This window comes from Rhipicephalus microplus, chromosome 8 (genome assembly GCF_043290135.1).
Source record: "Rhipicephalus microplus isolate Deutch F79 chromosome 8, USDA_Rmic, whole genome shotgun sequence".
NCBI lineage: Eukaryota > Metazoa > Arthropoda > Arachnida > Ixodida > Ixodidae > Rhipicephalus > Rhipicephalus microplus.
The window spans coordinates 33547845-33684997 of NC_134707.1; the positions used below are offsets into that span (position 1 = coordinate 33547845).

General features: G+C 45.1%; 2 protein-coding genes across 4 annotated transcripts; both read right to left on the bottom strand.

Moving 5' to 3' along the window:
• Positions 1-9709: 9709 nt before the first annotated feature.
• LOC119164354 (spastin) lies at positions 9710-101963 on the bottom strand. Of its 3 annotated transcripts, none has more exons than XM_037416527.2 (16): positions 101769-101963; positions 100512-100646; positions 90275-90647; positions 41013-41099; positions 38147-38230; positions 36410-36643; positions 34637-34863; positions 33769-34005; positions 32672-32818; positions 28931-29006; positions 27826-27917; positions 26370-26449; positions 24417-24539; positions 22888-22958; positions 18459-18499; positions 9710-13574 (listed from the first exon to the last, which is right to left on the bottom strand). In XM_037416527.2, exons 2-16 carry the CDS (start codon positions 100644-100646, stop codon positions 13452-13454), a joined length of 2130 nt encoding a protein of 709 aa, XP_037272424.2. In that variant the 5' UTR covers positions 101769-101963; the 3' UTR covers positions 9710-13451. The 3 variants fall into 3 exon arrangements, with proteins under 3 accessions (XP_037272424.2, XP_075727612.1, XP_037272426.2); XM_075871497.1 differs by having other exon boundaries at positions 36407-36643; positions 100527-100646; positions 101769-101962; XM_037416529.2 differs by having other exon boundaries at positions 36407-36643; positions 101769-101962.
• A 22316-nt stretch (positions 101964-124279) lies between these two features.
• LOC119164355 (uncharacterized) lies at positions 124280-130123 on the bottom strand. Its single transcript, XM_037416530.2, has 5 exons — positions 129856-130123; positions 127549-127701; positions 126607-126724; positions 125779-125855; positions 124280-124641 (listed from the first exon to the last, which is right to left on the bottom strand). The coding sequence occupies exons 1-5, from the start codon at positions 129951-129953 to the stop codon at positions 124422-124424; spliced, it is 666 nt and encodes a 221-aa protein (XP_037272427.2). The 5' UTR covers positions 129954-130123; the 3' UTR covers positions 124280-124421.
• Positions 130124-137153: the final 7030 nt, after the last annotated feature.

The window sequence follows — 137153 nt, forward strand, 5'->3', positions numbered from 1 at the left end:
AAAACGTAAAACATCACAATATAGAAGCCCTCCTAGGGACATAAAGTAGTCTTTTTGTCTCAAAGAGGCCCTAAAACGATTTATCAGCGTGATTGATTGATTGATTGATTGATTGATTGATTGATTGATTGATTGATTGATTGATTGATTGATTGATTGATTGATTTGTGGGGTTTAACGTCCCAAAACCACCATACGATTATGAGAGACGCCGTAGTGGAGGGCTCCGGAAATTTTGACCATCTGGGGTTCTTTAACGTGCACCCAAATCTGAGTACACGGGCCTACAACATTTCCGCCTCCATCGGAAATGCGATTTATCAGCGTGTGACGCAACCTTGAAATATCCAAAACTTCCAAAGCCAATAGTCTTGCCATTTTTTCTCAAAATGATGCGGAAAATAAATGATTTAAAACGCTACAAAACGTCAAAAAGTTGAATTATAGAAGCTCTCTGATGGCTATAAAGTCGTTATTTTGTCTCAAAAGGGCTCTAAAAATCATTTATCGGCAATCGACGCAACCTAAAAAAATCAAAAATTTGAATGCTTATAAATGTTGAATGATAAGTCGGCATGATAATAATAATAAGTCGGCATGATAAGACGGTGTAAATGTTGTTGTGTAACTTATGTGGCACTTTTTTGATTAATAAATGGTGAATTTATATGTTAGAGCCTTGGCACACGATCTTTGAAAAAAAATGACAGCCTAATTTCAGATTTTCGAGGTTGCATAGAACGCTGATGATTCATATTTAGGGCCATTTACAGACAAAATGACGAGCCTGTGGCCTTCAGAAGGCGTCTCTTTTTTCAATTTTCTGGAGTTCACTAGCGTTTTAAGAAACTAAACTTTGGCATTTTTTTTTAGAAAAATAGCACTTTGGAAATTTTCGATTTTTCAAGGTTGCGTCGAACGCTGATAAATCATTTTTAGGGCCCTTTTGAGACAAAATACCGACTTTATAGCCATCAGAGAGCTTCTATATTTCAACTTTTTGACGTTTTGTAGCGTTTTAAATCATTTATTTTCCGCATCATTTTGAGAAAAAATGGCAAGACTATAGCCTTTGGAAATATCTTTGATTTTTCAAGGTCGCGTCGAATGCTGATAAATCATTTTTAAAGCCCTTTTGAGACAAAATGCACGACATCAGAGCCCTCAGAGAGCTTCTACAATTCAACTTTTTGACGTTTTGTAGCGTTTTAAATCATTTATTTTCCGCATCATTTTGAGAAAAAATGGCAAGACTATAGCCTTTGGAAATTTTTTTTTATTTTCAAGGTTGAATCGAATGCTGATATATCATTTTTAGAGCCCTTTTGAGGCAAAATGACGACTTTGTAGTCTTCAGAGAGCTTCTATATTTCAACTTTTTGACGTTTTCTTGCGTTCTAAATCATTTATTTTCCGCATCATTTTGAGAAAAAAAGGCAAGACTATAGCCTTTGGAAATTTTTTATTTTTCAAGGTTGCGTCGAATGCCGATAAACGATTTTTAGAGCCCTTTTGACACAAAATAACGACTTTATAGCCATCAGAGAGCGTCAATTTTATGATTTTTCGACGTTTTGTCGGGTTTTATTGCATTTACATTCGACATTATTTTGAGAAAAAAGGGCAACACTTTAGCCTTTACAAATTTTCAAATTTCCAAGGTTGCGTCAAAGTTGATATTTCACTTTTAAGGCCATCTTGAGAGAAAATGAAGACTTTAGAAGCTCCGGAAAACTTGTATTTTTCGATGTTTCAACATCTGTCACGTCTTCAATTGTTATGCATTCAACATCTGTCTTTACGGCCGCCAGAAAACATTTTGTGCCCCAAGGCAGGGACACAAAAACTGTGGCAGTATAATGCACAAACCTATTTTTAAACCGTCTCTTCAAACCGTGGCAGTAGCCGAGTGGTAAAGTGCTTGTTTCGTAATCGCAAGGGCAGGGGTTCAAATCGTGATGCCGGCCTCTTTGTGGAAAAATATTCCTTAAAGAATTTAGAATTTTATTTTCTGACGTTTTGTCGCATTGGCGGAATTGACTCAGATTATTTGTCACTGAAGTTCCCACCACAGAGGTAGCATAATGGTATGAGCGTCTGCTTCCAATGTGGGAGGTGCCGGGTTCAATGCCGTACCGGTCACCGGCCGGAAAGCCACCGGATTCAAAGGCAAGAGGGATGTGTTACCCGGACCTGGCTCAATCCACAGTGGTACACCCCTCGCCCTGGGGATTTCTCGGGGTTAACGCGAGCGCTTCGCAGTTGTGCTACGGCACGGTGAGGCTTGTCATGCTCGGGGGGGTTGCTTGAGCTACATGGCGGCTATTGGGTACCCTGGACCTTCGGCAAGTCCAGAGCCGCCGTAGCTCGTGGCCCCTACTTTTGCAAAAAAAAAAAATGCTTTTTTCACGAAAAATGGAAGCATCATTTTATTTGGTAGCAGATTTTTTTTTTCAGGCGTGTAAGCCACAACTGCAGAGTACCAATCCGCATTTCACTTTTAGTGTGCGGCATTGCGCACATTTCAGGGTTGATACTTATGTATCTGGATGATATCCTGGTGTTCCGGCACTTTCCGCTCTGTATTTCGAACCATCAACCTTTTGGTTATGAGCTGAACACCATATGCACTGGGCTACTGCCTCGACACAGGATACACAAATTAGAACTTGCTCTGCACAATGTTTTGCAGGTCAAATATAAAAACAAACAACAAGCTTAGGCGTATTAGCGCCATTCACCGCATCGCCTTGTTTTTTTTTCACCCTACTGGCACCAAGATTTGAACCAGTGACCTTTCGGTTTAGAGCTTACCACCTTACCGACTCGGCTATTCTGCCACGGCATGATAAGACGGTGTAAAAGTTGTTGTGTACATTATGCAGGTCATTCTTCAATATTAAATGGCGAACTTCTGTGTCCGAGCCTTGGCGCACGATCTTTGATAAAAAATAGAAAGCCTAAATTGAACTTTTCGAGGTTGCATCGAATGCTGATAATTCACTTTTATGGCATTTTTCTGACAAAATGAAGAGCTTATAGCCTTCGGAGAGCTTCAATCATTCGCTTTTTCGAAGTCTTAGCGCGTTTTAAATCATTTATAGTGGCCTTGATTTTGAGAAAAAATGCCAAGACTATAGCCTTTGGAAATTTTCAAGTTTTTAGAGTTGCATCAAATGCTGATAAATCGTTTTTAGGTCCTTTTTCAGACAAATTGACGACTTTATAGCCTCCGGAGAGCTTCTATCTTTTGCCTTTTCGTCGTTTTAACGCGTTTTAAATCACTTATTGTTGCCATGATTTTGAGAAAAAATGTCAAGACCCTTTGAGAATTTTCAATTTTTCAAGGTTGCATTGAATGCTTATAAATCGTTTTTAGGACCTTTTTCAGACAAAATGGCGACCTTATAGCCTTCAGGGAGCTTCTATCTTTCGCTTTTTCGACGTTTTAACGCGTTTTAAATCATCTAGAGTTGCCATGATATTGAGAAAAATTGGAAAGACTATATATACCCTTTGGAAACTTTTGATTTTTCAAAGTTGCATCAAATGCTGATAAATCGTTTTTAGGACCTTTTTCAGACAAAATGACGACTTTATATCCTTCGGAGAGCTTCTATCTTTCGCTTTTTCGACGTTTAACGCGTTTTAAATCATATAAAGTTGCCATGGTTTTGAGAAAATGTGGCAAGACTATAGCCTTTGGAAATTTTCGATTTTTCAAAGTTGCATCATATGCTGATAAATCGTTTTTATGGCCCTTTTGAGACAAATTGAAAACTTTTTAGCCTTCGGAGCGCTTCTATATTTTGATTTTCTGACGTTTTGACGCGTTTCAAATCATTTGTATTTGGCATGATTTTGAGAAAGAATGGCAACACTACAGCCTATAGACCAACGTTCACACCATCGTATCAAGCCGTGGCAGCAGCACAGCGGTAAAGTGTTCGACTCACAATCGGAATAGCAGTGGTTCAAATCCCGCTTGCGTACACATGTCTAAGCAGTGTTCTTAAATCTTTGAAAAATTTTATTTTCTGAAGTTTATTCGCACATTGTTGAAAGTGACAGATTATTTGTCACTGAAGTTCCCACCACAGAGGTAGCATAATGGTATGAGCGTCTGCTTCCAATGTGGGAGGTGCCGGGTTCAATGCCGTACCGGTTACCGGCCGGAAAGCCACCGGATTCAAAGGCAAGAGGGATGTGTTACCCGGACCTGGCTCAATCCACAGTGGAACACCCCTCGCCCTGGGGATTTCTCGGGGTTAACGCGAGCGCTTCGCAGTTGTGCTACGGCACGGTGAGGCTTGTCATGCTCGGGGGGGTTGCTTGAGCTACATGGCGGCTATTGGGTACCCTGGACCTTCGGCAAGTCCAGAGCCGCCGTAGCTCGTGGCCCCTACTTTTGCAAAAAAAAAATGCTTTTTTCGCGAAAAATAAAGGCATCATTTTATTTGAAAGCAGATTTTTTTTTTCAGGCGTGTAAGCCCAACTGCAAATTACCAATCCGTATTTCACTTTTAGTGTGCGGCATTGCGCGCATTTCAGGGTTGATACTTATGTATCTGGATGATATCCTGGTGTCCCGGCACTTTCTGCTCTGTATTTCGAACCATCAACCTTTTGGTTATGAGCTGAACACGATATGCACTGGGCTACTGCCTCGACACAGGATACACAAATTAGAACTTGCTCTGCACAATGTCTTGCAGGTCAAATATAAAAACAAACAACGCACTTAGGCGTATTAGTGCCATTCACCGCATCAACTTGTTTTTTTTTTCACCCTACTGGCACTGGGATTTGAACCAGTGACCTTTCGGTTTAGAGCTTACCACCTTACCGACTCGGCTATTCTGCCACGGCATGATAAGATGGTGTAAAAGTTTGTACACCTTATGCAGCCCATTTTTAAATATTAAATGGTGAAATTTTATGTCCGTTCTACCACGACTGTCTTTTCGAACAGGAAAGCAGCGGTGAATTATCGTTAATAAGTGTCCCTACAAGAAAATCGCAAACAATTATCGATTGTAAAGGGTCCGGTATCCTCCCACCAACGCCTCCTCTAGAAAGATGCCTGCCGCATGAGACGAAAAACAGCTGCCACACCCTTTCTCTCCTTCATTTTAAAATGTTCTCGGTCGCTAGCATCACCTGTGGCGAACGCTGCAACAATGCAACACTTTGCATAGCCTCCGAAACAGCGGTGCAATGTTGCAGGTCTCGAACAACTCTCGACTGACGCGCCCCTATGAGCCTCGGATGAAAGACGCTTAGCTGGTACGGCCGCCACCGTGATGATAGATGAATGGATGGATATGGCTGTACCCTTTAGATCGGGCGGTGGCTAGTGCCACCAAGCCGTAATACTTAATGAACCAAAAACTAGATTTATTTTTTTTTCTTTAAAAAGTGAGTTTGAGGATTCGTACGTCGCAGTGAAGGGTTTAATTTTCACTCGTGCCTTGACTTTAGCCGCCAATCAGATAACCTCCTTCTAGTTAAGCCTACCCGCTTAAAGTCTATTTTGCCCTCACTGTCCCTAAACCCCAGTGCTTTGAAAAAACTCTGCGCCATCATCCTGAACTATAGGATGAAGCCCTTTACAGAACATGATCAAGTGTTCGGCAGTTTCTTCTTCCTCTCCATACGCACTGCATACTGTGTCTACCCCTTCGTGTTTGGCCCGATATGTCTTGGTTTGCAATACTCCCGTTCTGGCCTCAAACAGTAGAGAACTTCCTCGAGTAATATGATAGATCCTTTCCCTGGCAATTTCCTGTTTAAAAGTTCGATATATCTCTAGTGCGGACTTCTTAATCATGCCAATTCTCTACATATCGGTCTCGGCTTCCTTCACCTTCTTAACGGATAATTCTTTTTGATTTGACCCCCAGTTGTTTTCCAAATATTTACCAGACAATTTTCTGATTCGCTTCCGCCATTTTGTATCGACATTCTTCATGTACAAGTAGCTGAATACCTTCCTAGCCCAACGCTCCTCCCCCATTTCTCTCAATCGCTTCTCAAATTTTATCTTGCTGCTCGCTTCCCAGCCCTCAAATGATATCCATCCCATATCACCTTGTACTCCCTGATTTGGTGTATTCCCGCGGACGCGTGAGCTCCTAAGGCAAGCCTACCTATTCCACGTTGCTCAATTTCTAATCTTGCTTGAACTTCTGATCTCATGCACAAGACCGCATTGCCGAACGTCAGACCAGGAACCATGACCCCTTTCCATATTACTCTCACAACATCATACCTATTGTAATTCCACAGTGCCCTGTTTTTCATTGCCGCTGCATTCCTGTTACCTTTAGTCGACACGTATATTTTGTGTTCCCTTAGGTACTCGGCCCCATTTCTTATCCATACGCCCAGATATTTGTATTTATCTGTTATCTCTAGCGTGGCCTCCTGTATTCTAAGCTCACTACCTTCATTGTCATTAAAAATCATGGCTGCTGATTTTTCCTCACTGAATCTGAAATCTAACCTATATCCCTCATTACCGAAGATGTCCAGGAATCTCTGCAAATCTTTCTTGTTGTCGGCCATTAGCACTCTATCATCTGCGTACATCGATGCTGGTAGTGCCTGTTCAATGAGTTTTCCTTGTTTGACGAAAGCGAGGTTGAAGCCCAGTCCACTTCCCTCTAATTTGGTCTCTAATCCTTGTAGGTACATGATGAATAACAAGGGTGACAGAGGACGCCCCTGCCTAAGCCCCTGTTTCACCTCTGTGGGCTTAAATACCTGTTTTTCCCACTTTTTAACTACCTTGTTACTTTTATAGATCTTCTTTGAAAAATTAGTGACTACATCTTCCACGCCTAGTGTGTCCAGTATTCCCCACAATTCCTCTTGAACCACGCTATCGTACGTTCCCTTGATATGCAAAAATGCTAGCCACAGGGGCCTGTGTTCCTTTTCTGCTATTTCGATGCACGGCGTCAGTGAGAACAGATTGTCTTCCAACCTCCTGTGTTTCCGAAACCCATTCTGCAGTTCCCCCAGCACCCCCTCATGATAGTGTCGGTCGCGAGTTCCACCGCGCGGAGCTTGTTTAAAACTTAAGGCAGGCCAACTCCGCTGGGAGCGCGAGCCATTCCCCAGGCATCTTTCTAGAGGAGGCGTTGCTCCCAGGCACCACACACTTAGCAAGAGGCAAGCGTTGGCCTGAAGCCTCCTTCATACAAACACGCACCCGAACCCATTGTGGTATGTAGCCACTATTACCCAGATCAGTACATTGACAGGAGCAATTTATGCGAAGAAAAGGTGAACCTACGTTGCATCCTGTGGGCCTGTCCAAAGGCGGTGCAACAGGGTTGCACAATCAATACTGATGAGTAGTGGGAGACCACGCTGTTCAGCAGACCCAGGTGAACAGCTCTTGGCAATAGACGCCAGACTCTGCCCGGACGGCGCTGCTAAAAACGGGGCCACAAGCGCCCTCATTGCCACGTCGCTATAACTGGGTAGTGCAAAGAAAGACGTCCGCAAGCGAATGTCCCCCTTTTCCTCTCGTGTTTAGACGTGGTTTCCTCAAAATTAAAAAGCTGGAAAGCTTCTTTTCGTCAATCTACCATTGTTTCAGAAAAGTAGGAACCATATCGAAGCTAAGCGCAATACCGCGCAAAAAAAAAATGGTTCAGTTTTTTCAGCAAGTCAACTCACAAGTGCACGCGCGCATCGCAAATGACATCGAGTTCGAGGCGAGCACTTGGACGTGCGTTCTGTTACGCCTAAATGCGTTAAACTTGGGCACACGCGTAAGGACAAAGCGATGAAGTACATGCACAAGCTCGCTTTATTCGGCACGAACGGTTTCGGATGCATCCATCTCTCACTTCCTGTGCATTGAACTGTTTTATTGCGCATCCTCGAATGTTGTGTAGACGATTGTCTTCCGTTTGTACATAGTGCAAATGGGGATATATTGGCGATGCGTTGGGGACTGATGGGGATTCACTGAGAAACACCTAGAACGTTCGTTGGGGATTGGTGGGGATTCGTTGTACACCGAGAAAGTGGATACGTACGTATCCACAAGGAAAGGCCAAACTGAAACATCCCAGATAGCTCAGGCAACTGCGGAGCCCACGGGCAAGAAAAACGTTACGTTGGAAACGGCCAAAATTCACCGATTCAGTTGTATGAGCGATGCTGTGCGGCGACACGTTTATCGGGTGCTCCACCAGTCTGCATTTAACTGTTGCACGACACCACCACAGTCAGAGGCTCCGCAGAGTTTCATAGTCAAGGTTACCACGGTTATCCGTCTAGGCTACATTGAAACAATAACGAGATACCCACATTATCATACTTCCTCGAGCGATCAGCTGTGGAGAAGCAAAGTGGTTCGCTTACCCAAAGTGCTCGCAACAGCCCGTATTCGCTCTTGCGGCTTTGCTCCGCAACAGCTACGGAAATCGGTAAAACTAAAGCCCTTTACGTTCATGGCAATTCACATGGTGTCGACGGAGAGCTTTCTTAGTAGCGCGCGGAGCTGTTGCATCTGCTCGGTTTTCGCCGTTGTTTTTAAAGCTTTCAAATAAGAACTGCACGTGCCTTCTGTCGTAGACAATCGCACCATTTCTCGCCGCGAATAAGCTAGAGAACGTTAGAGCTCTTCGATCGTGGCATGCACCAGGAAGCCGTGGCGACTTGATGGGCCTCCGCTGCAATATTGTCTGTGAAACGGACGCACTTTTTGGTACGAGCCTAGCCAAATACGGCGTCACTCAAGGCAATTATGCCTTCGGTTCACGGCACCTCTGAATCAACCTAGCACTTTATTCACATTTAATTAACTCCCTCATGTTTATTATATTAAATGGTCATTCGATTCACCGGAATTTTCACTTGCCTCCCTTAACGTATAGTTTGTAGTTTGTATGAGCCACTCCTCCGCGCCCTCTACCACCCCGGAAACTGTTCCTGCACGAGTCATTTTGTTCAAGGAGGCGATTACCCAGTTCTAAGAGTGCAATCTTTCTCAACGCATGCTTAGAATATGTTTGCGCCATGTCGTCCGCGCTTAAACATGGCGCCGCCTCCTTCACTGCACAGTCGCTTCACTGCACAGCCGTTGAACATTTGGCTAGGCGTTGATATAGTGTACTGGAATATGGGGTAGTGTGTTCAGGGAGGAGCCGTGGCTGACGCAGTTTGTATCGATAGCCGCGAGATGGCGCCACCTTAGCATGGGCTGTCACTGCGAGGCGGCGCTGCCCATGCTACGGCAGCGCCGCCTTGGGAACCAATTTTTTTGTCCACGTGCGTCGCTTCACGCGATGCATGGCGAGAGAGGGTGCCTGAACACACTACCCCATATTCTAGTACCCTATAGCTTTGACCAAGTGCACTTCGTCAACGCCCAGCCATATTCAACTGGTGCCTGCGTTTACTTGTGAACGTAGTTGCTCAAAAAGCAATACGCATATCTCAGGTGCAAGATCAATACGCAAGCATTACGTGGCGTGTGCTTTTACAAGAAAATAGACACGTAATTCTGAAAACCCCAGTGTACCTTCAGCTGCACTGCTAATGCGACACAATGCACAAAGAAGGCCGGCAAAAAGACCATCTCTTTCGATTACATTTGCAGCAAAACACGCGGCTTCGCGGTCATTTTCCCTACCTCCTACAGCAGGTCCCGAGCCAGCAGCTCATTTACCACACACAAAACACAGGGTACTGTAAAAACCAGATTTATTTTTAAAACATCTTTCCCGCGACCTAGCTACAAACTATCAACAGGCAAAAAGAAATCTAACGGAGGTTTTTACAAAGCAGGTTCGTGAAATGCTGCACAAACAATTCTGGTCCAGCAGAACAAACAACATGCTCAAGGAAACGGCAAAAATATGTACACAATAGACATGTGAAATGCGAGCGTTGCAATGAATGTGTCGTAATGTCGTGTGCATAGCTTTTCCAAACACAAACGCCCTCCCGCGGCTCTCGCTCGAAACCCAGCCTTGGTAGCACGGACGTCGCACTCGCTTCACGTCACGCGACGAGGAGCGGAGGTGACGCCGCGCCTGGAACAACAACGTCTGCTTCGAGTGCACGTTTCGTTTGCAGCTAAGCAAATTCGAACGGCACGAGCGTTGAAGGCGAACCGCCTGTAAAAGGAGGTTGACTGTGTTCTGTGAGGGTTATGTACAGCGTGAAACATGCCAAGCGATGAGGGTTTTAAGCTATGTACAGTAGTGCTGTTTGATATCACAAGTAAGGAATAAAATTTCCTCGACTCATACCCCGTATTCAGAAACGCCCATCGACTTGAACTTGGATTGCCACAGCCTTCAATGTAGCACAAATGCATCGAACGTGCCACTGCGTTCGAAAGTGCACTGCATTGATGGCGGTGGCAAATAAAGTTGAAGTCGGAGCGATTCTGAATACGGAAAATAGCATCTCAATTATTTTCTTTTTGTCACTCCATCGAAGATGCCTCCATTCACTAAGCTATAAACAAGTGGAAGTGGGAAATTTGGTTCACAGTGTGTTCTGTGGTGAACAGCTGCAGAATCTCCAGCACAGATACTTAACCTTAATGGCATGAGACTAAACTTTGCTAATATAATTAGCGTTTCAAGAGGTAACACTGCATTCTTTTGCGCATTTACAACCTGGCTGGCACAATGTCACAAAATCAGTTGTCGCCAACACCTGGCTAAGAGAAGAAGACCCAATTATTACCTTTTATGTTAATTTATTATTTAAGTGAATTCATTGTATATTTATTTGGATATTTCATTCAATTTAATAATGTCCAGCAATTAAAAATTATAGTATCATAAATTATCCTAAATTATCCTAAATGGGGTGACACAGTGCGTCAAGAGAGACAGACATTGCCAGACCTTCTCTCAACCATGGAAGCCATGGTCTGTGCGAAAAAAAATCCATGCAAAATACTTCCTAAGTGTTTCTGCGAAAAGAACTAGTAGCAACAGTGCAACAAGAAAATAAAAACAAATCACTTAAAGAACCGTAACCAGAAATCACAGCTTCTCACTGCACTGAAGTCGTCAATCAGTGACCACACTTAGCACTGCCTGGCCTGATCAAACGAAGCTCGTTTGACATTACAATAACAAAAGCTAAGTGGCTAAATCAATTTGCAAGAAAGAAAACACATTCAAGAAGCTTGGTGAATGCACACACTTATACTTCCTTGGCACTTGAAGGAAAATTTATATCGCAATCAAGCACACGCTACCCATTCTTTAGCGAGAACACATCCATCGCATTTAGCACCGTTCGAACACCTGTTCACTAGAGAGCCAGCACAGAAAGTTTAGACACCGCAAGACAAGAAAAAGCTGAATATTCTCATTGCTTCCCCCAGACGGCCCTGAATTTGGTCTTCTAGGTTGTTTTAAAATGAATTAGCATGTACCATGCAGTTCCATCACATACTCGCATAAATTGCTAAAAAACTCTAGCTTTGAAAGACGTAGTGGCCTCTAAACTTTTAATGCTGACTGTACATTCATTCATTAATGGCAGGGATTCAAAAGCCAAACTCATACTTCCAAAAAAAAAACCTAAAAATTTCAACACAAAAACACTGAAAACTGCAAGGCTGAAAAAACACAGCAATCAGACTTCCCAGAACTTTCAAAATCTATAGTGCTGCAAACTCACGAGGAAGTTATAGAAGTGTTGTAACATAAATTGCCAATAACTATGATTACATTTCTATCTTATTATTTCTTTTTATTTTATTAAATCAATGTCAGTTTTCGAAATTGCTTACTGTATTTTACTCCGTGATATTGGCGGCGAGTCGGAAATGATATTCACACATCCACATTTCAAGGTTCTTTAGGGCGCACAGAACACAAGCACGACAGACAGACAAGCGCTCGTCTGTCTCTAGTTCCCGTGTTCTGTGCGCGCTAAGAAGAGTTAAAATATGGACACGTACCAACTCGTCCAGCTATCACTTATATTCACACATCTTCTAAAACCCAGATCTCTCTAAAGTAAGTTGTAGAAAGTGGGCGTATTGAGAGCCGAAACATTCTTATATTATCGGCAAATGCTGGGGAACAAGCAGAGACCTTAGACATTTTCAAAGCAATCAAAGTGCGTAGCTATATGGCTGAGAAAACACAGAAGCAGGCTTTTAAGAAGAAGTTACTAGTCTCCCACACATTTAACAATTTCGCTGATCCCAATGATTGCATCCACTACAATGCACGCACTGCAAGGACGTGGCAGCAAGTCTGCTGAACACCAATGCATGTCCCGCCTTTTGTCACAAGATTTCGGCAAAGTGGACTGACAACAGGGCTTGTTGCAGAGATGGTTGGCTAAGACTTGAGCAAAAAACAGATAAGGCGCAAGGACGACTGAGACAAAGCGCAAAAAAATCCGACAGACACGGGCGCCAACTTACAACTGTTTGTTTACAGAAACCGTGCCAATCTATAGGCTGTCAAACAAGCTAATCTCTTAGCAAGAGATTCTTGTGAAGATTTCTTAGTTATGTCTTGCTGCTATAAGATTGCCTTGTTTGACCGTATACTTGAATTCCTGCAGTTTCTGTAAATAACAGTTGGAAGTTTGCACATGTGCCTGTCAAGTAGTATAGTAGTATCTTTGCTTTGTCCCCGTCGTATTTGTGCCTTACACGTTTTTTCCTTAGATTGACAAAGCTATCAAGATTTACATTAGCACATATTTTCCAGTTGAAGTACACAAAACAAGCTTTACTAACTAGACCCCTACCTCTATTATGCAAATTAAAAACATTAAAACCAGAACATACGCTCACACCTCGTGCATGTATTTCAGCTCATTTCTCTTGAGACAGAGGAACAGTTCTCTCAAACGCCACACAAACGCTGCGTGACAACGCAAGACACTGTCAGTCCACTGGAAGATTGTCCATGTGATGGCCGTTTGCACTATATACATTGACAATGTACCCTTTCCGCGGGATCTCGACCCAACGAATGACAAGTGAACACATTGCATTCAAGTCAGCCTGAAGGACACCAAAGCCAATTTAGCAAAAAGAACAACCTGATTAAATTTAGGTCAGGCAACATTTGCATGCCTAAAGCAATTTTGCAGCCGCGAGTGGATCAATCTGTTAGCGCATCGAAAACATGCTTGAATCTCTACATGTGCACGATGTTCGGTGTGCAAGTGCCAATTCTTGCACAACAAAGGCAACATCAGTGAACTTCTTGCCTCCCTCGAAACTTTCTCTCGAGTTTTTGTCCGCAGAGGTCTGTGCTGAAAAAATGATGCAACGATGCGAAAAAAAAAAAACCAAAGGTGAAGTGCATGACCAGTCCATTGACACTCTGCTGCTATATACAAGCGGCGCGTCAGTGTGACAAACAAAAAAGAAACAAAAAACAGGACGGCAGAAATGATGGTACACTCTACAACATGCTCCGAGGGTGATGTCAGACGGTGATGTCACCGAACTCCTGGTTCCAGCGCTCGTAGAACTCGAGGCTCTGTGACGACACGCTGCAGCGGACTTTCTTGAGTGAGGTCATGAAGTCCTCGAGTGTTATGTTACGCATCTACCAATGAGAAGAGCAAAACAATGCACACAACAGGTTACACAGAAGACAGTATGGATTAAGATCTGCAAGCTACTACCACGGCCGCTGAATCAAAGCGCACAAGGTGCAGCCTGCTGCGTGGAGTCGCTGAGCGTTAAGGACGGAAGGAGAGTGTTGTTGACAGTTCCGGCCGCACCTTTCGAGGGGGGCGCTAGTAGTAGGGGAGACGTGGGTGAGGCACGTTGCTGAGAGCACGCCTTTATTGCACAGCGGTGAGAGTTTACGGGCAACGATAGCCGGTAGTCCCGTTAATTGTGATGTGTTGTGCCTCTTACAAACTGAAGTGTAGGTCAGCTGGGTAGTTTAAGTGGCAGCATGCTGAAGAACTGTTCCGTTCCCTTGGACACGTCAAACGCCAAGAAAAATGCCCATTTGGCCTACCATGAATTTCAGTCAGATGCTGAGCGCCGACAAGCTTGGCTCAGAATTATCTCCAGGCACGGACGGTACTAGAGGAAAAGAAACAAGGTGGGAACCCAGATACCATTCTTTGGTTTGTTCTCTGCACTTCACTGAAAATGACTTCAAGAAAGGCGATGAACCGAGATTGCTTTTACCAGCTGCTGTCCCGACGCTGTTACCGAATTACCCTTCATATACGCAAAAAGGTAAGCGCTCCTAGAATAAAGAAGCCGCCTTAAAGAGAAGTAGCAGATGGCAGTACGTCAGTTCACACGAGCAATAGTGTAAGTGGCCCACATAAAAGCTCACATGGAGATGTCGAGCCGAACTCTTCAGCGAAGACGAACATGCTGCAGCTGCGGGATTTTCAAAGGCAACATCCGACTTTGCACTGCCTACTGAAAGCGAGCACCAAACAAGCTCATGTACAGCTAAAATGACCCAACCCTTGATCTCAAGGAGATGATGGAAGACTCGATAGAAAAAAAAAACTAATCACCTGCAGCTAATATCCTGCAACATTCAAGTCCGGAGAAGTGACAACGTGTGTAAACTTCACTCTGCCCTATTCCCTTATTTTACAACGTGCCCAGCACTACGGCGTGGTTCGGGCAGCCTTCAAACCACAAACCACACCAGTGATGTTTTTCTGAAACTGCTGCTTTGACCGCAGCTAGCCAAGTGGACAGGCAAGGCAAACGCAACTGTGCAGCGTCTCGTAAAGCTGCCACACAAGCCCCTCTAGAGGAAAGTGCTATGCCTTCGAAGCCAGACGGCGCACCACTAACTTCATTTTTTTTTTAATGTACTTTACAATGTGAAAATACTCAGCCATGAAAGAAAACACGTGCATGCTTAGACCAGTGAGTGATTTTTTTTTTAATTAAGTTATAATTCAATTTACGCACAAAGCGTTGCATTTCCCTACTTTCTGCATGCACGTTGCAGTATTGAAATCGCACAAAGAAGTTTTGCAATTGCAGTTTGTGAGAACATTGTGCAATGCATTCGGGACCCAACTTAAAACACATGAATCAGCCCTGTGATGCAAACACGAGACAAACTTTGTCATTAACGCTTTCTAGTTTTCAAGCATGAGGTCAAAGCTGGCTGCTTCCACGACGAGCATGTTTAGTCACGATCAGTCCGTTGCCCACAGAAAAAAGGAATAACCTCTGCATCGAAGGAAAAGTCCTGTTGTAGCGTAAAAGAATGCACTGAGCAGGCCAGAAATTTGACGTGTGCACTTAAAGCAATTTGACGCAAACGCAGCGAGCACGCGACGCCGCTTCCCAGGTACAAACCGTCCTTGAGCAGTGGCACGGTGATGGAAGTAAAGTGAACTAGGCCTTTCCCAGCGTTTTCGGCACACGCAGAGAGGCCGCACCTGTGCGCTTTGATCTAGCGGCTGTGCTACTACAGTCAAAGTTCATCACAGGTTCGTTCTAACATGAATATAGCTTTGTTGTATGCAAAAATTCAGAATAGAAAATTTCTGGCTCATCATAGAAATGCCACTCACAATTTAATTATTTTGACTGATAATTCATTTTAGTACCACATATTCATTCATTTATAGAGAATCAATAGACCCTTTTTGACAATTGTAAGGTTAACTTTCCTGCTATACAGTTTTCCCGAATAATGGCGGCTGGTCACTTTCTGCATACAGATCATCCCAGCCTAGTTTACTCGCGCTATTACATAGGAAACGTAGGTTCATCTCTCTGAACATTAATGCACATAACAGACTCCATTCCAAGCAGGGCTAATATGCCGTGCACGAAAGCGCACTCGCACATTGTGAAAAGGGTCTATTGTATGTATGCTATAAAAGGCATCGTTTGAAAATTGAATTATCCAGAGCAAGCACCAAAAGCGATGAAAAGGCTGGAAACAGTAAAGCAAAACTCTGGGTGGCACCCAGTGGTACTGCTCAGAGTCAAAAGACACAACATAAACATATACATCGTGTAAGTGAGCAATTCTAATGTTATTCAAGCCAGTCCAGTGCAGTGCAGCGGAGCATACCAAACTACGAACTCCAGGAATACCGGTTAACCCCATGAAGACATCTATCTCTCTCACAGTAGGCTCGCCAGCAAAAAGAAAGCAAGTTGTTACCCTAAAGCACTTACTACTTCGAATTGCCGCCCAATGTTTCCGAACCTCGCACCTCCGTGAGATAACAAAAAATTATGACGAGACTGCAGCATTCAGTGCAATACCAAATCGGTGAGGTTGGCAAATAGATGTGCTGCATTACTTTTCGCGCATGCACCACCTCTTTGCAACACCAGTTCTACCGATACATGCGAATGCGTCTCGCAGCAACGCCATGACGTCATCGCTATCATAATTGAACAAATCCGACCATGAACACACTTTGCAAACACACTTGCATTAGTTGCCTCTAGAGTTTACAAGCTCTAGAAAGGCACTTTCGCTGTCGCAGTGCTGCATGTTCTGCACAGGTATGAATTTTTTTTTTTTTTTAATCCCTTGGTGTGGGACACAGAAATGTTTTCGTACCACATGTGGTCGCCGACAGTTTTGCAGTTATGCACTCTAACCTCACTATAACGTAGTTTCATCTTACATGAAAATATGTTTGTTATACCCGAAATTTCATTATTACTATATATTACTTACACTTTCTATTGCAAAACTATTTATTTATGGTGCTTCGTTATAACCAATATTTCGCTACATCCGGGTTCGTTGTATCACGGTTTGAGTCTATTCACTTTAGTACGCTGTTATCACTGGCACAGGTGTCTACCATTGCTTATCTGCTGGTTATCAAAACCCGTCTAGAAAACGAGAGGGTGTTTCTATCTAAAGTGCAAAACTGAAATAAGTTAGCTTTAAGTCACCCATTCTCTGTCAAAACTTGTTGCAGCATTTCTTGCAAGCATGCAACGCTCATGCTGAAGTCGGATTCGTGTCAAATCGCCAAACACGAATTTGGAAGCTACCGCATGTTTGATGCCCGCTATTTGTAGCTTAACAGTCTCTACGTATACCAGTCCGCTGTAGCTGATGCAGCGAACTCATATACCGTTTTTACGTGATTTAAGTGACAATAGTGCCAGAAATAGTGACAGAAATCTACGATCATTTGAAAACACTTAACACACAAGCTAGAGCTATGAAATATCAAGAGTTTCCAAGACATTAGCATATGCTGCTTGTTTTAGAGTCACAGATGATGGTTACAGCAAACTTTAGAAAGCAAGGAGTTTGACAGCAAAAGTTGCCCAGTTTGTCTCAAGGGCTATGCAAGCATAAGCTTTTTCTGGTACACAGACTTTTCCTATTTATAACCCATATACTATAAACCTTCAAAAACCAGAAGGCTGTCATTAATTTGATTGCAATAGTACATATTCTATGAAACACCACTTTCACTCCACTTGTCAGTGTTTGTTAATCTTGCCCACAAATGCACTAAAACCTCAATATAACAAACCCGAATATGAACAAATATTCATTATGAAGTAAATGAAAAATAGTGCACCAACAGACACAGTGTTGGGAAGGTACCTTTATAATGAAATTTTGATTATAGCAAAGATATTCGTGTAACACGCAACTTCGTTATAATTGGGTCTGAATGTATAATACAAGATAAGCTCATTAAAAATGATTGGTCACAGTGCGAGACTGTTTTGTCCTTTCGTCTTGTGAATATGTGCTTTTTGAGCCGATTTGATGATGATTTGAGATGATTTAATTTGGATGAAAAGAGGGGCGGCAAAGGAGTTACGGTTTTCACTTTGTCATTTTTCAGAGCTATTAGCAAGCAACTTGCAAGAAAACCAACTATATATTTGAATTTAGCATAAAAAGTTCCATAAACAGCTCAAGTTCTATTGCTCTAGGGTGAATATTAAAAAAAAACTGTCTTCGAGTAGCTACTCCCCTTAAACAATACCCCACATCCTGTTGCATAGCCCTAAGAATTGTGAAATAAGTGAAAACACTTTCATCAAGCTTCTGTAAAGACCCTGGCGGTCCCCGATAGCCATAGTACTTGGGTCAACAGCAGCAAAAAGCCATTACAAAATTTTCTCAGCGTCACAAGCAGGTGATACCGTACAAGTACTGCATGGCAGCAAAGCTCCAGTTGCGAGCAAGATTCCACGCATTCACAGCACGCAAGGCGTAAGTTTTGGCAGGTTAGCGAGTCCCACAGTGAATTTCACCTGCCTTTCGTGTGAAGCAAATCTCGCACCTCGGCATTTGCTTCTTGCTTAATTCAGAGCCCGACTCGCGAGCCTGCCAAACAGAACAGAGCGAAAACATTCAGCACAATATATGAACTGCGTAAATTATCAACTAGAAATTTCAGTGGCTCGTGTAGTCGACCGCCAAAAGCAAAGTTCCATACAGCATGCAACATTCAGAACTGAGATGAATGCCCAATTATTCACTTGCCTTTTTGGGGTCGACGCACCGGACTTGCTCAGGATTGAGCTCTGCAAGAAGAGAACAATCCCAAATTAAACATTTCTTTCAAGGTCTCACACAATCAAATCTGAAACCACAATATGTAACATGTTTACTCGCATAATAGGTGCACTTTTTTTCCAGAGAATCCGGTGCCAAGTTTAGGATGCATCTATCTATGAGACAGGATAAAATTTCCAAAAATTTTATTTCAGACAGCAGCATAGACCGCCGATAGTGTAAGCTGCTACAGTCGCAAATATCTGCACTACAACTGAAACAACCTTCTTCATAGACTACACTAGAGCAAAACACGTTGAGCATGCAATCTTGCATGTCTGAGAATTGGAGGCATGCAATGCAGTGTGCCTGCTAGAATTCAAGTTCCCAAAAATTAACAGCGAAGAACTCGCACTGCTAACGAAATGAATGTGGAAAAAAAAAATATTGTGAAAAGGAAGCACCATCGCTGAAATTTACGGATGTACTTTTCAGGCCACCACCAAAATTTTGTTTGATTTCATGGGCTCAAACACCATATAAAAAACACAGCAATCGAATAGCAAACCATCTTCGAGTGTTGCAAGCACAACCCATGCCCCCTTTTCTTCAAGTAGAGCCACAACAATAAGTTATGTTTGTTCTATACAAAACCACACCTTTGGTCGTCCACGAACCCCACTGAAAAACAACTAACGCTGCTCAGGCCTAGCCTAGAGTTCGGGATATTGTCGCGCTAAGTTTGTACAAACCATCATGAATACTAGGCGTTGAAAAGGTCATACTCAAGCAGTGATCCAAGAGTACCAGACTTTATACAATGTTCAGGTTCGCGGCTGGGAAATCAACAGGGACGAAAATCTGCCGAGCGCAGTGGCAGCCAAGTCGAAAAGATTTAAACTTGTGAACAAGGTATCAGACGTGACAGCTGTGACGTTTTTACCCAACAGGACACTAAACGTGCACTTGACGAGAACGTGGTCGTAAATTCTAAGCGAGGCGCGTGCAGCCAGAGCCATCCATGTGCCAGGACAGTTTACTCAGAGGTCGCGGTCTTCTTGATTCAACCCTTCCTCCTAACTGACCTTCCTCACCCAGTGAGCCCACGCAGCATTGCTGTGGTTTTTTTTTTTTCTTCTTTTTTTTCTTGCTCATGCAAGACGAGCGTTACGGTGCAAACGCCACTTACCGAGACAACTGAGGAGGTGGCCATAGTGCTCGCGGTGGCGACCATTGAAGCCGAAGTAGTAATGGATGGATGGATGGATGGATGGATGGATGGATGGATCCATAGTGACTCGCAAGTAGCGATACGCAAATATGCTAATGGCCGTGTCTCTCGAAAGGAGCTGCGAATCCTAATGACTAATGAAACTTCAGATCAAAAATGACACTTTCGTCATATGGACCCCCCCACACACACACACACAAACCCCGCTGGCCGGCAACGAGGCGGCGCACGCGGCGGCTCAAGCACTCTCGAACCGAGCCGTTGCGAACGCCGACGCCGCCTCGGCCGAAGTTCTACGCGAGGAAGAGTGGGAATGGGAAGATCGCAGGACTAGTTACCACGAAATAACACAGCATTACAAGCTAGGAAGGCGAAAGTACCCTCCGCCACACAGCAGGTTAAATAAAAAACGGGCGATTGCGTGGCGACAACTGCAAACAAATACTTATCCCAATCCAGTTCTCTTTAGTCTCTGTTACCCTGATCTGTATTTACCAGAAAAATGCAAGGTTTGGGACGACAGGGCTACACTTGCCCACATACTATGGCAATGCTCGAGTTTAGATGACAGCAAAGACAAACACCACGATCAGGCACTTTCGGACGGCAAGAAACGCTGGGAGGGTGTTCTGCTCAGCTCCTTATTAGAACAACAACTGTGGGCCATCCAGCGAGCCGAGAAAACCACACAAGCCCAAGGGCTTGTGGCTGACCCTTAGGCTGGTGCTGATGACCGCCATAAGTCAACTTTGCTGGACTTCATAAATAATGTTATTCTTCTGTACCGTGCAAATACGGTACAGAACTACTGATCATGGGCCAGTGTGGGGTGCGCCTTTTACACTCGAACCTCATTATAACAAAATTGCATCATACATAAAAATAGGCTTATTATTTACAAAAATGCATTGTATCTATTGCATTTATTTATTGTATCTATTGCGAGGCCAAGCAACAGAAGCACCGCTGCCACTGAGCTCCACAGCCATGTTCCAGCCAGCACAAGCCTGGCAGCCGCGATATAACCCGCCACTGCCGCCATTCCCCACTTCTCACCTAGAGTGATGACTTGAGGACTTGGCAGTGGCCTTGGAGCGCAATAATATTTCGCTCTAAGGATTCATGTACAAGCCACTAGAATATCGTCTTCCGCGTGACCTCAAGTGCCGCCTCACGTACTTCTCCTGGAGCCCTCGCCCTCACGATGATCTGAGAGATGGTGTGCGCCAGCATGATGGCATTTAACATCTTTTTTCCGAAAAAGCAACACCACAAATATGCTAATGCTATCCTGCATGCTATCAGCACTTGCCTCATCACCTTCCAGGAAGACTCCACACCACAGCCAGTCCGGACCATTCTATCGACAACAACTGGTCATACAGGTGACACAGACCACCCTTTCGCGCCAACCGACCTATCATAGAGAGACTCAGAGCCCCAGAGTCCATGGCTGCCGTTTCCGGTGTGCCAGCGTGCCACTGACCTGCACACCATCCGAATCACTGCCGAAACCTGCTCAGCTGCACTGTCTGCCCTGCAGAGTCCTCGCCTGTCCCAACACCTGTGGAAGCCCTTGACACCACGCACACCATGGAGCCAGAGCCTGCTGTCGCGATGCACACCATCAGTTTTCTCAACCCACCAGTTCCTACTGCTGAAATGCTTCAAGACACCTCCACCTACAGCTCAAGAAACAGCCAGGGCTTCTCAGAGCTGCCCAAGAGGGTCTACTCTCGTTTTTCTGATGAGCCACGCCACATGACCTGTCGCCAATGCACAAATGAGGTACCATCTACTACCATGAGCAGCCATTTCCTGTTACCTCTGTCGTCTGGTCGTCACTTCATTGAAGGCTGTACCGTTTAATATGCACAGTGCACGACCTCTGGTCTGTCCGGAACAACCATTGCGCAATCGACAAATGCACCATTGTCGACAGTCAAGAAGCTGCAATGTGCGACCCTTAGAGGGGCGTCGATCATGCCATTTACACTACTTTCACCTCCATCATTTCCAACGCGCCCATCTCCTTTGCTTGCTGCTGCTAGCGTCGCGCAACCATCGGGGTCCTTGCCGGCTGCGTGGTTCCCAGTGCCGCCCATAGAACTTGTCAGACTCTTCCGCAGTCCGTACGCCATCCCCCCTGACGATATTCGAACTTCCCTTTGGTCAGTCTAGGAACTGCCACACATTTGTATAGTGCTTATAAGTTGTTCTCACATCTTTTACATTCCTTTCCATCGTGTAACACTGCATCGAACATGCGGAGCCTTTGTGGCACAGCGCTAGCAGCCAGCCAGCTAGATAGAAAGATGACGAGCACCAGTAGCTCGTGGCACAAGACGCCTAGAACGGTCATGTGCTCCTGGCTGGCCGGACACCACGGTACGTCTTCAACTGCTCATTGAAACAGCGATGACGACTCGTCTACGCCGGATGCAGTCACGTCGCTACAAGGGTATGTGAAGCACACTGTACACCTACTGACCAACTGGGTGCTTTAATATGTGCTCTGTAAATGGTACGAAAAATTCCAGCATATTGCTCTCTTCAGAACTGATGTCTGTAGCTTAGAAGAACATTACGTAAATTCTCCTAACTTCAGATTACATACAATAGAGGAATAAACTACGTAAAGTATGTAATCACAAAAGATTATGGCCTTCAGCAATTGATAACATAAAAAGGTGTGTTCCTCCTTACACAAATAAGAGCATTGTGCCTTATAGATTGCCTTGAGCACACACATGTGACATAACTATGCAATGAAAACATACGCTATGTTCTAAATAAGCGTTACTTCAGCCTAGATTATAAATGTGTACCTTGTATTTTTGTTTTGTTTTGTTTTTTAATGTCAGTTTCTATCCTATTTTCATCACTTTGCTGTGTATTCGTATTTTATTAATACAACAAGCAGAAGTTCTTGTCATATTGTGGCTGTTATTGCATGGGAAGGTGGGACCAGTCAAGCTGCCCACACGCAGCTTGTACCTGTGTAGCACCTATGCCTTGCACCTATGTAGCAATAAACTTCAAAACTAAACACCCCAGCTTTCAGTCTAAACTCGAATTCTGAAATAAAGTTCCCCTCCTAATCAAGTTGAGAGCTTTTCATGACAGAGTAAGCATACGGACTCCTCCATGCAGAAACAGGACAAAAAAATGGAAGAAAAACCGCACCTCTTATGGGACCCAGAGCGGCGTCTTTGGCTAGCGCCGTCAGGTCACTTCCTGAGTAGCCGCTGGTCACCCTGCAGGATGCAAAAGTAACAGGCATGCCCACATTATGGAAGAATGCAGTCAGTGCGCAAGACTCAAAATTATTAAGAGGCTGGAGGCATTGTTATCATCATCAGCCTGACTGCCCTGACTGCAGGGAGAAGGCCTCTCCCGTGAAAGCACATAAGATACATACATATGTATCTAATGCATGTATCTATACATATATGTATGATAGGATATAAATATAATATCAATATGACATGTATTAATACATATATACATACATACATACATACATACATACATACATACATACATACATACATACATACATACATACACTTTGTTGGGACAACGAAAAAACAGAAAAGGTGCCTATACTCTAAAAACAAGAGATAGAGTTATTTTATTCTTTTTGGGGAGTTACTAGTGGACACATATAGGACTCTCTCTAAAGGTGCATGCTGACTCTCTTTGGAGAGCATTATGCTTTCTCCGAAGAGTCGCGTGAAGCATGACTCTCCAGGAGAGAGTTAATGCAAGGACTCGCCAGAAAGAGTAGTAAATACTCGTTTTTTTTTCACAGAGCGTGGGCGAACAAGATGACCATCTATTCTGATGAACAAATGATGTGGGCAAGGGCACAGGGGGCACTGAAAGATTGAACGCTGATTGATGCGTGCCGGAGCTCACAAACTATATGCTAGTATTAATAGTGATCGCTGGTGTTTTATGTCCCAAAGCCAGCGATATGATTAAGAGAGACAACATAGTGGAGAGCTCCAGAAGTTTCAACCAACTGGGGTTTTTTAGTGTACCCCTGAATCTGAGCACACTGCCTTCTAGTATTTTACTTCCATTGAAATTCGGCCACCGTGCCGCAGCTCTGAAAATGCTGTTTGGGGTTCCTTTGAGAGCTCTTGGCCTATCTAATGCATGAAACATATGAACATACTGTACAGATATTCATAAATCCTTGACTACTGCAAACAACATTAAGTTTCTCATTTACAAGTATGAAACACTTGTGGAGCCTTGCAAATTCTGAACACTAAACTGACTATAGGTGCAATGTTACAAAGGAGACCACGTTCACAAAAATATGTCAACACGCCCAACTGGCAGCCCTTTTAAACTAAATTAGTACTGCCAGGGAGGGTTGGAGAGGTTTATACCACTGCCAAATGTTTCAATTTCACATGCAAATACATCCATACCATGATATAACGAGCTTGGATATAACAAAATACCGGTTATAATGAAGTAAATGAAAACGTAGCCTTGCAAAAGCTGCAATGTTTGGAAGAAACCTTTATAACAAATTTTCGGATATAACAAAGTTACTTTAGCACAAGACGCAACTTTTGTTATAATGAAGTATGAGTGCACATGCATGCACCCATAGATGTATAAAAATGTGGCTGAACCCCCGAGAAACTTTTTTGGTTATGCCCTTAACTAACTGAACCCGACTGTACAACACTTACCTTGCCAGGTACTTCAGCTTGTCAAGCGACAGCGGGCTATTCTGCTTCCTGAGCAGCTTTTCCAGCAGCACAAGCCGCGTTTTCTCATCTGGCAGGGTCACGTACACCCGCTTCGTGAAACGCCTGCAGAGACACGTGTAACGCAATAGTCCATAGCTAGTTTATCTCGCAAGGTGCCGATTCGGGTACTGTTCAGTTTTGTACAGCAGCACCCAGTTCATTACAATGCCAATCAATGATGATTACATTACATTGCTAATGCACTCAGAACTCAATGTAACGAAGTCAGATATAATGAAATACCAGTTATAATGATGCAAATGAAGAAATTGTTTATAATGAAGTTTGAGTATAATCACACAATTACCATAGTTACATTAATGCATGGTAGCCTTAGTCATTGGCAACGCATCAAACAGTTTAAAGATCATTCTAATCCACCCCAGGATTCCTGTGCGGGCCTAAAGATGCAAAAGTTTGCTTCCATTGGAACAGTTTCCGATATTTTGTTTAGTTACCCATTTACACGTTTTTTTATCTCTACCATCACCACAAAGCTTAAAGTATTGTAAACGGCTTCAAACATGCATGCCGTTAAATCATGCTAACGTTTGAGCTGTACCCGTCTTTACGCTCAGAAAACATTCAAACATGTTTAGGCAAATAACCAGAAGCCATTAGGGTCCTGCCTCTAATATCTCGAAAAATAACCCCCGTATAATTACGAAGTAATTTCAAAGTGGGAGATGATATTAGAACAGTGTGGCATTCTTGAGCGTTCGGTTTAAATTCAAGTCAGTGATTTTAGGTTTCGATGTGTGCGGAAATTCTTTTTTGTTCAACTTTCTGCTCAAATTGAAGGTCCAATACAGAACCACCCCTGCCACGCCGATCTCTCACAGGCTCAAAGCAGAGACTTTGTGAGGTGATCAGTTTGCGACTGAAGCGGATTACGGAAGTTAGCTTTGATGCATTGCCAAGCTGTCATGGGATCAGGCATATCGAAATTCAACTGCCCAGTGTGGGGATGCCTTTATAGATAAGCAGTGGAAATGCACAGAGGTCTCATTATGGTTGTTATGCACTGCCTAGCACACAATGCACCAGTATAATTTATTTGCTAACAGCGCCATCATGCAAACACCATGTGCTGCAGTTGGCTGTCCTTCTACTGCCAGACTGCTGGAGTGCCACAGAAACATTCTGCTTTCGAGAATGAAAGCAACTGTCCATTGCCGCGCGCGCATGTGACCGAGTGCGAACCAAGCATGATGTTGGCATGACTAGCACTCGCAATTAAATGCTTGCGTACTAGGGATGTGCGCAGAATAAATTTTAGGTCGGAAACAAGTAGTGATTCAATTGAATAATTATGAATGGAAAAATTCGAATTGTATATATTATATATTACATAGATAAATAAATATATGCTTTCGTCAGGACCCAAAAACTCCACACAATATATTTAAAAACTGAAACAAGGCCCATGTGCCAAAGGGCATTGGGAAGAGCTTTGAATAGGGCACAATTTGAATTTAAGTAGAATGCAAGTTGGCTTAATATGTTCATTTTACCTTCAAATTAGACTTCAGGAAATAACATGAGGTCTAATATGCGTTTTCTTTCATTTCAAATGCTTAGAGATTCAAAATACCTGCTATTCACGTCGATGAAATTCAAGTACTTCTATATTAATTCGTATATTCGAAGCACTCGAATATTGGCACATGCCTAGACAAGACTGCTCGAGTAATGCAAAAAGCAATAACTTGTTTTTACGAGGGCCAGATTTTTGAGCCAGTTTCTCAGTCCCAAGGATGAGAGGGGTCGGCCACAAAAATTTGATGCTGACCATACCTCCTTCTCGGTATCACCGAACATGTGACAAGACAAGACAGATATCGCGAAAATATGCTGTACTTAAACAACGCGTGCCGATACGTAGGTGCTCACCTGAGAGCAGCGTCGTCGAGCTCTTGAGGCCTGTTCGTGGCACCCATGACAAGAATCCGCTCCTCATTCCCTGTGTGCAGCTGCAAGGAAGGGCAGTACACTCAGCTAGATGCAACTATCTTGTACATCCTCACGAGTAATACAAAACGTCTTGCAAGAGTAGTCGCGTGTTTAAATTTTAGCCAACCTTGAACATAGTCCATGCTCATAGCAGGCCCGTGGCCCAGGGGCTACGCCTCCTCCCTCTAGAATTTTTAATGGAGGGCGTGTTTTATCTAGTTACTGAGGAAAAAATAAAAATAGACATTTCTTAAGGCATCTAAGAAGTGCCCTCTCCCCCTCCCCACCCCCCGCAAAAAATTAATGACTACAGGCGTGGCTCACAGCTTGATAACTTGGCACTTGTGAAATGGTACGCACCTAAAAGAGCAGTGAACAGGGCTGGGAGGACATTTCAAGCTCACGCTGCACTTCTTATTGTCAGTGCGATGCAACGATGCACAAGACATCAAGGAAAAACTTGCGAGGAGCACACAGTGTGGCAGCATTGTAGTGCTACGCATCCATCAACACAAGAATCATGACCTCGCAAAGGCAAGCAACACAGCAAAACACGTGCATTTTCCTGTGAGTGGACAACCTTTCCCGTTAGCGTCTGAATCTCCTTACACCAGCTTATTCGAAATAACACGCATGTTTCCTTTTTGCTACTTTGACGGAAGGACCTACGAAAAACTGCTGCCCCACTTTAGCCATTAACAGACAGGATGCATGAAAAAATTCTTTTGTCGGACACACACTATGCTGACCTAAACAAAAGCTTCCCCCTCACGCTAAAACAAAGCTATTTCCCTTGTAACAAGCATTTGAGTGTAATTACCTGGTCAAGTACAATACATCTGGCCATGGCGGCTGGCACTATAGGGTCATAGCGGAAAGCAGCGTTTCTAGCATTTCCTACCGTTCTCTACCAATACCACAGAAATACCTTAAACATACATGAGTGTTAATTATCTATCGGTTATATGATTACCTATACGCATCCCGTCTGTTAATGGCTGGAGTGTAGCAGCAGTTTTTCGTAGGTCCTTCGGGCAAAGTAGCCAAAAAAGAAACGTGTGTTATTTCAAATAAGCTGGCATAAGGAGACAACAAGGTCCAGACACTTAATGGCACAATTCCATCTCTACCTCCTCTCTAAAGGTCATGTGTCTACTTGCTCACTATATATTACACAACCATTTAGATCAGCTAAAAGTTTTGTTCAAACGTTGAACAGTAATTATTTTCAATTTCTTCAGTCACGTAAATGGAACTCTAAAGAAAGACAATATGCAACCTTGCACAAAAAACACATGAACGAACGACTTTAGCACTGCCCAATCATCTACTAAGCAAACTAGAAAGCTTCACGATTCATGCAACTGAAAAAAATAAATCCAACTCCACTGCTCACCCCATCAAACTCGACGAGGAACTCTGTCTTCAGCCTCCGTGTAGCTTCATGCTCATTGTCCTTCCTCTCGCTGAGCAGGGAGTCAACCTCATCTGCGCACACCAAACAAAGCATGCCCAAGCTGTAGCGACACAGCAAGATGATCCAGTAGGTGTGGGCTATATTACAACTTAGTTCGATCACCTTTATCTTTCATGCAGTTGCGCAGAACGAATAGCACGAAGGCCAAAAGAGAGAGCAAAATAGTCAAGGAGGACAAGTGTTTGTTTACAAACACCTACACTCGAGTTCGTTAACAACACTGTTTACACTCAAACCTCACCCAACAAAGTTTCCTCTTACAGCAAATTAAATGCATTATATTCAAAAATTTATAAATAAGGTATATATATTCCCAACACTGTTTATTGCAAGGCCATTTTTCACTTATTTCGTTATAACCGATACTCTGTATACCTGAATTTGTTATGTCGAGGTTCGAGCACAGACAAATTGCCACCGTGTCAGCATGTTTTCCTTATTGCAGAAGTCTCAAAGAGCTCCCGTGTATTGCGGTTCTTACTTCAACACAAAAACTTATCTCTTCCTAGAAGCGCAGAATCGTTAGTGCAGTTTAACTTTACGGAATGAGCGTTGACCAACTAGCCAAACTTGGTGCTCCTCCGCTAGGGTTCTTTCACAGACACTCAAGTCTAAGCACACATGCGCCTATTTCTCTGCCTTCATCGAAATGCAATCGAAGCTTCTGGAGTTCGAACCACTAGACCACTAGACTGCCATAGCAGGTTTGTGAAAGATGGCTAACCTCCCACACAGTGCATAAATAAGATCAAGGCATACACTAGTAAACAGCAAGCATGGTACTGAAATTGAAAGGTCTAAGAATAACTACTAAACGATTACAAATAACACTTAAACCTCAATATAACAAACCCAAACAAAATATGACAAAATATGAGTTATAACAAAAGTCAATAAATATAGTTCTGTAATATATAGTGTTAAGAATGTACCTTAGTAACAAATTTTTTTATATAAAGTTTGAGCGTATTCACGGCAGAAAAACTTGAGCAGTGTTGAGTAGGCACTGGCCGCCTCCACTCACCGATGAAGATGATGCTAGGCTGCAGTTCTCGTGCAACAGCAAACAGAGCTCGAACCAGCTTCTCTCCCTCACCAACCTTTGTTCAGAAAAAAAAAACAATGAGTAATCATTAGCAACAACATGTCCGCAGCTTATTCATATGAGCACTGGGACAAAATGAACAGTCCTGAACACAAACGATCGTCGCAGCCATCCCATATCTGCCTTCTGCCATGGTGGAAGGCTTCATAAATTTTGACCAACTGGTCTTCTTTAACATGACGTGGAAGTATATGAGCGCACAAGGTAAAAAAATGAAAGCCTCTGACAGGAGTAGAAGGACTTCCTTCTACTTTGTGCACTCGTATACTTCCGCATTATGTTGCACCACCTAGCCCAGCATTACACCATTTTCTTTAATGTGCACTGACATTGCACAGGGCACTGGCCTCTACCCTTTCACCTCCATCGTAAGGCAACAGTCGCAGCTGGAATTGAATGTATTTCAACCGAGAAACATGGCAGCTGGGATAGACAAGCATTTCTCTAAAATGACTCGCCATCCGTAAGCAGGGAGTGATCCTAGACTGATGCTTGAGAATATTTGTTCAGAATAAGGCTTTCAGAAACAAATTAGTGAGTCTCAATAGTAAATTTCTTAAAACTTTGCACTTATGAGAAGTGCGAATATGCAAATGAATTAGTAAATTGGTAATTTTATGTTATGCAATATGCTAAGGGTACAGAATTTGGCTCTACGCAAGAATTTTACAAGAACATGAAAAATTAAAAAAAATTCCATTTCTAGCACAACTAGCAATTCCCCTATCCATGCAGTTGAAAAATATGCCCGATACATGCCATTATGACATCACACACATTTACTACCTTAAATGTACAACACAGTTTTGCAGCCCAGCATGGCCAGTGAATGCTTGTGCAGTGCATTGCCTCTTGCTGGCGAAGGAGCACTTGCACAATCTATGCACAAAATTCACTCTCACCGTGTGGTGAGCAGCGAGTCGGTGGCGAGGGAGAGCGAATTCTCCCCAGGCAAGAAAAAGCGGCCTCTCTTTTGTGCTCAAGCAAATCTACCATCACTACAGCCAGACAACGATACACACTAGGGTTGCCACTGGTGGCTACTTTTCGCCAAATTGACAAATTTGAGAGGCCTGTGGCGACCTGAAATTATGAAAGGCGAAATGGCAAATGTTTGGCGATTTTCGGCTTAGGTGTCCACCGAGTTATGCATTGAATACTCAGTGTCTTCAAACTAAATGGGCAACAAATCCGTTTCTAACTTTCGTAGTTCCAGACCCACCGATACAAGGCACACTTAACGCACAATTTAGCATGTGTCTTGTTTCTCACGTATATCTCCTGATTCACCTAAGGAGGTACTGTCGCACTGGAGCCTCCGCCAGCAATTCCCCTGCAAAATTTAGGTCAGTGGACTGCTTCGCGTGCTGTGAGGCAGTGCTGTTATACAAAGTTTTTAGGTGCTTTTAGAGCTTCAAGCTTCTCGAAAGTTTCGCTTCTGAAGTGGCTAGGGGACAATAGGCCGCATGTTCCGAACATAGATTCAACTGTCGTGAATAGCTTGTCGACTTCTTCCGCACTGTAGTACCCCTTAATTTCGTATATTGAGCTTAAATTAGCTTTTTAGAAACTCTTCGTGTGGGCTAACAAGTCTGGCTTTTTTGAGCAGCCTTCATAAATCGCAGTGAGGTGAATGTACAGTTGAACCCCACTACAACGAAACTGATGGGGCACGGAAAAAATTTTGTCGATGCAAAAATTTCGTTGCAGTGAAAAAAAATATAGCTGATCTGAACTAGCAATACAAAGGAAACGTTTATTCTCAAGTTCAAAAGTCTGCTGCTTCCTATTCTGTCCCAGCAACATCACGACGCGATTCTCACCCATTTATAGCGAGGCCATGGAGAAAAGCATGCTGAAACAATGCCCAATACCGTCTTCGTGAACGAACCAAGCAGTTGCATTAAAACGTTAACGCCAGCACCTGTCTGCCATCAAAAGTATCCGACAACGCCGAGATGGAGGCAGGGTATCGTGGAGTGGCGACTTTTGCATTATTCTATGCCATTCTTATTATCCATCACTTGCGGATAGCTGATCTTGTTTATAATACGGACGAACGGCCGCTCTGATTAGTTACCACACTGGCCAAGCGCGAAATCTTTGTGTGGGCTATGATAAGTATCGAAATCGGAAAAGGCATCGTTCCGCGGTTGCAACCAGAAGCTGCAAGAAGAAAACCATGAACTGAGCGACTGAGCTTCAGCTTCAGATCGTCTGCGGCTCAAAAGCAAGCCAGCAGGGCAGGCTCGTTGCCATTGCTATCGAGCAATGGCGGCGCCCATGCTTGCTGAACAGCGGCGGTATAGCGGCGGTTTCTGGTGGTGCCAACGGCCGTTTTAGACTTTGTTGACGCATTTTGAGGCTCTGAAAATGCATCGAAATGTTGAAGACTGCTGACGGGGAATTGTGAATTTTTCGTTGTAGCGGATATTTCGTTGAAGCGGCGTTTCTTGTAGCCGAGTTCAACTGTATATCGTAAGCATGATCCATAAAGTGTTGTGCGAGCATTGCAAAGGTTATGCAATACTTCCAATTCAATTATCAGAAACATAATATCATGTAGCGAAATTCTCTAAGTCTGCAGGTAGGCTGCACATGCTTATCTTTTGTAGCGATTGCTTCATCTGGTATTCGCTACAATGGAAGCCATCACAAGCTTTTGTTATGAGGCGCAAGCATGCAGGGATGCTGCTCGTGCATGCACACTCTTTTTCAGGGCTCTTGCGGTGGAGCAGGCTTTGAAAAACGTCAATATAATTCAGGTTTTATGGTTTGTACTGTGCTCCTCGAGGCTATACATACTTGGGAATCGTAAAGACGATAGTCTTTCTTGGGGTACTTCACTGCAAAAATTTTTGTCTTTCTGTCTGTCTGTACATTTGTGTGTCCGCCCTAACGATATACCAAACGGCTGCGAACGATACCCCAAATGGCCAACCCCATCTGCAGATCCCACCAACATTGCTCAAGTTTAAGCGTTCATACTTGTGTGATTGTCAATTAAAAAGCAATTATTGCACATATCTGAGGCACCATAATAACATGTCAATATTCTCTATGTGTGTCTTTATACTAGGGAATGCATACATAAGGAATTCTAAGGGCCGTAGCGTTTATTGCACTGCGCTGACAATGCAACGCTATGCTCAAGAAGGCAAGTGTTTCCAACAGTTTACCAAGACGACACAGGTGGTGGCACCTGCTTATCGCTTTGCACTCTACACCTTATCGCCTCCGAGACAGGTGGGCACACCTTGCTTCGTTTTTGACGATAACTGGCAGGTAGTGCTCGTGTCTAACGTGCCTCGATGCGCTCGTTAGCCTTCACTGCACTGATCAAGGCACTCTAATGCAGCGCCACCAGAATACAATTCACAGATTTCCTGTGATTCGACAACATTTGCAGTGAAACATGCAGATACGGGGCCAACTTTTTAGTACTAGTGATGCCACACGTAGAGTGGCGACTTTTTTGGCAATATTTGAAGAAAAATGGCGACTTGTGGAGACATTTTGCTCGTCCTTTGGCAAACTTCACTTGAAAGTCAGTGGCAACCCTGATACGCGCCGACACACTGAAAGCTTAAGTTGTTCGCTGCTTTGACAATTCCTCCTTTTCTGCTTTGAGCATGAGACACTCTACGAAAAGGTGCTCACGTATTTCGAAGTTAGCGAGGCCGCGCTGATGTTCAAGAATGTAGAGTGGGATTCGTGGGCGACTGCCTTCGCCAGCATAGTCTTCCCGTTGCCTGGTGGCCCAAACAGCAATAGGCCCTTGGGCGGTGCTCTCAGACCTGTGAACAGCTGTAGTGAAGAAAATAATATCAGACTGAACACATGCCCTCTCACCTGAGACTCACTCAACGAACTGCAACAGCAGCACAATCAGTCAAGCAATTTGACTGACTGACGAATGCACGCCAACCAAACAATTCCAATAAACAACTGACTAACCAACTTCAATTAGTTGGGGACTATACTGTCCATGCATCATGCACCCCTATCAATTTTGATGTTTTGGCATGAAGCGAAAAAGCAAAATGGCATTTTAAAAAAGCATTTTAATAACGGTAAGGGCAAATCTATAAGAGCTAGGACAATGTTTTGAAATTTGCTACGCTTAACTCTAAGTCTATTAAACACCTTTTGAAGATCTTCAACATTTTTATTGGAATGTAGGCAATATATACTAGCCTGTATTGTTGCCATAATGTTACTGCAACGTCAGAACCCTTACAGCCCGACATTTGCAATAGTGTGGCTATACTCCATTAATGAATGGTGCTATAAATAGTGTTACAACATGTCCACGTGTGCATGCGCAGGTGCGCATGTGAATACGTAACTTCACAGCATGGCGGACTCTCAAGACACCAAAACCACTATTTTTTTTCCATTCATCGTATATGATAAAATATGTACATTCCAAATACACTCATACTTTGTTATAACAAATTTGCATCTTGCACGAAAATAAGTTTGTTATATTCAAAATTCGTTATAAAGATTTGTTAACAACACTATATTCTATTGCAAGAGTACTTTTTATTTACTCCGTCGTAACCAATATTTCGTTATATCCTACTTCGTTATATTAAGCTTTGAGCACAGTTCAAAATTTTGGAATTTGTCTTCAGACTGCAGAAATGCATTCAAACACTGATATTAACACATTCACACAGCCCTATCTGAATTCGATTTACCGAGAAAGGTGAACGTGCTTCCCAGGTTGCAGAAAAAAGCCATCAACTCACTTCTGGCCTGTCTGTGGGCAGGATCACCATTTCACTGAGTGCTTGCTTGGCCACTTCTTGGCCAGCAATGTCGCTGAAAAGCACCTCAGGCCCACCGTCCACTATCTCGTCGAGGATCATGTGGGCGAGCCGCGAGTCCACGCCTTTTAGCGTCGACACCCGCCTTCCTTCGCTACCGCCCCGGAAGGATCCTCCTCTAGAGCCAGGCCGCGCTGCTGCAGCAGGTGGCTGCCGACCCTAGGGCAAAAGTTTCATGGGAATGTCTCACTTCGACTCAAGATAAGGTATCTCAGTGAAGTGATATTATAGCATTACGGCATACCACAGTGCACAACAGGTTACACAATTGGCACGCACACGAAGGGACGACACAAAGGACGATATTGTAACGTTTTAAGCGATAATATCGCACAGACATAGGAGAGGCAAAGATTATGAGAAGAGGAGAACGAAGAGCTTTGCAAGGCCACAGTGTGCTACCACGAACAAATATCGCTTATCTGTTGTGAATAAACTACTTCATCACAACTCGCTGCAACAGTTGTGGCACTGGTGCGAGATATATAAAAGGCTTTTTTATTTAATGGCTAGGATAGCAGATATTATTCGTAATGTTCTACTCCCGTTGCAATCTTGTTCTCTATCCCAATCCTTGTGGAAGTGATTTCATGAATGCAGTTCACTAACTAAGGTGATCTAGAAACCCTAGGTGTATGTTGTGACGCAGCTTTGGTTGCAAAGCTTCAAAAGGTTAGTTTATTATTTATTTCTTGGTTTTAATGTCTCAGACCAGCAGACCGTTGCGGCGACTACCTTCAGAAAGTCAAGTAATCGTTGAACACCAATAACTTCTCAAATGCTCTCGCACCTTGGGTTGCTGCGCGTTTGGTTGTTGCTGGTTGAGCCGCCGCCTTGCTGCCGTTGGCGTTGGTCCAGCTTCGTTGGCGGCTGGCCGGGAAACTCGTGACGGGGATTTGGCCGTTGTCCGAGCACCTCCGGCCGTCGTGTTCCGAGGCAGTGTCTGGGCCCGTGGGGCGACTGCCTGCGTCGTCACTCCTGGCCGTGATGTTGTTGCGGCCTGGTTCCTCAGCGTAACTGCAGTGCACCAGAGAAGAAACGTGGAAGAGACCGATGAAAATGTACTTCATTTACCGATAAAATTCACAGAACCCACTAGACTCCTTTAAATTTTGTGACGCGACTGTGTTTGGTGCACGAATCTCAAGGTGGCGTCTCCACCCGAATTTTCTTTTCATGCATTCTCTCGCTTACCAAGTGTCGTCTCGTGCTAATAGCAATGTTTTCGGGACTGTGAAACTACTTCACTAAAACGCAAAAAGTTGTCTTTCTCTCTAATGTTCCTTTAAAGCACCAACCCAACTCGGGAGCATATGGCTCACGCATGGTCATTATATCAAAATACCTCTGAGGCCTACAATTCACTGCCAAAAAAACAAGGGCCTATACTGTCCTACTTTTGTCCTGCGCTAACCCTATGACAGTTACTTGCAATTTGAGGCCGTAAAATATTGGCTAGCTTTTGCAATAAAAAAATCATTCTCCCATAAAACAAGTTCACAAGCAAACAATGACCAGCAACGACACTTCAGTACCAAAACTGCAGGTCAAGGCGACATATATATGCAATTGAGCACACACCCCCAATTCGCAATGAGATCAACACCGAGGAGGTGTTGATGAAGAAGGGTGTTCCCTCGAAGCCAAAAGAGACGAAGTCTAGGCCACCCTCTAGCCAACACTACCTGGTCCCATAAAGCAAGACAAACAAATCAATACAGTTAAACCGGTATATAATGAAACTGACGAACTCCCGGAAACATTCGTTATAAAGAGGATTTAGTTATAAGCAGGTTCGTTTAGAAAATTCGAAAAATAAGCACGCAAATCAAATAAAAGGGGAACCGAAGGCAGATCATATTTTCATTACTTCATTAGCGGTAAACAAGCTGCATTAATATTGCAATAGCAATTATATGAACACTCTCAGAGGGATTTCGACGCTGCTGCCGTGTTCCCTAACGAGTCCGAAACAATAACATGTCCTTGTGCATCATAACATTTACGCTCGGGTAAACGCGAGCGAGGGCTGCTGAAGCAGAGATCTAAAGAGCAGGCCCATCTTTTATTGCTTGGAGGGCGGAAGCAATAACATCCCTCAGAGTGTTAGGAACTGCCGTCAAATGCTCAAACAAAGAAACCACCCGACTGCGACTGCAGACGGGGGGGGGGGGGGGGGGTGTTGCTAGAGTAGTAACGGTGAAATGTTGCACATTGAAACACACATTTCTCCTCTATCAGGTGATACATAACATGATTATTGGGGATTTACATAGAAAAATCACTACTACATGAGAGATGCTACAGTGGAAGCCTCTGAAAGTTTAGACCAGCTGGGGTTGTTTAACAAGCACGAAAACCTTTGGTATACTATACAAGGCTATGCGATGCTTTTTTTCCCTCTCTTTCCACTTTCATTTCCTTCTCTGCCACTGCAACTCGAAGTTTTCTGTACAATCCATGCAGACAAACGAAAAACCTTGCAGCTTTGTTGTAAAAACACACCACAGCTTAACTAATGAATAGAAGAGGGCTGAATGCCACGCAATAAAACACTGACCACCTGAACGCGGCGACAGGGGCGGCGACAGGCAGCGCCGATGCCTGTCATTCACTTGGCTGCCAGGACCGCCATTCTCGGCCATCTTTAGCCACGAGGGGCCGTCCAGTTTCCCGGCTGCGTCGTGGCCAGGTGCCGCCTTCTGCCATGCTCGGCGCTTTTGGTTGGCCTGAGGCCGGGCCACGCCCGCATGCCAGGGCAAGTCATCGCCGAGGTGCTCAATCTTGACCATGCTCTCTGCGCAGCACATGCAAATGCCAGACACATGCAGCAGCAACACAGGGAGGAGGGGCATGCAAGCGGTGTGCCAATGCACTAATGTAATTGTGATACAATCATCGTGTATCTAAATCTAAATACACAGGCCTCAAGCATTTTTGCCTCGACTGAAAATTCACAATAACCACTAGAAGCTATTGATGGGCTCATGAAACATTGCACAGCCGGATGCACATATCGACTGCGGCGGTGGAAAAACTGCGCCTCTACACCTTCCGACAGCTACACGCACAAGCGTGTGTACGATTCCCTTTCAGGGGGGGGGGGAGGGGCAAAAAGGCGGTTTGTCGCAGTGCCTCCTCGCGTGAAGTATGTATAAGACATACTTCACGCCCCCTCCCCTCTTAGGACACAAAGAGAAGAGGAGCAGGTGCCCCCCCCCCTTGCCACCTCTGTACGCACGCCTATGGCTGTGTGCCTAGACTTGCAGTCATTTACTGAGCACATGTATACTTCAATTTGTCTAAAGCTCTTCCATCTGCTTCGTTGCACATACACCATCTCAGCTGCACCCTCTTCCATCCAAACTCGACTGCCATGGCTGGGAATCAAACACATATCCATTATGGCAGTGATATACTTCAGTGGTTAAGCTATTGCAGCAGTTACTAAAAGAATCAACCTAAATGTCCGGCTCTCATACAATGTGACACACATGGAAAGCCAAGCCTGAAGAGATAAGAATTCCCTTTTTTCATTCCCTGTGGTTCCTGCTATGTCGTTTTATTTGTTAGTAGCGTGCTAAAAATTTCGCTCTCCCTGAAATCAATAAATTTTGTCCCCGCAACCCCTACTTTTCAGTATGCCATGCCTTTTGAGCAACTTACGAACTACGAACTATGACACAAGTGAAGCAGGATGTTCCCAAATGGGCTGCACATTAGGTAAAAAAGGAACAGCTCCAGCTATTCGCTTTCCACACCAATTCTGTGCAGTGTGTCGTGAAGCAGCTACATTTACTGCAGGACTCACAACAATGACACCACAATTCAAGCAAACTAACTACAGGCACATGAGTAAGACATCACTGCAAAAATCCTGGCAGATTTCAGGCTAAAAGCCATGCAGTGAAGAGGCGCAAGGGTGCACAGTGCTCACACAAGTTCGCATTCGTCGCCGCACATGTGAACCGAAATGAGAACATATCTGAAATGCTTGCAGAGGGCAAATATAACAAGTTCAGAGGAGAGAAAACAGCCCATATCTTCTGATATGTGTTTTATTTGCGACGTACAATCATGTAGATACTCAACAATTAAACCCCACAACCACTTTATCACAGACAGAGCACACCTGTTCTCTTCAATCATCACTGAGTTATCGCAGTCTTCGAAACAATAAAAATGCCACAAAAGGACCAACATCTTTCAAACTGGATCAAGTAGCACAGCAGGAAACCTGTTTGGCCATGCTGTAGCAGCTTCCCGACTAAGACAAAAAAAAAAAAAAGATTCTGCCAACCTAAGAAGTCGAGCCTGTCCTTGGCCATGTCGAGGTTCACCTTCATCTTGTCTGTAAGCCTGTGCGCTCGCTCCCAAGAAGGACCTGCATTTAGCAAAAAAGATGACAGAAATTTGTTTATCCGTATTTCTTTACCCATGGAAACGAAGTTTTTTTTTTGCCTAAAAAATAGTGGATGCTTTATAGGGCTTTTTGCTAACGCACGTGCGTCTTCTAAACACACGAGTACATGACATTGACTGAACAGACAACATTGTCTTGAAATGATAGCGAAGAAAAATTTTTTTTTTCTTATATTAATAAATTGCCGTTTCACAGATTGAAAATAAGCAAGCTCGCCACGAGAATAAAGTGGCGACAGCACGCCAAACACCATGACCTTGGATTTCCAGGGCACCTGCAAGGCGCTATGTAGTTCCCAATCCATTAAAAATAAGTATATTGTCCAATGATGGGGCCACAGACTTAACATACTATGTTTAAAAAAAATTCTTCAATTCATTGCCCCAAAAACTAAATATACTCCTTGAAACTTATGGTGTCCAGCAAAGATTTCAAACAGACATTTAAAAATGGAACCTCATATACATGCTCCCCCGCATAGTTCATCTGTGTGGCAGTGAAACAGACTATCGGAAACCTAGAGCGCAACACCATTGGTGCGAGGCGACACACAATATGGCCACGGTGGCGCAGTTTATAAACACCGCTTCGAAGGTGATATCAACGAAGTCTGCAAAATAGCCCGACAAATATATTTAGGTCTCCGATCTTGCCTATTTCCTAAATCTCCTTTTTCCAGACTAAAAAGCTAGTTTTCCTGCGATGCACCTTGCTCAACAACATGGCAGCTTGGTCAGTTAAAAAAAAACTATGGACCATCTATTGTGATGGAATGCGAAGCAGCAGAGGTGCGCACAGCATTGACCCGGTTGAAACGGGCGTCGACGTGGGTGCTGAAACAACAATGTGAAGCGAAATTCGGTGTAGCGTTTACTCGAGTAAACGTTTGTTTGAAACGCGAAGACACAGGAGACGGGACGCGCTAAAGACGCTTGCGCTCGGCTTCATTTGGCTCCCGTGTTGTCGGTATTACCCTCGCGCCATCTGTATTCTCGAACGCGATCGGTGTTCCTGACTCGCGCGAGTCGCACCTCGTCAGTGTCGCTGGTCCTCCACTGCCGGCGCTTGCATGCGGCCTCCCTGGTTCACGCCTCGTTGGTGGTGATGCCTCCATTCACGAACGTGATCGGCTGCGCTAACCCTAGCAACGCCGGCGACAGCCAGGAAAGGTACGCGCACACTAGCAGGATGCATGCCGCGACGGCGTCCCGTCTGTCGGCGCCATCACGCGGCAAGCAGCAGCGCGCTGTCCACGTTGTCGGCGCCGCAGTTATCAGATTCTCGAAGCGCGCACAGCGCGTGCACTTGCCGGCTCGCAGCTTCTCGCCGACAGATTGAGGGAGGTGGCACGGGTGAGCCGATGCCCACGTGAGGAGTGGGCTCGAGCATTGCAAGTGGTGGAGAGGGTGAAGCAAGAGAGAGAGAGCTGACACGCGGCGAGCGCTCGGCAGGCGAGAGAGAGAGACGTCACCGCGTACTACTCGAAGGGCGCAACCTACTTGGCACTGCTCCAACACTTGCGGCGAGACGAGGGGTGCGCACGGAGGGACAGCGTTACACAGGCCAGTCAAAGAGCTTCTTCGCATCTGCAACTGCAGTGTATACAGGGTTCTACATTCTTGGAGTGAACACCGCTCTTTGCGGCAGTGCTCTGCAGAGAGTCACTGCATGGCGCGGCCACGCACCAAAACGAAGCTGCGCAGTCACACAAGAGGGCGCGACGCTCATCAGCAAAGCAAAGCAAAGCAAAGCAGCAAAGCAAAGCAAAGCAAAGACAACCCAGCAAAGCAAAGACAACCCGCCCCAGTTCTCTGTAATCGGTTTTCATGTTCTGGGCAGTTTTTTGGTCTTTTTACAATTTTTCTCGGCTAATGCAAGTACTACGCATTTTACGAGTTAAAGGTTCGTCGTAACAGCGTACAGCGAAGTGAACTACACTTGAAGAGTTATCAAGTCACTAGAGTGAAAACTGCGGAGGCGGGGCTTCCACAAAGTCGTGTTGCGGCAGCTTGCGTCTGATTTCGGGTTTTCTTGATCACATCGGTAAGACGTTTTTAAAAAGATACACGTGAGACTTGTGAGTGGGAGTAAAGATTTCAATTGTTTAATGTATCTCTCACTGCCCCATTACAAGTATACTGTTCTTGGCGAACCCAACAGCTCCTTTAAGGCCGCACACTGACCCTCTACGCCACAGAGGCTGTGTTTCATCTTCAAGATGTGGAAATACATGTACGAAACTCAGTGGGCCCTGCAGTGTGACATCGGCACGGCCACACCCACTGCGTGGCAAAGGTACCCGACATGCTTCGCCAATCAACACGATCATGTGATTCCTGCAACCACCTTAACATCGGAAGCTTTCTATCCTCACCAGCCTAGTCAACCTTCTGCTTCCCCAGTACTTGCCTTCTGGGTATCCAGTCTTATTAACGGTTATCATGCCTACGCGATTCATGCCACGCCCGCGCATGTCTCTACTTTTTCGCTTCGACTAAAATGTCCTTGACACCCGTTTGCTCCTTGATCTACTCTACCTTCTTATCCTTCAAGGCTAACGCCCACCATTTTCCTTTCCACTGCACGGTGCGTCGTCCTCAATTCAAGTTAAACCCTCTTCGCATCACTCCAGGTTTTGGGGTGTTACAGGCGTAACTGCCACACCCAAACCAATGCAAGTTTACACACTCAGTCGTCTTATGAACGATGAACAGCTAGCAGAACAGAAAACTGGGAAGCCGACCTTTTCCTTGAGAGAAGTCGATGGCGATTCCTTTCTGTAGTTCCTCGATACCCTTGCGGTAGAGGTCGATGGCCAACTCCTTGAGATCTGCAGGCAGAAAGTCGAAAACTTTGGCCAACGCAAACTGACGAAAATTACGTGCTTCAATTGCGTGTTCTCCGGGAACTGCCTGCAGCGTGGAACATATTCGTACACACACTTACATATGGCTCCTTATGTTCAACAAGTACGGCGAGGCAGCCATTGCATATCCTTCACACGGCATGGCACTTGGCATAGACAAGGTAGCATCAACGGCTTCTATAAGCCACAACACAACTTACCTGTTAGCGCAGACACGTGTCCACCGACACTCTCAGACGTGGTTCAAACCGAAATAAACAGCGTGAAATCAAAAACAAGAAAAAAAAACAATAAACAAAACAAAGTTAAGGATTGAATATATAAGAGAGCAAATCAAATTTTAACGTCGAAATACGACGTCGCAATCAGTACTTCAAAAATGATGATGATATATGGTGTTTTTTGGCGCAAGGGCCATTTGATGGCCAAAGAGCGCCAGTTCATGGGACGAAGAATGTGGACAATGATTATGATTAGCGGCTGTATAAAGGCCATAAAATTCCTCGCAACAAGGCGGGTAAAAACATACAAGTAATAAAATCATAACCATGGCGTGAAAGGTGTGTGTGGTGTGAATAGGTGACAAAAGTTGGTGATAATGAAAAACGATGGTGGACATGTCTGGCATTAGCACAAGTGCCTCACTCGTTCATACCCTTGCGTCCAAGGGCCGTGAGGCAAGTGCTTTTTTGGGTAGCCACCGCAGCAAAAACCTCTCTGGAGAGGTTGTGCTACGGAATGCCCGGGTATACGATATGAAAACTATGAAGTGCTTTTAAAAACGCTAACAAGGATTTATGACTAAAAAGCGGTTCCCTACCGACGAACATTGCAGGGTGTAACGGTATACGTTGTCGGTAGGGTAATGGAAAATGTTGTTTTCTTAGAGTTTCTAACTGTTTACATTGAATTAAAACGTGAAGAACTGTTAATGCCTCACCACATTTATCACACAATGTTGGATCACCACCCGACAAAAGATGTGTATGTGTCATGTATGCGTGTCCTATCCTGAGTCTTGTTAGTGTTACCTCTGTTAGACGTGATTTTGATACTGGTGGCCAAGGGCCAAGGTGCGGCTTGATAATGTGTAGTTTGTTTCGTGTGTGTGTATCCCACTTGCTCTGCCAGTAGTCCCTGAGGTTTCGTTTGAGAGACGGCTTAAGATCAAGGGCCGGGATTGATATGGATGTAATGGCGGTGCTCTCATGGACGGATGCAGCGAGCTGATCCGCCCTCACGTTGCCTTGGATCTCACGGTGCCCTGGCACCCAGCACACTACAACATGCTGTTTGAGTGTGTAGAGTGTGCATAAAATGGAGTAAAGTGAAACGAGGACAGGGTTTTTTTGTTTTTTAAGACTGTGCAGAGCCGTTACCACACTGAGGGAGTCTGTATATATTACTGCTTTTTGTATTTGTGATTGTTTGATGTGTTTAGCTGCCACAAGTATCGCGTAAGCTTCCGCTGTGAAAATACTTGTGCCTGGATGTAGAGGGCCAGCATCCGAAAAAGGAAGGGCCAACAGCAGCGTAGGACACAGAGGAGTTAGCCTTAGAGGCATCTGTAAAAAACTCAGGACGTGTGTATTTGTGTTGAAGTTCCAAGAAGTATGTTCGAATATGGGCAATAGGCACATGTTTCGTAACTTCTAGGAAAGACACATCGCAATCTATAGTCTGCCACTGCCACGGTGGCGGGTATGCTACAGGAGCCATTAAAGTGTGTTCGAGTGACACTCCAGTGTCCTCAGCTAGACCCCTCAGGCGAACTGAGAAGGGCTGCCTCATTGAAGGCCTGTTTTGAAAAAGAATGGAGCTCGACAAGTCATTAATAGTAGAATATGAGGGGTGCCTCTTGTCTGCTTTCACCTTAAGGAAATATACAAAGGACATGTAGGTTCTTTGCAGATTAAGCGACCACTCATTTGACTCAACGTAAAGGCTTTCTACGGGGCTGGTGCGAAAAGCACCCGTAGAAAGGCGGATGCCCGAATGGTGCACGGGATCCAGCATCTTCAAAGCACTTTGAAGTCGCAGACTGATAAACAATGACCCCATAATCTAAGTGGGTGCGAATTAGGCTTCTATACAGGTTCATGAGGCATTTTCTCTCACTACCCCACGTAGTACGTGACAACACTTTTATAACAATCATGGCTTTTAAACATTTTGTTTTTAAATACTTTATGTGGGGTACGAAGGTCAACTTGTTGTCCAAGATTAAGCCTAAGAATTTATGCTCGGCTTTGACGGACAGACGTTGCCCGTTCAGTCGAATGTCAGGTTCCGAGTGCATGCCTCTCTTTCGAGAGAACAAGACACACGTGCTTTTTTGTGGGTTAAGTCGAAATCCGTTTTCATCTGCCCATTTGGAGACCTTATTTAAACCCAGCTGAACCTGCCGCTAACACATGGCCAAGTTGCATGACTTGAAGCCAAGCTGAACGTCGTCGACATATGTACAATAGAACATATTGCGGGGAATGGACAAGTGCAAAGAATTCATTTTAATAATAAAAAGTGTGCAACTAAGCACACCACCTTGTGGCACGCCTGTTTCCTGGACAAATGTTTGAGAGAGCACACTGCCCAAATGGACACGGAATGTCCGGTTTACACGGAATGTCCGGTTTGACAGGTAACTTTCAATTATATGAAACATTCTTCCGCGCACACCAAGGTGGGACAGGTCTCTTAGAATTCCGAAACGCCATGTTGTATCATAAGCCTTTTCGATATCGAGGAACGCAGAGAGAAAATATTGTTTATGGACGAAGGCGTCTCTGATCTGTGCCTCGATACAAACAAGGTGGTCTGTGGTGGATCTACTTTCTCGAAACCCGCACTGAAATGGGTCAAGCAAATTATTTGTTTCAAGAAAATGTACAAGTCGACAGTTTATCATTTTTTCGAAGACTTTGCACAAGCAGCTTGTAAGTGCTATAGGCCTATAACTCGAGGGTAAAGAAGGGTCCTTGCCCTCTTTCAAAATGGGAATAACAATAGCCTCTTTCCAGGAGGTAGGAATAGTTCCAGAAGACCAAATAGCATTGTACAAACAAAGTAAGGTCTTTCGGGTTTCGTTTGGTAGGTTTTTTAACATTTCATACATCACACGGTCAGAACCTGGGGCAGAAGTACTGCAGGAGTTTAGAGATGTTCGGAGCTCAGCTAGACTGAAAGCTTGGTTATATGCCTCGTATCTAGTGGATTTCTGTTCGAGTTTCTGCTTTTCTATTCTTGTTCTGTATTTTTGGAAAGTGTCAGTATAGTAGGACGAGCTGCATACTTCTTCGAAGTGTGCACCGAGGAAGTTTGCCTGATCTTCCAAGGTATCACCTTGAGTGTTTACGAGTGGAAGTGTGTGTACTTGTTTCCCTGCTATCTTACCGACCATGTTCCAGACTTTGGCCTCTTGTGTGTATGAATTGATCCCTGACAAAAACTTCTGCCAGCTTTCTCTTCTGGCCTGCCGACGCGTTCTCCTAGCTTGAGACTTTATTTTCTTGAAGGTGTCAAGATTTTCGGCTGTCGGTGAGTTCCGAAGCAGCCTCCAAGCTTTGTTTTGCTGTTTGCGCGCGTTTCGGCATTCAGAGTTCCACCATGGCACACGCCGTTTTCCAGGGTGTCCATTTGTTTGTGGGATGCATTTTGTTGCAGCATCAATCAAAAACGCTGTGAAGAAGTTGACAGCAACATCAATGTTCAAAGTACATATGCCATTCCAACCTAGACGAGCGATGGTATAAAACTGTTCCCAGTCGGCTCTGTTTATGAGCCACTTGGGAACACGTGGTGGACACTCAGTTACTGTATTTGTGCTCAAAACTACGGGGAAGTGGTCACTTCCGTACAGATTACTGACGACTTTCCACTGGAGTAGAGGCACAAGAGATGGAGATACTATGCTTAGGTCTATGGAGGAGAAGGTGTTATTGGCGAGATTATAATATGTTGATTCTTTTCGATTTAGGAGACACGCGCTCGACGAGAGAAGGAACTGTTCGATCAGTCGACCTCGCGCGTCATACCGAGAGTCACCCCATAGCCTGCTATGCGCATTAAAGTCTCCAAGGAGAACATAAGGTTCCGGAAGTTCATCAATTAAAGAGTGTAAATCACGTTTTTGCAGCTGATAGCTAGGAGGAATGTAAATAGTACAGATTGTGATCAGTTTGTCAAAAAGAACCACTCGAACAGCCACTGCCTCAAGGGATGTTTGGAGTTGTGTGTGCATGCAATTCCTTGATTCACTATGATGGCAACACCTCCGGATGATGTCATGGCATCATCACGGTCCTTTAGAAAAATAACGTATTTACGAAGAAAATTTGTGTGTTTTGAATTAAGGTGTGTTTCTTGTACACACAGCACTTTTGGTGAGTGTTCGTGTCAGAGTTCTTGGATGTCGTCAAGGTTTCTGAGAAGGCCCCTGACGCTCCATTGTATAATTTGAGCGTTCATGGTGAATGTAGAATAATGCTGTGTGTACGAAAAGCGAGTGGCTGTTTAGACGAGGAGTTTGAGTTCACTTAACAGGGCCGTCGCCAGGCCCTGTTATTTGCTTTTTTGTTTTCTTGGCGCACTCCAAGGAGCCACGCCACTCTTTCGGCACCAATGGTGCCGACGTATCCATTGCCTCCTCGGAGGCACTGGATGCCCGCATGTGGGGGCTGTTAGTTCGGATTTTGGGCCTCGCCTGGTGAGGGGAGGCCTTGAGACCCGAAGACTCTGGAGTCTCCGGTCTCTGTTTGGGAGTAGGCGGTGTAGCCTGGGCTACAGCCGCCTTGGGGGCAGGTGCCACAACCGCCGGCTCGGTATGCGCGGGCCGAAGGGGTGGCGAGGGCTGGTGCGGCGGTGCCCCCTGACGCGCCGCATCAGCGTATGTAGGTCCGTAGAATGGAGCGACTCTTCGCCCTGCTTCCTTAAACGTAATGTTCTCCTTCACCTTCAATGTAATTATTTCTTTTTCTTTTTTCCAGCATGTGCTGGAACGTGAATATGCGGCATGGTCTCCTTCGCAGTTTATACAGTGCGGCGGTTGTTTGCAGTTCTCAGACACGTGGCCCAGGACTCCACATTGTGCACAAGTCTGGCGACCACGACAGGCTTTAGAGCCATGGCCATACTTTTGGCATTGGAAGCAACGACGAGGGTTTGGTATATACGGCCTGACAGATGTCTTGGTATACCCTGTTTGAATGGAATCTGGTAGTTTACTGGATGCAAATGTGAGTATCAAGTGTTTCGTTGGTATTTCCTTATTATCTCTTCTGATGATAATTCTCTGTACATTATTGACATTTTGGCTCTTCCACCCTTCCAAAAGTTCAGTTTCGGTGAGTTCAAGTAAGTCTGCATCAGATACCACTCCGCAAGTGATGTTCATGGATCTGTGTGGTGTTATGGTGATCGGTATGTCACCAAACGTTGAGAGGCTGTCTAGCTTTACAAATTGTGCTTTGTCCCGAATTTCGAGAAGAAGGTCTCTGCTAGCCATTTTGGTTACTTTGTATCCAGCCCCGAGAGTTTCAGTAAGACACCTGGCAACTACGAAAGGAGTTACGGTCCTGGCTTGCTTTCCGGTTTTTTCTCAGTGAATGACGTGGAAGTGGGGAAAAGTTTCTATTGGCTGGTTGAAGAAATTTATGTCGTCGGTGCGTACCCGCTTTAGGCCGGTACGATCAGACAGTAGAGGGAATGTTCCATGCATGCCGGTCTTATTTTGGTTCAGCAGCATTGGCGGCCACCCACCACGAAGCCCAACAAGGGGACGCTGCAAGTTTGCAGGTACTGAAAGCTTGCAGACGTCAGCCGTACAACACTGCCATAACCCAATGCGCCTAGACCAAAGTATGCTATTTGCACAGGGTTAACCCTTGCCGCCAGGAAAATTGGAAGTAAACAGAAGAGAGAAGTAGACAGGAAAGCTAAAAAAAGTAAGAAAGACGAAGATGTAGGGAGAGAGAGATAGGAAAAGGCGACTGCCGATTTCCCCTGGGTGGGTCAGCCCAGGGGTGCCGTCTACGTGAAGCCGGGGCCAAAGGGGTGTGTTGCCCCTGCCGGGGGGCCTTAAAGGTCCAAGCACCCAGCGTGGGCTCAACCCCCAGGATCCCCTTTTCCCCGGACACGCAAAGCCACGCACGGCTAGGCGTGGGAGGGAGTCAAAACTCCCCCGTTAGCTCGGGTCCGTGGTGTCGCTACACACCAAACGCCTGCTTGCAGAGGCGCCCCTGCGGGGGACTTCAAAAATCAAGCAACATAGCTACAACATAATAGCGGTTTGAGATAGCAACTATGTTCTTTTTCTTAGCTTTTTTTTACAGAGCTCAAAGAAAAAAAAGTCAAAATCGAAGGAGAAAGCACAGAGTGCCCTACAACTAAAGGAAGCTCTAGCGCTTGTGTATGTGGGAGCTGCAACACACGGCCCTTCAGCCAGCACGGCAATGACGGGTAGTACGCAGATTTGCCTAATCGTCGTTATTTCGGCTGCGCATGAGTCCGCGTGGCCTGAATCCACTTCGTCGCGATAAGACCATCGAAAAATATTCAGCAGTTGCACTTCACCACCTCAACGTTTTGTGGGCTCACCAATTCTAATCGGCTCGCGAAGTTCCCAAAGGTTCATTCTTTTATTCGAAACAAAACCAATAATAAAGCTACAAGTGCGGTCGAAACCCGCAAGAACAAATAGGCAAATTTGTGTACTACCCACCATTTCCACGGTGGCTGAACGATCGCATCGCCAGAGTCGTTTCTAGTTAATCTAAGAACACTTTATGGGAGAAGGCAGGGAAGTTATCCAGAAAAGCTTCCCGGTTTGCTACACCCTACACTAAGGAGATAAGGAAATGCGATAAGAAAGATAAGAACGCTACTATACACTGGATGGAGTATTAAGGGAAGTAGAAAGAGAAGACATACACAAAATATTAAAAAGTCAGTTTCACGAAAAGGGCGAAACAATGAATGCGATAGTACCATATTCGAATTTTTCACGAGGCAAGGCTAGCATCCGATCTCGCGTAACTCAACAAAACGTTGATGTAAAGGCGTGTTTACACTAGAGCGACACTGACACGACGCGACGAAGACACGAGACAGACGCAGACAATCGGCGGACGAGTCACCCTACGACGACGACGCCTCAGAAGACGGCATGTCGTCGTAGTGTAAAACATAATGACAGACCGAAAACACCAGCAAAACACATCTGCGGCTGAGCAAAAATTTGCCCACGTGTTTGCGTCAAACGACCACGAAGGGGGAAATCTTTAGGGAGATATCAATGTCCCTTCCGAGGCTTCCACAGCACTTGAATAAGCATCTTGCGCATCCCGCGTAATTTTTCCTTCCTTCCTTTTTGTGTATCGCCACCACCGTCCCTGGACGCCGTGGATTATGGCAGGGGCTGCGCTGCATAGCCGGACAGGGACAATGGCAGAGCAGGGAGCATGGCTGAAAATGAGGTGCAGGTGTGCAAGTTTGGTCGGTGTGACTGCGTGTGCCTTCAGTGTGACTACAGAATTGGCCAACGGCTGTGAACACAAGGGACGGAAAGTCTTCAGAGACCATTGACGAACTGTTCTTGTCATGTAGTGTAAATATGACGAAAAAGACACTCAAAAGACAGTCAGCAGACCAAAATCGGTGCCGCGTCTCTCTAGCGTAAATGCGCCTTAAGAGAACACGGCCGCTCCAGGCCAGGGGTGGATCCAGCCACACAATTTAGGGGGGGGGGGGGGGTCACTTGAATTAACACCTGAGAGGTGGGCGTGGTTATTACTTTTTCTAACCACACAAAAACCCTGTAATGGCGTAAATACTGTTAATATGTGCTTACAGTGGTCCCACTCATTTCTCCTAAGTGGTGAAAGCATGTGCATGGCAAGCAATGAAGAGAGGGGGATGGGTGCTGACAGGCTTCGGGGGGGGGGGCCTATCACCCCTACCGCCCCCCTCTAGATCCGCCACTGCTCCAGGCACACTTTCGGCACACTTTTGGCACCAATTTTTTTCGTGTTGAAAGCGCAGCCCGCAGAAGCTCCCGCCTGCTATGGGGGCACAAGGCGCGCGCTGATCGCTGCCGCGATAGCACGGAGCACGCACCCCCCCCCCCCCTCCTTCACTCGCGAGATAAGCGCGCGCGCAGACGACCTTGGCCGGAAAGGCAATGTCCGCTCCGCAGAAAGACGAGGCTAGCGCATCCTTCCCCGTATGTATATAGCGTACATATACATGAATGACAGCGGCGGCAATGGCAAAAACCAGCCGAGACTGTCCATATAATTGCTATCGCAATAAAACTGTGCTGGGTGAATGGATTGCCCTGTATAAACATACACTCAGCCGCCTCCCTTTTGGGTCAAGGTTTCCCCAGCCAAGAAAGGAAGCGACAGCCTTGAATTATGGCAGAGCGCCAGCCGCAAACACGTATAAGCGCATGGCGTGCGCAATGAAATCCCGCCAATGCGAAGAAAATCACGACGAACGCGCTCACTAAGACATTAGCCGTTAATTTCCAGAGCAGCGTGCAGAGGAAGGATCCAGCACCGGCATACATTTTTTTTTTCCCCTGGAGTGTTAATGAAACCGCGGACCAATTAGTTCCTCTGTTCGCAGGGACGAGGCGTGCTGAAAGTGAAATGTGAATTTGGGACGAAAACTCTTGTGGATGGCATATGAGGCCATCCACAAAAGTTTATATGACGAAATTGGACATTACGATATGACAAAATTTGTGACAACGCCATTATTCAGCGTTAACTCACTATACACTCACATAAAGACAAGAAGCAAAACTCAAGCACGACCCATCTTAAAGGTCAGAACAACGCATAAAACCGGTCTTCAGCTCAGTCGTCGGATAGGGATATGCAAAAACACAATGTTTCCTCATTAAATCGGGAACGCGGCGCTAGCTCGCGATAATTTATCGATAATTAGGCAAGTTTAACCTGCACGACGGGGGAGGGCTGAACAAAAAATAAGCTTTCACGGCTGTCATTTAAATAGAGGAGTCTCTCATATAACATACACGAGTTCGCGAGTTCGGTTTCTGCACACAGCAAGTTATCTTCGCGTCCATGTTTCTTTCTTCACACTTAGATTATTTTTACTACTAATAACATCCCCTATACTTTGCTTGGCAGTGTTGTCCGTTAGTTCTCATTATTATTGCGTTTAACACAGAAGAAGGAGCCCTTAAACAGTCAAGTCCGTATAGTTCACAAGCATGCTCATTAGGAAAATTATAAAATGTACGGGATGAAGACAGTAAAGTGCGGGCCATGCCAGTTGCGAGAGTCCGCATATTTGAGCTTCCCAACATACGACATTGGCTCTTTAGAGGCAATAACAGCCGGCGTGGCAACCGGCCCCTTCAATTATCCACACCAACCATAGTTCTGCATTTGATAGTTTAGCATTTCGGGGGAGGCTAGGACCCTTTTTTTGTTCCACCAGCGTAGACGAGTAAGTCTTTTGACATACACACACAGGAAAAGGGGGCTATATGGTGGTCCAGAGCGGGCGCCCGGTCCTTGTCTACTAAGAAGAAAAAAAAAAAAAAAACCGGCCGCACTCCGAGAAAGATGAACGTCCCCAAAGAAGTGGGCGTGGCCAGCATGGACGTTGCACGCCGTTCGCGGCATTCACCCCACGCGCACAGTGTATGTAGTCTGCTATCGAGACAAAGGAGAAGAGCCGCTCCGAAGAGGAAGTAAACGAACAAAAGACACGCGACTTGAGAAGAGAAACGGTGCGGCAGCAGCATCCGCCCCGGCCGGATTGGAAAGAGAAGGGAACACCCAAACTCGATGTACAAGGAAGAGACGCGGACGAGTGTCCGTGTGGCAATTTCTTTTTTTTTTTTTTGGGGGGGGGGGCGAAGCTCCTTAAGGCGGGGGTCGGTCGTCACCTGTACGTATGTATGCATGTACGTAGTAACCACCTCACAGCACATCCACGGAGTAAATGATGACGAGTGGGGGCGAAGCTTCGGAAGGTTTTTATCGGCAAACCGTGAATCATCCGCTGGCCGCGTCCGTCCGCCGTCTATATGTGTCCGTTTGACGCACCGAAGCGCGGACGGACTGACGGACGCTTCACCCCGCTCATCATCATTCGGCTTCGTGGATATGCTGCGATTTTTTTTTCCTTCCCCACATTTAAAAAGAAGCGCAAGAGTGTCGCCACCTGTAGGCAAACGCATATCAACTAGAGGCTATACTCTGGCGCTGCGATCATTCAGCAATCATGGGAATGATGAATAGTGGCCAGATTTGCTTAGTATTGGAATTTGTGGGTTCCGACCGCGCTTGTGGCATTGCCGTGTGTTGGTTCCATTTCAAATGAAACGAGCGAACCATTTTCATTCCCGAAACCCGACGTGACCCGATTTGAATCGGCGAGCCCAAAAGGTTTTAAGGTGGTGAATCGCAACTTCTGAACATTTCCCCGATTTTCGTTTCGTGCCAAAGCAGCTCCACGCCGCAGACGAGACAAATTCGCGCACTATACCCGCCATTCCCGTGCTCGCTCAAGCGCCGTGCGTTGCAGCTACCATATAGACACCAGCGCCAGAGTTCCTTCTGTACTTTTGATCCACGAGAAAGAACCGCATACGCCGTTTCTTGCCCATGGTGTGGAAAACAGCCAACGCTTGGTCACATTACATGGGAACGTGAGCCACGGTCACCCAAAATTGAGACGCCTCAGATTCCAGCCCGAAAATTCAGAACGGGATCAGTGGGAGCCCTTGCTTACCGGCAAGGAAAAGGAGGCCCTACTGGCGCTCCTGGAACAGGCGCGGAGGGCAGCTGAGACCAGCGGAACTCTGTACTATAGGGGACCCACACACCAGCTTTTAACCCTTTTGTTTTTTGTAGTTGTTTAATATACGTTGTTTAACACCTAAGGTTGATCTATGATAGACTTTGGTCCATATCATTTAGCGTTAACGAAAAGTCCCGAAGCTTCGTCTTATACATAAACTGTTATGAAAGCTTTATGCTGAAAGTTTGTAGAAGAAAATGTGTATATGTACGCGCGTCTCACGCTAGGATGAATTCGTCGTTGTGGCCTCTGAAAGTGGCTCATGCTGCATGCGCGCTACCGGAACTGTTCGCGGCGGCCACGATTCGAAAACAGACAGCACGCGATCCAGAACTGCCAATCGCATAAATAACGCGGTGTTCTTTTTAAGCACAAATCACCTATTACACAGCTCAGCCACACCCTTAGGCAAGAATTCTTTTCAGTGGGTGGGTGGGGGGGTTGAATTGTTTGTGTAGTGTGTTGTCGTCTTGAGTCCGCGTTCATTTGGCGCTATTATTTTCGTCTTAAGTATGTAAAGACAAGCCCAAATCTTAACTGTCCTAAATAACACCTACTTTTATTTGTTCTCGTCAAACCCCCCCTCTCCTTCTACATCCAAATTTCGGTGGAGGGGGGAGGAATGTACCCCAAGGCTCCCCCCTGGCTAAGGGCCTGACTCGACAAAAAAAATCACATTACGGTAGTAACATTTCTTGGTGCGAACGCACTTACTGCAAAACGTCTCGCTACTTTCACAACTTTTGCACCTGATGTATGAAACGCAATATATGTTGACTCTGCCCACCACGCTAGAAATTTCGTTTCTCAGGTCCGAGTCGTTCATAAATATATTAGTCATTCGTCACCAGATGCAGCCCATCATCAAAGAGGCATCATCAAACAGGAATCTTCATGTCATCATCAGGTGGCAAAAATGGTGCGCTGCTTTGTCATTTCCTTTCTACTATGGACCGACTATTCACTCATACGAATGCAATATTTTCCGTCTTTAGCGTTCCTTTAGGAGTAAGCCGACACACTGAAACGTTAAATAGAGATCCCAAGTTGTTCACGGCCCACACCGCAGCCTGGGAGAAACGAAGGTATACGTCCGGAACATCTACGCTCGACCTGAAACAAGGACATCGCCAGTCCGTTTCCAACCTACGCCCGTTCTACTTTTAGAGATCCTCCCCGAAAAAGAAAAAAATAGCGCGTAGTAGTGCGCAAAACAGGCTGAAGACGAAAGTCAACTATCGATCCGAGCGGTACAGAACTGTACCACTCGGAAAAACAAACACACGCCACTGTCGGCTTGGCTTGAATACACATGGAAAGACGGCTTGTTCGCAACCCTGACCCAGGAAATGAGACCACGCGCTCATCGTCCCACACGTACAGCGACTACGACCTCTAAGAGACGGGAAAAAATGTGTGTGCGCGCGTACGAGGGGGGCGGGTGGAGTAGCTGCTTTATATCGTTCGAAACCGGCTTAACTGAGGCAACTGAAAAAGGGAAATAAATTACGCTGGCCAACGCTCCGCAACGTGAATACACGGGAGAGACAGTGTGAAGCATCCGGCTTCCAGTTAAAATACCTTGCGTTGGTAGGCTGCAAACAAATGTTTGATAGAGCGTAAGGAGAGAGAGAGAGAGAGAAAACAGAAGGCGTTCACATTTCGGTGGTTCATATTACCACGCGCGTTTTCTACTTAGCTGTATTTGGTTTACACCCACAATGACTGTCAGCAATGCTCGGCGCAGATTGCGCTTCACTGTTCGAGAAGTTTCACGGTCGTGCAAATCATTCCTTTAAACTCGTGCGCAGGACACAAACATTCAAGCTCGTTGCAGAGATTGCGCGAACCACCATAGAAGACTGGAAAGATAAGACTGGAAAGATAAGACTGGAAAGATAAGACTGGAAAGATAAGACTGGAAAGATAAGACTGGAAAGATAAGACTGGAAAGATAAGACTGGAAAGATAAGACTAGAAAGATAAGACTAGAAAGATAAAGACTAGAAAGATAAAGACTAGAAAGATAAAGACTAGAAAGATAAAGACTAGAAAGATAAAGACTAGAAAGATAAAGACTAGAAAGATAAAGACTAGAAAGATAAAGACTAGAAAGATAAAGACTAGAAAGATAAAGACTAGAAAGATAAGACTGGATCCCAACGGTGATCATTTGATCGACGGCCGACGCCCCGTTCTCACCGCTAGCAGTGCCAGTGCGTATCGCTGTAATCTGATTCCCGTTTAAAATCTGACTTTCCGTTCACGTACAATCTGCTGCCTTCGTCAACGTCACGACCACGCGAAAATACAGACCGGCGATAGCGATAACTCCACGCTTGCGCATATTCGCGACACCTTGGGGAAAGATGACGATTTAATCCGTGTTTTATTTGGTCTTGCAACCACCCCCGAGCTATTCCGACAAACTAAAAGCAGGTTCTTCGATCGGCGATCGTACCTAACTTCACGCCGTTCTGGTCGCTCACGAAACCACGGAATAGCACGAGAAAAACCTCGCACTATAGCACGCTCGCACAACCTAAAGCTCAACAAGCTCCCCCCCCCCCCCCCCCTAGCGGGGTTTGGCAGCAATTACGTACTTAGGTATACACTGACCAACCTACGTACCGAGCATATGCGGAAGGAACAAGGTGTAAACATTGGGCTTCCTACAAGCCTTCTTCATTTCGCGTCCTATGAGCACACAGCGCTACTGTTAACGGAACCATACGGTCTGCATTACGTGCCGCTTAATCGTGCCCCGCATGAAGTGCCAGATATAGCCAGGAAAACAGAACTTTTGTTCGTCTATTCCTGGCTGTGGCTATCGCTTTTTCATCCAAGACCCAATTGAGAGTGTTCCTTAGAGTCCGTAAAGCGTCAAGTGGTCCATCAGCTCAGACCGGCTCTGGCGTCACGACGGCGGCATAAATCATAAGCGTGACGTTCGAAACCTCCAGCTTACTGTAAGTTCGTTCGAACTTTTCTTTTTTGTGCACAGGTGATTAACTATGTCTTCTTTATATCTGTTAAATTTCCGCAATTGTTTGGCTTGGGGTTGGTTAGACAATGTATATATGGACGAAAAAAAATGGGTCGTCAAAATTCCACCACAAAATCATTTTCTTTAGTAACTTCAAAGAAACAAGCCCATAGGAAAAATAAGGGACCAGCTATATCGGTACGTCTACATTTTAGTCTTTACTGTATTCCGGATCAGCCCACGCTTATTGAGCATTTCTCTTTGCAACCTCCCGAAACCACCCTTTCCCTTCCTGCAACTGGGCGACGCACTTGACTACCCAGATCGACATCACTACGCTTTCATCCGCCTAACCAAATCCGCGCTATCCACACTACTGAAACACGGACACCTCGTTAACGAGCTCTGTTCTAAAAATTACTTTCCTACACGGCAGCTTGGTGTATGGGGACTATATAGGGGCAAGCTTTTGTTTGCCTTTCCAGCAATCGCTTCAACGCATCTAAGTTGTACCCTATTTCTCTCTCTCTTTTTTTTACAATTTACCAGCGCGCTCAGCGCACGACACCCCGAGCCGCTTACGGTGATACTTCGAACGACAAAAAAATAGAAATACATTCGAGAAAGACACTCACGCGCAATCTGCGTATAAACAGCGGAGCTCGAAATTTAGCGCCACCAAGCGACGAACACAGATTCAGGTTTTTCTATCTTTATCTTTTGTCTTCCTTTTCTAGATCATTTTGTTTCTTATTTCTTGATACTTATTCCTTTCTTCATTTCTTTTCGTATTGCCCTCTCCTCCATCCTCTCCACCTTTATCCCTCACATCCGCCCTCCTCACCCTTTTATTTTTACACCTTGATGCGCTACACTGTGCCTGATTACGCTATGATTTACTCTCTCCCTTCCTCCTTTTCTCCTCGACCTAGCATCAGCCATCAGCCTGACTTCACACAACCTTGCTAAACTATATTACACTACAAAGCTATCCCATGCGCTACCCTCCCCCTTCTTCCTTTCCTTCCTCCCCTCCTTGATATCCCTCTTCCTCCTCATTTCCCTTCCACACCTCTTTACTATTCTATGTAATGCATCGCAATGCTAGTACACTGTAGCTATGCTATAGGAGCTGCTTGGCACACACCCACCTTTTTATTGTGTGTGTACATTAGCGCAGTTTTGTGCGAACGACTAAGGACGAAACTAAAGCTAAAACAGCTCCCTTGCTCAAAAACCGCCATCTGCATTCAGCGAGGCCAGCAAGATAACGATGCGGCTCGCCCGAAACCATACAGTTTCCCGAAATTACCTAGAAGGTACCCCGGCGCTGCGATCGTTCAGCGACGATGGAATTGACGAATAGTACACAAACTCGCCCAGTCTTCGTGTCTGCGCGCTTCAAGCGTGTTTGCGGCTTTGTCTATTGCTGTGTTGTGGTTTCGTTATAACGGACCGCTTCGAAACTCGCGACCAACTTGAATTCGTCAGCCTAAAAGGTTAATGCGGTGAAGCAAAACTGCTGGCTAGTTTGGCTTCGTGTGGCAAAACTGCCACACGAAGATTATACCAATTTGTGAACTACCCATCTTTTTTCAACGCGGGCTGAAGCGCCGCGCGTTGCAGCTCCCACAGACACTACGCTCGCGACTACAAGCGCGACGACTGCGATCTCGGAGGCAGGCGGGAAGGAGACAAATAGAGTTACACCGATGCGGACGAAGAAGAAACGACGTCGCCTTCAGATGCACGTGGATCCAACACTAAAGAAGAAAACAGACAGCAAAGGCTATACAAATATAGGCGCAGTGTCTATATGGATGATGCGGGTATGGACCCTCCCCTTTCGTCGTCGCCCCCTACCGGCGAGCTCTCGAAAAAGTGGGTCGGCCGAGGGGCGTGGGCTTCTCGACAGCGAAGCGGTCGACCCTGATTTCTTGTTCTCGGAGGAGAGCAGCTCGTGGCCTCTCGGAGGAGCTTCCCTCTCAAAGGCAAGCACTATATGCGTTCGAGTGAGTGCGCGTACGTACACAGTACGATCTTACGGACTTGACGTGCGTGTGTGCTCGCCTACACGCTCGTCCGTCCGTTTCCTCCGTTCACTATGCGGAGATTTATGGGCTTTCATTCGCAAAGCGGAGGGCGCGTCCTCGATTGAGCGTATATATATATATATATATATATATATATATATATATATATATATATATATATATATATATATATATACCATCACGCATCGGCAAGGATGACAATACCATTATTTTTTATTTATTCTTCCAAAATTGGTACGAAGAACCGCAGAAAGAGACAGCGGTCCAGTCAATACTCCTCCGGAGAAGAAAAATAAAAAAAGATCGAGTATAAGGCAACTGAAAGCAAACAAAAAAATCCAGCTGGTCAATCAGTACATTGGCGATGGGAGATGATGTATGGAAGCGGGTTTGCAGCGACTACTGAAAAAGCCAGAAAAAATAACAAACCGCGGATTTTACGCTTTTTAAGGCGGCCACCCACAGAACGTTGGCAGTTTTTTTTTTAACTTTCTTACTTCAAAGGCGCTTTTTTTTTTTTTCACCCGAAAAAGTCAACGGAGTACGCGCCAGTACGCACCGCGGTGGTCAAGGCTCCGTTCCGATTGCATCGGAATCGACCCCAAAAAAGTCACTGACCGCTGCGCACCGTTTTATTTCCTATCGTTCGACTTATTTTGTTTTGCTGTATGTTCCCTGCTCGTTCAAGAAGCTCGCACGTCCCGTTTTCCCAGCGAAGCGGCCTGCGTGTTTCGCGCGCCCGCCACCAACTGGGCGAATTGAAAGCAAATCGACCCATTGTTAACGCGCCGAGAAGTTTTTTTTTCTTTTTCTCGTGATTCGACATGTTTAGACACGTCCTTCAAACGCCTCCAGCTGAAAATAGGAATCAAACACAGGTCAAACAAACGCCTCTGCAACGAATACACTTTACGCTCTATAGGCGGTACGCGGCTACGGCGTAGAGGCGTTCGGCTGCACCCAATAGAAGGGAATAGCCCCATACCGTTCGATATTTTTTTTTATTCGTGGATTTTTCGATGTGATGGATGGATGGAGGAATGGGACGGGAAAGGATGGGTTCGATCGAAGTGCATGAGATTGGCATGACACAGGACGGGACAAGTGGATGAATCAGATGGGACTTAACCCTTTCGGTCAGGCGACAGCTCAGCAATACTTAGTAAAGTACATATATAGAGGCAGGCTTACGTTCACTCCAACCCATATTTAAGCCCCCAATCGGATAACAGCCCCTTACCACGTGACACGGTTTCCGACGCCCACTGGCGAGGTGAGGCTCAAACACGAGGGCTTTCCGAAAATTGCAGGTACCATTTCGCACACGATCGTTTTATCGTCCCACTCAGCGCTGTCCCTTCGAGATAAGTTTTCCAGACTGAAGTCGCCTGCAGCTGCTTGTGTGAATAAGGAAAAATGTGCTACTCCGAGGGAAATTTGGGGCTCCGTAAATGGCTGAAACTTCATAAATAAGTCATACTCTTTTCCGAAATAACATTAAATCTCCGACAAGTAAAACTGCGTGGCGGCTTCGCCGCGACCCATTTTGGCTGTTTGTTCTGCTATAACCTTACAACAATGAACAAGTAGAATGTTTTGTGGTGTTTCACGTCTTGAAGCCGCAACACGATCACTAGGAACGCCGTAGTATGGGCGGAAATCCCGAAATTAGGACCACGCGTGGCTATTTAACGAGCGCCCAAACGTGGGCCACTATAGCATTTCCGCCGCTAACAAAATGCAACCGCCGCCGCAGGGATCGAACGGGTGCCTTTGAGATCGGAAGACGGTCATCTGCGGTGTTATCCTGGGGACGCCTACAGCCAAAACCTGGAGGCGGGTATCCGATAGGCGAAATCCCATCTCACGTGTCTCAAGTGCGATGTACACTTTACTTTTCCTTTGAAATAATAGTGCCACCGATATGCCACATCATCCTCATTCACACTCGCCTTCTCGATAGGTAATACGAATACGACCATCCTCATTCACACTCGCCTTCTCGATAGGTAATACGAATACGATCATCCTCATTCACACTCGCCTTCTTGATAGGTAGTACGAATACGATCATCCTCATTCACACTCGCCTTCTTGATAAATAATACGAATACGATCATCCTCATTCACACTCGCCTTCTTGATAGGCAATACGAATACGAGACATCGGATACGCAATGTCCCATAAGCTTCGAAGCCCGCATTTCACTGCACGCGCGAGCCAAGTCGTTGCCGACGGATACCCGTGGGCAACACTACGTTTCAGGGCTGCTATACCACCCTGGCGCGAAGTGCGATAGCTGCAAGTCCCCCAGAAACTGCTGGGCAAGGATGTGACAAGTCCGGGCAGCCTCACTCGGGAGGACCTCCGAGTTCACCGGCCACTGCCCGGGCCTCTCACGGCGACATCTTCAAAAACCGGGTGACTATGTTGCTCCCGTCGCTGTAGCGACGCTGGCTTCCCCACGTCTTCGCAGCTCGGAGCCCCACAGCAGTGACAGCGCATCCTCCGAGATTTTCCCTTGCAACTCGCATCGCGTGCCACCAGCCATTCACCTACCGGTCTCGTACGTGAACGTAGCGCGACAGTGCACCATCTGTGGTCTCGCGCAGGGCCGCCGCATTTCAGCGCCTGGCCCTTTCCTCGTGCCCTCTTACTCATGACTAAACGGACGTAATAAAATAGCATTGCTTGGCGATGCTATGAGTGTAGCAAATGAAATGTAAATCATGAAGCTCGACTGCGGTTTTCGAGCGTAACAAAATGCGAAATAATTTACCTGTTCATGTAAAAAAAAAACCTAATCAATGAGAACTAGGACCTTGCACTGTTGCCTTGTAAGGTAAATCTTTACTTTGGTGTATATATTGATTATGTCATTGTGTCGTGCATATAGTTGTCTATTTTACCTTGTTTTCAGCCTTTTCACCTTAAAATCAATGCAACGAATAACCTGATGTCTCGCTGCGGCTCGCAATTGTAGGATCAATTTTTTTATGCACGTCTTCCTTTGTATCTATGCCTTTATTTAGAATAAAAAAAACCTTCCTCCAAAACACGTGAAGAAACCACGATCTTAAATTAAGAGCACCGGTGCACAGAGGTCAAGTAGTATTGAGCCGCTGCATTTCGCCAAGTAAGTAAAGCCGGGTACCGAAACCAGTGTTCATGAACTTCTTGAAATAATTCGAACAAACACCGTATACTTACGCAGATGATGATGATGATGAGTAGTTTTTAGTGGCGCAAGGGCCAATTGATGGCCAAAGAGCGCCATTTCAATCGACTACAGATATGAACAATGATATGATGCGTGGCTGTAAAGGGGGCCTTAAAATTCCTCGCTCCAACGCGGGTTAAAGCATGAAAGTAATAAAATCATGACAGTGGCGTGACATATGTGTAGTGATAGCGGATGGCAAAGTGTCATGATAATACAACCATGATGAAGATGTAGTCACCACAGCCACGACCACTCTATATATGGGTCGTGCTACGGATGACCTCGAAATATCGGGTGAAAGCTTTGCACATCTTTTGAAAACGTAAAAAGTGTTTGCAGTTTAAAAAGCGGATCCCTACCGATAAGCACTTACGCAGGGTGCCTGCAGAGAATGAGAGAAAGAAACACAGCATTTATAGTTTATTGAAAACGGCTTTCCCGAGATTCGGAAAAAAAAATCAATTAGATCCACAGACCACACGTGAATTGTTTTTTTTTTTTTTTTTGACAGCGAAAGCAAATAGCGCACGGCCCTGGTCCGCAACGCAGGAAAATTACGAACCGTTTCGGGGAAATACACAGCACTCCGAAATTATCTTCGATATGAAGCGCGGCTGCTTTATTAACAGCTGCGCGCGTGCGAGTCTTCAAAATGCAACTGTCACTTTGTACAGCGAGCGCGTCATAGGGCGGATCGAGGCCTTGCGCAGACAGTAAGCTCATTCTTGCGCATTTCTGCGCCTGCAGCAGCACTAGCAGCAGGCTTATAATCCTTCGCTGCCCGAAGAACAAAATGGGCTCTGGATTACCCGGAAGGCTGCGACGTTTGAAAGTCGGAAATGTTCCCGGATACATAATAAACAGTGTGTGTGCATGCGTGTGGTGTGTGTGTGTGATATGCGCATAGAAAAATGGCGAACGTGCGAAAATGTTTATTACTCGGACGTTTCCGCCGGACGATATAAACATTTGTGTGCGAGGAGCTTTTTTTTTTCGAAATGGGTTAAATCCAAAACAGAAACTAGCTCAAATAAGGCTCTATTGAAATACACATATTCTCAACTTTGCTTACAAGCAGTAATAATAAAAAACAAATAACAATGAGCCACTTAGAATTCCCGTTTTAAAGAAAAAGAAAGTACGTATGTCCCAAATAGAGCCTTATACATGAGCAGTAGTATCGGCATTGTAACATTAAAAAAATTATACATATCCGCCCAGGAGAGTCCTGCTTGCCTTGTCTGTTGCTCGAATGTCATGCCAGGTCTTCGCACCACCCCCCCCCCTTCCGCCCAGGTGTATGATCGCATGTTCACTATTTTGCCTTGATCATGATGGCGAAAGTTTTCCCTCGAACGCATATTCATAGGAGTCTCAAGCCAGGACCGAGCACTCACTGATGAGGATCCAACGTAGACCTTTGGCTTAATTACTTCTATCAGTGCTTTCAGAGATCGGCGAAGTCCTGATTTCGTTATGATCTCCAACAAATTATGTTACCGCTAGCTAGTCTCTTCCCTATCTTCGTTATATCTCTAAAAATATCTCTGCTTGAAGCGCCGTCAGTTTCGGCTGCCCCTTTTGCGATTCCCCGCGCAGCCACGCAGTATGTGCGATGGTCGCTTTAAACAGGTACTGACACAAAGTTTGCCTTCGAGTTTTTTTTTTAGTTCGTTTATTTTTCGGCTTTCTCTCTTTTCTGTAATGTGTTGCTGTGAACCGGTTAGTACACACAGCCTATCGTTTGCTGCAGCACATGACAATTGATTACAGGCTCGTCATTATCGACTGGTTTCAGTATCGGTTTTAGAGAGCTTCAGAGAAACGTCAACCCGCCGAGTTTCAACTATCGCCACCTAGCGTACACAGCTTTCAAACACGTCAGCACACAAAAACGCACGTCCAGACGGTCCGCATCAATTGAATTACTCTCGAATAGGCGACGGGCCTGCAGTGTCGCCAAACACAACTTTCAACCCGCGTTCGCCGCGGCCACGCACTCGCGAGCAGCCACCGAGAAGTATAGATGGCTGGAGCAAACGTGGTAAAAGGAATGGCGGATATGACGTCATCATAACTTGTTTTACTGACTGCGGCGTGGTGACGAGAGGGAAGTAAGGGGGTCCGCAAGGGCATAAATCTCCCTAAATTCAACTAGAGGGGACTTTGGTACTGCGATCATTTAGCAACCATAGGAATAATGATTGGTATATTACACGAATTTGCCTAATCTTCGTTTTTGCGGACCTCGAACGCGCTAGTGGCTTCGTTTGTTGCTCCGTTTTGGTTTCGCCTCGAATGAAAAAAACGGACAGTTCTAAACTTCAAGAGTCGATTTAAAATGGTGGGTATGAAAGGTTGAAGTAGTGAATTGCAAGTGCTGAACATTTGCTGATTGCCGTTTCGTGACAAAGCAACTTGAAGCCAGGCGAAGCCAACCAGAGCCGAAAGTACGAAAATTAGCCCAATCCGTAAACAACCAATCATTCCTATGCTCGCTGAAGCTCCACGCGTTGCACCTCCCATAAACACTAGCGCCATAGTTCCCACTAGTGTATTTATATGAAACTCCAAGACCACGCAAGGGGTCGCCTTCAGATGGTGTCAGTAACTTCAATATTCAAACTTTAAAATTGCTGTAAAATACCTTCCAAGCTATATTCGCTATTGATATTTTGCAGATGATACACGAATGTTCACGGAAATAGACCTCGCATGCAGGCTCTATCTGATTGACTGATTTGTAGGGTTTAACGTCCCAAAACCACCATATGATTATGAGAGACGCCGTAGTGGAGGGCTCCGGAAATTTCGACCACCTGGGTTCTTTAACGTGCACCCAAATCTGAGCACACGGGCCTACAACATTTCCGCCTCCATCGGAAATGCAGCCGCCGCAGCCGGGATTTGATCCCGCGAGCTGCGGGTCAGCAGCCGAGTACCTTAGCCGCTAGACCACCGTGGCGGGGCATGTAGGCTATCTGGGCCGTTAAATTTCGCGTCAGTATATCCCTTTAAGTTTCTTGCAACTCATTTCTTTCTTCGAGAATGGGCGATTATGTCGCCAAACAGTCAAAACCCACGCGAACTTTCTCACTGTAGACGCAGCATGCGATGCTCACCATCTTTACGCGTCTTGCGGCGACGTCGACAGACATTGTTTTCGAAGAGCCAGAGCAATCCGTGCGTGTACCACGGGATCTTGTCGACTGCGCCAAAATTGCAGACACCGAGGAATCACGAATACTATACGGTCGCCTTTGCTGTTTAATTCAGTTCTTTCTCTCATTCTAAGAATTCTACTCTTGCGTCTTTTCCATTTTTTATATATATATATATATATATATATATATATATATATATATATATATATATATATATATATATATATATATATATATATTAACAAACAGACAATAATGTCAAAGAAAGTATAGGGGTGTTATCGCCATTTCAGTGCAAATGTGAAGAAAGGAGGGCGAAAATGCAACTTGCCACCGGCAGGATCCAAACTCTATCACTGCTCTATCACTGATCTACGGTGGTGGTCATCTCCCCGCCCACTTTATAGGGTATATGTGTGCGTTTAAACGTCGGAGCGTCAGTCAGCGCCACCTGTTGCCATTACGACGAGTGTGGAATACCAATTTTTGCGTTGGCGTCACGTAGTGCGAGATTTTTATTACCGAATGGCAGGGATGCAATGCCACAGTGTAAAACAAACGTTTCGACTGGGGACTGGTCAATAAAAATGAAATGTATTGCAGGAGTGTGTTGTTAAACCTGACCCGAATGTACACAATTCATCTTAAAATAAAGGCTGGTTGCAGCTAGAAACTTCTGAATAAACGTTACGTTTTCCATTGCGACTTTTCACAATTGTATAAATATATGAACCACCCGATTTCAGTATTGTCATACTATCTATAATGTACTAGGCCCAACAGAACGCGGAGGTACAGAAACTACTTTCGAAATGCATTAACCACCGCTCAGCAGCGTTCGCGTGAAATTGCGACAAGTTGCGAGGCGAGGGCCAGACGGCGGCGAACGAGTAATCAAGACCGCCAGACAGCGAAGCGAAAGGCGATACGCGCGCCATTCACGGCCGCTTATGCTGCGCCAATTCCGGTAGCTTGACAACGCGCGATTTGTTCATGTTGCGCAATGTCTCCACATTGGAAGAAGCGCGCATAGTGTTAACACACGGCGCGCAGGGTATATATATCAGAATAAAAAGGGTGCGCTAGCGACGACGAGGGAAAAAAAAAGGAGGGGGGGGGGGCGTAATATATAAACGCGGAGACGACGCTAATGATGCCTTAAGGGCGGAGAAGGAAGCGAAAGACAGCCATTACGGTATACGGCGTATGCCTCCATTTTCGACGCAGGTGCAGTGTAAAATAACCACGCACGCGGGCGGGCGCTGCTTGCAAGGCAGAGATCTCCCGAGAGAGAGGCTGCAAGCGGGGCGCATTTCGCTCCAACGAATTACTTCATAATGCAATGGCCGGGACATCTGGGTGTGGAGCGCGATAACTTTTAATCTAAGAGTACTGGTTCGCATAGAGTTGCTTAAAGTTAACTAGAGGGGACTCTGTCACTGCTATTGTTCAGCGACCGTGGGAATGGTGGGTAGATAGTACCCGGATTTGTATAGTCTTCGTACTTGCGGATCTCGTATTCCGCTTGCGGCTTCGTTTATTGCCGTGTTTTTAGTTTCGTTCCGAAGGAAAAAAAAAAACGAATCCGTTTGAATTTCGTGAGCCGACACGAAATGGTAAGCCTAAAAGATTAAGGTGCTTTGAAGCGCAACTGCTGAACATTTGGCGATTTTCGTTTCGTGACAAAACAGCTCCACGCCACGCGAAGCCGAACGAAGCCAGAAGTGCGAAGATTAGACAAATCCGTGTACTACACATCATTCCCATGCTGGCTGAAGCGCCACGCGTTGCAGCTACTATAGACACTAGCGCCAGGGTTCCCTTTTGTGTGTTTATAGCAAAATCTTTACTCGTTTCGCACAGACCGGCCGGCTCACTAAGGAGGTTCAAAAACAAATCGTCACCGAGACTACTATAACGCACCGCAAGCTCTGACGTTTTGATCACGTGTTGGGTCGACCCGATGGGATTTACTTGAGTGACGTAATGCCCTCTCCTTTCTTTTTCCTTCCACCATGGTTGCGGCAGCCCGCCGCTGCTACTGCCGAGAGGTGGCGCTACGTGTACACGTCCCCTAGAGTACCGCTTATGTCTTCAAATCCTAATCCGGTATGAGAAGCTCGAGTGACTTCTGGCTGCTCAGTGATCTCAGTAAAATTTCCAAAATATGTTGTCTTCGGTATGATAAGCGCCGAACGGTATACGGTTTCCAAGACATTTGCATTTGTCAGAAAGTAAGTCAAACATAAATAGCCAATTACTAAATCACGCCTTCGAACATGGTAACCCTATGTGTGTCGCCTGTCACCTGCATAATATTGTGTGCATGATAAACGTAAGAACAATACGTAATAATCACAAAATAAAAACACGAATCAGTCCTGCGCGCTAGCTTCCCTCTATAAACACAGTAAAACCACTTGTCTGGTATTTACAGACACGTTAGTAGCGCGCCCTGTTCCTGTATACAGCACTAGCGCGGGTCTAGTGTCTACAGACAGAGTAGTCCAGGGTCGAGACAGATCTAGCGCATAATATAGTACTACTACCAGCGTATACTGCATACACAAGATTAGAGCGAGTCTTGCGTCCATGTGTCCGTGTTCCTCGCTGCTCAAACTACGGACGCGTATCAAGACTATAGTGCTATAGTGTTGAGGTGTCCATGAACACAGTACTCGCGCGCTAGTCTTGTGTCCGTTTCTTTGCGTTTCACACTGCGTTCTCTTCCCTCTACAGACACGTACCTACTGGTTAGATATCAGATGCTATCCAGTTAATAGGTGAAGTTCGCCCCTGTGTAGACAGTGACGCAGTGCAGTACCACGGCCGCTGGCTGAAAGAGCGCAAGCTTTTTAATCCAGTGGCCGTGGCAGTACCACTGATGGCGCGTTGCCCTCAGTGATCCAGAGCACAAGCACGAGCACTTCGGGAGATGGAAAACGGCAAACTGTTTTATACTTTTTTTACCGGGCTCTAAAAGTCCCGTCACTGTTTCAAGAGAAGCGTTATAGACACTCGGGTTTTTGACAATAATGACCCCCGATGTTGCATTTGAAGAACTGTTTACTGCTCGTATATGCAACCACAAAAAGCCTGTGACCAACGTCAGGGAGTTAGAAGCGCGACATCACCTCATTTTTCGTGTGGTTTTTTTTTTCGTCCTTTGTGTAGCATGTTGTCTTGTGGACTCGCCTAAATGTTTTGGTACACTATCTCGACCAACGAGGAAGGCTGCGACAAAAATTTCCGAACCTCCCCCCCCCCCCCCTCCCCCACATAGACTCATGGCGAACCATGAGCACACCTATATATGACTCAGTGCAAAGAGTGCAGATGCATATAGCGCGGCAATTACGGTATCCATCACCGAAACCCCCGCCACGCGCCTGTTAGACTCATAAAAAAGCGAAAGCTTTCGGTCATACATACGCGTACTCGAAGCAGCAGCCGAAACCACCTTGAAAGCGACGCAGCCCCCAAAAAGACAAGACCAAAACAAAGCACGCACGCATCGCCTTGACCAAGCGTCGAAAGGAAAAAGCGAAGGCCTCGACCTCCAAGTACAATCACGTGATACAGTCATGTACCACGAGCAAGGTCCCCGTAAGAATGCGCCGGCGAAGAGGCGGAGAAGTAGGTGCGAATTGTCTAGTGAAAGTTGCTATAGAGAAACCCTTCCACAAGAGGTCCGAGACTGTAGGAAACAAAGAAAACGCGCGCGTACACGTTGCCTACGGGCCAGGCAGATCCCTCCCACATGCGCGCACGCCCGCCCACACGCGCTCATTTCACCTTCGACCACCGCGCGGCGTATAAGAGAGACGCGGCAAGCGCATTGCTGTTCGGAAGAAGCGACGGTCTCTCCGGTTCGCAGCAATCATCTCTGCCCACACGTGTAATACCTAGAAGCGCATAAGCTTCTCCTGGTTAAGTAGCAAGGCAATGACTGTTTGTTTGTATGAGAGTCAGGTTGTCTGAGCCAGTAAGAAGAATCAATTACGACGTGTACCGCTTACACCCGCCCAATAGCCTCGCCCCAGACTGGACCCTGTGTAGCAACTCAAGTTTCAAGAATCTCCGAGGTTTTTACGCGCGAAAACCACCACGTGATTGCGAATCCCAGGGTAGTGAAGCGATTATGAGCAGTCAGAAATCTACACACGTTGGTCTTGCTGCATTTCACTCCAGCAAAATTCGGCCGCGCGCTGCCGGGAATCGAACCCGCGACCTAAAAGGCCAACTGACCTTGCCGCGCGACGAAACGGAGCCAGCGCGTGCATCGCAAAGCCGTATACAACATGCATGTCGACGTCTGAAGCTTCTGCTCGAAGCCGTGTCCGTCCCTCGGCGACCGTCTGCTCCCCCATTGCGCATGCGCTATCTCTCGTCCTCTCCTCGCGTGAGCGCACGGAGGTGGCAGAGCGCTGCGACCGCTTCTCCTCTCCCGTTAATTTCTCCGCCACAGCTGTGCGCTCGCATGATAACACTGCGCGCGCTCACGCAGTTGCACTCTGCTAGCAGCGCTGGGTGTTTGCGACACACACACTGTAATACACACAAATGGAAGGGGAGTAACATACACGGTACGCAACATATACACAACTCGACACACAAATGACACGTACACGGAAACATACAAATGGAAAAAAGTGAACACCAGCACTGCTTCGCATCCTTCACATAACTCCCTTTAGTGAGAGATGGTGTAATTGGTCTCGCACCTTCGCTCAAAACACACTGCTTTAGGCGCATCGACTAGCTAGGGTGAAAAGATGATGCGCGGGCAAAATTCGGCGAACTTACTCATCTGTCGACTCACGCAAGACTCCGATCGAACCACGAGTCCGGTTGAGGGTGCATCTTCGATGGAGGGGAAAATGTTTGAGGCCCGTGCACTTGAATTTACGGGCACATTAAAGAACCCCGGGTGATCGAAATTTGCGGAGCCCAGCACTACGGTGTCAGTCGATTATATCGCGGTTTTGAGACGTTGAACCACAAATAATAATAGTCCAGTAGAGGAAATATTTAAGAGAGTAAGAATCCGAGTTGGCCCTCAACAAACAAATATGTTTCCTGAGCGAGTCTGAGTGACTCCATACTACCGTAACCTTTCAGCCGACTTATGAATTCGCGGCTACAACAGAAGTTTACACGGTACTTCTCTCTTCCGCGAATCCCGGATGGCCGCTCTCCGCCACTAAACGCAGCCAACGCGTCGCGATCATGAAGACTTGTCGCGCGCCGTCCGTTTCGCGCCTGTATACCATTCTTGCGAAATGCGCAAGCAACGAACAGAGTGCTAAGCGTGGACGGCACTCTCGTAGAGTAACAGTCGAACGTAGGCGGCTCTCTCGAGAGCGATCTTGAGCGGAGCGTAGAAGGAGAAAAAGATAAACAAGAACCCGAGTAAGTGCACTCGACCTTGGCGCAGGGTGGAAAGGGGCGACACCGCGCGGCAAGAAGGCAAGAAAAAGCTAGGACAGAGCAATCTCGAGACAAGTCCGGCCAAAGGGCGTGCCGACTTCGCACGACTTCGCTATGACAACAAACCTTCATTCAAAAACATTTGCACTAATCGCGTCTCTGTTGAAGCGGCGTGTACACCAAAGGCCACAGCGACTTAACTATTCCAATTTCCATCAAGACTCACAGGAGAAGGAAGAAGTATATCGCACGTTTAGGACTATAATACGCGAAGTAGCATTTCGTATGGTTAGAAGTGTAATACGCAACGTTACAGTTGAAAAGCAACGGCCAGGAACGTGTCGCGTAATCGTAGCTGTACATTATGAGCTATGTTATCAGCTATATTATGGCTGTATAAACAACAACAACACGAAGTTCGTAACATTGGTGTAGTCACTCGCCGCACCGTTTGAGGGCTAGGAGCTGTGCCGCGAATTCGGCAACGAATTCTGCAGAGAACAGTTCCCGCGCTGTTCACAAATGGCCTCGAAACACGTGTACATACACAGCTTCTCGCAAGCAAACCAAAGACCTCCTCGGCTTATTAAGAATTTCGCGTATATTCTATTCAAAGGCCAAAACGAGGGCCTCTGCCTGGCAGGACGCCGCGTGAGCTCCAGCATAGTGACGCTCCTCGGCCACCGACCCGAAAAGCCCTTTGATACAGACAAAAAGTTTCGAGTCCCGTGAATACTGTGCGATGTCAGTGCGCTTCTAAGAGCCCTCTAAGGTGGTTGAAATAGTACAGAGCCCTCAACTCCGACTTTTCTCCCCTGCGGGACGTTAAACCATACAAACCGAGCAACTAACCTGTCCTTATGCACCCCCCCCCCCCACACACACACACTATGCACTAAAAAATCGGAAACTACGCCTTCTACACAGAAAAAAAAATATAAACCACCCCCTATACGCACATATGTAAGCAGCAGAAACTATCCATTCCCCAAATATACAAATAACTCAAAACTACTCCCCTACACACACACACACACACACACACACACACACACACACACACACGCGCGCGCGCGAAGCAGATGCTAACACCGCACACACGCAAACAAATCAGCCGAAATTACCGCCCTCCCCCCTTCATAAACACATACAATTGACAAACTACTCCCATTGACACCTAAAAAAAAGCAGAAACTTCAAAGCGCATTCACTTCGCTTCTGTTTCATCGCAAGCGTAAACGCGCTCCAAACCTACCGCACGACCGCGGCGTAACGAAGCGTCAAACCATTACAAACCAGACCGCTTAGAGGAGGGGCGTCACCGAACTCCCTGCGCCATCGGCCTCGACCCCGCGTCTTGTGCACTGTTCGACGACGTTCGCAAGGTCGTGAACCCGTTCGCCAAGTTACGCCGCAAGAACACAGACTAACAAGGTCAGCGCAAAGTCCCGGGCCGCGCTTCAAAGCGGTTCAAAGTTCGTTCCCCGAAGACGCGCCCAGTGCCTGCGAGGTCACCCCACAGCGTCGCTTGTGCCGCCTAAAAAGGACGGTGAGACGAATACATATATCAAAAGAGGAGGAGAAATACGAATACACAAGTGTGTGGAACAGAAAGAGCGTCTTATTGCCGCGACGTCTACCGAGTGCAACAAGTGTCACGTCAAATTTCGACATACTCCCATTACATACCTAACACGCGACGCTTTGGAAATTCAAGCGCGATTTTGTGTAGTAGCAGCGGCCACACCAAGAAACGGCTCGGTGTTCTCAAAGAGACACTAAAAAGGAACAACGACACAGTTTACGTTTACAGACTGCTCTCTGCGAACTCTAATTACATACGTTTCACTATCATAGGTTCATTATTAGAAGAGGAAATCAAGGTTGAACTTTCATTTTTAAATTTCGCGCCAAAATCGCGCGTGATTTACGAAATTACACGATGTAACTTTTTTCCCTATTTTCGTGGCATTGGCTCGATAAAATCTTTTGCCGGTCAATAAACTATAATCTATAAACGATCTTTATAATCAATAAACGATATAAACGATGATCTATAAACAATATAAACTATTTGTGAACGATAAACTATAATAGATAAACTTTTATCGATAAACGATAAAATCGTTTGCCAGTCGGTCTTATCTTGAGCATGCGCCATCAATGCGGCCGACCTGAACCACCGCTAACGCTACTACGCGTCATCAAAACACGAAACGTCCCCCCCGCCCCCTAATGACGTCAAAAGTAGGCAATATTGGGGATATCTTCACGTCCCTGAATTTACGAATCGCGACGTCACATGATGGCGTCATCACACCACAGTCGCTCACAATAGCGACTGCCGTGTGAAGGCGTTTTCAATCTCACTTCTGTGCGTTCGCGCGCGCGTTTATGTCTGCGTATCATACAAAATCGAACATCAAGCGTACTTTCGTAGCGAAAAGTATATGCGAAATGCCGGGAAAAGCTACTAATTTGGCAGTTTACAAAGTAGGGTACTCAGAACTTGGCGCATACGCAATCACTTGCGTAGGCTGCCGCTGCGCATTCCTTTGATGACCACTTGAGCACGCACGCACGCTATAGCGCTTTCGAAAAACTAGCCCACGTGTCGTATTCTAAAATTGCTTCGTTATTCTACAATGTGCGCCGAGACAACCGCGCTTTCGCCCGCAGGTGCACATGTGGGATTCGAAGCACCTATTGTAACATGACTTATTGTTTCCTTTCTTTAAAACGTCATGTGCATCGCTAATGTATGCTCAGGCACTTCGTCGTGCGTAACTCGGGTGAAGAGCTGCGCAAGTCAGCAATCGTCGTACTGTCGTCATGACCCAACTGCAGTGTTCTCTGCATACTGTACAATTCGTGATTTGTCATTTCGTAGTGACTGCTATCCAAAACATTTAAAAATAACAAAGTTGAAGCCCACGGATTCCAATAGCTGACCTTATCAGAACGAGGAGTTCGCCTATTTCCCTGCAGTGTTCACGTTGGAATTAATTTGAATACTGCGATAATCGTTTAAACATTCCCAATCGCAATACGGTTGGTGATAATCGGAGAGTCTCGACCGACAAGCTTCACATTGCTAAGAACAGGAGAACAGCTGAACGTCTCGTTTCGCTCAAAAATTTCCAGGTGTTCCCCACAGAGCCTCCCGCCCACATAAGCAGCACTGATGTACAGGTCCCGCCAAAACTTCCCAGGCCACGCTGCTGTGGGATGCAATAGGGGCCTGGGAACTTCTGGCGGACCCTGCACGTCTTTTGTGACGGAGGTCGTATGTAGAGGACCGACCGCATCTAACGGTGAACACCTGGTAAGATTACACTGGGTGTGTCTGTTCGAGCCTTACTTTATTTTCGCGCAGTCGTACTGAAGTCATGGACAGCCAACCAGCCCAAATAGCTGCTCTAACTAACCTCAGTACTATTCAAAAGCTTAGAGGCTGGTTCGCAAAAAGTTACTCGCAAAAATATCACTGCGCTTTCCGAGACCACAATAAGACGTCATGGATTACGGACGCTTCCGTCGTGACGTAGAATGGAGGTAGTTTGACCAGCCTGAATATTTATGTGGTGTTCCCCACCTGTGTCAACGTGGTCGACCACGTAAGTAAACACGCAATGCTGAAGACTAAAGGAACGGCAGGAAGGGTTACGTACGCTCCTGAAATAGTAGCGAAGTCTTGCCTGTCCTCCATTTGACCGATACGAGCGAAACTTTCATTCTTCGGCGCTGCCTACGATCAAGAATCGAGCTGTTTATAGTAAACCTTCTAAGCCGACCAGTATTCCCAGCTGAACTTGACAGAACCAGCTCGAAGTGATGGTTCTGATAAGGTAAGCTAAAGTAAGAGATTTAAATTCTTTGAGAATTTACCTGGCTTATAATTCATGTTTTTTTTATTTCTTGTTTTCTTTTTGCAAGCCCTATTAGTGTGATGCCTTTTGTGACCCGGAGTTACCTATTGTTACACCTACCCCTCACGTAATGCGCCATAAGGTAATAAATTGCCCCCAAGTGTAATAATAAGATGCCCCTAAGGGTAATAAATTACGCTGATGATGAGGATTAACAAGATCAGCCTTTCATTACCAGTAATCCATGCTAAGCAAGTTTCTCCAAAGTAATTGAAAGCAATTTGATACCGCAGTTCTACAAAGGTGTTACGTCTTTACTTCCATTCTTCTCTTCGGGTCTACATGTTGCCCGCACGCTTTACAGCCTTTCATTCGGCCACCCGCAGTTAAATGTTTTTTTATTAATTGCTCAACATCAGTCTCACTTTATCCTGTTAATCATGTTTTTAATTCCAATTCAGATTAACATTATGATGACGATAATTATTTTATTATAACCAGCACGTGACATCTCTATCGTGCGGCCTTCTGCCAATCTCGACCAGCGACGTAAAAGTGACCCCACATCTGATTGCCGATTGTTCGCCGGTCAACCACTCACACCCGTAGCTGCATCCAATCCAAGCCAAGCCAGACTGCAAAGCAAGTATGCGTGACCCCGACTCGAGGAAGATTCATCCAATACACCTACGCGTGTACACACACGGACATTCAAGCCTTTTTTTTCCTGCCCCCTCTCCCCCTCCCCCCGAAGGTGGGTTGAAGGTATAAACGCGGTCAGTAGAGCTCTCGGGCCCCGTGTACTGGTAATAGAGAACACACGAGACCCGCGGCGATGCCCTCCATGCGAACGGTGCAACGCCGCAGACAAGATTCGACAGGCAGCAACAACGTCGAACAGGCCATACCCCCCTCCCCCTTTCCTACCCTTCGACGAAAGGCGGCGGGAAGTTAGTCGTCGATGATGCACGCGCTGCGGTGTGGCCGCGTCCATTTAGGCAACAATGAGAAATCGAGCACCGAGCGACTCGGCCATGCTTCGGACGCAAGAGTCAAAGAAAGGGTGAAAGAAAGGAACAAAGAGTAATACGAAGATTCGTGGAGAGGCGCCGTGCAGAATGGCCCCGAGAACGCAATGCGGGCAAATGGTATCGGAGAAAGAACAAGGATATGTCGTCTTGTTTCCTTTGTAGCTTATACATGTACAAAAGCGGGCTAAACGAATAGCAAATGTATGACCATGTATGTATGTATGTATGTATGTATGTATGTATGTATGTATTTATGTATGTACGTACGTACGTACGTACTCTTTTAAAGGAACGCCAAAAGGAAAAACGCTTCTCTTTAATTAGTAAATTATCGTTTTGTAACTTCAAAAATGCCTAAAGAAGGCGCCTCACAAGCCACAAAACGCACAAGAAAATAGCAGGTATAGCTACGCTGCTCTTCAAGCTTTTCCAACAAACTCGCATCGACGTCGAAGAGTTTTAACGGCTACACGCAACTCTACATACGTTGACTGTACTCTAAACGTGTGCGAAGCTAAAATACGCTAAAATGTCGCTAAAATGCGATAGAGACAAATCCGTGGCTTCAGACTAACAGTCGGGAGCGAAAAATTACAATTTAAGAAAGTTTTCCCCTCCCTTGAAATAAAAAAATTCTGCCTACACCCTTGCTTTTCAACGAGTATTCAATAACGAAACTTTAAAAATTCATTCAAAGTTTTAAAAAATAGTTTTCCGGCTTTTCAGTTTGTACCGAATTCCATACGCACAGTCATCATCGAGTGCACAGCTTTTATCGGACGCGTGGAAAAACACTGTCGTGATCTATGAAGTATTCCAGGTGTGCCTGTTCCAAGACGCCGTCGACAGCTGCAGCTGTTGCTCCGTTTCCCGCCCACGCTTTTTGCGACGCGTGCGTTAATGTTAACGTAACGTCCATGCACAAGATGTCACGCAACGTAGCGCCCACACAATGGCTCGATGCATCAATTCGACCGCTGCACAAAACAGCACGACAATATGGAATAATAAGTGCGCTAAGAACACACACACACACAAGAAAACAGATTCCAGTCTTCTAAGGTTTTAAAAACCCGTTCTCGAGCACGATCGCAAAGACGCAGTGGTTTGCCATTTGAGTGAAATGTGCGAGCAATGTTTGAGTAATATGTCATTACAATTTACAAACTCATCTAGTGCCCCACCGTTTTTCGAATTATTGATTGATTCATTGAATGTATATAACGACACACAAGAAACTAACAAATATAAAGCATGTCTGTCACTTTCGGTCTACAATAATCGTAAATTGTTTTTTTTTTTTTTTACCCTTGAGATGCAACAACTTCTATTCCTATTATAGGACCGTCATCTTCGTAGTCAACCGTGTGAAACGAAGTTTTCAATCGCCACACGTTAAAAAAAAAGGGGGGGGGGGGAATGGCACTGGATTCTAGTTATGTCAATGAAGGCGCCCTGATGACCACTCTTAATTTGTCTTTCACCATGTAATGCCCACTGTATCACATATATGATACCTTAAAATACCTCAATAAAGCTACTAAAAGTATAGATGTCATAATAAGCAGCTATCGCATATTTCACATGTTTTGAGTGGTAAACTGCGATTGTTTTGGCGTTCACAATTAGTCAGACCTGTATAATTGTGTGCGGCATCCCAATTTTGAGTCTCGAAAGCAATCGTTCGATAACGTGGGCACTATCTGGCTAGTAAACTGCAATGGGCATATAAATGACAGGGTTTGTAACTAATTAAACTCCGTCTCTAGGGGTTTGAATACGTCATTCCAATAATCCCTAACGTTTTAACTCCACACGATTATAATGAAAATTGTTAAAACTACGCGAGATCATTTCGCTTAAGAAATATACGGTTCACATTCGGTATTATCGATACTGGCTACGGAATTATTGCTACTCAATGCGGGACATTTCAGAAGAGAGCCAATTATCTTGGGGTGCCTATTACACTTTACTAACTTCATGCTGCGAGCTTGCAAATTCACATTTCGGGCAAAAGAAAATGCAGAGTTCGTGCTTAATCGGTGTCTCATGGTCTCTGCACGTCTGCGCGGTGTAATTTGAGGTGAAGTACACCATTAAACTATTTTCCTGAATGCGCAATGCCGGCAGCTAAGGCTTAACTCCTAGTTTAACTCCTAAGGCTTAAAACTCTTAACCACGCGCGTGAATATTTTTGCGCATACGCATTCTACGTTCCGTGACGTTTAGGTTAACGTCTTAGCGTACGAAATTTGAGAAATCGGTGTAAATTCCCAAGAACGGAAACGAAAGAGTCTGCGTATCGGCGCAATACGATTTCGGAGAGAGATGCTTCCATGAATAGTCAACGAAATCTAAATCCCTTTCGGTTCGATTCGGCGAGAGCCGTGACTGGCCGGACCAAATTATTTCGGATGCTTGCACTTCAATAAACAAAAACGAAAAATAAAAACGAAACTACATTATTTCACATTTCACAGAAGTCCGAAAGCGTTATACGACCCAAGCTATCGTGCATCAGGTGCACAGCAACCGAACGGGACAAACGTCTACATTTTTTTTTTTTCCGATGCCGCTGAGAGGCCCCCGACCCCACGACCGAGTTTATACAGGTTCGAACGTTACCTGCATAGTTACCGCGGCGCGAAATGGCAAAACCAACGAAGCGTAGAGTAGTTTTTTTTTTTTATGTCTGCATCATACAGGTTCCATGCGCAAACACCACCAATAAACGGTTCTGTTAAATCAAACAAAAAAATAGCATCGTTAGAGCGAAAAAAAAAAGTGACATTTACAAATTCTAATCACCGCCAGCGTCTCTCCAACTGCCGGCGCTGGGACACAGGTGGCAGACGCGACGCAGCTTTGAGTTTTGTGTGTCACGCATGTGCTCTATATAGAGCACCTGCTGTGTCCTGTTCAACAAGCGTGCCGGCCTGAGTTGAGCTTCTGATAGTAATCGCCAGGGGTTTGCGTGCCCAAAACACTTGCCTATAGTGAACTAGGTTCACTATAGGCTTGCCGTATATATAGTCGCAGATGGCGCACTAATCTCGACCACCTGGGGTTCTCATAAACAACGCACCCCAAATATAGGCGTTCGGTCACTTTGCCCCAAAACAAAATGGAGCCGCAGTGATCAGGAAACGAACACGTGGCCTAACTGGACCTGCAGTCACTGAAGTCAGATTCAGACGATAATAAGTAAGGTTTAACATCCCAAATCCACCTTAGCTTCCTTGCTCCATTATTTATTTTTTTATTCATTTACAGTATACTGCGGTCACAAAGGACCATGCAGGTGGGAAAATATAGTTTCGAATTCACAAGCACAAATGGAGCCGTAAGGCACACAAGCTCACAAAAAAGGGAAACAAAGCAATCTTACGGCATACCTAGAAGTATTACCAGCACAGCCTGTCAGGATAAAAAAATAATACAGGTCTAAGGAGAGTGACGCACACTATAAAAAGTGTAAAAGTAAACAAAAAAGAACTCTTCCCGGAATACGTCGGGTGCGTAAATTATGAAGTAACACTGCATCATTAATTGAACACTGCATCAATTGAACTCTGAAGTAACACTGCATCATTAATACGTCGGGTGCGGTTTTGAAACATAGTAAACAAAAACGACGAAATGCAAAAATGAAAGCGATGAACATTCACTGGTTTACTGCATTTCCAAATCAATAAGTAGCGCACTTTCAAATGCACTTGCAGATTTTAAAGAAACAATATTTTCAGGCAGCGAATTCCAATCAGCAATGGTTCGCGGATACATCCCTTATTGGAGGTAACGGCACAAGTTTGAACAGCTCCTCGTTCATTGTGTGCTTCGAGAGTCCAGCTATCGTACGAATGGTCGCCCTGTGTAACTTTTCGACGTCACAAAGGTCTACATCTCACAGTTCCTACACAGGTGCCTCGTAAAGAATTCTTCCGACAGCGAAAGCTCTGGCAAGTGTCTTACTCCACCGTGCTTACTGAAAATGCGTCGGACCATGTGCAGCATCTGGTTCCACGGGCGTCTCAAGGCTCGGATCCATTGTTGGGGACTGTTGCAACTAGCAATCAGTGCGCCAAGAACCCTAATTTGTCCTTTAGCAAACGTAATAGCGCTTTCGCCAATTAGAAGTACGATTTGCTCGCTTGCATTAGTCGCCTTCTTTCAAGTTCACGCTGATAAATACCACCTTTTCGGGTGACAGCTCAAGTCCGAGGTGATCTAAAGTATCGGCGAGGGCGAAGATAGCTGTTGGAGTTCAGTTTGCATGATCTGATCATCAGGATAATCTGCCGCTTCTCTCCGTATCTTGAAGTCATCTGCGCAGATAGTAAAACGGGCTGAAGGTTCTTGCTAAAGCCCTCCTACCACCCGCGTCGTAGCTAGATTAAAGAGCAAAGGCCCGAGGATAGAGCCCTGGGACACACCCTTATCCTGATAATAGGTCCTCGGACTTCATCCCGGTGCTTTGCCGTGGAGCCTGACTGGTCTATTTTGGAGAAAGTTGCAAATTCAATTATACGCTCTTTGGCTAAGGTACCTCGCTGCCAATTCTATAGTATAACTTGCTGTTTCACGGTGTCAAAACAGGCTGTAGTTCCTTTCTCAAGCCTTCCTGCCACCTGCGTCATGGCTAGAATTAAGAGCAAAGGTCCGAGGATAGCGCGCTATGGCACACCCTTATCCTGATAATAGGTCCTCGGACTTCATCCCGGTGCTTAGCCGTGGAGCCTGACAGGTCTATTTTGGAGAAGGTTGCGAATTCACTTATACGCTCTTTGGCTAGAATAGCTAGCTGCCAATCGTTGTAGTATAACCTCCCGTTTCACGTTGTCAAATTCTTTGCGCATATCAACTGCACGGATATAGTCTGGCGTCGACAGCCGCAGAATCCCGTCGTGTCGATTTGAAACCTTCGGAGACAGTATCATAATCTCTGCCCGAATAAGACAACCTCGCATGCACGTCTCGCATTATTTTAACCAGCCGACCGACGTCTAAGTGTGTGCCGCCAGTCTCGTCGTTATGACTGCGGTTGCATATTCCTTCCCCAATTCTATATCAACGGCACGAAGACTGCCATTCTTTCATTCACTGAATTGTCGCGAACCGAAATATATCCCTAAATCTTGACATATACCTTCAAAGCAGGACCCCCAAGCTAAATTCAAACGCCTAAGCGCAGCTGTGGAGTAGTTCCAGAATAATGTATACATACTCTAGGGGCAAAAATTTTCGAAAGTTTCATGAAAAAAATCCGGAAGATTTACAATGCTCCTAACATAAATGAGACTAGCATAATGTCGAATCTAAACCAAAATAAAAAGCAGCAATATTTTGAAGGCAATTTTTTGTGACGGTACATGGGAGAGGCCTTTGTCCTGCAGTGGACGTAGTCAGACTGATGATGATGAAGATGAATTTTTTGAAGGCACATTTATTATTTTTAATGCCTCACTGAATGGCCACAAGCCCATCATTCTCGCTCAACAACAAAAAATAAAGGAGGGCATAGCTTGCAAGTTTAAATAGAGAGAATTACGCACTGCGCATCCAATCTATAGAAAATAGAGTAGTTTACAACTTGTCCCGGGTCACGCGTTTATATGGTAAAATGGTTCACGTTGCCTTTCAAACCACAAGGGCAATAACACTGTTATGAACTGAACAATTCAAACATTTCTGCAGAAATGTTTGAACTGGCAGAGGTTCTCCGACTGTTGGCGGGAACTAGACACAAGACGCATGTCTCCGACCACTAGAACAGCAGAACATGATGATTGTGGCAGTCTTTGAAGGCGGTGCAGGCGTTGGCCTGGCACGCTTGTTCGCAGGCATTGAATGTCGAGCCCGCCCTCGCCCAATGGAGCATAAAAGAAGCCCATCGGCACATCGTGCGGTAGTGCAAGCCCCTTCGGCACCTCGGATCGAATCATCCGATCATACTGACAATGTCCTCGCCGACACCGGGCCGAGCAAAAGTCTATGTGTCAAACGATAGATATATATATATATATATATATATATATATATATATATATATATATATATATATATATATATATATATATATATATATATATATATATATAGATAGATATATATATAGATAGATATATATATAGATATATAGATATATAGATATATAGATATATAGATATATAGATAGATAGATAGATAGATATATAGATAGATAGATAGATAGATAGATAGATAGATAGATAGATAGATAGATATATAGATAGATAGATAGATAGATAGATAGATAGATAGATAGATAGATAGATAGATAGATAGATATATAGATATATAGATAGATAGATAGATAGATAGATAGATAGATAGATAGATAGATAGATAGATAGATAGATAGATAGATAGATAGATAGATAGATAGATAGATAGATAGATAGATAGATAGATAGATATAGAAATTCGTAAGATCACGAGGCGTTGCTGGGGCTTAAGAGGCGCTTTCGTCACGCTGCTCAGCAGCAATCCCAACTCGTGTCAGACCGACTCCTCTGTTCTTCCCACGGCAGTGAAGAGGACGCCTAAGTATCTCCACACGGACACTCCCTCGATATAACAGAGCGTCAAAGCACCGAGCCGGGTATACTTGGCCCATTTCTTCCCTTCCGAGAAACTCGGAGCACGGGAGAACGAAAAAAAAAAAAAAGCAAAGTAAGCCGTATAAGAAGCGGGAGTCTGCGACGCAAAAAATTTGTTCGCAACAGCAAACGCGACTAAAGATGGCCAGTAAATATTTCTTTTTGTTTCCTTTGTTTGCTCATTTTTGAAGATCAAGTAGATAATTTTGAAGTTTCGTACCACGGCGTGACAAGGTTTCTTTTTGCTTGGAACCATTTTTTTTTAGGTAGTATGACTCAGGCCCCCGAAACACTTTAGTCTCATACAGTCTCAGTCTCATTAATATTCAATCAGCATCGGCACACAAGCAGACCAAAGAATATTACCAGCGACTGGGTTAACGAGGAAAAGGAAACAATGTAACATTTGTTGCCCCGTCGTTCACATATATATATATATATAAAATCCAGAGAAGCACAGTACGCTAGATATTAGACACACAATCATGCAAACGATGCAGCAATGTTCGCATACATGTAGTACCGGTTTGACGAGGTCCGTTTCAATAGCGTTTCGGATCAAATCCGCATATAACTGCTTGATCGAGATTGCTTTTCCCTCGCCGAAGCAGGATAAGGTAGTCATTTGCGGTTTGAAATATCAATCCCAATCGCGCTTAATCGCGAATAGCGGAGCACCGTGTGACCACGCTATAATAAGAGTTTAATAAGAAATAGAAAAATGGGGTGTTTTGCGGCAAGACGCAATCTTAACGCTTGAAGAAAGGTGAATATATTGCCTGTTTTGAAGACTTGTGGGGCGGGGAGGGTAACTACTAAAAGAGCAATGGGAAGGCTCACGATGACCAAGAGCAGAGCACCTGCTCCTCTGTTTTATTGTTATTTTTGAGACTTTATGGTTGTTCCTGAGCCCGTTAAAAATTATCGATTGATTGATGAATTGATTGCTTATTAGCAATATTATTTTCATAATACTACCCATAACGAAAGAAAGGAGCTGGTGGTATATACAATATTACTAATAATAATAATAATAATAATAATAATAATAATAATAATAATAATAATAATCACGCAGCTAATTTAACTTCACAGGTTGTTCTCTTTCACTTCGTGGTAATCCGGCAAAGCCGTCCGTGACAAGGAATGACTGAACGGTCGCAAAAACCGGGTTAGACTTGCACTACATTACAGAACTAGGAGCTTCGGAGGAAGCAGCCAACGAAACGTAGCCACCGCGACCATTCGTAATGAGGTTCCTCAAGCGGTGCGCGGCTTACGAAGCGGCAACTAATATATATATATATATATATATATATATATATATATATATATATATATATATATATATGATGGCGAAACCCGGTCACACAACCGACCACTGTATGATCAAGCTAATTAATCAAAGGCTTAAAAAAATAATAGCCTCAGAATGGCGCTCTCGGTTGACTACGCTTGTAACACTTTTGAGCGAAAATGACGTTCAGAGAGAGATTCGTTATACACTGTACTCGACTTAAAGAAAGATGGGATTTTCTTTTTTGTTTTTCCCCCGAGAGACTCGAGCGTTTTCTTGTCCGGCACAACCAGATTAATCTAAGCGGCAATCACGAAGAGAAGAATACATAGGTAGTGTAGTATGTGACGTGAATTGAAGGGAAGATAGCACCGAAAATTTCCCTTCCGAAACTTTTAAAGCTGCTGGTTTCAAAAAGGTTGCGGATTCAGATCCCACCGACGGCGACGTCAATGGCTACATACATGATGCAGTACAATATGGGGGGTAATAACGTCCCAAAATCACGACGTGAGTGACACCGCAATGCAGGGCTCCGGAAATTTCGACCGTCTGGTGTCCTTTGACGCGCACAAACATCGCTCAGTACACAGGTACCTACCATTTCGCCATTACCAAAATGCCACAACCGGGATCGAACGCGCGACCTTCGGGTCCCCAGTCGAGCACGTTGTAACCGCTACACCATCGCGTCCGACGTATGTATGTATGTATGTATGTATGTATGTATGTATGTATGTATGTATGTATGTATGTATGTATGTATGTATGTATGTACGTACGTACGTACGTATGTATGTATGTATATGTGTGTATGTATGTATGTATGCATGCACGTATGCATGCACGCATGCATGCACGCATGCACATATGCATGCACGTATGCATGCACGTATGCATGTATGTATGTATGCATGTATGTATGCATGCATGCATGTATGTATGTATGCATGCATGTATGTATGTATGTATGTATGCAAGTATGTATGTATGTGGTTGTATATATTTTTCAGTGAATCTCGTGTCTTTCTTGGAAACAACCAAACGACTCCAACGTATACGCGTAATCCATAGTGCGGCTTCGAATGTCACCCAAAGAAAATGTCATTTTCAATTCGCTGTAATTGATCTAAATTTATGTCACAACTGCGACGCAACAGTTAAAAGACTACAATACGGGTTCCTACACTTTCCCTGGCCTAACTGTATTTTGTATTCGCGTGTTAGCATGCACGTATACGGATTATTCATGTATTACCCCACGCAGCACCGCAAAATCAGAATCCCACAGACAACCGCCTCAAGGCCAAGGCATCAGTTCCGTAAAACTCGACCTTTTCAGACAAGCCGCGGCACGCTGGCCTCATTCATTTATTCATTCACAAAACTTCATTTGGGTCCTGAAGCCCGGTCTTTTCAGACTGAGGCCGGCCGCGTCCACGTCGGTACCGTCCGGCCGAGTTTTGTGGCGTCATCGTGGACCTTGTGACGTCATCGTGAACAAGTATACACTGCGTGTGTACTTGTCGAATTTTATCAGCGCTATCGGTTCGTAGCACAGCGCGATGACGCGACCACTGCTACGTTTCGTGTTTGTCAATATGCCAGTTTCTCGGTTTTTTTACGTGCCGTGAATGCATCGTAAAAAAATAATCGCGCTCTTCGCTCTATTCGCTGTGTTCGTAAACCGCCGCTAATGGCGGTTCCGTTTCACATCGGCTGCGAAGAACGGTCTGCGATTCGCATCGGCTGCGAACGATCTGGCGCAACGAGCGACGTTTTTTGCCCCCGTTCTTTGCGCCAGACACTGCAAATTATTACTGTGTTCATGAACGGTAACGCAGAGCACGCATTCAAGAACCCTTTCCAATCTAAAATCCACTTTTAAACTGCGCAACATCGGCCATTACAACATCGGCAATCGCCAAAACACTTCAAACGCAACTTTAACGGCTCGGCATACGGGGCGCTATTTCGACGGGTCCCGACCGAAAGAAAACGCAGAGACGGGATTGCTACGAGCGAACTCGCAGCCCGACAATCGCCACTTTTTGCTTAGCGCGGGACAGTCTTCACTGAGCCAGCGTTATGTCAACGATGACGTCAACGATGACGTCGATGCGTAAAACACCAGTAGGGCGCGTAAAAGTACGGGTGGAACACGGCCCTTGACGCAAAGATTCTCACCTTCGTAGGACGGCGCAAGGCCGGGATTGCGAGCTATCTCTATAGTAACGGCCACTCGTTGCGAAGGACGAAAGGTCAATACAACCGAAAAAAGAAACTTTCAGAGGATCTCGTGTCTTTCTTGGACACAACCAGACGAACCCAACGTACGCGTAAATCGGGGTGGCTTCGAATATCACCGAAAGAAAATGTGATTCCGAGTTCGCTGTAAGTGATCTAAATTCACGCCACAACTGCCGACATTTACGCCAACCAACGATAAACAATAACCCATGTGCAACATAAGTACGCAGCTATTACTTAAGACTCGGACCCCCATAACTTTGCCGCTACATGGTTAACTCCGTTCCGAGCTACTCTATATTCACCAGGTATAACGCAGCGATATACTACTGAACTGCTACCGTTTAACAAATAAAAAAGAAAAAAATTGGGGGACCCTTAAGCTTCGCCTTTTAGAGTGTTACGCGATAGCGAAATCCGGCCCCTAGTGCGCCTTTGAAGCGCTAAGTGCATACTTCATGTGTTTTGTTACACGCACGCACACAAACACGACGTATCCTATAGTAATGGTACGGGTCTTCGACTTATATAACAGCACTTTTATAACACCTTCATGAAAATATGGTACAGTGATATAGTCGCATGGTCCTGTATTATGAACTGCGCGCAGACGCGACTCATTGCTCATTGATGAGCAAGGCTGTGTGCAGTGTGGCCAGAACGGCATTCCGCTGTAGTCGAGACACGTTTTTCACAATTTCTCACAGATGGGACACAGACACACACACACACGGGCGCGCGAATGGTACAGGTTTTTGATCTAAAGCAAGAGTCGATCGCGTGGCCTCCAAGATACAGGCCGCGCGCTTGTCATCTCGGAGGCCATACAGAGTCTCACAAGGCGTCATAGATGGCAGCACATTACCTAGCGTTTGCCGTTTGCTTGATCAACGCCTGCGGGAAAGGCGTGATATGTTTTCCGCAAGATGGACACAGTTGTCCATTTTTAGAGCTGTTTGAAAGTTTCATGGGTGTTTTTTTAGCGGCGATCGTTGCACTATCCCGGCCTTTTTCGACGTATACTTTGATGGCATCCCAGATGCGCCTACAAATCGCCGAATGGGCTCGTTTTCGACGTGACACCTGTCGAACAGAATGCATTAAGGAGACTCCTTACACTACATGACATTTATAATGCTTTTTTCCCGAAGCAGCTGCAAGTAACAACGTGGCTGCATGGTAGGACATCTGCTCACCACGCGAACGACCTGGTTCAATCCTCAATGGGATCTAAAATTTTATTCTTTATTTTATTTGCTTCTTTCTCGATTCTTTGCTTAAAATGTTTTGCTGACAACCAACGGTGCCGACGGTGGAATTTCTGCAACACGAGCTCTCTAACGCTATAGCATTGAAATATTAAGACAATGCTGGTTAAACTGTCGCAGCGCCGTGCGCATACTGCGATTTATGTTCGTTTCAGAATATACGGTATATTAATGTAAAATTAACACATGTTTTGAGCAATCACACCCGACTAGGTGCTGATCAAGAAAACAAACTTGGGTGGTTCCACCTTCATGGACTGATCAGTATTCTCGATAATTAATGCCAATACTATAGCACAGATTGCAATCGCCTAACCATTTTTATCGCTTTCATCGAAGAAGTATACGTATTCAATCATGCACTTCGCGAGTACCTGCACTTAAACAGCTGCCCTCTGACCCTGGCTACTGACCCGCAGGTCGCGGGTTCGAATCCCGGCTGCGGCGGCTGCATTTCCGATGGAGGCGGAAATGTTGTAGGCCCGTGTACTCAGATTTGGGTGCACGTTAAAGAACCCCAGGTGGTCGAAATTTCCGGAGCCCTCCACTACGGCGTCTCTCATAATCATATGGTGGTTTTGGGACGTTAAACCCCACATACCAATCAATCATCATCAAATCATCGCACTTAAACAGTTGGTTTATGTTGTGCGTTGCTCTTTACTTCTATATATCTGTTGCCGTGCGCTCCTTTCTGCAACGCCTGAACGGCCAAAAGTAATGGAATGACACGACACTCGGCGTCATCAGCCACAGATGTCGCGAATACCAACGCAATGATATGGCAGATATTCCCGTTCGTAGGCCATGGATTCGGCGATTACATGTCGCTCCATCGCACGTACATCGGACGTAGACAGATGAAGCTATTGCGTTCGGAAGCCGTTATGCAGAGCGGAATACGTCCCCGGCTTCTACACATGAATCTCAATTGGGCTTCCACTACAAATTGTCCGCCTATCCACGTCTGTTGTAGCGCGAAAGCTTTCTGCCAGGCATATCCGATTTTAACAGTGCTTTGCGCATGCTTCTACCTTACGGTCATATGCTACGATCTCATCAAGCCTTAATTTTTTTTTTTTTTGCGGTCACTGACTTGTGCTTCTCTGCCCCTGACAACCACTCCGTCACGATCAGAAGACCGGCTACCCCAGTTAGTTATCTAATCTACCCAGCCGTATTCACTATCTTGTACGATTAAAACTGTTCGTCTCATCACTGGCCGCGTGGTTGAACCTATTGAAAGTTTCCCAACCCACATGTTAGCACCGTAGAACGAAACGACTGCTTTGAACGCAAATAAAACCATTTACACGGGGTCTTTTTTTTTTTTTTGCATTCGGTCGTTTTGAAATGCGACATAAATCAAATACGAGGCCTTTCTGCACAACTGTAGAATACCCCTGATGTTAAAAACGCGATTACCGACCACCACATACTTAAAAAAAACAAAGCGGTGACAAGCCCGACGAGAGTCCTTTTTCGAACTCTCGAGCAACGGGAAGTGTGGTGTTATCACAAGCAAGCTTCCGATAACACCGCAGGCAGGGCAGGAAAAAAAATAGATAACCTTTTGAGTCGCTTATCGTAGGAAGTCGATCTTCTCGCGGGTTCAAATCCCGGCTGTGGCGGCTGCATTTCCGATGGAGGCGGAAATGTTGTAGGCCCGTGTACTCAGATTTGGGTGCACGTTAAAGAACCCCAGGTGGTCAAAATTTCCGGAGCCCTCCACTACGGCGTCTCTCATAATCAAATAGTGGTTTTGGGACGTTAAACCCCACAAATCAATCAGGAAGTCGATCTTCCGGTACGGGGAACACATCCACAGCTAAGCGACTTCACTTTCAAAAGCCGACCCTGAAAACGAAAAGGGCCGATTCGAAACGATTCTTTCAGCGACGCTACGGCGACGGACTTCAACGCCACAGTCACGACATCTTCTTCAAGAGCCGATCGACGCATGCGCGGAAGGCGTGTTGCGCCGCGTGGGCGAACGCTAAATCTCGCACACTCTCGCCAGCCCGTAACGCTAAATCTACCACGCGCTATAAGCACACAAACATAGGCAATAAACGAGGCTCCCCAAACGAGGCTCAGGCGGTGGAGGAACCAGGCGTGCTCGTGCGGCGAACAAGGTTAGCTGCGGATGCAAAGCCGCCGCAGAAGAAGGTTCATACGAAACCAAACGAATCACGATCTGCACATCCTCTGCGCGTAAGATACGACCCGCAACAAAACAACACCGAAGGTTACGCAGGGTGGCAAGCGTGCTGCGGCAGCAGACAAATACGAACCCCGGGGTGACCAACAGATGGAGCCACATTGAAGTAACCATAATTGAACAGTGAACTTTATTGACATCATGTACATAGTACACAATGCCGGAGGCCGGCAGAACAAGCCATCGCAAGGATAGCTTGACGAAGCTGCGGGCCCCCGTTTTGGCACCAGCGTACAACGGTGTTCTCAGTACATAAACAGACAACAACAATAATAACAACAAGAGAAGGAAAAAAAATTGATCGACGTAGCGCGTTTAGAAACATAGGACATAGAAACATAGGACCAACATGCTCAACTTTATACTCTAGTGAAGTAACCAGTTTGGAAACCAGGACACAGAACGATTGATGATTAATACGTGGGGTTTAACGACCAAAACCCACCATACGATTATGAGAGACGCCGTAGTGGAGGGCTCCGGAAATTTCGACCACCTGGGGTTCTTCAACCCAAATCTGAGCACATGGGCCTACAGCATTTTCGGGACACAGAACAGACTGCGGACTGGTACAACAGTTTGTGTGCGCGCGTACGTGGATGATTATCGTTCTTCGGTATTTTAGCTAGGACATATTGGGCAGGCCTATCCATAGCCTACCCAAATGAAAGGGGTCAAGCAACGCTTCATTTTTATCGAACCACTGCATGTGACTCTTCCGGCTCCCCTTACATTCTAACTGTTTATTCACTGCATATGGCCCCTACAGGGGGCACTACCGTAAATATTTAGTAGAGTTACTGTACATACGCAGTAAAGAAGCTATATAACGTACAATATACAGTAAACTGCAGTACATATACCGTAATAATGACAACTTACAGAATATGATGCCAAGGAAAGCGCGGAGGTTGTACCACCCTACATAGGTTCTTGGCAACCATATCTTAGTTCTCCATATTATTGTGCCTAGAAAAAACAAGCTGTTATATTTTCCCTCTTTCCTTGCATATATACACTAAACATACAGCATAATAAGCAAGTGCAGCTGAGCAACATTCAGTAACTCAAAGGGTGCCATGAATATCATTTTTACATCGCTTATTTACTGTATAAAGCTCCTTTAAGTGCCAAATACAGCGACTATAGGCATTGTATATGTAGAGAAGCCACATACTGAAACTATACAGTAAAGTGCTGCACGTAAACAGTAGACCAACGGTAGTCCCTGTATGCGGCTCCCAAAAAAACCAATCTGCTGTAACCTGCCAGTACAGCAGCGCCATCGTTAAAGAACCTGCGCGTGGAATACATAACTGTACGCAAATGAAAGAATCGTCCGCTACTTGTGAACTGCCGAGTAAATAACGACAGCCACCGCGGGTCGAAATAAATCAATGCGCCATTAGGTAAAGGCCATTGACATCGAGCAGGTCAGCGGCCGAACTGCGCTTGTTGGTTTTAAAAAATTGGATTAAAAAAAAAAGAGGAAGTCATAACGAAGGAAGAGATTAGCGGTGCCACCTACTAAACGCCAAAAAACAAACGTAGCAAGTTTTCTACAGTCCCAGTATACTGTGCATGAGGAGCATTTTTTTTATTTCCCCTATATGAGCCAAATCCAAAAACCGAAACTAGCTCAAATAAGTCTGTATTGGCACATACATACTCTCAACTTTCATCTGAAACAGAATTATCAAATTAATTAATTACTTTTATTCTTGATTTAGAGGAAAGCTGAGAGTATGTAAGTGCCAACAGAGCTTTATTTCAGCTGAAAGAGAACTAATAAATTATTATTTACTTTTACTCCCGATTTCGAGGAAAGTTGAGAGTATGTAAGTGCCAACAGAGCTTTATTTGAGCTAGTTTCGGTTCCGGATTTCATCCATTTTGAAGAAGAAAAAAAGATATGTAGTGCACAAGTTCACTCACTCACTGCTTAAAGATGCAGCTCTCTGTTCAGAGTGCTACAAAGAGGCGTCGCCAGTTCCTTTTAACTCGAACTGACCGTGCAGGAAGCGATAAGGCTAACTGAGTTTACAGCAAATAACGAAAAAACAACCGGCACACACACCTGCGAACACGCCTTCGAAGCAAAGTGACTTTTCGAAAACGGTGCACACAGAAGACGCGACCAGTGCGAAAAAAAAAAAAAAACGCGACTGACTCGACGCATTACGAGTTTAGAACAAGAAAAAAATAATTGTAAAGGGACGAGAGAAGCGGCGCGGGAAGGTTGAAAACTGGAAAGCGAAACTTGAAGCTCAGCTATTTAAAATAAGACGAAAAAAAAAAGGTGCACGGTATACGCAGGTGGGGCAAGAAACTTCCTCGACGGAGCATTTCACTGGGTGTACAGTACGCAAACGACTCTTTTTCTGCAGTTTTGAGCGTTCCTCCCATACAGCGCTCCGGCGTTACCGTTTTTTTTTTTTTTTCAGAATTTTTCTCTTTTTCTTTTCCCCCTCACTGTCAGGCGAGGGTCTCGCATCACCGGGCGAAATGCGTTTCCGAAGGAGCGACGAAGGTTTGGAACCTTGAACTCGACTTGACAGGAACTTGTCAACGCTAGTAGCTCGTCAAAGCATTGGTTTCAAAAAGTTACCCAACGCTTTGTTTTTTTTTTTTTTGCATTTGCACAAAGCATTGACGCACTTTCAGCGCTACAATATGACGCATGTTCTTCGTCTAGAACGCGCAGACACGTTTTTCAGGAAGCGAGCAGGCTGGCGAGACGTGCAACGCAGGTCAGCCGGCTGATACCACGGTTCCTCTGCGAGCGAGTCTAACCCTAACCACCTACCCGCACATTTGGATGCCGTACGGCAATTTAATTGCGGATTAGCCCAAAACTACCAAGCTGGGAGGCTTGCTCAGACTCACCGTCATTCTCTTCGTCGTACTTGAGCGCCTTGGAGATGAAGTCGAAGGCCCGCTTGTGGTGCTGTTTCTGTCGTATGAGCTGATTCGCGTCAGGCTCCCCACTGGACGCCGCCATTGCGTCGGAGCTGCCACTGGTCGCCGAGAGGTGGCCGTAGTGGCGCTCTTCGTGGCGAGCGCTGCGGCCACCGCGGAAAACGAACACCACCACGGCGAACACACTCGTGCAGATCCATCGCAGTAGCCAGAACACGACGAACACCGGGTAGATCGCGTATCCGCCGAAGGTCCTCAGCGTGCGTAGTCGAGCAGCGTGGTCGTCGGCGCCGGAGCAGTCGTGCGGCGCGGTCTCCAGCGGGGCGACGCTAGCAGCCATCTGCACGTAGCCATAACAATCGACTAGTCTGCCGAGCTCGTGCGTACGTTTTGTGCGCTTGACCGAAAAAAGCAGACGCTCTTGCGCCCTCACCCACTTTCTCTCTTCTCCTTCCGTCGTTGCTGCGAGACACGTGACTTAGTCCGTACAAAAGTTTAGCTGCGCAACCTCAAATCCCACACTTCAAAACACAACCACCGTTCGCAAACACATAGTAAATTTTACCGATTGTTGCGTCATCTGCTGAGATAAATAATAACTATTTTTTGCAAATGTTAACGTCACATTGTTGAATAATAAGTACTTTGTTTTAAATAGATGACAGTGCTGTAGTTTATTTTTTAATTAATAGTCCTTGTTTGGTGAGTTGGTATAAAAGCTTTGGTGACCAAAACTTTCAACCAGAACACTTGACGTCACAGTTGTAGGCCAATCGCGGGCTCGCATGCAGTTTGGCGCCAGCGCGGGAGATTTGCCAAGTTTTCCCACGCGCTCGAGCCCGTACACGACGCGCACGTACGCACTTGCTACTTATTTCTGTGTTTCTGACGGCGCGACAAACAATCGATTGATGCAGACGCGCGACTACCACGTCTTAATATGAGAGCCCATCGCTGCCTTCCCGATGTGGAAATACCACTTTGTTATTATGCAACTTTCACATCTTGCAATGCGCGTACGGCACTTTTGCGAGAAATATAAGCAGTACATAAATAGTAAAATAAATCGTAGGGCAATAAAAAAAATCATGCAACATAGTTTATAAGCGCACCTTTAAACAAAACAATATCAAACAGCGCCGAAGGAATTGAACACAGTACAAACTTTATCACTAATTTCAGATCTTGAATTGCAATAAGGCTTGACATGTCTCCACCCGTTAAAATAACATGTGCAATGAACCATGACAATACAAAAAAAAGGCGAATGCGTTCTGCTTTTATAAAATTCATTTAGGTGTTCAGGAGATTTTATATTTTGTATTGATGACAGCGCAAAGCTCCTAGTTTGTTGCACAGCAAAAATTCAGACAAGCGATTTTCATCCCATGTGCTTGGATTGGCAGTTGTGGTCGTTGATATAATGAGAGTATTTGAGGTAATCTTTTGTCATTACAATACGATTAGTTTTTTTTTTACTTAATACACTTTAGGTGCCTCTCTTAAGCGATTGTCTTTAAGGCAGAGAAACAGCAATTTACTATTGGATCAAAATTTGAAAATGTAACCTGATTCATGTCTTCGCCATGTCTATTTGAAGCCATCACTCTTGGATCCAGATAAAAATTATGTAACCTGATTCATGTTTCTGCTTTGCCTATTCGCAAATGTGATTTTACATTTTTCTGTTATATCTAATTATAACTCCGGCATGGCCTTTTGTTTCTTTTTCTTTCTTTTTGTTTGTGTAGCGTTTTCCATACGCCACCAACAATTTGCACTCGTGTTAGCACATATTTTAACTTTTATGCGGATTTCTAATGCCTAGCTGCTCCCTTTCCTAACATGCTATACAAATAAATACTTTGCGTTATTTCAAAAATGTGAAACAAGTTTCACGGTGTGCATTACCTCTTTACCTTATCGTGTTTATAAGCATAACGCATTTGTTTTTGTGCGTAACGTTCCTAGGGAAGAATAGGTATCATTCAAACATGGTACGGTAAAGTTTTTTTTTATATTTATTAGAGATTCCCCACGAACGCACAAAATATTTCAAAGCTCACACAGAACCCACTAACCCGTTTATGAGTGGCTTTGTCCAGCGACGCTTTCCAAATGAAGACCATATCCCTCTTTTTTATTCTTTGCTTGCTTTCTTTATGTTATGCCACACTGACATTTCTTTAAGCAGGAAAATGGCACACACCAAGAGAATAGTTTTGTTCTATCTTATTTTAGTTGGCTTCTATGCTTCGAGGTTACCTTTATGCTCTTGCCTCCACAAACAAGCTGCCATGTTGCAATACCTAAGCGGTAACCATTTCAATCACGCTGCGTACAAATGTACACTGCGCCAACTTCAATGGCACGTCATGTAGCGCGTGCTTCATCAAATGGCTTGAGACTGAGTGTGAGCACTCGTGCAGGCCTGGACAACTGGTGACCATTCAACTTCATTATGCTGCGTACCAATGCAGAGGATCACTTTGCTGGATACACGACCATGTTCGACTGATTGTTCGACGTGACGCGTTCTAGGAACAACGTGATTTTTCTTCTTCGCTCGAAACAAATACAACAAAAAAAACAAATCGTGCGAGCATTTCGGGCCTAACAGTGGATTCTTTTTAAGCAAGTAATGAAGCTGACTGGTGGCGCAATAATTAGATAATTACTTACACTCATAACTTTAATTACTAATATTCCCTTGCTACGACGTTTTCCTTCTGTTTATCCCTTGGAGTGCCTCGGAATCAAGCCACGCTAATTTGACGCATTTCAGGCAGAACATCACGATTTGCGACTGGAGTGGCTAAGCACCTGAATGTGTGTACGTCTCTTGCAAACTATCTGTGCAGTTCAATCAAGCAATCAATCAACATTACTGGCATCAAAAGTGTAGTCAATTGCAGGTAAGTAGGTAGGAAGTGGTCTCGCGGCTACAAACTGCAGGACCTGCGAGGATCAGTTCCAATTCTGCAAACCACAGGAATTCGAACATATCCTCGTAATGATTAGCCACCCGGATTGCTGAATTTTGTGTAATTAATCCGAGGCCTTCGCGAATACATGCTATTGGATGCCGGGTATATATTTGTTATTTTTTCATGTGTTGCCCGGCAAAAGGACCTGAAATTGCCGAATAGCCCCGCCGCGGTGGTCTGCATATAAATAAAGGCTAAGGCACTCGGTTGCTGACTCACAGGTCGCGGGATCGAATCCCGGCTACGGCGGCTGCATTTTTCGATAGAGGCGAAAATGATGTAGGCCCGTGTGCTCAGATTTGGGTGCATGTTAAAAAATTCCCAGGTGGTCGAAATTTCTGGAGTCTTCCTTAACGGCGTCTCTCGTAAAATCACTAGGTGGGTTTGGGACGTTAAACCACACAAATTAATCAAACGATCAATGAAATTGCCGCAAGTTGGTGCTGATTCTGTTTCTTTACGAAGCCGCAAGAACTTCGTGACGCAAGTCGAAAGGAACACTTTCACGATGAGCGCGTCACGTTTCACAATCTACATTTAGTATCTTTTCATATTTTTTCTTCGATTTCCAAGAAGCGAGATTGGGAGAAAAAAAAACAGAAAAAATATGGGTGCTTGTACAGTCTCATTTTGTAATCGTGCTGCTTTCTTTCCCTTTGCTCGGTTGTCGCAAAGTTCAAGAGGACAAAGGCGGACGAATAAAAAAAAGCTAAGAAATGGCCACAAAGTGTGTTTCGAGCGTTGAAATACCCCAGAATAGAGCTCACAATGGATACATATACATTACGCGCTGCCAAATTCTACTTTTATTCACGGAGCACATGTAAGGCTGCAAACCGGACTTTTCTGCTAATCACGAAGGCAGAGGTTAGATTCCGTGGCTGGGCGGCCGTGTTCTAGTGGCACAGGATCGGCAGAACGCCAGTGTGCCGACATTTAACGGGAGCAACGTATAGGGTTTTTTTTTTTTTTCAAGTGCGAAACCCCCACCCCCCCACCCCCGAGACAATTATGAAACACGCCGTACTGATTCCAGAAATTTCGACCATCTGGTGTTGTTGCAACGTGCCCCCGACATCGCACAGTCAATGGGTCTCTATATTTTCGGCCACTGTCGACTACCGCAGCTGGGATCGAACGCACGACCTTCCGGTCAGCGGCTGAGCTGAGTAACAACTATGTTAGATGCAGGCGAACTTGCTTTCAATTTTCGGTGCACATGCGCTTAAAAATAACAGGTAGTCAGAATTATGTATTCCTCACTATAGAACGTGACACTTAAGTGTCGTGGTTCTGGCACATAACACTACAGTCTTTTTTTTTTTTGCCATGACTAATACCATTGTTACGGAAGTATAGCCTAAACCATGGTTAACGTAACCGTGGTTCACTTGTGTTACACAGTACGCGAAACCGCGGTCGTAGGAAGCGGAACTCGGTAACCTCGATTAGGCAGTTAACCGAGGAATTAGCGGCGTCCACAAAGGTGGTGTTAGCCGCCTAAACCGAGGATGCTCTCGCGCTTCGCAACATCGGTGAACTGCGGTTAACAGTTGTTGGTCGTGACCGCCGCTAACTCGCCTGCGTAACACGGGAATAAGCTTGCAAGCGTAACTGTATACGTACCTCAGTCGAACCTGCCTTCTTCAGCGCACCCAGCCACTTGTATTCCACGCGTGAAGCTTCAATGTTGCAAATTGGAGCCCACTATCTCACAGCTTATCGCCGCGTGTGTCAACGTTACTTTTCGTGCGTCGTATCTCGTAATACCTGACCATATGCGCATAACACTTGCGCACACGCCGGTTTTTCCAAGCATAATGGACGCGGCAATGGCGTGGGCCAGTCTGACACAACTAACGTCACCAGTGGTGGGGCAACACCACTACTACACGGCAAACTTGGTAGCATGAGATAGAAAGGCGCCAGTGATGATTAGGATAACAAAAAGGACAGCAACTTCACGGTGCCCTGTTGGAATCAATTTTCAGCGACGCACCTTCGCAGTTTTTGTCTTTCGCACAATTATAGCATTCGCTGCGCGGGATCACCTTCTCACATTTCACGACATCTGCAAACCCCACCGCCTCAGCCGTTTAACCTTACCATGGCTAATAGTGAAATCCCGGCGCAAGCGCAAAGTGTATACTGTGGCGATAGCTGCAGACTCGTACCTTTGCCCCTTCTTACATTCGCCTCATGTACTCCTTTATTTACCCATCCTCCTCCTGTAAATATTGCTTCACAAGAAAAGCCAATCAACCGTGTCATGCGTCCCCCATCCCTCCGAAAAGTTTTAAGTAATGAGGAGCAGTGGGAGGCTGCCTTGCGCTCGAAACAATTAGACGTGCAGGAGGAGGACATCCTGGTTTGGGTAGAGTGTTGTGGAGGGCTACCGTGTGTATCGACGTTCACAACCTTTACTCTTTCCACCTTTCCTTTCAGTAGAAAAAATAGAGAGAGAAGAGATATGGTATCATTCCCTCTTTTCCGCTCCGAAATTTCGATAGCGGGGTTCTTTCGCCTACGAGGGCAAGAATCACCGTATCGTCCCCCCTCCCTCCCCCTCCCTTTCTGCCTCCCTCCCTCCATGCGCACACCTTGTTGGTAAAATTCGAAAGAATCTCCGCAATGGATGCCAAAAGGGAGCTTGAGCAATTACGCACTCCTCACAAAGGCCTTCTTGGTCACCGTCTTTATGGAGTAAAGTAGGGTCGTAAACAGTTCTTTGAATAGCCGCCACTGTGGTCTAGTGGCTAAGGTACTCGGCTGCTGACCCGCAGGTCGTGGGATCAAATCCCGGCTATGGCGCGCGGCTGCGTTTCCGATGGAGGCGGAAATGCTGTAGGCCCATGTGCTTAGATTTATATACACGTTAAAGAACCCCATAGGTGGTCGAAATTGCCGGAGACCTCCACTATATACGGCATCTCTCGTAGTCATATGTTGGTTTTGGGACGTTCAACTCCACTTATGAATCAATCAAATGAATGCAGCATCAATGGTCCTTGGTCACTGCTATCAATAAAAACACGCGTAGCCATGGGCGTCGGCAGGGGTGTGTACCGTCAGTGAGGACTGCGCGCCCATTGGTGCAGTCTCGCATGCACCCGCTCGAGGAGGAAACGGCGCGGACTTCCAAAGCGTGGCGGTTTGGGCTAGATGGTATAGGTCATGACGAATGTCACGACGTGAGCTCACAATGACGACAAAGAGACAAGACGACGAACGCTAGTCTCCTTGTCCTTCTGTCGTCGTTCTGAGCTCGCGCCACAACAATCGTCAGAACATCTAGAGCTGTATTCAACTTCACTCTTCGCATTCGGCCCAATTGCACAGCACATGTTAGCACGTTTTAGAGCAGGTCGGTGATCTGAGTATGCGTCTGCTTGCCTAAGTAGCAAGAATATACAGCTTATTTTCGCATCTGATGGTCCTTAAACTTAGGATGTTGACCGTGCATGCATGAAGGTCAGATTGATTGGAACGGATACAGTGTACACACTTCGTTGCCTTTCGTACCAGTTAGAGTACAATGTACCCGAGTACAGTATAATAATACACCACATGGCGTTTTACACCATCACGCATGCATGTTTCATCCAGTCACGCGCAGCTTATTATATCTATTTCTTGCGGCAAGACCTCCAGTTGGTCTGTTCTCGCTGATGTGTCTGCACTACTCGTTCGCTAGAAATATGAGTAACAGTATGTGCAGTCCATTATCTCGGTCACTGCTGCTTACTCCGTTCTCAGCCGGAAAAAAAAAGTTTTGCTATTGTCCCTAGAAACAATGAAAAAAAAATAGCAGAAAGGGTAAAGAAGGTACACAGAAATGAGGCGGAAAACTGTGGCGTGATACTCGTTATGCGAGTCGAGACACAGCTGTGGTGGTTGCGCTGCAACGCTGGCAAAACTAGGTGAACTGAAGAGCGATTCGGGTTTGGCGTTAGCCACATGCCATTCTGGTGAAATAAGAAAAGCCAGTTTCATCTAATTTGTTCTCACCTTCGGCAGTGGCTAAGCATTATTGCTGATTGCGCACAGGTTGCGAAATTGTCTCTCGTCAAGTAGAATGTATTCAATTATGGCGTGAAATTAAAAAGTACGTAATCTGCCTGAATGCATATCCACGAGGCCACCAGCAACATCCAAATGAGTTTACTAATATACATCATGGGCAGTGACGTAGGCAAGAATCATGGGCAGTAGCATACGCAAGAAATTGTTTCAGGGGTAGGACCGGGGAGAGGGACCTGTTTGAAATAATCATTTTTTTTTCTGCTGTGTATGCCATGGCGAAAAAATTCGGGGGGGGGGGGGGGCTGTACGGGCCCATGGTGCACCTCCTGGCTACGCCACTGATCAGAGTTCCCCCCATGGGCGTTGGCAGGGGTGCAAATCGGTCACTTGCCCCCCTATCAAGCTTCACCAAAACTTGCCTTCACCTGAGCTACACCAGTGCCAACGCCTCCTCTAGAAAGATGCCTGAGGAATGGCTCGCGCTCCCAGCGGAGTTGGCCTGCTTTCAGTTTTAAACAAGCTCCGCGCGGTGGCGCTCGCGACCAACACTATTATCACGGCGACGGGCGGTACCACCTAAGCGTTTTTCATCTGCGGCCCATAGGGGCGCGTCAGTCGAGAATTGTTCGAGACCTGCAACTGTGCACCGCTGTTTCAGAGGCTATAGAAAGTGTTGCGTTGTTGCACCGTCCGCCACAGGTGACGCTAGCGACCAAGAACAATTTAAAAATGAAGAAGGGAAAGGGTGTGGCAACTGTTTCTTTTTTTTCTCATGCGGCAGGCATCTTCCTAGAGGAGGCGTTGCCAGTGCTCTCCCCCCTCTCCCAGCCAGGATGAAACACTGGTTTGAACCCCCCAAGAAAGACCATGGTCCCACATGACAAAAAAAAACTATCACGTTAGGGACGTAGTAGGGAGATGCTGCGGATGAATTTTTACTATGGCCAGGTGTAACCTTGGCAGTATAGCAGGCTTCGCTGGCAGATGACAGAAGCGTGCCTTTGCAACGAAAAAAAAAACATAAGCCAATTCATGCTGCTGGCCACCTTCTCCGAAGGTAGAGCCACCATGAATTGCCCCGTCGCGGTTGTCTCGTGGCTAAGGTACTCGGCCGCCAGTTGCACCTCAGTCGGACTGAGTGCGTCAGAGATTCAACAAGGAAGCGCCCTAACCGGAAAACAGTACTTGTAATGAGTTAGTAACTACAATCTCTTAAGAACAGAGACATGTCTGTGAGCTTGATTAGCCGCGTGTGCTCCGTGATGTCGTCATATAGACGCTCAATGTCTGACCGCGTGCCAGCGAAGTTATTAGATTGTGGTCACCTTTCGCGCGTCTTGACTTATTCTGTCTACGGGTGTACACGCGCCTCTATAGAGTTGCGAATGGGCAGTTTGTTGGGACAAATGTAGCGCTCGACGTGCAACTCTGTGCTACAGATTCTCTTAAGAAGCGTCCACATCTAGGCGCATTAGAGTAGAGGTCAACTCACAAATATTTGCACATTCCTTCCTCAAGTTTTATTGTCACTCCGTTGCACTGTAAATATCAGCGAAAACCGCGCCTGCAGTATTCGAGAAGCTTCAAGGCTGTCGTAGATCATTTCGTTAAGATTATGCCCAAAACGTGAACATTACAGATTATTCTGGAACCGAGCTGCTGACCCGCAGGTCGCGGGATTGAATCCTGGCTGTGGCGGCTGCGTTTCCGATGGAGGCGGAAATGATGTAGGCCCGTGTGCTCAGATTGGGGTGCACGTTAAAGAACCCCCCGTTGGTCGAAATTTCCGGAGCCCTCCACTACGGCGTCTCTCATAATCATATGGTGGTTTTGGGACGTTCAACCCCACAGATCAATCACAGTCATCATGAATTATGGCGTGCAACAACAAGTACGTAATCTACCTGACTGCATATCCACGAGGCCACCACCAACATCCAAATGGATGTACTAATATACATCATGGGCAGTGGCGTTGGATGCTGATGTCAGCTCATAACGTCAGCATCCAGAGAGCGTGCCCATCGGTGCAGGCTTGTGCCGATAGGCTCTTGAGGTGGAAACGACGCTCCACTTCTAAAATTGTACCCTGCTATATATGGTTGATCTTTGTCGCGTATCTAAACCGAAACACTTTGGCTTTCTTTCAATTTCACTCCTCCCCCTTTTGAAATGCCACAGCCATGCGCTGGTATAGAACTCGCATCCTCGAGTACACCAGCGCAGTAACGGTGCACGCGCCATTAAGGTGACATAGCATTCTCGACAAGAACGCGGTGGCCCAAGCTTTTAAGCAGGGAAACGAAAGTAGGACTGCTGAAGGTTTGCCATGCATAAGTAGTTTTTCTTCTGAACTATTTTTACATACATGACTATGCCTATACAAAACGGCATGGAGCCGGCGAAAGCCTCACCGATAGTGTTCATACTTCCTACCGCAGTAAAACGTGCGCCAAATGTGATTAACCCTAGTTACACTCTAAGAACAAAAACAGAAAACGGGGTATTCAGGTTGCTTCTTTAGAGGGCTAACTAACCTGCCACAGCCATTCCACCGTTTTGGGGTGACCGCGAGGTTACTCCTCCCTCTGGCAGTTGAGCAACATTTATTTTGCGCTGAAGAAAAATGATATCTGTGTTGACTTAACCAGCTTTTTGCAGTATGTGCAGGCATGCGATGCGATGTACAATCTATATGCAAACATGACCTTCAGTAATTTAACGCAATTTGCGGAGAATACATGGTGTTTGAACTCACGACTACTTAGTCAACACGCTCGTACACTAACCACTCTAACGCTACGGCACTGTCTAGAAGGCAACATGTTTATCCAGGCACCCATGGGTCGTTTGCACACGCGTTGCGAACGTTCTTGCAGTCTGTAATAAAAAAATACGCTCCCCTCTCTGTGGAGGAAACGCCCTTCTTGCTGCGCCGTGTGCAAACATTCTCCCACATTTGGTCTTTTGGAGGAGCAAAGCGCCTTTTTCGGGTTAACTGTGCAGCTACTCTAGAAGACGTTTGAGTGTTTAGAGTGCAGAATGTACAAAGACTAAGAGTGGCAGGTACATTAATATTTGCCTCTTCGGTGAAAAAAAGAGGGTGTTCCAGGTACATCTTTTGCTTCTGAGAATCTAAGACAAAGGAGTGTTGCACGTACACCGCTGTTTCTTAGAATCCCGTGTATGCTTACCTTTCGTTCACATACCCAGCAAGTGCTTGTCAGAAGGAGGCCTTCCATGCTCGCCCGACATCTCTCGTGCATCGGGAAACCTCCACTGTACCGCCAGGGTGAAGGTAAATCGAAGTCGACGGAAGTGTTGCGCATCTGTGCAGACATGTACAATCGAATACAAGTTAAAGTGAGCACATGCCCATCCCCGATGATCAAACTGAACCAGTCGATGACCACACGCATGTGTTGCAGCGTGCGTGGATTTCTGACGCACCGTCCCGCCCTTTCCCTATAGGGAGATGCACACCTACGCAAAGCTGCGCGCCCTCTCTCCCATGGAAAAAGGGCGGCACGTCTACAAGCTACGCGCCGACTCGCTGCAACGCGTACTCGTGGTCGGACCGTGAAGACGTCACCACACGCACGCGTCGGACAGCGTCAGTACGTGACTCTCTGACGCGGCGCCACTGCGTCTCTCTAGGGAAGAGAGCTCGCAGCTTCACGTAGTGACTCGCCCTCACTCCATAGGGAGAGGGCACATCGCTGCGTCAGTAAACGACGCGCTGCAACGCGTACTCGTGGTCAGGCCTTACACAACATCCACGCCGTTACTTATCAATGACAAATTCACAGTTGCGCACCACCCGAGTTGGACCTTGCCTAGCCACGCATGTGCCGAGGAGCAGCCACCGCCAAGCCACATCCACGGAGGAAGACAGTCCACGCAGCCACCGCGCCGAGTTTGCCCGGCATGGCGCGAGCCAAGTACGAGCGGCGAAACGTGCCCGCTTCCGCTGGGGGTGCCACAGTCGGATTTGCCTGTTAGTATCTTAAGCTTAAGTTTGGGCATTACTGCATTGCATGTGACAAGCTGTGGTTCGACTCTATACTCTGTATACACCGGGAAAGACCTAGCATCAGTAAAGATGGCCAAGTTAAGCTCCTATATACCGACTCGCTCCGCTGTTTCTCAAGTTTTCCACGGCTATAGTAAAAACCTCTTTCTGGTTAACTCACCCCCTCCCCCCCGTATTCCGAAACGAGCCGCGAATCGAACTCCAGCCTTCGCTTGACCGAGCTGAGTGCAGCGCCGCCACCGCTGTGTACTCAAAATTACTGCACGGTTCTCAGAAAATGCCACCGGCTCTCGAACAATTTTGCCAAAAAGTGGACCTGCATGCCATCGACATTCTCGAGTGAAGCACACCGGGAACAGTCGCTCAAGAATACGGGGGTCAGAACACGCGCTCCAAGGTCAGCGACACGTAGGCCTACCTTCGGTGGGAGGGTGAACACGCACTGGTCGTTTCGATGCCGTCGAAGTACGTGGTATCGTTTGCTCTCCTTGCTGGTCGGAAGCCCTGACCCCAAACCTCCTGCTAGCGGTAGCCACTCGGGAGAAGCGGACAGCGGAGCAGATGACCAGCTGAATCAGCTGAAGCCAGTCGACCAAGGAGAAAGAGAAGCGTCGCGTGGCTCGCGGCAGCGCGAGCTAAAGAACGTTATAGCTGTTGTTTGGGTGCCTGGACATAAAGGTTTGTTTCTGAATGAAATAGCCGATTCCTTAGCTAAGTCGTCAATCAGCGAACCAATTCTACCGCTCTGTCCATCATCCGCTTATGTGACTGCTGCTCGATTCCGCAGACGTACGCTTATGCAAGTCTTTAAAGGTTCAACACTAACATTGAACTCTACAGAATATCACCATTTATTATATCACTGGCGAAGAAACTTTTGCCGCACTCGAAAACAAGAAGTAGCTATCACAAGGCTGCGTTGCCGGGTACCAAATCTAAATTTCTATAAACACAGGTCTGCTCAGGCACCTTCACCACTGTGCGCATTCTGTGATGAACTGAAAACAATAGACCATTTCTTTTTGACCTGCAGGCGCTTTAACACATTACGAAAAACCCTATTAGAAATACCTTTGCGTGGCATTGGTATGGACTTATCTCTGCCTGTCATTTTGTCTTTTGGAGCTTCCATTTCTGGTTTCTCTAATGGCACAGTATGCGCGGCCGTCCGGGACTATATTGATGAAACTAATAGGTTGACTAATTAACCAGTTTCGTTATCTTAACATGTCCACATAATTATATACGTATAAAATCAGATTATTGCTCTATTCTGAGAATAAATTTGTTTATGTAAATATTTGTATGCATTACATTAAGCACCACACTTGCCTATAGGCGATCGGTAATCTTTCTGTTATACCTCCATCATTCTAAATCTGAACAGTAAATTTTAAAGCCACTCGATTCTTGGCCGATCCCCCACAGTGGGTATGCGCCACTAACAATAGGAGAACAACAACAACAACAACTCTTGGCGGGCCTGGGCACGTGAGCTCAAATCGCGGCTTCGATGATGATGATGGCCTTTACGTACGGCTCACACACCCCATCTGGGAGATTTGCCAAGAAACGAGTAGTTAACAGATGAAAGTAGTGACATAAGAGCTCTATGGCTAATGAATTGTACAATAGTTTGCTAGCTTGATTGTTTGCTTCTTCATCGGTTAACGGCGTCCACCCACCATACGGCATTAGCCCGAAGCCGGAGTTTAGTGTACGTGTAAATGAAGAAGCGGAAAGGGCAGCGCGAGAGAGAAAAAAATTAGGTAGATCAATGTCTCACCTTCCCTCAAGCACATGGAAGAAGAAAAAGGGGAGACGGGAGTGTTACCCCAGCGTGGGTGTGCACCACATCGTCAAGGATCTTTACTTGACGTCCCACAAGTGAAGCTCACCGTGTCAGCCCAGCACACGATGAAAACGTCGGAACGTGTGGTATGTTTTAGTACTCTCGGTGGCGGTTCCTTTTTGAACCTCCTCTATGAGCCGGCCATACTGCGCCGAACAAACGCGTTTCTATTAAAAGCTATTGGGCACCATAATCCGAAGTCTCGGCAAATCTTGCGCGTTCCGTAATCTGGACGCAAAGGGTTGTGTGTTGGGCCGACACTGCTAGCAGTGTCGGCCCAACACACGCAGTGGCTTCGGAACGGGTTGACTTGCTAGAGCTGGCTGCGTGACATCATATTCCCTTTTTTTAAGAAGATGCGAAGCATCTTATGCAGAGGGCTTGTGTCTCTTGTCCTGCGGCGTCCACCTTCACTGCGTATACGCCTCCTCTCCCTCTCACTCTCATCTCTTTCACCTCCCGCCTCAAGACGCCGACGCCGGCAGGATCTGCTAGCCTACCCTCGCTCCCCTTCTCTCTCCTCTAGGCATGCCTCCCCACTGAGTTTACAATCCCTTGTGCGAAGACGTCCCCTTTCCCTTTCATCTTTCTCACGCTTCTCCCTCTCTCGCAACGCCGACGCAGGCAGTCTACTTGGGAGTTTCTTGATTTAAAAAAATCGACTGCTCGCGCTGCAGAACCGTTCACTGGCCATCACGTATATATATAGACACTGGATCTTGACCTCAAGATAGTGCCGGTGGGAGATCTTGTGTTTGTTGTTGAACAATAATAGTCCACACGGTGCGCGTAAAAATCGGGAACACCGGTCCATCAGTGCGTGCTTTGCCCCTCTTCAGGTTTCTCTCCTGCACAACGCTGCGATGCCTCGACGAACCCTACACAAACATACTGGAAGAAATGTAGAGTGAATCCATTGCCACCATAGTTCTCCATAAAGAAAGTGACCAAATCTCAATTCAGAAGAGTGTAAGGCAGGAAGACACGATCTCTCCAATGCTATTCATCGCGTGTTTACAGGAGCTTTCCGGGGCCTCAGATTGGGAAGAGTTAGGGATAAGACTTAATGAAGAGTGTCTTAGAAACCTGCGATTCGCTGATGACATTGCCTTGATGAGTAACTCAGGGAACGAATTACAGCTCATGATTGCTGAACCGGACACGGAAATCAGAAGAGTGGGTCTGAAAATTAATATGCACCAAAATTAAAGTAGTGTGCAACAGTCTCGGGAGAAAACAACGCTTTGCGATTGGAGGAGAGACACTGGAAGTTGTAAAGGAATATTTCTACTTAAGACAGGTAGTAACCACGGAGCCGAACCATGCATGAGAGTGAAATAATTAGAAGAAGAAGGATAGGGTGGAGAACATTCGACAAACATTCTCAAATCATGATTGGTAATCTACCAATAGCCCTCAAGAAGAAGGTACGTAACAGCTGCATCTCTCTGGTACTTACCTACGGAGCTGAAATCTGCAGTTTTACAAAGAGGGTTCAGCTTAAATTAAGGACAACACAGTGAGCAATGGGAAGAAAAATGATAAGTATAACCTTAAGAAACAAGAAAAAAGCACAGTGGGTCAGGGAATAAACCGGGGTTAAACATCATAGTTGAACCATGAGAGTGAAATACTAAGAAGGATAAGGACGGGGTAAATCATATTCGCCAAGCACTCTCACATCATGAATGATATTCTGCCACTAAACCCCAAGAGGAAGGTATATAACAGCTGCATCTTGCCGGTACTTACCTATACGGAGGGATGAACCAAGGAGAGTTAAAAAGTACCCCACCTTCCATTAAAGGGAACCATGTGGGGATGCGAAGCAGCACTGGTGTTCGCTTGTGCTTCCATTGTTGTCCTATTTGCAACTATAATGCATGTTCCGTACTCGTAGAATAAAATTTAAAGTGTCCAATACACCTGGGCTTTAGCTTCTCGTCCGTACAATGCACAATAGGCGCTGCTGACTTGTAGCAATTATAGTAAGAGCTAACGGTGGAACTTGGACTGACGTTTAGCTCTTTACTTAACAAGGGTCCCTGTATTTCGTGTTCGATTCCCCAGTGAAGGTCAGACGGTTTTCACCTTCTATTTAAAAGAAACGTCTCATGCTTCCTTTTGTAGAAATTCATTGCGTGGGCCACTGATACTACCTTTGATTTGATATGTGTTTATGTATAATTCGTTGTACAATTTCTCAGCGCTGCTTGGGGGAATTTCGTCTTGTGTTGTGCGCTAACTAATGGAGTAGTGAACATATAAGACAGAATAAAAGTCAAACACTTTGCATATTCTTGACTTTCCAGTTTATTGCTGCAATTTTCTCTTCCCGATAGCAGTAGTCATGTATTGTATATTGTCGCTTTAATTGTTAACTGAAAACCTCACGGAAACGCATGGCTAAGGAGAGAGGATAATGCTTTAGAAGTTTCCTCTGCCTTTAGCTTTTTATTCCGAATACATACATGCCTAAACAAAAAATTACCAAGCAAATTCATCCCGCGTGCTTAGTTCAACCCAGCACTGAAGATTTCGTGAGATTCTTCGTCTGATAGATAGATTCGTCAACCATCTTACTCGTCAACCATCATTCGCCTAACCATTTTACCCTTCTATGCTAATTTTAGTTCACACCAAGTTAAGGGGGTGACCACGAGAGCACCCAAACGTGACTAGATAGATAGATAGATAGATAGATAGATAGATAGATAGATAGATAGATAGATAGATAGATAGATAGATAGATAGATAGATAGATAGATAGATAGATAGATAGATAGATAGATAGATAGATAGATAGATAGATAGATAGATAGATAGATAGATAGATAGATAGATAGACAGACAGACAGACAGACAGACAGACAGACAGACAGACAGACAGATAGATAGATAGATAGATAGATAGATAGATAGATAGATAGATAGATAGATAGATAGATAGATAGATAGATAGATAGATAGATAGATAAATAGATAGATAGATAGATAGATAGATAGATAGATAGATAGATAGATAGATAGATAGATAGATAGATCCTAAATGTGTAGCGCTATGTCACGGGTCCTCCATTACCGTGATTTTTGTTTCGATTCTACGTTGAATATCTCCATCAATCATGGCAACGTTGCATTCTGTAAATGCACGAGACCGCACTCGTGAGTGGTCTGTGTACGACCCCCACAGTGTGATCCAGCTGCAGCCGTTGGCAAGTCACGTCCATTTCCCTCCATTCGTCTGTCTGTCTGTCCGTCCGTCCAACCGCCACTTTAATCATCAACTATAAGAATACCCTACCGTCATCTAATCATCTTATAAGCAATTTTTCTTATACGTACACAATGCCATCTAGTGAGCAATTTATAAACTACAGCTGGCTACGTACTACGTACTATTGACGAAGGAGGGAATAACCGACACCCTAAGAAGCTTCGCCCTGAAAAGCTGCGCTTGCACAGGCTTTGGATCCCCGTACAGCAGCATTGACAGGACGGAACATATCAGCAAAGCTAGTCATAGGATATATACAATGTTATTATGAAAATATTATTGTCGAAAATGTTCTAATGAAAAAAACAACAAATAGCAAGAAAACATGCCATTGTCACAAGCCCGACACAGGCATGTGTCAATACTTATATTCTCCTGCACACGAACATAATAGGTCTTATAGACAGAGCGTATGGATGTGGTAGAAAATACTTTAGTGGGGAGGTCATGTACGCCTGCATACAGGCCGCGACTAAGTAAACGGTTCCACATCAGTTCGCGCTGCGCGGGCATCACATGCGGCCGCTTCTCTTACCTAAGTAATTGCGTGCCGTTCTATCAGGCGCAAGTGGATTTCCGGTCTCATTGACATAGATCGATATGTAAAGCCACTCTGCGCTACACTGCAACGGCGACTAATGACCCGAAAAAAACCACGTAAGCGAGCTGTTGTTCGCTTCGTTGGTCATCGAGTTGACTGCCTCCTTTAACGCCAAAGAGTGGCAGAAAAAAGCCTTTTCTGATGTTCTGACTGTCAGTTGCGCTAGCACCGGCGCTTTCATTATCGTGACGTGTTAACGGCGTCAGCAACTCTTCCGAGCAGAATCTCATCGCAGCACCGCAAAGATTGTGTTGGAACGCAGGAACTGCGTCGTGACGCACGTCTGCTCTTTCGGATCTGTTACAATAACGGAATTTCGTAAAGTGCATGACATATTGTAAGTAAACATTGTGCAACGTGGAAATCTCTTGAAAGATCCACACATGCACACACTCTTCCACTTAGGGAACTCGCAATACACACAGTTCCTCGCGTGCGTGAAAATGTGCGAGTGTTTCAAGGGATTTCCAAGTTGCGCTAAATTTACTTAGCCTATGACGAATTACCAACCAGCCCAACAAATTAAAAAAAATTTCTTAAAGCGCAACCATTATACGCCACATTAAATGCGAAGATTTATCGTCATCGTCAGCGACGCGAGAAATCGTCACGCAATAACGTCACTATGATGTCGCAGATTGCCACGGGGTGACGTCGTCATGACGTCACGTATTATGTCGTCACATGACATCACTCGGCCAAAGCTGGGCCGATCACAGAGGCGATTTTGGAAAACCAGGTGAGTTGCAGAAATCTTTCAGTGCCTCCAGATCTTGGAGTCGATGCAAAACGACGTCAGGCGCAGAAAGACTATGTATACAGGGGGCCTACGGAAAGCCTATGGAAGGATTTTTCATGAAAAATCGAAGAGTTATTAAAATACTGCTACATAAAATCGTCGTCAATCTATCACAGTGACGGATGATTGACCAATGTCAAAATACTTGAAGGTGTTGTCTATATATCATACAACATGAAGTTGGCGATATATCACTCTACCTAAATAAGGTAAAGAGTAACGCAAGCAGCCTCCGAGCTACACGCCATGGGGTTGTTTCGAGAAACTTCTACCGATTACGTAGTCCACGCTGAGCTCGACGCCGGAAGCGAATGAGTGAGTGTAACACGTTCCAAGAAATCGATCGATATCGACATAAGCGGGGCCAACGACCACTTCGTATAATGACATTTAGACCGAAACAGGCGCGGAAATGATTGAAGAAACACAGCGTGCTGTGTATTGTGCACAGGTAAGGTAAATCAATTCGTTCATTTTTGAACATATTCGGAAACCAGCGCGACAACCGCCATATACACAAAAAGCGTATAGATGACACAGACCGCTTGTTATTTCATTCATTCAGTCCTTGTCGCACGAAATTTTGGCAACCCATTTTTGTTTTCTCGTTTCTTAACGAACCGTGCGACGAAGCCTATAAAGATGCTACAAGTTCAGGCGCTTTCCCACCACATAATTTTGAAATTGTTATAACACAATTTAAGGTTTTCTCTTGGCAGAAATGCAGTTACAGCGACGTTTTCTTTTTCTTCTGTAACTTCGTTACAATTATCTATTATACAATTACTACCGTACGACCGCACATACATATTCCTTGGTCCTAAATATTGTTCTGTGTATGAAGTGATTTCTCGCTGAAATGCACTGCAACTTGGCCAAACTATTACGCAGTTAAGACTAACGTGTACGTGTTGCGCTTGGTTACTAAATAGCAATATGTTCAACTTTAGTGATACAAGGCTTGCAAACCCGCACACAAGAGAGAAGTGCAGACAACGCAAGCACCGACTTCTCTCTGTGCCAGTGTTCACACTTAGAAGTGTGGCAGCTTGGGCTAGTTGGTATGGCGTGACCATAGTTATAGCGCGAGAACAAAACGACGACGCAGAGACAAGAAGGACCCGAAGGACACGAGCGCTAACTTCCAACTGAGTTTATTGCGCCGACCATGAAAATATATAGAGGAGAAAGTAACCATGTGACAAAAATCATATGGCACAAAGAGCAAAACATGAGTAAGAGAAATAGAAAGAAAAAAAACAAAAACAAAAGCACAGAAAAGGGCAAAGTCTATAAGGAAACGAAACAGAAAAATAAAGATAACATAACTGTTTTTGTTTTTTTCTTTCTCTTTCTCTTACTCATGTTTTGCTCTTTGTGCCATATGGTTTTGTCACATGGTCACAGTCTCCTCTATATATTTTCGCGCTCGGCGCAATAACCTCAGTTGGAAGTTAGCGCTCGTGTCCTTCGTGTCCTTCTTGTCTCTGTGTCGTCGTTTTGTTCTCGCGCCATAACTACATCGTCAGTGTTCCCACTTTTTGTCTCTTTAACATAAACACTTGCCAACCAACTCCCCGTTCTGTCCTTCTATATGTTCAACGTGCTGGATATCATTGAAGCCCCACGTGCTTCAATTAACGAGGTGAAACCAGATCTTCGCGAGGTCTTTGAAAGAACATCTTCATCCTTCGGTTTGCAGCGTACGCGGTGAACCGAAATCAATTGTTGACGACTGCAATGATCGAGATGATGTTGATGATGAAACGAGTTCACTACACTCTACTTGACTTGAAACTGTCTGCATGTGTACACCAACATGACTGTAAAATGTGCGTATGACTTATGAACAATTGGTATACGCGTATAATAATAGTCCTTGCACATCAGCCGTGTCTGAATGAGAACACCGTGGTGGGAAATCAAATAGGCAACAGAACGTGCCAGCGAGAGATTAACTGCGACGCATAACCACCTATACACATCTCTGGATAAGACCTGATTAAGGAAAGAAGTGGAAAGTTAAAGGCTCTCGTTTTTATATGTTGTAGCATATATTTATACCTCATAAAGTGAACGGGGAAAATTACTACGGTTGTAGCTAAATCGGTAGACCCTCGAATACGTTATTTCGAAGGCCGCAGATTCGGTCCCTGCCAGAGGCAAGTTATCTTTTGGTTCACTTTACTTTCTGCATATTTACTTTATAGTCACTACTAATCACATTCTCAATAAAGATAGGAGTATGGCAGAGAGACACGATCTGTCCAATGCAATGCTATTCGTCACGTGTTTGCAAGTGGTTTTCAGTGCTCCAGATTGGGAAAATGAGTGATAAGAGTTAATAATGAGTATCTTAGTAACCAGCGGTTCACTGATGACATTGCCTTGATGAGTAATTCAGGGGACAAATTATAGCTCATGATTACTGAACTGGACACGGAAAGAAGAAGAGTAGACCAGAAAATTATTATGCACAAAACTAAAGTATTATGCAACAATCTCGGCAGAAAACAGCGGTTTGCGATAGGTGCGACGCTGCAAGTTTTAAAAGAATATGTCTACTTAGGGCAGGTAGTAACTACGGAGCCCAACCATGAGAGTGAAATAACTAGAAGAAGAAGAATGGGGTGGATCACATTCGGCAAGCATTCTCAAATCATGATTGCTAATCTACCAATAGCCCTCAAGAGGAAGGTACATAACAGCTGCATCTCTCCGGTACTCACCTACGGAGCAGAAACCTGGAGTCTTACAAAGAGGGTTCAGCTTAAATTGAGGACGACACAGCGAGTTATGGAAAGGAAAATGATAAGTTTATAAGAGACAAGAAAAAAGTATAGTGGGTCAGGTAACAGACAGGGGTTAAGGACATGATAGTTCGAATCAAGAAGAAGGCATGGACGTGGGCCGGCATGTAGGCAGGATAACCACTGATCAACAAGGGTAACTGACTGAATTCCTGGAGAAGGCAAACGCACCAAGGGGAGAAGGGAAATTAGCTGAGCCGATGAGAGTAAAGAAAGTTCGCAGGTATAACGGGGCAGCAGAAAGCACAAGACCGCGAGTTGATTGGCGGATTTACGGGAGAAGACTTTGTCCTGCAGTGGGCGTGCTCAGGCTGATGATGATGACTACTACTAGTATCCGCTCTACTTTTCTTGGCAGGATTCTATGCCAGTTTTTAATAACATAATTTCAATGTGGCCTTGTACGATCAAGTCTGTAAAGAAGCTTAGTTGGTTGCTAAATATTCCTCCTAATTAATTCCTATCTATATAGCTTCTCTAATCCAACAATTTAATCAGTTATTCTACAATATAAAATCTGGGAATACAGCTCATATGTTGGTTTGATCATAGTGTTTTCTCTCAACACATTGTTTATCTCACTTATTCTTTATTTATCCCTTATTTATTTATTTATTTAAAAATACATTACAGGCTCTATTACGGAGCATAGAGTAAGGGGAATACATAGGAAAGAATGCTAGTGGGTGATACCTCTGCCACACTACAAAGCAACTACAAAGCAAAGCATGCTTTGTTCAATTATTCAGTCAGTCTTTTTTTTTCGTTACATTATATTCTTTTAGAAAGTGGTCGCGTAGTCATTTGTCGTGATCATAGGACTACCCTTTGTGTAGCGCATCATGTGTGATAATATTTATTCTTAATTATATATTGACTGGTCGCTGATAAAAATAAATCAAACGTGCAGAACTGCTGCGAACCAAGGCGATCGCGAGAAATACTTTCTTTGTCTTCACTGAATGAATCACCAAGCTGTAAACTTCTCATGATCCAAGAGAGACAGACAACACTTCGTAACACGGTACATTCGTCGTGGACACACTCGCGAATGACGCACGTACGGGAGGTCGTGCTCCTTGCGAACGAAGTCCGTATATTCGCCGCTTCCTCGACAAGGAGTGCATTGCTCCCGAGCGCGTATCGACCTGACGTAACGCATTGTGTGCGATTTATGCATGCGACGCGATCATTACACAAGGGGCCTCTGTCAGCGCTGTGCCGCATCGTAAAGCATGTGCTTCTGCGAATCGCAGATGAGTCGCATCATTATGTGCGAGCGTTCTTATTTCTTTCTTTCTTTAGTCTCTCCCTTGCCAGAAATGGCCCGCCCGTGTTGGCTCTGCTTTCTCCCTTGCCAGAAATGGCCCGCCCGTGTTGGCTCTGCTTCCGGCACAACGCGGTCAGGCACTGCGCCGTGCTCCCGACCGGGTTGCAGAAATTAGGTGCCTTTTCTCATCTTCTAACCACTACCACCACCACCAACAACGCGGTTGTCAGCGGCTGCGCGAATCGCAGTGCAGCGACGCACAAGACGCAAACAACGTGCTCTGCTGAGTCGTTCGGTGTTCTGCATCGCGAAGCTGGGTGTATACAAGCAAGTGGCTGCCGAATGCGGCCGCATTTCCGGGGCTGTTGCGTTACACCTTAATAGAGTTTTCTGCTTTAATCTGCGCTACCATGCTCTGCAGTCAGTCGCCGTTGTGAAAACGCGCTGGCTTTTGCAGAGAAAACTCTCGACGATACCCCAGTCGCTGTTGAATATGATGCGAAGCGTCTGCATGTTTTTGCATGCAAGCGGGACGCCTTTCATGGCGTGCCTGTTGATTGATTGATATGTGGGGTTTAACGTCCCAAAACCACCATATGATTATGAGAGACGCCGTAGTGGAGGACTCCGAAAATTTCGACCACCTGGGGTTCTTTAACGTGCACCCAAATCTGAGCACACGGGCCTACAACATTTCCGCCTCCATCGGAAACGCAGCCGCTTCATGGCGTGCCTGTCTGCTTAATGTAGCATGCGCATGTGAACTTTAAAGCACAAAGGTTCAACTCTCATCATCGCCACAATTGTTTATTAGTGACATTTTTTTTTTCTGGGTGGTTTTGAAGACGTCTACTATGTGTCAATTATTTGTACTAAATGATATTTGCCACATAGCTTATGATCTCTATACTTCATGTAATATTATATATGATATCTGCAGTCCTACATTTTCACTTTTTCAATATATGTGTATCTCTTGTGTATTTTGGTTGCCCTCCAGCAATAGATTGAGAGCGGCAGTATGCAAAAAAAAAACAACGACGTCACCTTGGGAAGTCACAGAATTTTTGTCATCATGACATCTCATGACGCCAACTCATGAAAGTGCCGCTCGGTCACAATTAGACCACTCAAGGAGGCCATGTAAAACCAGGTGGGGCACAAAAACGCTTTGAATAACTATGATCTTGGAGGCAGTGCCAAACCATGTCAGGTGCACAAACCTTTGGGAGCAAAGCAGGGCAGTATCAGTGCGCCTAGTGAGAACAAAAGAAGATTGTTCTTGCCATCGAGTCGTATTAGACGATGACAAGAGCCGTATTAGACCCAGTGAGCTGTTTTAGGAGCTTGCTCCTTTTGCTGGGGGGTTGTCTCTCGTCGTTGCGCCGGTGTGTAAGCTAGTGATCATTGCTCCCACTAGAGGCGCAGCTGTGCTCTTCGTTTCAAGAGCGCTCACTAGATAACAAGCCACCGCTCAGGCGACGCTCGCTTGGGCGTAGCCATGGCGTAGCAGACGAGGCTCCATACTGGATCCACGCAGAGGGTGAAGACTACGATGACTGCGTGTCGCTATGAGCAGTGAACAAGGAAGAGACGCGCGTTCAAAATGGTGGTGGTGGAAGTGTGGGCGTCAATGTTGCGGTATCAATGTATAGGGCAGACTTTGCACCCCCTCCCTGGGTTACTAGGGGGGGGGGGCGGCCAACTACCTTACCCCCTTCGTATACACGCCAATGGCTGCGTTAGAAGGTGCCCACGAGGGATCCCCAGAGATTTAACTTTGACTCTATCGCTGAAGGAAACAAAAAGAAACCCTCCCGGGACAACGACGCCAGCACATTCTTCGCAAAAGTGGCCCAGTTTCATAACAGCGTGGCGCTCTCTTCATATCCCTCGTAAATATAGAAGCGCCGGGCAACCTTGGACGACATCCTTGCGTCACACACGTAGACCAGAGAGTAAAAAAAAAGCAGAAAAGAAAAACAAACGATGAAAAGGATCGCTTCTGCAGCTCATTTACAACAAGACTTGCACACAAACTGCAGAGCTCCGCGAACAAGATAGCATCCTGGTCGGGTCGTGCTCGTGCAAGCGTTACTTCCGGTCTTATGTGTTCATCCTCCACTCTCCCGGTCTTTGTTGTCGATTCACCTGCATCCCGACATTCGCGTGTTTTTTTCTTTTGTTTTTTTCCTTACTCTGTGTTGCTTCTTTTGCGCTAGCGCTGCTCGCCGTTAATTAACGCATCAGCAACGCTGATACGATGTGAATATATAATGAATATTCGCGTGCTGACATCCAAATTAAGTAAACAGATGTGGATACTGATCACTAGTGAAACTTGTTTATTAACCATCTTCTGGCAGTGAGCAAATAAATCAGCTTTGCTACGCGTAGGTAATGTTTGTGTGTGCGTGTTTCATACGTACAAAAGAGTACGAATTCCGGTGGTGATGGTTCGAACCTCCGCTTACCATCGCTTAAGCCTTGCTTATGCTGTGTAGCTGGTAGTGTGTTAATGCTGCACCAAGCAAAAGTCGTGCTGATGGCTCATTGTTGTTGAAGGCCTGATATTATAGAAGCGAAAATACAGTCATATACATAGTTCAATCTTCTTAGGGAACATTAATACATAACCGAATTATCGGTTATGGCCAAGTAAGCAGAAAGTTTGTTTGGTCACGTTTCATTTCAGTCACATTTCTTCTTTCTGCGACAAAACTTAGAACGCGAAAGCCACCGGAATATAGTATCGACTGTAACGAAAAAATATTCTGCCTGTATAAAAGGCAAAAAATATTTCGAAAGACAATTCTCAGCCACTTTATTGTAATCGTTTGAAAAATTTGCGAAAATTTTGGTCATCGACCGAGAAAAAGAAAGCGCGTTTGACTGGTTCAAATGCTCTCTAGACTGGAGTCAAAATAATTTTGCTCTCTTGTAATTATACCCTCTCATGTAGTCGTCTGTTTAGCTTAAAATTTCAGAAGGAGAGAGTTGTGGTTTTGTTTTTAGTGGGTTGTAAGCCCGGAATAATGTACTTGTAACTAGAATTTTCGCAAGGCAGAATGCCGATCGGCCAATATTTATACCTACTCTGAAAATGAATTTCAGATATTACGAAATAATCCTGGTACCGAAGCTATTTCACGTTAAAAATGTCCTACACGTTATTTGCACGCCACTTTTAATAGCGAACCGATGGACCAGCCAGCCGGTACATTTCGCTTCACCTGAAGCCGACGCGATCGATCGCTCCGAGTCGGAAGTAGAGTAAATTGTTATATATATGTACATACAAAAGACGAGCTGAAGAAGCTCCTCCTGGAACATGTCGAAAGAGACAAATAAACAAATGAGGGTTGGTCGGATACACAGTTATAACTACGTGCGTCTCCAAAGAAACTCCCATCACGAGATCAGTGTGGTCGCAGTATAGGAGGTATTCACGTGACGTAATCCGCAAGCGAGTGCGTCAGTCGCGATACTTGTGGTCTCGCACGCGAACATAATCGTCGGACCGCACCTAACGTTCATGGCCGCACGTGTTATGCCGATATTTTCTTAAGGGTTAATGAGGTGCAGCGCCGCCAAACAAAGGGCTGTCATATGCTGGATCGCTGACGGACCACGACTATGGCGGCGCATACCCCGGCGCCACCTGGCGGGAAGAGGTTAGAGAGGAATCCATCTCGATACTCACTCAGCCGGCGCGCAATGAAGCTGACTACGAGAATACGTAAGGTGCTCAACCTGACATATCGACTCTACTTTGCCGTGTAATCAATACGGAGGTACGTCAGCGACGCATATCGAACACCATGTCAATTGTTATTGCGAAGGACTGCCCTGAGACATAAAACACCGAGGGCACGATAAGTAATTAAACAAGTCATTTGCTTCGTGCGAAATCAGTGTCAGAGAAGTGAACCGTGCATTCTATAATAAACATCGAGTGCAAGAGAAACCATATGGCACCGTAATATAAACAACCAAATAAATTGCGCCGGGTGACAAGCGAACCCTAAATCGTGTCAAGACACGACCATGCTCTATTTATCTATTCGCAGGCGTAACCCTGTCGTCAGCGACATAACAGGCACAAAATGTTCCCTAGTTGTACCTGCTGGTTTTTTTGTTTTTTGGCAAGCACGCGTTCAATCAAAATGAACCGGGGAGGACAATCATTTTCACCAATTTCCTTGTCGATAAGTTTGATGCTTGAAATATACATATGAAGCACTTGATAAAACATTTGGCGCCTTTAAGAAACGACGAAAGAACTAATCCATTAAGACTAGTTCTTCCACCGTCCCTTAGAGTGCACTAAGAGTTTTGCATATGGACAGCTACACGGTGAAAAAAAAAAGGGTGCGCCACATGTACATCCATTGGAAATAGAAACGACGCGTTGAAGGAAGTAATCGTGGATGTCAGGGCCGTGATGCATTACTACACTTTACTAAAAGTGCTCTGAGACGAATGTAGGAGACATAAAACACGTGTTTCTAAAGCAGCTTACAAATATGTGACCGTGGCGCAGTGGATAGTACACCCGGTAGCTACTGTCGCCGACCAATCATGAGTTCGACTTCCGTTGACGGGAACCTTTTTCTGTCATCTGGTAGTATTTTTGACGTCTTTTCCGTGACGGAAGTACGTCACTTAAGTCTTGGTTGACCACGGCATACAAAAACATTTGTGTTAAAAAAAATCTGATGCATCACGCTGCAGTCGCTAAGGTCATGGCGCATGAGTTTTCGCACTATTGGCGGTCTACGTGGTGATGACGACCACATCTTGGAACTGTTACAACCAAGCTGTAAGAGCGTAAGCACTGCGTAGAAAATGTAAATATCAGTACATAGCGGCGCTTCTATTTCTTCATGTTTTACCTGTGTTTGTGACAGCGATGTCAGGGATGTGCTTAGTTGGGACTACATATATTCAAGGCTCATCACGACCAGATCATGAAGCCACACGCGGTGGGACGGGTACCCGACAGTGGAGAAGAGGGCGCGACGAAGTTTTTGGGCCTCCTCATAATTGTTGGTACCGACCGCCAGGGATGCCAAGAAAATGAAATTCTCGCTGAACACAGTGACACGCTGAATCAGTGCCCTTTTTGGCACGAATAATGCTTCCTGGGCGCTTACATAATCATCCGTGACCCCCATGCTCACAACTAAAAAAAGAAAATATGCACGTGCAAGTCTGGTTTTGCTGCGTCTACTCGCAAGGCTACGCATTGGAAGACTCGTTTTCACTGCACCTACTCGCTAGGCTGCGTGTTCTGGCGCTACCATCAGATCTCGTAAACTACGTTGCCGGGCGCCTATATTTACTGTATATGCTACACAGTAACCTCAGCTATGGTTCGCGGCTAGCGCCCATGGCGATACACGAAGAACGTTGTAATCGCGACCCGCCTGTATTCGACGGAGCGTGAAACGCGCCGAAAAGCAACACACGCGCGACCCGGTCGACGGGACGTGTGCCCGCCATATCTATTACCAGGCGGCACATCCAAAGCGCGCGCCAAGCCGGGGATGGCGCGGGGCCCGAACAATGTCGATCTCGTAACCCCGCTTCCGATATTACGTGATCAGTTTATACAAGTGGGGCGGCTGCGCCGACCGGGCTTTTCTGGGCCGTGATTGTGGGAGCGCGATAAGTGTGTCGCGCTGTTACCGAATCTGATCAGGTCGGCTGATTATGCTGTACAGAGCCGTCAAGGGGACTTGCCCAACACTGGCTACAGAGTCCACTACTTGATTGTCAAATGCAATCCTTTCAAAAGACTGCCGAAATGATTTACCCCGAGACTAAATAGCTGAGAGAAGAAATTTGTGAAGTGTTATACATGCCATATTCGAATATCCACATATGGGCATTCGTCTAAATAACGCTTTGCCTCTCTTATTTTTACTAAAGCAATAATATTTATTATTATTTGTTATGCGTACACAAGGACACAGAAGAGGGGAAATCAGGTTGCCAAAAAAGAGGGGCACAACACCTACCTAGAGTTACTGTATATGCTAACCAATGGTAGAATATGCAGTAACTTTAATCTTGCCGACCATTTTTTGGGAGGAAAATAAAAAAAAAGGAAGATAAGAAAATAAAGAAAAAGAACCACGATGGCTTGGACAAAAACCAATAAAAACATGCAAAAAACGTCAGTAATTGGGCGACCACATATAAAGATGCACACACCCCCTTGTATTATTCACTTCTGTTCAAGGATAGTGCAAAGCATCACAGAATTCATAAATAACTATTCAGAAAAATTGTGGAAAGCAGAAAAGTTACATGACCACCGCACTGCACATTTGTGAGATGATGAGCACTGTCATTACAGAACATTGAAATATATATAATGAAAACACACAAGCCGGCACAAGTATTGGTAGTACCATCTTGCAGCTAAGAGTTGAACAAGCGCGCACTCAAATATCATTTTAATGGCCGACAAAGCTCTCGACTATTCATATTTGCAAGGTGTTTCAGCGCGCGAACAAAGGAAAAAAGGACAGGGTAGACAGAAAGAGCGCTGTCTAGTCTCGACTAGTTGCTTCTCCCATTCCAGGTTTGAGCTTGAAAGTGTCAATGCAGTTCCCGCGAGCTTGGGGCTACAAACCTGGCCTGTGCCTCAGCCAATAGCTCTTCAGGAAGATGATTAAAGTACTGCGCTACAGTTACTGGGACAAAACAGGTTAGAGAGGGCATACGTTACGAAGCATATACGGCGTTACCGCTCGTTGTGTATACTTCATAACGTGTGTCCTCACTAACCTCTTTTGTCCCAGTAACTGTAGTGCAGAATTTTAAATTAAACAAACATAACTAGCCCAATACAACACCTTGCTGACTTCAGGACGACTTATCCAATTCTCATAAATTGGAGTACATATTCCGATTGTATAGAGAAGAAAGCAGATACACACGTTATTTGCTGGGTACAGATTGGGTTGTCAGTTATTAATGGAGCTTATAAAGAAATGTGAAAAAAGAAAGAAAGTGAGCGCCTACAAGCTCTGTTCACTACATGAGTGAGTAAATGCAGAATGATCTCGTCATAACGAAATTAAATATGCCAAATATTTACTGGATGATTACAATAAAGACATACATAAAGTAGTTGTGCATGTATTGCCCGACTTGCTGTCTTGCTTGACAGAGTGCTACATATGAAAGGAATAAACTTGCTAATATGGGTACTTATAGGTGCTTTTCTAATGGTGTTCGCAATGATTCAACGTCCCACAACACACTGTCGCTAGAGCACCCTGTTGCTTATGCTTGCAGCTTATGTACGTTACCTTGTAGCTTATGTAATTTGGGCATAAATTAGTGATATGGGAGGGCAACACTTGCATTCTTTTGTATAAACCCTCAATCGCATAGCCAGAACTTTTCTGAAGATAGTTCCTATCCTAGGTGTAGGCACAGGGTGGGCAAAAGAGGGACTAATACCTTATCTTTGCTTTGTGTTCTGATTGCAAGAGCCGAAGTGGTAGAGTTGCACTTTTCCTTCTCTCATCGTGGTTTTTGCACTAAGTTTACCAATTGAATGAACCAATTCGTCAAACAAGTCACTATAGAGAAGAGGCGGGCGGTGCTCTGGTGAAATTGCACCCACATTGACTCTACTAATGGAAAGCCCTGCACGTGCCTATGGGTGATATGTCAAGAGCTAGAGGTTGCCACTTTTGAAAACGGAGAACCACTACTTCCATGTGGAGAACACCACACTCTGTCCAAGGCCTACGTCCTGATTTTCATCTCTCTCTGAACACATGTGCATGTGCCATGCCAAACAAGATCAAATCACACTTTGGAATGGGCCTTTTCCGGGTCCGAAAAGAACCTCCAGTGGAGATCGCCAAAAATGAAACTGGTGGCCCTTGGCCTCCGAACTTGGCCTCTGCGCACCGGCAGGCCATATCGTGGGCCTGCATTCATGCCATTCTTTGGGAGAACATTAGCGAATTTGTGACACCAGATGTCGCTTGGTCCACGCCTGTAGTCTCGATTCGGCCACCAAAACTTACGGTGCTTGCCTCGTCAACGCTAGCACTCATGCGCAGACTACTTACCCCAAAAAGGCCGATTGAAGGCACTCTCTTAGTGATAAAAAAACTAAATGAAGTAACCAAATAGCTACTCTTAATTGGTATTCCAACTCAATTTTATATAAAACAAATAATGTTTGCAACAAGCTACTTGATGGTGTAAATTTTCATTAGTTAAAAAGTGCACAACATTATAATTATCGTTTCTGAAAAACAAATAAACTAATGTGTGTTGTGGTATGTATGCTGTGAAACTTCTCTACACAAATTGTAATGTAAAAGTGCCTTGTCTCAAACCGCTACGATATTTGTTGGAAGACCGTCACTCATCAAAGTTATCTATTTAAATAAAATATGCTGTGTTCTTGAAGACCGTAATCATCACAAATACACATCAAAGGAATCAAGCGCACAAACAAGTCACACAGAACAAATGTGCATACAAATATATATATATATATTTTTTCTCACATATGGTATGATGATTAGTAGTGTACAAGACACACAAGGTACCTTTAGTGGCTCAAAGACACTTTGACAACATGCTTTCATCGTCATGCATTATCTTTGCATAATGAATAAACATGCTACCTTTTCTTAACATATAACATGTAGTTAATAAGAAAGACATACTTAAAACACGAGTAACAGACAAGTATTTTGTGCAAGCAGAGAATGTGAGAATAACACAGCACACAGGACCCATGCATTCAGTTGCACAGTCGTTTAGCACGTGACACAAGCCACATATAACACACAGCACTGTCTAATGCAGTTCATTGTTTGAAGGTAAAACCTCCACCAGAAAAGACATGTACAGGTGACTCTTATTAAACCTAACCTGAAGGGACCAGTAAAATGTGTCCGTTTCACGGGAGTTCCGTTTACTGAGAGATGAACAGGGGTGCACAATGCAAGAACGAAACCAATCTTGTCAGAAGCATTTGTTCCATTTAAGCAGCAGTTCTGTTGAACAGATTTCTGTTTACTGAGAGTCTACTGCAAATGGTTGTCAGAATGTAGCCAGCTCTATTGAAACGAAGTAGCTGACTTGTTATCAACGGTGTTGCAACTGAAGATGAAAGAACTGTGCCTTATGAAGCGAGAGAATAAATCAAGCCCAACACTTTTTTCAGTCTACAGTCTTCCGATTATTAACATGATGCATAATAAATAATACAATGCATCACGTACTGCCATCTCGAAGGAGGCTCACTTTCAAGCACATTCTGTGATTCCCTAGCACAACATAGTATTCTAACACCGACCGGTAATTTTATAAATAACTGTAAAAATCCCTTCACAGTCAAAGGTTCTTCTAGGAAAGACTGTTGTTTGAGATTATTCATGGAGTGCAGCGATTTTTGGTAGAGAATGAAATATACACTCCGCAATGACAAATCGATTCATCTGGACTACTCAGTAATGCAGCAATACAACTCGTTTAATATTCTAGACTGCACATTTCCAAGTAGTCTACAATTTGTGCGCACAACACACTCCTCAACTGCCTGAGGCAGGTAGGTGCTTCTCGGAAGATATCCGTCTTGAGAAACTGGCAAGGTCCAGCTGTTGATTACTATGAAATTTATTTATTTTATTTATTTATTAGAATACCCTCAGGGCCCGTAGGGCATTACAGAGGGGGTGGGTACAACATATATAACACACAAGAAAAAAAGACAAGATAAAGAAACAAGTAACAGATGCGCAAATCAGGAAGGCAACATAAGTCAACTAAAAATGTATAAGAATTCAAGCACATACAAGACAAAGATAGATAATGAAAACTGCGTATAGTTACAAGCATTGCTGAGAAATTGCAGTCTTGAATAACAAAGGGTCTGTTATTGATACAACGGAAGAGGGAAGGTGGTTCCAATCGGCGGCTGTTTTCGGTAAGAAGGCTGCTGAAAATAATTTGGTGCGGCAAAACGGAATGGCAACCTTATGCTGATGATCAATGCGCGATGAGTGGTATGACGGTTGTGAAATGAGGTCTCGCTTCATTGATGGATTGTGAAAAAATATCTTATGAAAAAAATGCAGTCGCGCCAGTTTCCTCCGGACAGTTAAATTGGGTAGGTCAAGGTTAGATTTCATTTCTGATATGCTAGCAGTACGGGAATAATTAGAACAAATGAACCGAACTGAGCGGTTCCGAACAGATTCTAACGCGTTAATTAAATTTTGCTGCACGGGATCCCATATAGCGGACGCGTACTCAAGCTTTAGGCGAATTAGTGATCGGTATAATAGAATTTTGAGGGACAGCGGAGCGCGAGAAAAGTTGCGGCGTAAGTATCCTAGCGTTCGGTTAGCGTTATTACAGATGTAGGTAACATGCGCGTGCCAAGATAGATTGTTGCTAATGTAAACGCCGAGGTACTTATATGAAGAGACATGCTGGAGGGGAACGGCGTTAATTCTGTAGGTACAGGGGGGAGAAATAGATCGCCGGGTTATTGACATGCATTTAGATTTGTTAGAGTTGAGAGTCATAAGCCATTTATTGCACCAGGTTGAGACAGTGTCAAGGTCTGACTGTAGAAATTGGTTATCATATTCATTGTTTATTTCGCGGTAAATTACACAATCATCTGCAAATAACCTTATAGCGGAGTTAATGCTGTCTGGGAGATCATTAATATATATAAGAAAGAGTAAAGGGCCTAATACGGAACCTTGGGGTACGCCGGATGTTACTTTAGAAAGAGGTGATTTATAGCCATTAGTTGTTACAAACTGAGTGCGATTAGTCAGAAAGCATTCAATCCATTTAAGAATGTTCGGGTCAATGTTTAAGGTACTAATTTTCAGGAGGAGTAATTGGTGAGGTACTTTATCGAAAGCTTTTTGAAAGTCAAGAAAAATGCAATGCACAAGTGAGCCGCGATCTAAAGCCGATGCTATGTCATTAGTAAAATAAAGAAGTTGGGTTTCACATGAGTAACTTTTTCGGAATCCGTGCTGGTAGGGAGTAAAAAAAGAATTTGATTCTAGGAATGAGACAAGGTTGGAGTAAATTATATGTTCTAACATTTTACAAGGAACACTGGTTAGGGAAATTGGTCTGTAATTGAGAGGAGACTGTGTGTTACCAGATTTGTGCAGAGGGACCACCTTCCCCACCTTCCAGTCAAGCGGCAAAGTGGAGGTCTGAATAGATTGCGAAAAGATTAAGGACAAGTAAATTGATGAATACAATGCAGTGTTTTTTAGAAACTTTGAGTTGATTTCATCTACGCCACAAGAAGAGGATAACTTAAGCTTGTGAATTAAATTTTGCACTCCAACGGCATCAACGGTAACAGGATACATTCATTGCTTTAGCTGTAGAACTGCACTGTTATCAAGAAATACCATTATTTAATTATTGCACATGGCACAATTAAGACAAGTCTACACTCTGCAAGCAGGGTGCATTTAAGTGTACTTGATAGATTTATGTCTCTTCGAGCAGACAAACTATATGAGAGTGAAATACCCATTTTTTATCCTAGTGAGAGTTCAACTTCACGTTTCTTTCTTTTACACAATCGCAGAACACTGCAGCCTAACAAAAAAAGGATTGTAGACAGTATTATTAGGTGCTACTGATTATCTGCAAACAAAATTTCTTAGTGGACAAGCAGACACAGGAGACAGTCATAAGGCAACCATTCTGACAGAGTGCAAAGCTGCCATCCTTCAAGTAGATCACCGCTTTATTACATGTCACTACGTCACACCACTAAGTAGCACAGTGATCAAGTGTAGGACAAATGTCGCTGACAATCGCAGACACTATCGTTAAGTACAGTACTCTTTCTGCAAGCGAAATTCTTTCCCAGACAAGAAAAAACGGAACAGTCGGAAGGCAGCCATTTTGACAGGGAGTGAAGATACTGTCCTCCCTGTGGATCACGGCTGAATCACTATGTTCCGCCACTACATGGTGCGACATTTTAATGTTGCAACACATAGTGGCGGGCCATAGTTATTCAGCCTGTGGTGATACATAGTAATGTGGTGCGATATAGTAATGTTGCACCATATAGTGGCGTGACATAGTGATTCAGCCTGTGGTGCGACATAGCAATGTCAAACCACATAGTGGAGGGCCATAGTGATTCAGCCGGTAGTGCGATATAGTAATGTCACACCATACAGTGGCGGAAAATAGTGACTCGGCCGCTGTGCTATTGAGTGGTGGGACATTACTCGCTCCACATAGTGGCGAGACATAGTGACTCGGCCTGTGGTGTGACATAGTAATGTGGTGCGACAGAGCAATGTCAGACCACATAGTGGTTCGGTCACCGGGCTGGGTGGTGCGACATTATATGTTGCACCGCTCATTAGCACAGTGACAGAGTCCAGCACAAACATTTTTGATGATGCATCAAAAGTAGTCCACCTTCTGCAAGCAAAGCTCTCTTTTGGAGAGACTGAAGCGAACTGTCGTCGGAAGACGACCACCTAGACGGAGGGTGAAGCCTCCGTACTTCAACTTGCTGCAACGCCAAGGAAGCGGGAAAAAAGGGAGGCTCACGTAGCTGGGACATACGTGGCCCTCAGACGGAGCATCGCAGCAAGTGACAAGCAAACGGCAAGTCTGGTGACTGCAGGCATAAAAAAGGGAACAAGAACAAAGATGCTTCTGCAGGATAGTACACTCAAACCTCATTATAACCAAGTAGCATCTTGCACAAAAATATGTTCGTTATATTGCCACAGCTCTTCGTCAAGTTTTGTTATCACCCTGTTACACTGTGAGTAACACTCAGAGCAAACCATGCCTGCAGTGTTCGAGAAGCTTCAGGACTGTAGTAGATCATTTTGTTAAGACTAAGTGCGCAGCGCGAACGTAACAGATTATTCCAGAACCTGCGTTGCTACTAGCGATAACACTGGAATATTCGAAATGCCGACGCGCTTCAATGCTTGTGAGTGGATCGACTGCCGACGCCCTGCTCACCACTATAAGAACCAGTGTGACCACCCGTTTACCGGCCATAAGTTCGGCAAATTAAGTTTCATCTTCACCAAGCTGTCTCTGCGTTCGTCAGCGTCAGGGTTCCGTGACAACATCCACAAATCAGTTATCAAGGTATATCCCTTGCACTGTATCTACTGCTAGAGTATGCTTTATTTACCTCGTTATATCCGGGTTATATGAAGGTTTGAGTGTACTCTTCTTTAGGCCAGTTTGTGGGTGCTGTTACACAATGTCTGTGGGCACAAACTATGATGCCCAGAAGGACAATGAGTTGTGCTTCCTGTGTTTGTTGTCCTTCTTTTGCATATCCTAGTCGGTACACAAACATTGTTTCACTGAGAGCTTGTTGTATATCTGCACTTCCTATTTGTTTTCGCAAGATGGTCCGGATTTATGGCAATTTACTGCTGTGTTAATTAATATGACACACTCATGCAATTACATAAAATTTGATGGGATTCGTAGCGGCAGTGTGAACTTCATAGCTAGGAAGTGCTAGATCGGGTGCACTGGACGAACGTGTACAAGTAACAAATTATTCGGGCGGCCCTTTTGTCCAAACTGACCCTCGATCGTATCTGAAACATAGCATTCTTTTTAACTCTAGACAGAACAAGTACAGTGATAACAGTTCACAGTGCTGCTTAGTTCGATGCACAAAACAGCAGAATCAGTACCACCTGACAGCATAAATGGCGTGTATATTCCAGCCAACACTGCTATTACACTGCAGACAGACCTAAATCTCGCAAGCACTTACTTTTTCGAGGTGGCGAAACTCGCAGCATCCCGCGCCAGTGCAAAAAGACATGCGATTGTTTGGTCCCCCTTTTCGTCCTAAAAACGACATCAGTAGGTCAGTTTACTTGCTTAGCGAATCAACATCTAAGCCCTTCAATCACTGAGGCAATGTAAAAAAATATGTACAGAAGCACATTAACGAAAATGCTTCAGAACTAGCTTAAAATGCTTATCCTGATGTATATGCAACATTGTCGAATTGTTATTGAAAAAGACTGAAAATTTTAGCATCTACAACTTCCAAGCGAATTTATTTTACAACTGAAAAGCAGCTTACATAAGTCTGTATAAAATTTTGGTGTCAACAATGACCTACTTCGTGCACATTCATTAACGCAAAGCTACTTTGTCGCAGACTAATGCTATACCTATTCAGTACATCCAGTGGAAAAATAGGCACAGTACACAATAGAGCAATGACAAAAACAAGCGGTGACTTCTAGGTGGTGTTTATTACAACATGTAAACATGTAACATTAAATGCGAGATTACAACCACATTTGCCAGCACCAGTTTGCCCAAGTAGGCAATCTATTTTTTCAATGAAGCCCTTCTTGTGCTGAACATGACGAAAAGAGAATACCACCTATCCCACTCTGCAGCTTACTCTGTCCATCACAGATTGTTCTCTTTCAATAAGGAGTTGCTTATGCTTTTTTGTGCGTCAAAAGCGACTATGCTAGTACTACAACGCCCAAACATACTAATAACCTGACACTAACGCCCACTGAAAGCAACGCTACAGACCGCTAATTAAGGCTAGACTGGTTAACAGGTCAGCACCTACCTCAGAGGCTTGCTGTATGTATGTCTCAATTCCGTGCAGTATGATGACATTGGGATACACTGGGAGCTGCTGGAACTTGGTGAGGTAGCTGAAGAGAGACTTGAGGTCTGCCATGAACCTGTAAAAGTGAGTGCCAAAGGTTTCGCTATAGGAAAATGAGATCCTGCAAGAGAGAGCACTCATTTCACTAATGTCTGCGGTTTGATGTTTTAAACTATACACTCGCTCTGAACGGGACACAGAACTAGAGTACTGAATAATTCCCTGGACACCTGGTTTCATTAGTTACATTTGGTAAACAATACAAAACTGAATCGATGGAGATTCGGCCTTTATTGAGCAAAAAAAGTTGGAGTGTTATTGCAGCGTGGGGTTCAAAGCCAGCACCTTTTCACTGTCTAGGTAAATGTTGAAGCTCAAGGTGTAGATACTGAAAGGCAGTTATTTTATTTATTTATACATTAAAATCACTTTCAGAGCCCAAAGGCACTACAGGAAGGAGTGGGAGAAACAATAGTTACAAGTGCAGTTAAACAACACAGAAAAAGGATAAGAGCAAGTTTAAACCTTGTTGATCCAGACATTACTGGCATTATTTGGACCTTATAATTTATTCATATCTCTTATAATCATATGGGACACGAAAATGTCAGATATTATTGTTATTATATATATACAAACTCAATTTCCTTAGCATGAACAACTGACCATTTCAGTTATTTGCCAGGAGATGTTTATAACTGCAATTATGAACTTTTTTTTAGCAATTGATCTACATTGCTGTGCCCACTCCTGCAATAGCTCTGGCAAGACTGCAGCAAGTAAAAACTGATCAAATGAACAAATTAACTAATTATTTGTAAACACAATAAAACCAGCCAAACTTTACCGTCTGCGGCAGTCTACTACTACTACTACCAGTGCAATTCAGGCTAGCAGCACCTTGGTCGTATAAAGTCAACCATGTCTTGGCTGAACATTGGCATGTCATGAACATGGAAGGCCGTCTCGATGGCGTTGCAGCCAACAATGGCCACATATTCGCTGGCCCCTGCAGAAGTGACAGCCAGTTGTAGGGCCAAGGAGTCCAGTATTCTGGAAAGAGCACGATAACATGAAATTCGACATAGAGGTATTGGGACTGGCAAAAAAAAAAATACTTCACCGGTCTTCACTCATAATGAAAAGCCAACAGACAATTAGGCCAACAAAGGCATAGGTCGGCGAAATCACCCACGAGTCGACTCACTCAGACTCAGATCGAGCCATCAGCATTAGTGAGTCGGGCTGAGTAATATTTTGGTGAGTATGAGTCCGAGTGAGTCCAGCTCAGGAAAATTTGGGTGAGCCCAAGTCCAAGTGGGACCAAAGTGCAAGATAGATTTTTTTAGCGAGTCTGAGTGAGTTCCACTTTTTTTGCCGGCCTATGGGCATAGGAGACATTATTTGTACTATTTTAGCTGTACTCGAGTAATTATTATAGTAATGTGAAGAAGCTATGTGGACAAAATAACAGCTCGCCGCCAGCAGTGACCAAACCTGCAACCACTGGATAATGCTTCTGATATTCGGCCAATTTAGCTACAGCCGCAGCAGTTCTACCCATAGCAGAGTTGATGCCCCCAGGTAGTATACATAGTGTTCACGTAACGTCACAGACGGGGGTATCTCAGCACTGGGTACCCAGACATGCTGCCAAACGTGACTTTTTATCTCACCAGAGCGCGTTAGAGCACGGGAAGACACGCAGTTGTTTACGTTATTTTGTGCTCTTCTCGCTTTCTTCTGTTCGCCAGCCGCACCAAGGGTGAACAAAAAGGAACAGCACGGACAGCCGCACTAGTCTGATTTCAGAGTTTCTTGCTCCGCGCGTTCGATTAAGAGTGCGTGTGGTGTCTCAACCAGCTGGTACCCAGACATGGTGGCCACGGTGGCGTCAATGCACACTATGTATAAGAGGGCTAACTGGTTAGCTGCCAGCCAGTAGCGAGATCCCGCGCTGTGTGACACCAGCTGGCGAAAAGTGTTCCACGCTAACCACCAAGGCTATGAGCAACAAACACTGACACTCCCAGAGTCACAGGCACAGAAGTACCTGATAAAGTGGACGAGCACCGCTTTATCTCAATTGGTAGAGCACCGGACGCGTTATTCAAAGGTTGCAGGTTCGGCCCCTGCCGGAGGCAAGTTGTCTTCTCGTCCAGTTGAATTTATTCACAATCATACTGTAGAGACATAACAGAATCTTTGAATACACTGAATAAAGGACCAGCTTGCCAGGAGCTTCACGTCGGCTTCGTGAAGATGTGCTGTTGAGTGTCATAATGGTATCACATTAAATGAAATAGAAAGAAAAACCTTAATGCATTTGAAGCGGTGGCGTTTCCTTAAAGGTGGTTCCTGAATAAATTTCTATACTAGATCGCTCAAATTTTTCGTGAACATACTGTTTTGTTTTTGATTTTGTTACATGATTGTACTATTTTCCCTCTCATCGTCATATGCATCTGATTTTTTGATGATATCCTACACATCACAGTTATGCTTTTCTTAACAAAAAGAAAAGCAAACACAACAGATGTCTTAACGTTCAACTACCGTCACACGACCATTTTTGGTCGAGATAAATAAGGCCTATATGAACGGCACTGGCTTTTTTACGCACATCTGCCAAACGCTGCACTTTCGATGCTCATCAAGCCAGACGGCACCTGATTGGCTCCGTTCCGCAGATCGCACGAACGAGCCAATCAGGACCGAGAAATGCGATCCCCATTGGGCTCTCTGACTCCGATCAATATCACGCATATGGAACAACACACTTGAATGTATTTCCTTTTGCGACCAATCTGGAAACATGACTTACACGGCCGTAGATATCGGCCAGACAAATCGACGGAAACCTTCATTTAGTTGCCGGAGACGGCATGCGACAACACTCCGTCGCTGGAACCCTTTAACAAGGGGGCGTGTCGTTCGTGCAAATCAAGCCCGCCACAGCGCGACTTTACGCGCGCACATCGATGATATTCGTAACATTGGCGACATCACGATGATGCAACTACGACATACGTAGCGCGTTTCACTTCATCGTTATTGGACGACGAAGATTAAGAGGCTGAAAGCACTATAAAATACCGTTTTTAGCAGAGTTGACAACACCGCGCGGAAACAAGTAAGCACCGCAATGCGCAGTGGTCTCGATATGACTAGGACCGTGATCTGACCATCACAAACGAGTGAACTCACGATTGATCGTCTCCCAAGACAAAAGTTTCCGTGGAATCGAGGCACGCTCTCGACTTGACGTCGTCTTCTGAAAACGGGAAAATCCGCTTCAAGCTCATCGCAGACCGTCACGCACGCCAGCTCCGCGAGGTTATGCGCTGCGATCAAGTAGCGTCTACCATCGCCACAGGTGCACTCGCTTCTATCCCTGTGACGAACCGTAAACCGCAGTAAAACGCTAAACATCCACGGCTACAACAATCATAACAAGCGCAAAGCGCGCGCCACATGGGCGGCAATCAACTTGCTGCCACTGAAACCCACCGGGTTCCTCTATCTGCCACATGATCGGTGCCGCTAATAGTACTATTCGAGGCTTTACACAACGTTATTTGCTCCTGTTGCGTCAGGATAAAACTGTTAAAGCACACCAAGAAAAGTCAGAGTGTTTTTACGCAGCGCTGTTTTCCAGGAAAAATTAAAGAAGACTGGGTTTCGGCTGAGACAGCGGGACGGCGGTGCGATACAACAAAAACTGAATTTCGCTTCTGCAGTGGTTGCCAGGTGACAAACCACAAGTTTCGCCAAAGTAACTAAACAATATTTTAAATTGGTTGACATGGTCGTTTTTATGCTAGTTTTTTATTCAAATATTGTGAACGTAATAGTAGCTTTTTATGACAACAGTGTAATAACAGGACACACAAAAGTAACTTAAAAAAAAAGGATGCAAGGGTTAACATATTATTGTGACGCTCTACACGGCCACGCCCGCTGCGCACCTCAAGACTCACGAAATAAAATTTCGCATCCATCTATCCATCCATCGTGACATTTGCCGCCTTTTGGGGATTTATTTCCTACCTCTGCTTAGCAAACAACTTTGCGGGACTTTTTTTCACGAGAGGGAGGGGCCGCAAATTATTCTGTTTTATGTGTGTTCTTGCGTGTGTTTGTATATAAGTGTGTGTGTGCGTGTACGCACACACACACTTATAGGGTGCGAGTTCAACACCCTTAGCTACGTTCTTTGTTGAAGTGATAAAAATTCGTAGCCAGTGATTCAACAAAGGGACATGGCATCCTCTCTTGCTGCTCTGACGCAGAGAAGTACATTCGTTGAAACAGTGACTGCAGCACAACATTCGCTGTTCTTCAATTTTTCATAATTTTTACATTCACTTCATTTACACTAGTTATAACGTTAATTCTGCTCAAGGTGGTCGTGCTCAACCATCAGTTCCCATCCCGGCTTTTTGAATTTTCATTGCGATAGCAACTATATGATCAGCTTCGGCTGGCTTTTTGCCGTCGCCACCGCAGTATACGTATCTGTATATATAAAAGCCCAAGAAAGAAAAAAGAAAGCCGCCCGCGCTCCGCACCAAGCTTGTCACGATGCGCCGACGCACGATAATCTCCCACGTGTACTTTGCCCCGCGAATGGGGTTGGGGGTTAGATGCTTGTGCGCGCGCGGTTATCCTTCGGTGGGGAAAATCGTGTGCTTTCGGCTTTCACCGAAACGATTGCGTTAGTTGCCAGGCCCACAAAGGTCACTTCGCTCACTACACAGGCCCCGTTTGCGAAACGAGCGCGCTTTTCATACTCAGCGAAGTATGACAACTGGGACACTTGTTCGCACTTTCGTGCATCGTTTTTGTTTTGACAGCGCGTTAAGTGTCGAGCGGTAAACGCTGTTCACTCTCGTCCTGTGTATGTTTTTCTGCGTCATTTGTGCGTGAGCAGCGCGCTGCACGTTTCGATCTGCTCGCAGTTTTCAGCGTTATATTCCAAGTTGTTGCTATCGCATTCATTGCATCGCCCTTGCGGCGAAACTCTTTTTTCAAATGTTAGCAGTTTGTACATGTGAAGGTTACAGAGGCGAAATTTTATGCCTGAGGTAAAGAGTATGATTCTTAACAAGCATTTATGCATGAAGTAATCTTTGCCATGGGCAAACAATTCGGCCACATGTTCATGCTCTAATAAGATACGACACATGCCAAGAATATATTGAGTTTTGCTTTTACTGTGGCTTCATGGAAATGAATGAGTGTAAAAAATATTCAGGACACTTGGCTTACACTGTAAATATCTTTGTCACTATTTTTGGATTCAAATGTGAATCTTATGGCACTTTTTATAAGATGCTGACCAGACATAGCAAGAACACCAATGTTTTATTTTCTGATAAGCCTGGCATTTTATAATAGCAGATAAAAGAAAACACAGCTGACAACAAACTCCAGCCAACATGGCTCTCTTACTGAGGTCAAGACGATGTCCCGTGCAGACGTCTGCAGTTCAAGTGCACACAAAGTTCATAGGTTGTCCCTGATATTCAGTTTAGCTTTTTTTTGTCAGGATGACAAACTACATGACCTAATCAGCAACATCAGATATCCAATACTTCCAGCACAGAGTAATCAAACAAGCGTATTGCACCATGCATTCTGGTCAACAAACATCAGTCGCAAGGCATTCAGATAAGTTTTCAGCAACAGCATTAACAAGAATCTTTAATGCTGAATATAAAAAAGCACACTAAGAGTGTAAAAAAAAAGCACATCACTGCGTAAAATGAACAATGTACTCAAATCTCCCACAGAAAGCACGACTGAAATGGCGGCTTTATGTTAATCAATCAGGTACTAAACTGTATGGTACTATGCCATGCCTGGCACGATCACAGTAAAGGAAAGCGTGACGGAAGAAACTTGTCTTATAATTACAGTCATGGCGTGCCTCTGCTTTTCATGTGTAAAATAAAATTCATGCCAGCTAGAGAGCAACTGTACATATTCAACTGCATATTATCAAATCGACATTTTAAGCAGATGTGGACATTAATCAAAAACAATTTGTCTTGTATTTTGACATACAATGCCAAAGTAGTGTATTACCCTTTGACATTTGACAATATGACACTGCTCTAGCCATCAGAAATGCTTGGCAATACAGATAACACAAGAAAAGAAATACCTCTTGCAGCACCACCCATGAGGTTCCTGGGCAATCTCATGTAGACGCAAATATTTTGGTGCTGTAAGGTGGTTTTTACATTCTTTTCTCTTCGCTAAAATTGATCAGATTGTGTTCTAACAGAACGAGACTTTCAAAAGGACCCTGAAATGGTTTCGGCGACTTGTTCAAACACATTGGGCCGGTAGACCAAGTACCAAGGGTTATTTAGAGACCGATTTGAGCTCTCTGCGTAAGCTGTTTATTACATCTAAAGCTGCGAATCAGTGCACATCGTTGCGACTTGGCCAAACTCGTTTTCAGCCGCCCATTCACAGTGACGTGCTCTGGCCGCTTGACGAGGCCAGAGCACGTCAGCAGCCACATCACCGTTGCTGCTGATCTGATCGGCTGTAATGGGCTGTAGAATGCGCAGAAGTAAGATCTGTTGGTAGGGTGGCAGCCCCTATCAGAGCAGATATGCCTGCTGCCGGGCACACCCTGTGATGCCTTCCGAGAATGCATGCAGCCTGTCGGCGTGCGATCTCGGTCTAGACTGGTAAAAGGTCAAAACGCCGAGCGTGCTTATGAGAGCTAGCCGGTCCGCAGCGATGCTAGTGTGCCTCATAGGTTGAGGAGGCCAGGCAGAGGTAAGAAGGAGGGTATGATATAATTGTCCTTAGAAGCCTTGGTACTGAACGTTTCACTTAATTTGTGGTGCGAATGTTTTGATGGTGGTCTAGCCTAAACGCTGACAAAGCATTAAAAAAACCATTTCAGGGTCTTTTCAACCTGGCCAAAGTTCATGAAACTTTGTTTAGCCATTGCATTCTACTAACTTCTGTGCCTCACCAATGATGAGCATTAAACTTCAATGACGGCATTGTCAGCACTAGCGAACTTGGTGATATGGCCGGTACAAACGGAGCGTGAACGCTACAAAATATGGTCACAGCGGAATACTGTCGTCGTGCGAGCGAGAAAGGTGCAAGTAGCAAACGTTGCACATCGCCTTCCATTTCTGCACCCGTTTTTATCACAAAGAATGAAGCAGAGAATGATTGCTGGTGCTAATAAAAGCACAGCACCATAACAAGTGATATTGCTTGAAAGCAACTGTCACAATCATATGGTCACATGCAGTCACATGACCAGCACGGTCACATCAATCACTCGCAAAATGTGCGAGTGGTTACTCTTTTGTGTAGTCTTCTCTTCACCTCGTTTTGTTGTTACCGTATAAACACGAACAAGAATTTGAAAAAAATTTAACGCGAACCAACAATGCAGAATTGATAAATATGTCACTAAAACCAACTCCGACTGAGACATAAGTGCCACAAAATAATAGAACAGCACTTCAAAGTTCTTCAATATACTCCACAAGGTACGAGCATTGAATTCCGCATACACATGCCTTCATCAGGACCACAACCCAAGAACATAAATATATTCCCTAAAAATTTTGACAAGACATCAATATAGTTCTTTGTCTTTTTAGTGACTAACTGTTAAGTACTTCGCAAAATCATGGCTACTTCTTTTTGTCGGGTTCTTCTTGCAACTCTATAAACAAAATACCAGGCATAATAATAACTATGACAGTGAACAGAAATTTAAACAAACCAAGCCTATAAAATTAAACCCAAAAGGATGTTAACAGAAAGATCAGTGTGGTTGGTGTGTTATCAAATTCATGATAGACAGCCTGTTGTGGTGACTGGATAATTAAAATAGCCCACGTGGCAGTCTCAGCAGCTATAAAACCATATGGCCATGTACGAGGACAGTCTTGGTTTCCAGCCATAACGGTTGAACTTTGTGTGGGGAAAAATTCGTGGATGGCAAGAGCGGCAGCCAACACTTCAGGCAACCAGGGGTTCGTTTATGTGCATCTAAATGTAACTACACTTATACATCCATATAACAAACCCAGATATAACAAATTATTGGGCATAACGAAGTGAAGAACAGCTCTGTCATGTATACTGTATTAGAAATGTATCTTTATAACAAACTTTCGGATCTAAAAAAGTATTGTCGGGGCAAGTGCGACTTTTTTATAGTGTGGTCCGAGTGTACGAGTGTACATGGGTGTTTTTGCCGTTCGCCACCGTCTAAATACACCTGTTGTGGCTGGGAATCAGCCTCATGTCATGGAGGTTAGCAGCTTAGTCCCGTACTCCCCAAGCTGCCACAACAGGCAACATGGTACGCATGTTTAAATTTAGGCCAGAGCGAAACCACAGAATAGATCCAAAAGTGGCCTTTGCTGGAATAAAGGGCACCATGCCAAAAGCAAATGTGCATGCAAGAAATAGAAGCTTTGCTGGCGAAATGCAACACCTTTTGCACGGCTCAGACAAGAGACAGATCTCATTCACACTTGCAACTAGCACTGGTCGCGCGACCGTTTGCGATTGAAAAGTGACTCAACGCAACCGATGTTCACACCTGTGCGCGACTAAGACCCGTCGACACGCGGAATTCACGTCTGCTCGCATTACGGTTGCCACGATTATTAAGCTGAAACCCTGTTACTGCGCATCTGATTGGTGCAGAGGCTTTGAGACAGCAGTCACGCAATTGAAAAATCAGGCAGTGAGATATTGAGCCAAAACAGTGGCTTTGGGACTATAACCGCAGCTTGCGACCGTTTCTGACTAACTTGGTAGCACAGCCAGCGCTAGTGGTGAGTATGAAAAAGCCTTTGGCAGATGCATTTTGAACGAACAAAAAAAAAACAATGAGAACATAAAAATGGGAGCAGAGGCAGAGATGTTTTGGTGCTATAGTACCAAAGCATACATTGTTTCTTCTTGGTTAATCTGCATTGATTGATCATTTTACACAAAGTACTATAGCAATTGGTCTGGAAATCAGCTTTTGAAAGCGGCAGCCAAGCACAGACCAAAAGGTAAAAAGTGTGGCTATGTTTTAACAAACCAGAACAGACAGCACACAGTCTGACCGCAGCGCAAAAATTCCGCATGGCATTCAAGTAGAACATAATTGTCGTGTCGAGACAACGCAAGATGTTACAGCATGCTTCCCGAATGGGCAACTGTTACAAAGTCATCTGCGTTCACCCAGCACAAAAAGAAGCTGCGCTTAAAATTCAACACCCTTAGAATCGACAACACCCCCAGAGGACTCCCAACACATCCACAATGTGATCACCATAGGGCCAGTGTCAGCTACTTTGGGAGACTTAGACAGTGGGCCCAAAAATGAGTGCTAAGGCTGTCATGATATTTCATTTTTGCCCTCATCCGCAAGGTAGAGCTGTCGATACACATTGGTATAAAAAAATTTAGAAATAAGCTAGCGACTGCAACCTTAATGAACTTTGCAATCATAACACATACACATGAATTTGAACTTCACAAGTTCAGCAATGGTAAAAAAAAAAGAACAGCACAGCACCAATGTGAACATAAAAACAAAAAGGAAACAAGAAGAGCCTGATTTTTATGCAACAATTCTGAAGGCAATTATCCCATGTTTTATGGAATAATTGCTACCTTTTTTAAAAAATTGCACTCAGGTATTAGCTATTTTGATAACATAATAAATGTATTATCAAAACAGCAATTTTCTGAACACTATAGCAGATATGGTAGAGGAGAGGCTGAGAGTTTAAATTAAAAACAAAAATAGAGAACAAGATGGTTAGAAAAGTGAGAGCTGCAGTTACCCTGTCACTTTTGGCAGTTCATTTCATACTGCTGCAAATTGACACATCACAGCACATTCCGATGGACTAATCGCAAGCCGCTAGTTTATAAATCCTTATCACTTGTACGCATTTCATGCAGTTTTAACAACTCCCATCTTTCACAACCGCTCTGTTGGAATATCTGGTTTTCCTACACTGGCTGAAAAACAAAGCAGAGTAACAGAATCTCGTTATTTGAAGATATACGATTAGGCTGACTGCCGTTAGACTAGCTTATGCTTATTAACATCGCTGTTATGCAACACTCAATTTTTCAAATTTTATTAGATTTCTTGCATGAAAAAACGTTTTCAAACTGTCAAGCAACACCGAAGAGCGTGTTTGATTATTGAAAGTTCCTTGGGTAACGAAAGTTTGTAGTTCACAAGAAAAAAAAAACTGTCCAAGTCTGGCGAAGTATACAACATCCTAACAAACTAAGCTAAGGTGCTCTCTTTCAAAATCCCACAGATTTCGTTTGGTTACTATTGCTAAAAAAATGCTTTGCTGCACTTCATAAAATATTTCACAAGGATTTTATATTACAAAACAAAAGCATTTAAGACAGCTGAGGCAGAGGGCTAGCAAGCTCATTCGATTTCTGCATTTTCTTTAATGAAGCAACGAAGAAATAACTGG

Excerpts from the sequence above, each read along its gene's own strand:
- LOC119164355 (XM_037416530.2), bottom strand. The coding sequence starts at position 129,953 with ATGAGCTTGAAGCGGATTTTCCCGTTTTCAGAAGACGACGTCAAGTCG. Across the intron at positions 126,725-127,548 it reads GTTGACTTTATACGACCAAG|GTTCATGGCAGACCTCAAGT; the intron begins GTGCTGCTAGCC and ends TCACTTTTACAG. Across the intron at positions 124,642-125,778 it reads AGTTTCGCCACCTCGAAAAA|TCACCAGACTTGCCGTTTGC; the intron begins GTAAGTGCTTGC and ends TTATGCCTGCAG.
- LOC119164354 (XM_037416529.2), bottom strand. The coding sequence starts at position 100,646 with ATGCGCAACACTTCCGTCGACTTCGATTTACCTTCACCCTGGCGGTAC. Across the intron at positions 29,007-32,671 it reads CCTCGCTAACTTCGAAATAC|GTTGGTGAGGGAGAGAAGCT; the intron begins GTGAGCACCTTT and ends TTCTGAACAAAG. Across the intron at positions 22,959-24,416 it reads AAGCTGAAGTACCTGGCAAG|GGTGACCAGCGGCTACTCAG; the intron begins GTAAGTGTTGTA and ends TGCATCCTGCAG.